This window comes from Hypanus sabinus, chromosome 1 (genome assembly GCF_030144855.1).
Source record: "Hypanus sabinus isolate sHypSab1 chromosome 1, sHypSab1.hap1, whole genome shotgun sequence".
In the NCBI taxonomy this organism is placed as follows: domain Eukaryota; kingdom Metazoa; phylum Chordata; class Chondrichthyes; order Myliobatiformes; family Dasyatidae; genus Hypanus; species Hypanus sabinus.
This window is the reverse complement of record NC_082706.1, coordinates 114,834,688-114,949,347: the sequence shown is the minus strand read 5'-3', so window position 1 is coordinate 114,949,347 and position 114,660 is coordinate 114,834,688. Positions and strand designations below refer to the sequence as shown.

The 114,660-nt window shown below is 43.8% G+C and overlaps 1 protein-coding gene and 2 long non-coding RNA genes across 4 annotated transcripts; 1 reads left to right on the top strand and 2 right to left on the bottom strand.

Annotated features, from left to right (window-relative positions):
- Positions 1 to 10,618: 10,618 nt before the first annotated feature.
- On the bottom strand, positions 10,619 to 29,841 carry LOC132396976 (uncharacterized). Its single transcript, XR_009513206.1, has 4 exons — positions 29,726 to 29,841; positions 18,984 to 19,299; positions 18,183 to 18,304; positions 10,619 to 12,224 (listed from the first exon to the last, which is right to left on the bottom strand). It is a non-coding gene; the product is annotated as an uncharacterized LOC132396976 (long non-coding RNA).
- A 72-nt stretch (positions 29,842 to 29,913) lies between these two features.
- Positions 29,914 to 90,123, top strand: LOC132396941 (CMP-N-acetylneuraminate-beta-galactosamide-alpha-2,3-sialyltransferase 1-like). Of its 2 annotated transcripts, none has more exons than XM_059975073.1 (7): positions 29,914 to 30,332; positions 63,425 to 64,156; positions 78,898 to 79,091; positions 80,793 to 80,972; positions 81,510 to 81,555; positions 86,779 to 86,898; positions 87,318 to 90,123. In XM_059975073.1, exons 2-7 carry the CDS (start codon positions 63,896 to 63,898, stop codon positions 87,489 to 87,491), a joined length of 975 nt encoding a protein of 324 aa, XP_059831056.1. In that variant the 5' UTR covers positions 29,914 to 30,332; positions 63,425 to 63,895; the 3' UTR covers positions 87,492 to 90,123. The 2 variants fall into 2 exon arrangements, with proteins under 2 accessions (XP_059831056.1, XP_059831066.1); XM_059975083.1 differs by lacking the exon at positions 29,914 to 30,332 and adding an exon at positions 41,962 to 42,584.
- On the bottom strand, positions 45,479 to 62,739 carry LOC132396967 (uncharacterized). The gene is made up of 3 exons (XR_009513203.1): positions 62,685 to 62,739; positions 50,733 to 50,835; positions 45,479 to 46,277 (listed from the first exon to the last, which is right to left on the bottom strand). It is a non-coding gene; the product is annotated as an uncharacterized LOC132396967 (long non-coding RNA).
- Positions 90,124 to 114,660: the final 24,537 nt, after the last annotated feature.

The window sequence follows — 114,660 nt, the reverse complement described above, 5'->3', positions numbered from 1 at the left end:
GGTAGGGTAAGTGAAGAAATGTCACATTATCTCCCAGGTCTATGTCACCAGCAGAGTGATTACACTAAATGATCCCTGATGGATGGTTCACCCTGATTGCATGCTCAAAAGTAAGCTCCTAGAATAGACTTTTATACCAAAGTCTGTCACAGTAGAGATAAAATTTGAGTATTTAACTAAGATGTTTGACATCCTAAACCTTTCCTCCCTTCCATCTCCAGTTCACACTGACTGCAACCAACAGAATACTCTAAAATAATCCATCCATGCGACTAAAAAGGAAAACTGCAAATTTATTATCAAAGCACATATATGACACCATATACAACCCTGACATTCATTTTCTTGTGGGCATTCACATTAACTCCAAGAATCATAATAAGGAATACCAGTGCTTTAGGAATCTTTCTTCATTGTGAGCTCATCTGGAATACAATCAGACACTTTACATCCTTTCAAAGTCTAATAGTATCTGTGATGCTGGTATTTTATCTTAAGGAGGTGACAAATCAATTCTGATACCTACTTCCTGTAAAGAAATCTTTGAAAGCACCTCATTTAGGAGCAAAGAACAGAGATATTGTAGCGGTGTGTTACACGCAGCGCTAAAATAATGACACAGAGTCGGTAAACTGCAATTAAAGACGATTTTATTCAAACTTCACAGCCTTGCTTTAAAGCCTCCCTGATCCCGCCCTCCCCGGGCGCGGATACTGTAAGGGACACGTACTCACAAACCCCCACAGACTTTTTCCCTTTGTTGGTGAAGCAGACCCGGCGCCCTTTTGGGACTGGCCTTTGTGCCGGCACGCTGGCTATTTGTGAGCCGGTTCGAATGCGCTAGGAAGTGGGTCGCCACATAACCCCCCCCCCCCAGAACCGGCGATACACCACCCAATGTCCACAGTCTGGGCTGGACCCTGTTTGGGAGGTCGGCCTCAGCGCCGCGGTGCCAGAAACTCGACCGGCTGCACCAGGTCCACATGGGCCGGTTTGAGTCGGTCCACCGTGAAACCTCCTCTCTCCCCCCAACGTCCAGCACGAACGTGGACCCGTTGTTCCGGAGCACCGTAAACAGCCCCTCGTAGGGCAGTTGCAGCGGTGACCAATGCCCGCCCCTTCATACAAACACAAACTTACTGTTCTGCAGGTCTTTGGGTACGCAGATCGGGTTCTGCCCATGCTGCAAAGTGGGTATGGGGGCCAGGTCACCGAGCCTCTCGCGTAGTCTGCCCAGGACTGCTGCGGGTTCTTTCTCTTGCCCCCGTGGGGCTGATATGAACTCCCCGGGGATGACCAGGGTTGCGCTGTACCCTAACTTGGCCGTCGAGGCGTGCAGATCGTCTTTGGGTGCCGTGCGGATGCCAAGTAGGACCCAGGGAAGCTCGTCCACCCAGTTAGCTCCTCGCAGGCGGGCCATGAGAGCCGACTTTAGGTGACGGTGGAAACGCTCCACTAGTCCGTTCGACTGTGGGTGGTGCAGCTGAGTCCCCAGAAGGCTGGCCATAGCTGACCACAGACTGGAGGTGAACTGGGCACCTCTGTCGGAGGTAATGTGGGCCGGTACACCAAAGCGGGACACCCAGTTGGTGATCAGTGCCCGGGCGCAAGATTCGGAGGTGGTGTCGGTGAGCGGGACCGCCTCTGGCCATCTTGTGAACCAGTCCACGATAGTGAGGAGGTGCCTTGCTCCGCGAGACACTGGCAGGGGGCCCACGATATCCACATGAATGTGGTCGAAACGCCGGTGGGCAGGGTGGAACTGCTGCAGCAGAGCTTTGGTGTGCCGCTGCACCTTGGCAGTCTGGCAGTGCATGCACGTTCTGGCCCATTCACTGACCTGCTTGCGGAGTCCGTGCCAAACAAACCTGCTGGAGACCATCCAGACAGTTGTCCAGATGGAGGGGTGCGCCATGTTATGAATGGAGTCGAAGAAACGTCGCCGCCAAGGTGCCGGGACGACGGGACGGGGCTGGCCGATGGCGACATCACAGAGTAGGGTCCTCTCACCTGGGCCTACGGGGAGGTCCTGGAGCTGCAAACCGGAGACTGCGGTTCTGTAACTCGGAATCTCCTCGTCTGCCTGCTGTGCCTCTGCCAGCACCTCAAAGTCTACCCCTTGGGAAAGGGCATGAATGTTAGGGCGAGAAAGCGCGTCCGCCACGACATTGTCCTTACCTGAGACATGCCGGACATCCATTGTGGATTCAGAGATGTAGGACAGATGGTGCTGCTGGCGGGACGACCAGGGATCGGACGCCTTCGTGAACGTAAAGGTAAGCGGTTTGTGGTCCGTGAACGCGGTGAAGGGCCTACCTTCCAAGAAGTACCTGAAATGCTGGATTGCCAGATACAGTGCCAACAGTTCCTGGTCGAAAGCACTTTATTTGAGCTCGGGTGGCCTCAGGTGTTTGCTGAAAAACGCCAGGGGTTGCCAGCGACCCGCAATGAGCTGCTCCAGTACCCCACCGACAGCCGTGTTAGATGCGTCCACTGTGAGGGCGGTAGGGACGTCCATTCTGGGGTGCAATAGCATCGCGGCATTCGCCAAGGCTTCCTTCGTTTGAAGGAAAGCGGCGGCGGACTCCTCGTCCCAGGTAATGTCATTGCCCGGACCCCACAGCAGGGTGAACGGGGGGCGCATGATCCGGGCAGCTGAAGGGAGGAAGCGGTGGTAGAAATTGACTATACCTACGAATTCCTGAAGGCCTTTGATTGTGGTGGGTCGGGGGAAATGGCGGAAAGTGTCTACCTTAGCGGGCAGAGGGGTTGCCCCGTCTTTAGTAATCCTGTGGCCCAGGAAGTCAATGGTGTCGAGCCTGAACTGGCATTTGGACGGGTTGATTGTCAGACCGTATTCACTCAGCCAGGCATAGAGTTGACGGAGGTGGGACAGATGCTCCTGACGACTGCTGCTTGCTATGAGGATGTCGTCCAAATAGATGAATGTGAAGTCCAGGTCGCGTCCCACCGCGTCCATTAACCGCGGGAACGTCTGTGCTGCATTCTTCAGGCCGAACAGCATGCGGAGGAACTCGAAAAGGCCGAACGGAGTGATGAGAGCCGTTTTGGGGACATCATCTGGATTCATCGGGATTTGATGGTACCCTCGGATGAGGTCTACCTTGGAGAAGATCCGTGCGCCGTGCAGGTTTGCTGCAAAGTCCTGAATGTGCGGCACAGGGTAGCAGTCCGGTGTGGTAGCCTTGTTCAGCCTGCGGTAGTCGCTGCACGGTCTCCAGCCCCCTGTCGCTTTGGGCACCATGTGCAGGGGGGAGGCCCATGGGCTGTCGGACCGCCGGATGATCTCCAATTCCTCCATCCTCTTGAACTCCTCCTTTGCCAGTCGGAGCTTATACGGGGGAAGCCGCCGAGCACAGGCGTAGAGGGGTGGTCCTCGGTCGGGATGTGGAGCTGTACGCCATGTTGGGGCATGGCTGCCATGAACTGTGGTGCCAGAACCGATGGGAAATCCGCCAGGACCCTAGTGAAGTCGTTGTCGGACAGCGTGATGGAGTCAAGGTGAGGGGCTGGCAACTGGGCTGCACCCAGGGAGAACGTCTGACAGGTCTCGGCGTCGACCAGTCTCTTCCTGGGCAGGTTCACCAGTAGACTGTGAGCCCGCAAAAAATCCGCACCCAGAAGCGGTTGGGCTACGGCGGCCAGTGTGAAGTCCCACGTGAACTGGCTGGAGGTGAACTTTAGCTGCACCTGATGGCTGCCATAGGTCCTTACTATGCTGCCATTCATGGCCCTCAGGGGGGGACCCGGTGCCCTGTTGCGGGTGTCGTAACTCGTTGGAGGTAAGACGCTGATCTCGGCACCAGTGTCGACCAAAAAGCGGCGTCCTGACCACTTGTCCCACACATACAGGAGGCTATCCTGATGGCTAGCCGCCGTAGCCATCAGCGGCGGCTGGCCCTGGTGTTTCCCGGGAACTTGCAGGGCGGGCGACAACAGCGGGCTTCTGCGCCCCACCGCTGGTGGTAGAAACACCATTGTTCGATGGGCTCCCCACCCCTGCCTCTGGGGTTAGTGGGCTCTGCGGCCAGGCCGGGACTGATTTGCCGCTGAGAGCGTGGCCGGGTGATCTGTGTGACCAACGCCCCACTCACCTTCTTGGCGTTACACAGCAAGTCCGCCTGGGCTGCCACCTTCTGGGGGTCGCTGAAATCCGCATCGGACAGCAGCAGGCGTATGTCCTCGGGCAGATGCTCCAGGAATGCCTGCTCAAACATGAGGCAGGGTGTGTGTCCCTCGGCCAGAGACAACATCTCATTCATTAAAGCCGATGGAGGTCAGTCTCCCAAGCCTTCCAGGTGCAGTAAAAGGGCAGCCCGCTCACGCAGTGTGAGTCCGAAAGTCCTGAGGAGCAGGGCTTTGAATTCCGTGTACTTGCCGTCCACTGGGGGAGACTGTACGAACTCTTCAACCTGGGCCGCAGTGTCCTGGTCGAGGGAGCTCACCACGTGGTAGTAACGTGTGTCCTCTGAGGTTATCTGCCGAACGTGGAATTGGGCTTCTGCTTGCTGGAACCAGAGGTGAGGTCGCAGCGTCCAGAAGCTTGGCAGTTTCAACGAAACTGCATGAACAGATGCGGCGTCGGTCATCTCCGGTCCAAGAGTCGTTTGGACCGTCGGGGTCACCAATTGTAGCGGTGTGCTACACGCAGCGCTAAAATAACGACATGGAGTCGGTAAACTGCAATTAAAGATGATTTTATTCAAACTTCACAACCTTGCTTTAAAGCCTCCCTCATCCCGCCCTCCCCGGGCGCGGATGCTGTAAGGGACACGTACTCACAAACCCCCGCAGGCTTTTTCCCTTTGTTGGTGAAGCAGACCCGGCACCCTCTTGGGACTGGCCTTTGTGCCGGCACGCTGGCTATTTGTGAGCCGGTTCGAATACGCTAGGAAGTGGGTCGCCACAATATTTATATAATTTAGAGTGCGGGGAGGAATTATCACGTGGTTCCACCTGTGATTTGCCTGAATTCGAAGGCTCAGTAAACGAAATATTGATGAGAAAGGCAGTGACTCCTTCTACTCCTCCGGCAGCTCTAGCTGCAGCTGCAGTAGATGCCGTTTATGAGAAAGGGCTGGCTCGGTTAAAGATCCAACCCTTCGAGAAACTGAACTTGAATGAGCGCTTAGAAAAGCTGTTGGAGGAGGTGGAGCAGAAGATCACAGCCCGAGTGGATAAGTTTCAGATAGAACTTGAAAAGAAAAGCTCAGGACTGGAAAAAGCTAAGCAAGAAAGCATACAGTTGAGCCAGTTGATGATTTATAGCCAGTTGAAAACTTGAGCATATGGACATTAGCTGGAGCTTTTAAAAAGCATTGTTAGAAAAGTCACTGGGACCGGATGAGTTATGGAATGGTGGTGGAAGTGGATACAATAGGGTCTTTTAATAGCCCCTTAGATAGCTACATGGAGATTAGAAAAATAGAGGGCTATGTGCTAGGGAAATTCTAGGCAGTTACATGGTCAGCACTACATTGTGGGCCGAAGGGCATTGTAATGTGCCGAAAATTTCTAAGTTCTAAGAATCAACGTAAGACTGCACCCAAAAGGATAAACAGACAACCATTGTGCAAAAGACAGCAAACTATGCAAACACAAAAGAGAAATGAAATAATTTGTAAGCAATAAATGTCAACAACATGAGATAAATGTTACTTGAAAGTGTGTCCAAAGGTTCATTTATTATCAAAGTATACAACTCTGAAATTCTTCTTCTCTAGATGGGCACGAATCCATCTAGAAAGAAAAGAACGCCAGCACAATCATCGACCCTCCCCCCAAATCCCTGTCGCCCCACACAAAAAAAATGATAAGGACCAGGCAAAGAACAGAATATAAAAAGCTGTATGATGGAAAAAGGCCCATATTCAAAACGCAAAAACCTGGCTATCATTCATCAGGCACAGGAGCAGTCTCTCCCTCTCCAGCGGCAGAGTGATCCCACCAGCGATCAAAAAAGCAGCCTCCCCCCCTCCAGCAGCAAAGCAATCCCTTCAGTGTTCATCCCACCTCCAGTAGCAGAGCAACTCCGCCACAATCAAAAGGTAGGCAGCTGGCATTCACCCTCCCTTCAATGTTTCAAACTCACTCTTCACTTTAATTGGCAAACAGTAGAAGCTTTAATTGGCAAAATGGAGTCAAACATCAGTTTATGCCCCATCCCGCAGCCTTCTCACCACAGGGTTCACGCGTGCTGCCTCTGTCTCCCAGAATCCTCTCGGAGACCGCAGAGTGATGAAACACCCAAACAATCTCCAAACTGCAAATCGCAGGCTCCAACAATCACATTCAAGTTGAAAACCACTGTAGAAGACACACAAGTGAAATATATGGTTTCAAGACCTATCCAGAAGATGGCGACCATGGGAGCATTGTACACACGCAGCATCCAGGTTGTGAGAACAGTTCAGTGATGGGGGCAAGTGAATTTCTTCCCACTTGTTCAAGAACCTGATGATTGAGGGGTAATAACTGTTCCTGAATCTGGTGGTGTGAGTACCTTCTTCCTGATGCTGTGGTGAGGTGTACATGACCTGGGTAGTGGAGGTCCTTAATGATGGATGCTAGTATCCTGCAACAGCGCAATCTTGTAGATGTGCTCAATGATGGAGAGGATCCAACAGAACTATCAGAGGATCTTCTCCAGTGGACTGTGGTGGTTCAAGAAGGCTGCTCGCCATGATGTACTCAAGGGTGTCCAGAGCTGGGCAAGAGCTGGTCTTGCTGGTGTCTGTCATATCCCAAAAATGAATACACAGTGATTATCTAACTGGATCCTGCCTATTGGGAATGAACCCCATTTAAGTCAATTAGATCACATTATTAAAGCAAAAGAGTGTATTTTTTGTTACTGTATGCGCAATTAAGGAAAACATGATATTTAGTGGGTCACATCTTTCATAATTATGTGTCACAGAATCAGTTCTGGACAGAGTAAAGAATTTGCAAAAGGTGAGTACCCAAGCAAGTACAGCAAGCAAATAAGAGTCTAGATAAAATTAAGAATATCTAATAGAAAGTTATTGTTTATTGCATGTGGAAATAAATACCAAAAAACACAGGTAATATATAAGTCATCAGCAAGACCTCACCTGGAGCACTGTGTACAGAACTGACCTTTTTATTTAAGGAACAACATTAATACATTGGAAGCAGTTTAAAGAAAGCTGACTTTTGTCTTGTTTTCATATGAGGAAAGATGATAGAAAGTAGCCTTGTAATCAATATCCAGAATGGTATGGGGCTTACTTAATTGCAACATATGAGAATGGTAGGACATTTGTGAAAACGTTTTTCCTCTCGTAGAGAATCAAGAACTTGGGCGTCAATGTTTCAAAGTAATAGGATGACTGCCCATTTAGGGAAGAGATTTTTGTTTTTCTTAGAGTCACGAGCTTTGAATAATTGTAGGGTAAATTTAAATAAGTTCTTGATAAGCAACGAGATGAAAGGTTATTAGAAGTTGAAAAATTCTAGAGTAGATTCAAAAGGAATAACAGAAAAGAGCTCCAAAAATTCACAACCCTCCGAGTGAAAAGTGGTCAGCATTTGGCTCATTTGCTTCGTTTTGCAATCAGACAAGGTCAAGGGCTCAGCTGTTGTTCAGACCAAACATCGGAATAGGGAAGAAATGTGATCTGAGTGACTTTGACCATGGAATGATTGTTGATGCCAGATGGGGTGGTTTGAGTATAGCAGAAACTGCTGATCTCCTGGGATTTCCGGACACAACAGTCTGTAGAGTTTACAGAGAATGTGCAGATAATATAAAGCATCCAGTGAGTGGCAGTTCTGTGGGTGAAAATGCCTGGTTAATGAGAGGGGTCAGAGGAGACTGACGAAATTGTTTCAAGCTGACAACAGTTCAAGCAGGCATTCATTACATCGTCAGTGTGCAAAAGAGCATTTCTGAATGCACAATACATCAGATTTGAAGGGAATGGGCTACAGCAGTAGAAGACCGTGAACATGCATTCAGTCAACACACACAAAATGCTGGAAGAATTCAGCAGGCCAGGCAGCATGTATGGAAAATACTCTTGTTTGTGATTGGGCATACATTTAGTGCCACTTTATTAGAAACAGGAGGTCCCTAATAAAGTGATGACTGAGGATATATATGTACTCACTTAGAGAATGAAAATTACTTGAAACCATTCTCTTTTGCTATCCGCTTAAATGAACGAAGACCCCAGAATCAAATCATGCAGATTGAATGGGCAGGTTTTCCAACGTAAATTGCAGAAACATTATTATAAAAAACATTGCGCAACAATTTGCATGCTTTGATATGCAAGTGCTGGATGTCTCAAGAAAGTCCAATTTAATTTTTATTTTAAATTGGATTATTTGACATCCCACCCTTTAATTAGTCCAGGAGAGAGGTACCAAATGCTGGATCATTGAATGTCAAGTCCAGAAGTTTGGGTAATTTTTTTTCAGTTATTTTTCTGATCATGTCGTGGTTACTTGAAATGACCAGGAGACGCAGACAATTCTTCGAGAAGTTTAAACCTTTATTTGCAAACAAAGGCTGAGGCAATCAATGAACTTGTCACCGAAAGCCCGCCGAGCTCCGGTGTACAGCATTCTTTATAGTAATTTCTTATCTCAGTTACATTCCCGTTTCATCAGCATACCCAATCAATTTTTAATTGCACACCATCTATACATAGATAGATAGATAGATAGATAGATAGATATAGATAGATAGATAGATACTTTATTCATCCCCAAGGGGAAATTCAACATTTTTCCAGTGCCCCATACACTTATTGTAGCAAAACTAATTACATGCAGTATTTAACTCAATATAAATATGATATGCATCTAAAATCACCCTCCCAAAAAGCATTAATAAATAGCTTTTAAAAAGTTCTTAAGTAGTTTACTAAAGTGCATTGAGTGGTAACTTAAGCTCAGTCCTAACCCCGGCACTTGAACATGTCTTGCCCCTGGTGGTTGAATTGTAGAGCCGAATGGCGTTGGGGAGTAATGATCTCTTCATCCTGTCTGAGGAGCATTTCATTGACAGCATCCTGCCGCTGAAGCTGCTTCTCTGTCTCTGGATGGTGCTGTGCAGAGGATGTTCAGGGTTTTCCATGATTGACCGTAGCCTACTCAGCGCCCTCCGCTCTGCCACCGATGTCATACTCTCCAGTTCTGTGCCCACGACAGAGTCCGCCTTCCTTACCAGCCTATTAAGACGTGAGGCATCCCTCTTCTTAATGCTGCCTCCCCAGCACGCCACCACAAAGAAGAGGGCGCTCTCCACGACTGACCAATAGAACATCTTCAGCATCTCACTACAAACATTGAATGACGCCAGCCTTCTGAGGAAGTACAGTCGACTCTGTGCTTTCCTGCACAGGGCATCTGTGTTGGCAGTCCAGTCTAGCTTCTCGTCTAACTGCACTCCCAGATACTTGTATGTCTTAACCTGCTCCACACATTCTCCATTAATGATCACTGGCTCCATATGAGGCCTAGGTCTCCTAAAGTCCACCACCATCTCCTTTGTCTTGGTGATATTGAGACGCAGGTAGTTTGAGTTGCACCATATCACAAAGTCCTGTATCAGTTTCCTGTACTCTTTCTCCTGACTAATCATTAACTAATCAATCGGTCTTGCCTAGCTCTCGGTGCACCACCATTATTTCTTTCCAGTTCACATTGGGGCCCCATTCCTGGCCAAGGTTATTTTTTCAGACAACTTCCATCACATTACAATTCCTGCTCGTACCATCCTGTCCGCCACTTTTATCTCTTATTAAGCAAAGGCTGAGTATAATACATGGAGTACATTTCAGCTAATTAGTGCTGCTAGCTAAACAGGTGCTCTGTAATTGCCACAGTATGCAGCTAAGAGAGTACAAAGTATCCAGTTTAATCAATACATAGCAAAATGTGTCTAGTAAAATAATACATAGTAATATTCAGTACCTAGAAGTGATTACATAGTAAATAGCTAGTATATAGTGATTATATTTCAGGTATATATAATGATTATGTCAGGTATATTTCTCAATATAATCCACCCTTTGAGACCCACAGGGTCTCACACAGAAAGAGAACACTCAGAGGCCGTGCACCAAAGCCAAAATAAAGTCCAGCATTTTAATCCCAAATTTGGGTCAACTACAATTTCCGTACTCGGAGCTCAAAATGATCTCTCTCTGTTACCCTAGCCTAGGCTGCTGAGCCAAAAACCTGTCCCGCCGTAGCTGAGACGGGAAAAAAGACTCAGACACCTTTACAAACTAGTGTCCACATCATTAACACCCTCTAGTCCATCTGATGCATCGCGCGACTGTAACGGTACATCATCGGTTTTGTTTTGCTGTCACACGCACTATCAAAGTCCTGAGACATGGAAGCAAACAGCACAGAGTAATCGCACAGCTTATCAACACAACACTTGCAGCTATCGCCATTTTGGTCAGCCATGTACCCCATCCCCCCCCCACCTAGTCTGCTTTCTAACCAGTCAAACCACTTATGCCCAAATCCTGCATTCTGTTTGACCTCCTTCCGCAAATTCTTTAATTTATTCATTGCTCTGGTGAAAGACCATTCTGGGCTAGTATTGTTCGGTATGAAAGTGCAGCATTGTTTTCCAAACATTACACACACACACACATTTTCTGCCAAAAGCCAATCCAGTACCTGTCTGTTTTGCCACGCCATGCTGCTAGTTGCATCTAGCTGTTGCCCTAAGGACTCCAGCGCATCATCGGTGTAGTTGATGAACCTCTGTTGATTGTAGTATATATAATTCATCCATTCAACATTTTTGCTTACCCCTATCACAGGTATGATAGCTTCCCAGCCTGCAGCAATCTCATGCCTTGAATTCGTTAGGTATACCTCTCGGCTGTCCTATACTGTCAATCCGGATTGTCGGGTCAGGTTCATATTTTCTCTTCTGCCATAGCAGCGTCCGCTGCTCAGGGAAGTTAGCGTTGGACTGTACTTCAGGGGACATTATAACTTCTTGAAGCAGCATGACACGCGTGCATGTTCCTGCCCAATTGAGGGGGAGTGTAGATCTCAGACCTCCTTTCTGTCCACACAGCCACCAAGTGTCTACTAATGGGATAGTCTGAGAGTCCAATGCACCCTCAGGAGGAGGGGAACCCGTTAAGTGTCTTTTACATGGGGTTACATCCCACGTCTGAGTGGAGTTGCCTCGGAAGTGGCCAACCGGGTGAGTGCCCACCCGCATGAATCGTTCATAACTCAGATGGTCCTGCATTATAAGCTGTTGCAGTGTAGGTGTCTGTCTTCTTTTATTTGTAGCCCAGGGTCTGCTGTAATTGCATTCAGAGGCAAGCTTGCTTTGATCAAGCTGCGAGGAAGCCTGATATAGCATACACCAATAGGGGCACATTGGTGCATTGTTCATACAGTTTCGATAACAGGGATCTGCTTTAAAGCAAATCCTCATGAAACAAGCCCTAACCGGACCTGGACACCGGCGTTCCCATTGTTCCCCGTGCTCTCTTCGCCACCGCGTGCAGGTGGAGGAGTTATAAGGCATGGGAACTACATGCTGAGCAGGGCTTGCCCTTGAGTACAGGTAGCAATTCTGTCTTTCCATCGTGCTTGCTGTATACATTGCCCGTTGGTACCATGTGTTCTCTTGTCGTGGCAAACCGGTGCGTGTGCTACTTCTCTTACTGCGTGCTCCCGAGTTTCCCAGGGTTACATCATTCCCATGCCATATCCTCCACGTTGATGGTTTCCAAATCTGCGCTATAGTAGGCGGGTGTGTTATCCTGTGGGGCAAAACTGACTATACCCAAACCATCCCCACTATCTTAAAGAGTACTACTATCCCCAACTTCATTCTCAGAGTCATCAGAATTACCAAAGACTTCCCATACCACCTGGTCAAATTCCTGTGTTGCAGTGTCAGCTTCTTGTTCTTCCTGGCTGGCCTCTGCAATCTGCTCCTCCTCACCACTTACCTCGGGTTCCGCCTCTGACTGTACCTGCGGAACTGCCTTAGTGCAGTGGTTGAGATGATACCAAGTGGAACGCCCTTCCACTTGAACCGCCGAGGGTGATGCCTTGATTACCGTGAAAGGCCCTTCCCTTCTTGGTTCGTCCCACTTCCTTTGAAACGCTTGCACGTAGACCTGATCTCCTGGTTGGATTGGTCCTTCCCCTTGGACCGTCTCCGGCTCTTTCTGTTTTTCCTGCGTATAGATAGACTGATGTATCATAGTTAGTTGCCGCATGTATTGTCTTAGTTCAAGTTCCAATTGCTCTAAACTGGGTTCCTTAAATGGTCCTCTCCATTGGGGCACTGGCATGGGCCTTCCAGTTAGCATTTCATGTGGTGTCAAGCATGTTACTCGATTAGCCTGCGTACGGTAGCTCATTAGTGCTAACGGTAATGCATCAACCTAATTCAGTCAAGTCTCTGCACAAATTTTGTTCAGCTTGGCCTTCAGAGTGCCATTGATTCTTTCCACCATGCCCTGTGATTGTGGGTGGTACACACATCCAAACCTCTGCTTTATTTTTAGTACCTGTAATACCAACTGAACTGCCTTTTGGATGAAGGCCGAACTGTTGTCCGAGCTAATCTCCATAGGTATTCCAAATCTTGGGATCACTTCATTTGTCAGGAACTTTACCACTGTTCCTGCTCCTTGATCCTTCGAGGGTACTGCCTCTACTCAGCTGCTGAACCTGTCAATAACCACCAGAATGTATCTTTTCCCTCTTACCGACTTTATCATATCTATGTAGTCGATCACCAGATGTCGAAATGGTCCTTAGTCACAGGTATGTGACCTATTGGGGTTGTAATCCCCCTTCGAACATTATTCTGTGAACAAACCTCACATTGTGCTAAAACATAGTCTACCGTAGACTGTAAGCAATGTGACAAGAAACCGTCCTTTTTTATTTTACTTCCCCCTTGCACAATGGTCCACTCCATGTGCTTCTGAGATTAGGTTAGTCAACAAAGGAGTAGGTGCTACCCACAAACCATTCTCCGTGCTCCACAGGCCTTCTGGGTTCTGTTTGGCCCCTCTTTGCCTCCACATTGTCTGTTCTGCCAACGTTGCCCTACCTTGCATTTCAATCAGGTCCTCTATCATGGGTTCCGGCTCTTGGCTTACCTGGGGTGCAATAACAGCCGATGTACACCCCGACGCTTTCCTGGCCGCTTCGTCCGCAGCCTGATTTCCTTTGGTTATCACATCATTCCCTTTCTTATGTGCCTGGCATTTCACTATAGCCAGTGCTTGGGGTTTCATAAGTGCTTTTATTAAGTCTGAAATTTGCTAACAATGCTGTATGGGGTCTCCATTACTTTTCCTGAAGCCTCACTGTTTCCACACTGCCCCAAACAGATGACATACCCCATGGGCATATGCCGAATCAGTGTAAATGTCTACCTTCTCGCCTTCCATCATCTCACATGCTGCTGTCGAAGCCTTGAGTTCTGCTAATTGGGCGGAGCACGGTTGTGGACAAGCTTCCTCTCTGATGGTCTTGAAGCTTGACTGGTCCTGCTGTACCACTGAGAATCCTGCATGATTTCCAGCATAATCCCTATAGCAAGAACCATCTACAAACAAAACCTAGGTATCCTGCAATCCTCCAGTACCTCACCTGTCGCTAAGGATAATCCTGACAGAGGGTCTCAGCCTGAAACGTTGACTGCTCGTTTTCACGGATGCTGCCCGACCTGCTGAGTTCCTCCAGCTTGTTGTACGTGTTGATTTGACCACAGCATCTGCAGTGTACTTTGTGTTTTGATAATATAAATATATCTGCTGGGGCCCTTGAAATTTCTCCACTTGCCTCCTACAGGGTCTGAGGGAATTATTCATCCTAATTTGCCTCAATACAGCAAACACCTCCTCCTCTGTAATCTTGATCATGTCCATAAAGTCAGTGCTAATTTGCCTCGCTTCTAGAGACACTGTGGCCATCAGTTGTGTAAATTTAATTTGCGTTTTTTGACACCGATCAACAGAAAAAGACTCTTTTATGTCAAAGTGAAAGGAAATCTCTACAAATTGATCTACATTGATTACAAATATGAAACACAGGATCATTGATTGCATAAGTATTCACCCCCTTTAATATGACACACCAAATCATCACTGGTGTAGCCAATTGGTTTTAGAAGTCACATAATTAGTTAAATGGAGATCACTGTGTGCAGTCAAGGTGATCTGTTTGATTGTACTAAAAATACACCAGTATCTGGAAGGTCCGACTGCTGGTGAGTCAGTGTCCTGGCAAATGCTACACCACAAAGACAAAAGAATACTTCAAGCAACTCCACAAAAATGTTATTGAAAAGTGAAAATCAGCAGATGGATAAAAGAAAATTTCCAACTCACTGAATGTCCTTTGGGGTACAGTTAAGTCAATCATCAAGAAATAGAAACAGCTGTAAATCTGCCTAGAGCACTCAGAAACTGGGTGACGGTGCAAGAAGGGGACTGGTGAGGGAAGCCACCAAGAGACCTATGACAACTTTGGAGAGGTTATAAGTTTTGGTAGTTGAGATGGGAGAGAATGCGCATACAACAACTGTTGCCCAGGTGCTTCTCCAGTCACAGCTTTATAGGAGATTGGCAAAGAGAAAACCATTGTTGAGAAAAAGAACCTCACATGAAATCTCAGCTCCAGTTTGCCAGAAGGCGTGTGGGAGACTCTGAAATCAGCTGGAAGATGGTTCTCTGGTCTGATGAAACCAAAATTGAGCTTTTTGGCCATCATTCTAAACGCTATGCTTGGCATAAGGCAAACACTGCACATCATTAAAAACATACCATCTCCACTGTGAAGCACGGTGGTGTCTGCATCACGCTGTGGGGATGCTTCACTGTAGCAGATCATGGAAGGCTTGTGAAGGTAGAAGGTAAAATGAATTCAGCAAAGTACAGGGAAATCCTTGAGGAAGACCTGATGCAGTCTGCAAGAGAACTGGGACTTGAGAAGACTTGTTTTCCAGCAAGGCAATGATAGCAAGCATAACGTCAAAGCTACACAGGAAAAATAAATGTCCTGGCCAAGTCAGACTCCAGACCTCAATCCTATTGAGAATTTGTGGCTGGACTTGAAAAGGGCTGTCCACTCGTGATCTCTGTGCCATCTGATAGAGCTTGAGCAGTTTTGTACAGAAGAAAGGGGGAAAATCGCAGTGTCCAGATGTGCAAAGCTGATAGAGACCAATCCACACAGACTCAAGGATGTACTTGCTGTCAAAGGTGCATCTACTAAACACTGGCTCGAAATGGGTGAATACTGAATGCAATCAACTTTTTTGTGTTTAATAATTGTAATAAATTTAGACCAATTTGGATAAATTTGTTTTCACTTTGACACAAAATGATATTTTCTGTTGATCAGTGTCAAAAAGCCAAATTAAATCCATTGTGATTTAATATTGTAAAACAATAAAACATGAACACTTCCAAGGGGTGCAAATACTTTTTATAAGCATTTTATCTGTAGGATCCCTTAGTATTCTCCTGCGCTTTGCCTCTTAAGGCAAACTCATGCCTTCTTTTAGCCATCGTAATTTCTTTCTTGTGTTCTCTTGCATTTCTCTTACTCCATAAATATCTCATTTATCCCTAACGATGTATGTCTATCTGATATGCACTTCTGTTTTTTCTTAAGAAAGGCTTTGATATCTCTTGAAAACCAAGCTTCCCTAAACGTGTTATGTGGTATGTGTGTTGAAAGTATCACACATTCTGTTAAGATTTCCAAATACTGATGATAAGAACTTTCTGGAACACATTTGTAAACTCTATGCCATCTAGTCTTTTTACAATAAGTGAGGCCCTATCAATAAGTGAGAAGTTAAAATCGCCTACTAAAACAACCTTATGTTTCTTCCAACAGTCTGCGATCTCTTTACAAGTTTGTTCCTCTAAATCCCGTGGACGGTTGGGTGGTCTGTAATATAGCCCCATTAACATGGTCGTATCTTTCTCGTTCCTCAGTCCCACCCATGTCACCTCATTCAATGAGTTCTCTAATCTGTCCTGACTGAGGAATGTTGTGACTTTTTCCTGACAAGTAACGCCACCCTTCCTCCTATAAACCCTCTCACTCTGTCATGTCTAAAACAATGGAACCCCAGAATATCGAGCTAACTGCCCTGCCCCTGCTAACCAGGTCTCACTAATGGCTACAACATCATAATTGCAGGTGTTGATCCAAGTCCTGAGCTCATCTGCCTTTCCTCTGACACTCTTGCATTGAAATATACGCAGCTCAGGAGACTAGTCACACCATGATTCCAGACTTTGTCTGAGGTCTGTCTCCACAACCACTTCACTATCTGTCCTGCAACTCTGTTTCCCATCCCCCTGTATTAACCACAATTCTCAAAGGCTGGGGGAGGAACAATTCGTGAAATTTTTAAGAAAGCAGAAGTAGAAACATAGAACATAGAAACATAGAAAACCTACAGCACAATATAGGCCCTTCGGCCCACAAAGTTGTGCAGAACATGTCCTTACCTTAGAAATTACTAGGCTTACCTATAGCTCTCTATTTTACTAAGCTCCATGTACCTATCCAAAAGTTTCTTAAAAGACCCTACCGTATCCGCCTCTACCACCGTTGCCGGCAGCCCATTCCGCACACTCACCACTCTCTGAGTAAAAACTTACCCCTGACCTCTCCACTGTATCTCCTCCCCAGCACCTTAAACCTGTATCCTCTTGTGGTAACCATTTCAGCCCTGGGAAAAAGCCTCTGACTATCCACACGATCAATGCCTCTCATCATCTTATACACCTCTATCAGGTCACCTCTCATCCTCTGTCGCTCCAAGGAGAAAAGTCCGAATTCACTCAACCTATTCTCATAAGGCATTCTCCCCAATCCAGGCAACATCCTTGTAAACCTCCTCTACACCTCTGCACGCTTTCTATGGCTTCCATGTCCTTCTTGTAGAGAGGCGACCAGGACTGAGAACAATACTCCAAGTGGGGTCTGACCAGGGTCCTATATAGCTGCAATTATATTTCTTAGAATCGACTTGATGAAGTTAATAAGTCCCACATGGGTGCAAGAGGAAGCACCAATGCAGTTATTGATGCAGCAGAGTGAGTGTTGGAGAGCGGTGCAAGAGAAGGTTTAGAGCACGGACTGCTCCACATATCAGGTACCGTGGCTACACTGGTCATTTGGAAAAAGTGCTGGGAAGTAAGAGGGATACAGCTCAAGGTAAGCACAGGTTGTGCCAAGCACAGAATAAGCTCCTGATTGACGTTGTGGTGAAGTGTAACCGTGGAGAGACTGGAACGTGTCTGCCTAGTCCCGTCAGATCACAGTGATTTTATTAAATGACAGTGCACATTTGAGTGCCATATGAGCTTCTCCAAGGAGGGTGCCTGAGAACTGGAAGACTGGAAAACTTGGAGACAAAAGTGAACTGTGCTGAGATTAGGAGGAGACTTCAAGAATTACAAGTTTTGATGCTGGGAGGCTAGTGCTCATAATGCAGATGACTAAGTTTGCAGTTTCCTGCAGTTTTTTCCAATCCTGTGCACTGGCTCTTCCACGTTTGATGGTGATGCAGCTATTAGAATGCTCCGCATGGAACACACAGTCATAGAGAATTATAGCACAGAGGCAGGCCCTTTGGCCCGTGCAGTCTGTGCCAAACCATTTAAAATCCCTAGCCCCATTGACTTGTACCCAGAGCATAGCTCTCCTTATCTCTCCTATCCATGTATCTTTCCAAATTTCTCTTGAGTGTTCCAAACATTTGTAGATATCCGTGAGAGTCTTTGGTAACATTTCAAGTCTCCTCAAATTCCTCATGAAAACAAGCTACTGTCATGCCTTCTTTATAATTGCATCAATATGTTGGGCCTGGGGTAGAAGTTGAAAGGTCAAAGATGTTGACACTCAGGAATCGGAAACTGTTTACTCCTTCCCCTGATAAGAGCTGGTGTGTGTTCCCTCGACTTCCCCTTCCTGAAGTCCACAATCAACTCCTTGCTGCTGCAAAGACACAGAGGGCCTGCTTCGTATGCCAGCAAGGGTGTGCCAGGATATACAAAGAAGGGTAAAGATGATTTGTTACAGCTGTAGCCTCTCAAGCCTTGGCTGTGGGCAGTGTGTTAATAAGGGAAGAAGATGTGAGAGTCACTTACCAAAGAATACCACAGCAGTGCCCTCTGTTCGATCTCCTGCCGACCAGATCGTTGGACTCACGCAGACAGCATCCAGGTCGGACAAATGGCAGGGAACAACAATCATTTTCAGTAGTGATCATCTGCAGATGGATACAGATAGTTATAAGGGGACAGCAAAGTAATATGACAGTGGCCACAGGGTCATCAGTATCAATACCCGATGAACCTTTCTTCATGACTGCAGAGCTGGTTTACGTTCGCAGTGCAGGGGGTGGGTGGAGACAATGAGCTGAGAGAGAAGTGCACAGGGAGTGCAGCTTCCAGTGGATTTTAGCATGTGTCACAATATTAAGGGACAGTCAGACCGGACGGTGAAGGGGATGTTGGATTGGTCAGACCAGTTGCCGAACAGCATAGCATCACTCTCCCTCAATAGGAACATTTAATGTCAAAGAAATGTATACAATATACATCCTGAAGTTCTTTTTCATCACAAACATCCACAAAAACAGAGGAGTGCCCAAAGAATGAATGACAATTAAATGTTAGAACCCCAAAGCCCCCCCAGCTCTCCCCTTCTACACAAAACCAGCAGCAACACAATGACCTCCCTTCCCATCAGCAAAAAAAAGCATTAGCACCTCCCACTGAGCACTCAAACATGCAGCAAAGCATCAATAACACACAGAATTGCAGTACCCCAAAGACTACTCATTCACCCGGTAATTCGACATACCACAGGCTCTCTCTCTCCCTAATAATGGAAAAAGATGTGTCCCCGTTTCACAGTGAGCACGGAGACATAAGAAAACAACTCACTGATTTATGGTGTTAAATGTCTGTTGCCTTGGTTTCTCCAAAGTTTCTCTGTGTCCAAAGAACGCGGGTCTCTGGGCACCCCACACCAGCAACCAGCTCGCTGTTTACAATCGTCCATCTGCCATGATGCACCAGGCAGTGGCATCCACCTGCCTCCAGAGCCTCGAAAATCTGGCACCCTGAAAGCGCACTAGACTTCTAGGCTGCATCCTTGGCATATTGAAAAGCAGCCGGTCTTGAGGGCCCGAGAGCGGGTTCCATTTCCGCAAAGAACCGAAGTCTGCGTGTAACTCCAGTTCAGGGTCTTCAAAAGAACCTTGAAAAGGGAAAAAAGAAATATCAAAGATAGAAATAGAGCAAGCAAAGGAGTCGCCACTTTGCACCATCGCCCTCCTAAGCTCCGCCCATATAACCACGTAAAACTCCTTGAAGAGGCATCTGAGTTGCACTCAGCTCTGTGAGACAGGATGGGCCTGGGCCTGCTGGAAGTGGACAACACTACCGTTACTGTTAAATGTACCTCCTAATGCTGATTCAAACTGATCGCAAATGTTGATCAATCCTACATTCTTTTGCTCTCGTCCTTCCTAACGGATTTGAGAAGGATTCTATACAATGCACAAACAAAGCAGGGGAGAATGACAAACCTGCCTGGATCTAGACTTTGCACTATACATATGTTCATGTAGAGCAGATCGATCCATTTCAGAGAGGAGGTCCATCTGCGGACCTCAAATCCAAGATGGCCTTGGGGAGCTTAGAAACTTCCAGACACACATATCTATAGCCAGGGCTTGGCTGCCATTGAAGTGTGGAGAAGTTGCTCTGAATGATTCCAAGATGTAAGTTCAGACAATTCTGGATGTTCATAAGAAGCATCATGCATTAGTCTGTCAGCCTGTTGGGCCCTCCTGCCAAACCCCCCTCCACCCACTTGGGTCGTCAACAATCCGGGCAGGCCTGGTGGATCACCGGGAGGCTCGCGTTGGGGAGGGAATACTGTCACGGTCCCGACTGTTAATTTCCCTTATTACCCTATTTGTCTTTTCCCCGTGTTCTCCTGGGCTCCTTGATTGTGGCACCTGATTCTCTTCTAAAGCTGCAGCATAAAAACCCCGGCTTTGTATCCACTCGTTGCCAGACCGTTGCTTCAGCCAGTGCAGTAATTCACGTTCCCAGCCGCTTAGAATGCTGTATTCTCAGTTTAACTTCAGTATCGAGGTTTATCTGTGTAACTCTGTCCCTGCCTGTCAAGATAATTATTCTGTCTTATTTCAGTATCGAGGTTTATCTGTGTAACTCTGTCCCTACATGTCAAGATAATTATTCTAAGTCTTATTTCAGTATCGAGATTTATCTGTGTAACTCTGTCCCTACATGTCAAGATAATTATTCTATCTTATTTCAGTATCGAGGTTTATCTGTGTAACTCTGTCCCTACATGTCAAGATAATTATTCTAAGTCTTATTTCAGTATCGAGATTTATCTGTGTAACTGTCTCTCCATGTTAAGAAAAGTATTGTCTGCCACTTGCCTTTCTGCGCTCCATGTCAAGGTAAGTGTTGCCTGCCGCCTGGCTCCTGTTTGCTGTTCAGCCCCAGCAATGCCCTGTGTCAAGAAAAGTGCATTGCTTGCCTCCTGTCTTCCCGATCATACTTCTGCCTGCTGTTCTCAAGCCACACTCGCACTCTTGTCTGCATCCCTGCTCTGCTTCGTTCTGCCGCCCGCCTACACTCTCCGTTGGCTCGGTGGTTAAATGCCGCCTTCCCACTGTAGCAATCCGGGTTTGATCCTTCCTCGCTCCTCAGCTTTCCTCTGCCTAATCCTTGCTCCCCGACCTTCCTCGTAACTGTTAATAAACATTTTAGATTACACTCCCTCCATGTCTCTATCGTGCGTTTGGGTTCACCCCATTCCATTGCAACAGAACGGTCTGGCCAACGTGGACCCAGCGGACACAAACACTATCCTACAAGCCCCTGCCGGCCAGAGTTCCCTACTGGGACCCTGCCCAGAGAACAATTTGAGGAAAGTGACTCAGAGCTCCCAGGTATCAAATGAGAAAATTGTGCAATTAGAAAGACAATGTTTTTTTACAAACTGAATCATACTTCAGAGCAATGATTAAGGGACTGCCGCCGTTTGACAAGGTTGGGTGTGGTATGACATGGTGTATTACAACATGCAACGTTGATATTGATATCGATTTGCTTTTTTAAGAAAATTCTACAATTGGTCAGAAAATAGCCTTGACTGAGAAAATTGTGACTGTGTTGCCAAACATGAAGTACCCGCACCATTTGGAACCATATCAAATTCATACACACATTCTCTGTTGTAAAACATGCTATTGAAACCAAAACAACGGACAAACCTTCTTAAAGATGGTGAAGATTTGAAGGATGAAAATGTTTTGAAATTTTATACCCAGCAGTGGGAAGATTACCGGTTACCTAGTAAAAGTGTTGAATGGTATCTGTGCCTACCTCAGTCGACATTGGGTCCGTCGTGAATGTGCTGAAAGTACTCAGGATGAGTTGCCTCATAAATGTGAACAGGTGTTTGTACTTATTGAGAAACATCTAGAAATTTTTCATACGAAATTCCGGAACTTATTAGATGCTGATAGAAATGTGAACTTGATTAAAAGTATAACTTAGTGTCTCAAATCCAAGATGGCCTTAGGGAGCTTAGAAACTTCCAGACACACATATCCTTAGCCAGGGCTTGGCTGCCATTGAAGTGTGGAGAAGTTGCTCTGAATGATTCCAAGATGTAAGTTCAGACAATTCTGGATGTTCATAAGAAGCATCATGCATTAGTCTGTCAGCCTGTTGGGCCCTCCTGCCAAACCCCCCTCCACCCACTTGGGTCGTCGACAATCCGGGCAGGCCTGGTGGATCACCGGGAGGCTCGCGTTGGGGAGGGAATACTGTCACGGTCCCGACTGTTAATTTCCCTTATTACCCTATTTGTCTTTTCCCCGTGTTCTCCTGGGCTCCTTGATTGTGGCACCTGATTCTCTTCTAAAGCTGCAGCATAAAACCCCGGCTTTGTATCCACTCGTTGCCAGACCGTTGCTTCAGTCAGTGCTGTAATTCACGTTCCCAGCCGCTTAGAATGCTGTATTCTCAGTTTAACTTCAGTATCGAGGTTCCCCTGTGTAACTCTGTCTATCTGTGTCAATATAAGTATTCTAAGTTTTATTTCTGTACAGAGGTCTACCTGTGTAACTCCGTCTCTCCATGTTAAGAAAAGTATTGTCTGCCACTTGCCTTTCTGTGCTCCGTGTCAAGATAACTGTTGCCTACTACCTGTTTCCTGATTGCCGTTCAGCCTCAGCAATGCCCTGTGTCAAGAAAAGGGCATTGCATGCCTCCTGTCTTCCCGATCATCCTTCCGCCTGCTGTTCTCCTCAAGCCATGCTTGCACCCTGGTCTGCATCCCTGCTCTGCCTCGTTCTGCCGCCCGCCTATGTTTTCCATTGGCTCAATGGTTAAAAGCCGCATTCCCACCATAGCGACTTGGGTTTGATCCCCGGTCAAGCCTTCCTCTCTCCTCAGCTTTTCTCTGTCTAATTGTCGCTTCCCGGCCTTCCCTGTAACCGTTAATAAACACTTTAGATTACTCTACTTCCGTGTCTGTATCCTGCGTTTGGGTTCACTTCGTTCCATTGCAGTACCGTCAAGTACATGTGCAATATCCTTCCAGTTTCTCTGCTCATCCAAGCTTACCGGGCAAGTATTTACCTGTTTGCACAGCATGTATGCGATAGTATCACTGAGCAGGGCAAGGTTGTCCAAGATCTTTCTGCCAGGTGTAGCATCACCTGTCCTAGAGCTAACCTGACCCTGTTGGTGAAGGCCTTGCACAATGAGATGGGTCTGCCTTTCCCTATGTTCCCTATGCCTCTCCCCCTTCTGCTTGGTGATGAGGGGAATGATCCCCTTCCTCCTGGAATATGACAGGGTCCCAGCCAGAATCATACATTATGAAACTGTAACGTTTTACAAACAAACCAACAGCAATAGATTACACCTGGAGTCTGGTTTTGATGTAAAAACCACTATCTTCATTAGTAACTACTTTTAATATTGTAACTTAAACAAGATAAACAGAAGTTAACAGTGTTATATACATGTGTGTAAATATGACTTCCAAACTACCGAGCCTGGGGGAGCAAGGCTTAGAGTCTTGAGATGGTGAAGTAGAAAAGTTCAGTAATCCAAGGAATAAATGATGGGAGAGAGATATTTGTAATCCAAGGTAAAATGTAGAGAGAAGGCAATTAAGTTGAATTCCACATGTTCCATGATGGTAATTAATAAATATCAGTTGTTGAAGATCCTCCGTCGAGCCGTTCCGGATCCACACACAAATTACCACCAGAGTGATCTGACACGGGGATGTCGTCTTCAAGGGGTTACCACTTAACATTCCCAGGCAAGGGTTAACTTCGAGTAGTCCCACAGGACTTTCCTAAATCCACTCCTATGGATTACACAAAGTGACAGCCACACATTCAATGTGCACGGGATCGATAATCAACCCACCCTTGTGGGTATAGCAGAGTTCCAAATTCCCAGCTTCGACAAGCTGAAGCTGCTACCTTTTTCCAGGTTTGCTCTTCTCTCTCTCTCTCTCTCTCTCTCTCTCTTCTTCTGACTTCTGACTGTGACTGTATCCTTGTTTCAAAGGTAAACAAGCTGCGAGTCAGTCAGTGAAGACCATCATAGTCCTGCCTCACTGAAGCGCTCTTTTAAAGTAACAGTCCACAGTGAACGAAACCTACGGGTTCATAACAAGTGTTAAACACTTCTGGCAGGTCCAGGCCCATCCAATTCCACAGAGCTGAGTACAACTCAAGTGTCTCTTCAGGGAGTTCTACTTCAATCAAAGGAATGGATTTTTGGATTATTGGGCTCTCTTCCAGGGAAGGTGGGACCAATACAGAAAGGACAGTTTGCACCTGAACTGGAAGGGAACTAACATCCTACTGGGAAGACCATAAGACAGGGGAGCAGCATTAGGCCACTTGGCCCACTGCCATTCAATAGTCGCTGCTCCATTTTTTTCCCCGCTCTTCAACCCCATTTTCTGACCTACTCCCCATAACCTTTGGTGATGTGTCCGATCAAGAACCTATCAATCTTTGCCTTAAGTCCACCCAATGACCTGGCCTGCACAGCTGCCTATGGTAACAAATTTCACAAATTCACCATCCTCTGGCTAAAGAAATTTCTCCGCATCTGTTTTAAATGGATACCCCTCTATCTTGAGACTGTGGCCTCTTGGCCTGGACTCACCCACCATGAGAAACATCATTTCCACATCTACTCTGTCTAGGCCTTTCAACATTTGAAAGGATTCAATGAGATTCCCCACTCCCCCCCCCCCCCCCACCCCACACATCCTTCTAAATTCCAGCAAGTACAGACCCAGAATCATCAAGTGTTCCTCGTATGGAATCATCCTTGTGAACCTCCTCTGGACCCTCTCCAATGCCAGCACATCTTTTCTAAGGTGAGGGGCCCAAAACTGTTCACAATACTCAAGCTGAGGCCTCACCAATGCCTTATAAAGCCTCAGCATCACATCCCTTGTCTTGTATTCAAGACCTCTCAAAATGAATGCTAACATGGCATTTGCCTTCCTCACCACCAACTCAACCTGCAAGTTAATCTTCACGATGTTCTGCACAAGGACTCCCAAGTCCCTTTGCATCTCAGATTTTTGGATTTTCACCCCATTTACAAAATAGACTGCATATTTATTTCTACTACCAAAGTGCATGACAAAGTCCACCATTGTATTTCATTTGCCACTTTCTTGCCCATTCCCCTAATCTGTCTAAGCCCTTCTGCAGCCAACATGTTTCCTCAACGCTACCTGTCTCTCCACCAATCTTTGTATGATCTGCAAACTTGGCAACAAAGTCACCTTTTCCATCACCTAAATCATTGATACACAACATAAAAAGAAGTGGTCCCAACACCGACACCTGTGGAACACCACTTGTCACTGGCAGCCAACCAGACAAAGATTCTTTAATTCCCACTCGCTGCCTCCTACCAATCAGCCAATGATCTAACCATGTTAGTAACTATCCTGTAATACCATGTGCTCTTAACTTGGTAAGCAACTTCATGTGCGTTACCTTGTCAAAGGCCTTCTTAAAGTCCAAATATACAACATCTACTGCATCCCCCTTTATCTATCCTACTTGTAATCTCCTCAAAGAATTCCAACAGATTTGCCAGGCAAGATTTTCCCATGCTGACTTTGTCCTATCTTGTCCTGTGTCACCAAGCATTCCATCACCTCAGCCTTAACAATTGACTCTAACATCTTCCCAACCACTGAGGCCAGGCTAAATGGTCTGTAATTTCCTTTCTGCTGCCTTTCTCCTTTCTTAGAGTGATATTTGCAATTTTCCAGTCCTCATTGCTAGATCATTGCTAATGCCTCCACAATCTCGACTGCTATCTCTTTCAGAACTCTAGGGTGCAGTTCATCTGGTCCAGCTGATTTATGTACCTTTATGCCTTTCAGCTTTTTGAGCACCTTCTTTCTTGTAACAGTAACTGCACTCACTGCTCTTCCGTCACACACTACAACATCAGGCATACTACTGGTGTCTTCCACAATGAAGACAGATTCAAAATTCTCATTTAGTTCATCTGCCATCTGCTTTTCCCCCATTATTATTTGTCGTGCCTCATTTTCTAGCGGTCCTATATCCACTCTCATCTCTCTTTTATTTTTTACATAGTTGGAAAAGCTTTTACTTTGATATTGTTTGCTAGCTTGCTTTCACATTTCATCTTTTCCCTTATGATTCTTCTGTTGCTCTCTGTAGGTTTTTAAACGCTTCCCAATCCTCTATCTTCACGCTAATTTTGGCTTTGTTGTATGACCTCTCTTTTGTTTTTACATTGGCTTTGACTTTCCTTGTCAGCCATGGTTGTACTATTTTGCCATTTGAGTATTTCTTTGTTTTTGGAATACATCTGTCCTGCACCTTCCTCATTTTTCTCAGAATCTCACGCTGAATATCCCTGTCCCAAGCTCCTTCCAATTTGTTTTGGCCAATCCTCTCTCATACCACTGTAATTTCCTTTACTCCACTGAAATATTGCTACATCAGACTTTGCTTTCTCCCTATCAGATTTCAAGCTGAACTGAATCATATTGTGATCACTAACTCCTAATGGCTCTTTTACCTTAAGCTCCCTAATCACCTCCAGTTCCCAACATAACGCCGCATCCAGTACAGCTGCTCCCCTGGTTTGCTAATGCTGGAAGATGAGGTTTAAACTAGAGTTGCTGGGGAATGGGAACTAAAGTGCCAGAATAGTTAGTGGAGAGGTTGTGGAGAGAGATGATGGTCAGACCTCAGACATAGTCAGAAATCAAAAGGAAGAGCATGATGCGACTAGTGTCCTAAATTGCAAGAAGTATTGTAGGAAAGAGAGATGTAAGAAGTATAAATGCAAGCAGTATCATAGGAAAGGCAGATGAACTCAGGGCATGGATCAATACCTGGAATTATGATGTTGTAGCCATTAGTGAGGCTCATCTGCAAGGAGGGGCAAGACTGGCAGCTCGATATTCCAGGGTTCTGTTGTTTTGGATGCGACAGAGTGGGAGGGTTTATAGGGGGAGGGGTGGTGTAACAGTCAGGGAAAAAGTCACGGCAGTGCTCCATCAGGACGAATTGGAGAAGTCATCTAGTGAGGCATTATGGGTGGATCTGAGAAATAAGAGAGGTGTGACTACGTTAATGGGACTGTATTACAGATCACCCAACAAACCGAGGGATTTAAGGGATTAAGGTTGCAAAAAGACCGCAGACTGCCGCTAGAAACGTAATTGTTATACTACGTGATTTTAACTTTTCACATATTGATGGGGACTCCCACACTGTAAAAGGACTAGATGGCATTGGGTTTTGCAAATGTGTTTTGGAAAGTTTCTACAATCAGTACTTGGAAGCCCCAACAAGAGAATGTGTGATACTTGATCTGCTATTAGGGAACAAGGCAGGGGAGGTGTCAAAAGATTGTGTGGGGAAACACTTTGCATCCTGTGTACATATGCCATTAGATTCACAGTAAATTTGCAAAATGATAGATGTGGTCCATGGGTTGAGATTCAAATTGGAGTAAGGCCAAATTTGATGGCATTAGAAATGACCTGGCAAGTGTGGATTGATACAGTATTTGCTGTCCTGAGGCAAATCAGGGTGGAGAAATCACCAGGGCCTGACAAGGTGTTCCCTTGGACCCTGCGGGACACAAATGTAGAAATTGCCAGGGCTCTAACAGAAATATCTAAATCATCTTTCACATCAGGAGAGGTACCAGAGGATTAGAGTTCCACTGTTAAAAAAAGGCTCTAAACATAAACCAGGAAATTACAGGCCAGTGAGTCTGACATCAGTGTGGGGAAGTTATTGGAAGGTATATGGGACCAGATATATAAGTATTTGGATAGACATGGACTGATTAAGTGTAGTCAGCGTGGCTTTGTGCTTGGTAGATCATGTCTAACTAATCTTATAGTTTTTTGATTAAGTTACCCGGAAAGTGGATGAAGGCGAGGCAGTGGATGTTGTCCACATGGACTTTAGTAAGACAATTCACAAAGTCCTGCATGGGAGGTTGGTCAAAAAAGGTGCAGTTGCTTGGCATTCAAGACGAGGTAGTAAATTGGATTAAACACTGGCTTTGTGGAGAAGCCAGAGAGTGATAGTAGGTTGCTGCCTCTCTGACTGGATGTCTGTGATTGTTGGTGTGCTACAGGGATTGGTGCTAGACCCTTTGTTGTTTGCCATCTATAACAATGATCATCTGGATGATAATGTGGTTTACTGGATCAGAAAATTTGTGAATGACACAAAGATTGAGGGTGTAGTGGACAGTAAGAAAGGCTATCGTGGCTTGCAGCAGGATCTGGACCAGATGGGAAAGCGGGCTGAAGAATGGCAGATGGAATCGAATGCAGAAAAGTGTGAGGTTTTGCACTTCTGCAGGACCGACCAGAGTAAGCCTTCTACAGCGACCAGTAGGGCACTGAGGAGAGTGCTTGAACATCAGGATCTCAGTAGACAGGTGCATAATTCATAGAAAGTGGTGTCACAGATAGAGAGAATTTGTAACCTCAACTTTTGGCACATTGATCTTCATAAAGCAATGTACTGAGTACAGGAGATAGGATGCTATGTTGAAGTTTATAAGATGGAGTATAATTTGGAGTATTGAGTGCAGTTTTGATCACCAAACTATAGTTTACAAGTTTGAAAGAGTACAGAGAAAGCTTACAAGTTTATTGCCGGGTCTAGGGGACCTGAGTTATAAGAAAGGTTGAATATCTTAGGAACTTATTCCTAAGAACATAGAAGATTGCAAGGAGACTTGAAAAAGGTATACAAAATTATGAGGGGTACAGATAGGGTTTATGCAAGTGGGCTTTTTCCACTGTGGTTGGTTAACCTGGAGGTCATGGGTTAAGGGTGAAAGGTGAAAGGTTTAAGGAGAACATTGGGGAAGGGGAACTTCTTCACTCAGAGTGTTGTGAGATTGTGGACTGAGCTACCAACATGAGGGGTGCATGTGAGCTTGATTTCAACATTTAAGAGAAGTTTTAATAGGTAGAGGTCCACAATCCCTTGTCCGAAATCCTTGGGGCCAGTTGCATTTCAGAATATAGAACCTTTGGATTTCAGAATCCCTCCTTATTAGTTCTGGGAACCCCGCAGATACCAAAAAACACCTATGCTCAAATCCCTTATTTAAGCTGGCTCAGTGCAGGTGGACTTTAGGACCCTGTGGAGCTCCAGACCTATGCACATCCTCCCATATACTTGGTTACCCATAGGGGTATCTGCAGCTCCTTTTGACATTGTCACAGTGAAATTAAACACAAAGTCAACAGTGAACACAAAATATCAGCTAACAACAAATGCACGTGTAACCAGTACGAGCGCTGAGCCGCAACTGATGTCTGGCTGCCTCGGCTAGTGCTGCCACGTCACACCTGGGCTAGTAAGCTCTTCCACTGTTAGCGGGTTGTTCCAGACTCTTTCAATGACAGGAGGTTCTGAGAGATTCTACAGTCTGCAGCTCTTCTGTCATGCGGACTGGCATAGAAGAATCTGCAGATTCTTTAAGTTTATATATGCAAGGATACAGCCAAGCCATCCCCTTTTGAAAAGCTATGCATCACAGAGCTCCCCCAGTGAGCCTCTTGGAGGATTAAGTTGGAGCACATCTCAACCTTCTCCACTGTGTGGATCTTAGATCTGAAGATGATCTTAGGGGATTCTCAAGCAAAGAGCTGGGCTTGTCAGACCTTCACCTCACAGAGTTCCTTCCTCACCTCCACCCACATATTGCAGAAGGAAAAGTTGCTGCAAGTCTGTCTGGAGTTGACACAATTCCCTCCGATTCTGCCTTGCTTTGACCCTTTTGTGGACAAAAAAAAAACTCCTTGGCCACTTCCCACCATTCCATAGGACAATCAAAGAGGGATTACACGGTTCTTCAATCTCCGTAATCCCTCCTTAGTTCTCCATGATCTCAGGGGTCAACAGATCGACATTCAACTTCCAAATCCCCCGCCTGTCTTCTGGTTCTCCTGTAGGAGGCAGTGGACAACTGAAGAGACAACGGTGAATCTGATCACGACTGGCTCCGCTAATTCTACATTAATCCCACCATATTCCAATTCTTCCAGGTACCTTTAATTGACAGCGACGAACTCTCGCGAACTTCTTTACGCAAAGATCACTTTTGACTTCCATGGGAAAGAGTAAACAGTCGACACCTCCCCGAAGTGCCGCCTGCTTACTCCTTTCCGTAGATGCTGTCCCGCCGGATGAGTTCCTCCAGCATTTTGTGACTGATTTCCAGCCTCTGCAGATAGTCTCGTGCTTGTTAAACTTTCCATGACTCCATCGTCCCATGTGTGGTCAAGGAAGGATTAGTGCCGCATAGCCCAACTCGCTCGCGAACCGGCCGGGTTTCGAAAAATTTGAACTTCTTACATAGACCGTACAGTTTTGTTGGCAGCTAGGTGGAGCCTGCCTTACGTTCCGCCATTCGTTTCAGGCGATTCAATTTCTTAAGAGAGTGACGGGAGAACCAGAGATACTAAATTCTGGAGATGCTGGAAATCCCGAGCAATACACACAAAATGCTGAAGAACTAATTTCAATGATGAGAAACGATCTCGCTGAGTGAACAAAACCGTTCAGAAGTTTTTGCTGCAAAGTTTAACTTGTATTAACTTCCTGACCTTTATCTCAAAGTGCAGACTGGTTAAGGACTGAAAATTCTCATTGTCGGGTAAGTCCAGCACTTTGTACCACAAGAATTAACTGTTAATTTCCCCCAAACCATTCGCTTTGATAACATTGAATCGTGTTGCATGCGAAATGATTTAGTAGAAACGAATTAAACGAGGCGCCTGACGGTTTAAATGGAGGTTGAAATTGTAAACTTTTGGAGGAAGTAGGGTGGGTCGGTGATCACGATTGAGTCTTGTTTTTCATGTGCCTTGGGCGATAACGGCTCTCCACCCTCGAACGATCCCTCTCAGCGTCAATGATGTCGCGCACATCTAGATCTGTTAGTTCTTTCACAGTCTCCATATATTTTCTCCTCCGCGTTTGCCCGGCATACGGCCTTGCATTTTATTTCCCCCTTTCTGATGTCATCGCCCAGGAAATTAAGTTTCCTCACATTTAATGATCTCATTAAAGTTCTTTTTATATGGGCACGTTGGAGAATTGTCTGAAAAATCAAGGTCCTATATCTATTCAATGTAACCAGTAAGACTCAGATTAATACAGAAAAAGCGACTATTCTTGGTATTAAATCGTTGCAAGCTCTTTAGCAACCCCGCCCCGCACTCCACCACCATGAAAACTCCCTCCCCTACCTTTAAGGCAGGTGGAGAAGTGGCAGATGGTTCACGCTCCGTGTCGTGTCATGGTAGAATTTTCCACAAGCATCCTCGATGGAATTTTAAAAATGTCACAGGAATGGATCCCCAAATCTATTGCTAATCCATGTCCGCACATTGATGTTGAGGGGCTGTTGCGGTTCCATTTAGAACTTAAAAGAATCAGAATCAGGTTTAACATCAGCGACGTATGCCATGAAATTTGTTCAACTTCAGAGTGCGATTTCCCGCAATGGTACTCGAGTGTGTTGCGGACAGTGATAACGATATCTTAACTTAAACCTGTAAATGGTGTGTTTTATGAAGTGCTGAATATCGGATAATAGTGTATTGCTGTCATAACCCCCCGTCGACCTCCAAGGGTGTATGTAATACTTTGTTTAGTATTATATTTTGTCTAATCTGTAAACCAAGCTGGGGGGAAGATGCAGAAGATGTGACATTAAAATATGTACTTATGTTATATTATCATGGAGTTTATTTTATTCTATTACAACTTTAAGCAAGTCTACAGGGAGTTTGGCCGCATCATGTAGGACATCAATGGAGTAGCTCCTTAGCCTGATATTATTCACTGTGGTCAGAGGTGGAGACCTGCACGAGGAAGATATTAAAGTGCCACAGGGTGTGTGCCATCCCCAGTGGCACCATCTTCACCATGATGAGGTAAATCCCGGTGGCAAGTGTGAACCCAGGACAACCGGTCCCACATCTTGACTGCAGGAGGCTGCCAGTCCTTGGTTTGTTAAGGCCGGCCTATTGCGCACCCTCTACCAGTACATCACCAAGGCCTGGACTGAGGAGAACATCCCACAGCAATGGAGAAATGCAAACATCATTATAATTTATAAGAACAAGGGTGACAAGACCATCTGCGGCAATGGTCGGGGCACATCACTCCTTTCTGTTGCTGGAAAGGTCCTGGCTAAGGTGATGCTTCAGAGGCTCATCAGCAACGTCACCGAGTCGATGCTGCCCGAATCGCAGTGTGGATTTAGGAAGAACAGGAGCACGATCGACATGAACTTCACAGCCCGGCAGCTTCGGGAAGAGTGCTGGGAGACCTGTTTATGGCCTTTGTTGACCTCTCCAAAATATTCAACACTGTGCAAAGAGAGTTCTTATGGGATGTTCTCCTCAGGTTTGGCTGTCCCAGTAAATTTGTTAACATCCTCTGCCAGTTCCATGATGGGATGACTGCTCGGGTGACCATAGGAGGACAAGAGTCCGAGCTCTCCCTTGTACGCACAGGGGTGAGGCGGGGGGGGGGGGGGGGGCTGCTAGCACCAGTGCTCTTTAACATCTTCTTCTTGTGTGTTACCAAGCTTCTTCACAAGGAGATTGAAGACAGCAGCAATGTGGCAGTGAATGTCAGATTAGATAGCAACCTCTTTACCATCAGGAGGCTCCTTGCAACCACCAAACTGCATTGAGAGTGGGTCCTGGAGCTGCAATATGCAGACAACTGTGCTCTTGTTGCCCATACTCAGGAGCATCTTCAGACTGTCCTTGCTGTGGCAGTACAGCAGAATGGGGCTGACTGTCAATTGCACCAAGACAGAAATGGTTTGCCAATGAAGTACCAGTGTCCCACCCACTCAACCTACCTTCACCGTTGGTGATGAAAAGATGTCAATATTGCCATCTTTCAAATATCTGAGGAGCATTCTCTCTGAGGAGAGCGGCATTGACAATGACATCCAGAGCCACATTAAACAGGTGTCAGTTACCTTTGGGAGACTTCAGCGTAGAGTCTTTCAGAACAGGAGCCTTCGTCCCTCCACAAAGGTCGCTGTTTACCAAGCGGTCTGTGTCAGCACCCTCCTTTATGGTTGTGAAGCTTGGGTAACCTACAGCCGTCAACTCAAGTCCTTGGAGCGCTTCCACATCAGCTGCCTTCAGCGCATCCTAGGAATTACTTAGCATGAGCGGGTGCCTCACACGGAAATACTTGTAAAGACCAACTGCAGAAGTATTGAGGCCATGATCACCCAGTGCCATACGGAGCGGCTGGGGCACGTGATAAGGATGCCCCCTTGTCAGCTACCCCACAGAGTGTTATATGGCCAGCTACATCATGGTCGTCGCTCAGCTGGAGGGCTGAAGAAGCACTATAAGGATCAGATGAAGAATGCTTTAAGGAAGTGCAACATCAGACCTGAGGACCTGGAGGATATTGCTGCTGACCGTAACACTTGGCGACAGCTGTGTAGGGATGGGGTTGGTATTCTGGAGATGGAAAGAACAACCAGAAGACAGCAGAAGAGAGCCAGGAGAAATGCAGCCATGGTTGCCATCACTACCACCACCACTACCACATATACATGTCCCACCTCAATAGAGCTTGTGGGTCCAGGATAGTCATCAAAGATCTCACCTTTAAAGGAGTGGACATCGTCATCGGATTCCGATGGACAACCGAAGAAGAAGAAGCTCTTTAGCAGCCAGCCAGCTAATTTAAATAACATTTGCTACAGTAATGAATGAATGACACTTGTTAAACTCACATCAACATGTCTTTTACAGTCATTTAACTCACTATGGGCAATAGAAAAGTTACTGTTGCAAACAGTGTAGTGAGCAACACTGTCATTACTTTTGAGGTCGACTGTAAAGCCCGCCCACAGAGAAAACTGATAGGTCTACTTAGCACAACGAGAGACCAATCAGGATGCTCTCTCTTGCTCGCACTCTCCCTCTCCCTCTCCCTCTCCGCCTCAAAAAAATCAATTTCCGGGATATTGCATATAATTTGCAGGCGTCAGGGAGCTGCTATCAATATGCGGGAGACTCCTAGAACTTCTGGGAGAGGTGGGATGTCTGGTAGACCCAGTGATAAAATACTTGTAAAAAGGTGGATTGCATTTATAAAATGTTTCCTTGTAACATTGGGACTTCTCAAAATGTTTTGAGAGCTAATCCAGTCTTGTAAAACGCACAGAACAAAACAGCCAGTTTTAATCGCTACAAATTCAAGATTCAAGACGGTGGCGGGATAGCAGCAGCGGCGGCAGACGGAGGAGGCGGAGGTGGGAGAAACACAGCAGGAACCGTGAGAATGCGTCTCTTCCAAAGGAGGGTTGGACAAGATCTTAAGGATGAAAATGTGTTTTCTGTTATTTTTTCCCAGGAGCCCACCTGCGACTGAAACTTCTGCTCGCAGCCCTCCGCCTCCATGCCCAGGATCAGCAGCCACTGGTGCTGCCACTTTGAGCCCAGGCCCTGCTGCTCCATCCCCGGTGTCCTCGCCACGGTCGCCGGCCGCCGCAACACCCGGTCCGGAGCACGATTACTAATGCATAAAAGGCAGCAGGCATATAAAAAGTCAAGCAATACAATAGCAGTCTGGGAGCAAAAATGTAAACACAGATTTGTAAAATCAAAACATAAACCTGTCCTGAGCAATAGAGAAAAACAATAAATACAGTGAGTGATGTTGGAACTGGAAAACCCACCCCACCCACACAACCCAAAACTAGACGGCTACCAAAAAAAGCAGTTAGCTCGACCAAAAAAATTAACCCAAATATAGCTTCCAGATCTGTGTCATTAACAGCAGTTCCGTATAAATACTATAGCAAATAGTAACTAGTTTATGCACTAGAAAACATAACTACAAATTGGGACATCTTCTGCAGAAATATAAAACTTAATACAGAGAAAATCGGAAGAAAACCAAAACTAACCTACCCGCGAAAAATTATGGAAGAATAAAGGAAGAGAAAGGGGAAAAAAAAGGGAGGAAGGGGAAAATTATAGATTCAAGAAGAGTACTTATCAACCATTTACAGAGAGGAAAACAAAATCAAAAATTGGAAAAAAGGTCAAACAAATAAATAAATAAATAAATAAATAGATAATAAGAAATAATCTGCAGTTAAACTGTGAACCAACAAACAGGGAGGCCTTCAATAAAGACTTCAAACCTCCAAAACAAGTTAGAGTCAATTGTAGAACTCTATAGATAAAGTTATACAAGAATAAGATAGATTACACAAGTACTATTTAAACAAGAATAAGATAGATTACACAAGTACTATTTAAACAAGAATAAGATAGATTACACAAGTACTATTTAAACAAGAATAAGATAGATTACACAAGGAAACATTAGATTACATAGGGAAACATTAAGCACAGAATGTCTATTTAAAAAAAGACACACCAAATCCAGGGAGAGATTGTCAACAGCCCTTAGAGTTTCAATAAATAGTGTCTGAGTGATTCAAGTAAAGTCTGAGTCCGGAAAAAGTAATTTTACTGCAAGAAGTACTTATCCACCATTTTAGGAGTTCCGATCGGGTTCCGAAGATGGCTGGATAGCCGGAAGACTTGCAACAAATGCCTCAGCCTCCTTCACTGACTTAAACCACTTATATTTTCCAGTATTAAGTGTGATTCGTAAATCGGCAGGATTGCAGAGAGGGTTTAAAACCACGATCAAAAAGCACTTTCATTATGTCTTTAAACTCAGCGCGCATCTTTAAGATCTGGGGTGCAAAATCCTCCACAAAGCAAATGACTGTATTTTGGAAAGTAAAAGTACCTCTGCGACGTGCCTCCATAATCAGACGGTGTTTTACCTGGTGTTGATGAAAGCACAAAATTACCGGTCGCGGGCAGGAGCCCAGAATTCCGGGGGGAACGTAGACCCTGTGTGCCCTTTCGAGCTCAGGCGGGTTCAGTAGCAAATCTTTCCCGAATATCTCACAGAGAAACTCGGCGAAAAACTTCACGGTTGATCCCTGTTCGGTGGCCTCTGGCAACCCAAGAATTCGAAGGTTACAGCGTCTGCTCTGATTTTCGAGATCCACCATTTTGGAAAGGAGTTTGTTACATTTTCCCTCTAGGCTGGAACAGAGAGTCTCCAAGTATCGAACACGACTTTCTAAATCTTCAGAAGTCGAATCCATGCGAGATAAGTGTTCAGCATGTTTGTCCACTCTATCGTTGATCCATTCCAGTTTGGCTTCCAGCTGTTTGAAAGCGGTTCTAAATTCCTTTAAAATATCATCTCAGTGTTGTTCCAGCGCAGCGAGGGTCTCAGGAGGCAGAGCCGAAACTTCCTTTCTCCCAGATTTAGAACTCTTGTTAGAACTCTTGGTAGATGTGTTTACAGGCAAGTGAAAGAAACCAAATAAAGTTCCTAACTAAGGTTTAAAAAATGGAGACATTTAGTGCAAAGATAGCAAAAATAGTGGAACAAAAGTTTGGAGCAGCTAAGCAATCGCCATCTTACCGGAAGTCCCGTGATCTCTTTAAACTCATCCGGCAGAAGGCAAAGGCAAACCGCTGCTATAACCTGCCAAGTACATGATTTCTCAATGTGTCAGTCTCAATAAAGGATCAAAACAACAACGTTAATGACAAGTGTCGGCACAGAGCGGCATGGAGGGAAATCGTCCGCCAACTGGAAATTCCAGATGCCACCCTAGCGACGACGACGGCGACAAATTCAAGAAGTTGTCAGATTAATGACTGAATGCACGCTGTGTTTTACCTGCGGGTCCAAAGATAAAGGTTGCTCAGCACGAGAGAACTCCCCTGTTCGTTGTAGAGACGTGCCGTGGAATGGTGTACATAAATTCAAGCTATCTGTGGTGAGATTGGATTAACATTCATTCTGAAAACTGCCACCTCCAATTTCCTCAGTAAATCACAAGGACATTGACCTTCATTATGTGTTCAGAGTGAACTGGGAAGATCTGCTGAGTGCTGAATCAGTCAAAAAATAAAAGAGCAAGTTTGCTAAAACATTATTTCCATAGGGCCCTTTGTAGGCAGTTGTTGATGACATTCAAATTCAGGGTAAATTTACTATCAAAGTATAGTAAGTATATGTCACTATATACTACCCTGAGATTCAGCTTATTGCTAGCATTCACAGTAGAACAAAGAAATACAATAGAAAAACTTCACACAAAGACTGACCAAGGTGCAAAAGAAGAGAATTTGTTCAAATAAGTAAATAAATAATGCCAACGACATGAGTTGTGGAGTACCTGAAAGTGATTCCATAGGTTGTTGAATCAGCTCAGAGTTGTGGTGAATGAAGCTATCCACGCTGGTTCAGGAGCCTGATGGTTGAAGGGTAATAACTGTTCCTGAACTTGGTGGTGTGGGACCTATGATTCCTATACCTGCTTCGTGGTGGCAGCAGTAGGAAGAGAGCATTGCCTGGATGGTGGGGGTTCTTGATGATGCATGCCGGTTTCTTGTGGTAGTGCTCAGTAATGGGAAGGGCTTTGACTGTGATGTACTGAGCCTTTCTGTTCCTGGGAATTGGTGTTTCCATAACAAGCTGTGATACAACTTGTCAGGATACTCTCTGCTGTGCATCTATAGAAGTTTGTCAAAGTTTTAGATCTGTGCAAACACCTAAGAAAGTAGTGGTGCTGGTGTTGCTTCTTTGTAATGGTGTTTGCAATGTTCCCAGAAAAATTCCATGATGTGCTAACGCCAAGGAATTTAAAGTTACTGACCCCTTCCACCTCTGATCCCATGTTGCGGATTGAATTGTGAGCATCTAGTTTCCTTCTCCTGGAGTCAACAATCAGCTCTTTGGTTTTGCTGATGTTGACTGGGAGGTTGTTGCTGTGGAACTGTTCAATCAGTTTTTCAATCTCTCGCCGACATACTGAAACATCACCACCCTTGATTTGATCAAGAATAGTGTTATCATCAGCGAACTAAAATATAGCATTGTATCTATCCTTGCGGTCACACGCATGAAGAGAGTAGAGCAGAGGGCTAAGCACACCGATATTGGCTTTGGTCTAAATGAATACATAATATATAATTTTTCTTCATGGCACAGTTCTGCAATGACAGCAACAGAATGTGTAAATGCAGAAGTGAAACTCAAAAAACCTCAGGGGCTAAAAATCTAAATGCTAAATGGAAAATGCTGAAAAGGCAACCTAGATCGAATAGACAGTCAGAGACCTTTTCCCAAGGACGGAAGTGGCTAATAGATGGGGGGATAATTTTAAGGTGATAGGAAAGTGAAAGGGTGGATGGCGGATGAAATTTTTTACACATTGCATGTTGGGGACATCCCGCTAGGGTTGGTGGTAGAGGTAGATACGTTACTGGTATTTAAAAAAAACTTAGACGATAGAAAAATAAAGGGCTAGTAGGAGTAAATGGTTAAATTGATCATAGAGTAGTTTATAATGTTGGCATGACATCATGAGCTGAAAGGCCTGTACAAAGCTGCAGTGTTCTATAAGAATAGATCCTCAAATCTATGGCTAATAAATGTCCAGACATTGGTGTTAAAGGGTTGGTGCAGTTAGACCGGGGGTCGGCAACCTGCGGCTCCCGAGCCATTTGTGGCTCTTTCACCTCTGTGCTGCGGCTCCCTGTGGCTTTGGGAAATAATTGGTCAGTATTTAATTAAAATGTATTTTATGTTAGTTTGTTAGCTTTTGAAATGTAATTATGGTGATCTTGTACAACCTAAGTGTAGCGACACATTTCCTGCCACATCATAAAACGGCTCACAATTAGCCAGCATTCCGGCTAAGGGAGATAGCCTACGGGGGTTTGTGAGTACGCGTCTTTTGCAGCATCTGCGTCCATGGGGGCTGGGTTGAGGGAAGCTGAAAAGCAAGGCTGTTTAGTTCGAATAAAGCTATCTTTGACTGCAGTTTACTGACACCGCTACAACGTGTTTTTATCGCTGGCTGTCCAGACGGAAGGTGCTGAAACGCTTTGTCGCGTGTCTGGAAGAAGTGAAAACTTTCCTGGGCAGCAAAGGGCTCACCTTTCCTGAGCTGGAACAGCCAGAGTGGCTGGAAAAGCTACACTTCATGGTAGACATGACAGCGCACCTGAACACGCTGAACACAGCTCTTCAGGGGAAAGGACGTACAGCCCTGCACATGTTGGAGGATGTTTTGGCATTCGAGCGCAAGTTGACAGTGCTTGCCAGAGATTTACAGAAAGGCACTTTGTCTCACTTCCCCAATTTGAGAGAGTTCAAACAAGGTCACGACATGATAATTTCGGAGTATTTACATTCTGCAATCATCGCAATGCAAACATCGTTTGGGAAACGCTTCTGTGAGTTCAGAGAGGAAAAAAACACATTATCCTTCCCGGTCACTCCCTTAAGCATCGATCCTTCCCTACTGAATACGACTGCATTGGCAGGTGTGAGTCAACCTGATCTTGAGATGGAACTGGCCGACATAGCCGACAAAGACATATGGGTGTCCAAGTTTAGACGCTTGACAGCAGACCTTGAAGATGTTGCCCGTCAGAAGGCCGTTCTTGCTCAGAAACACAAATGGAGTGATATTGAAAACCTCACAGATGACAGCTTGCGATCCTGTGTAAAGATGAAGGTGACATCATACAGCCCTGATGTGCAGACGCTGTGCGCTGAGGTCCAGGAGCAGAAATCCCATTAACCAAGTATGATAAATATTTTAATTGCCTATTATTTTACTTATATTCATATTTTTTCATTGTTCAGTGAAATAGTCCTTTCATTTTTCAGGATGACAGCTGGCTGACGTTATTTTTGGTTTGCTGCTGGCGGAAAATTTAAGTTCGGCGTTTTTCATAAATACAAGAAGGACTCAAATAGACATTGAATATTTTACTTAAAAGTAACTTTCAACCCAACGTCTTTTTTTCGGAGTTCAAAATGTTTTTGTTGCATGCAGAAATGTAATTTCGTTTTCTCTGCAGGAGTTCATCAATTTCATAAATGCAACACATTATAGTTTGTTTATACATAGCATAAAGGCAAAAAAAACGTTGTATGCAGTGTTATTTCATTTTAAATGTCAAACGGGTTTTGCGGCTCCCAGTGTTTTCTTTTCTGTGGGAAACGGGTCCAAGTGGCTCTTTCAGTGGTAAAGGTTGCTGACCCCTGAGTTAGACTTAAAACTTGAAGGTGGCACTTGAGGCCTTGTTTTAGATCACCTTCAATTCCTGTAGCCTCAGGATTTTCCCAAGGGTTTCAGCAATCAATCCAGTCGTTGTAAAATGTACAGTACAATGGAGCCAATTTGCATCACAGCAAACTCAACATAATAACTGAATAAATATTAAGTTTTACATGTACAATTTTGTTTATTAGTGTTGTCACATGTGCCAAGTTTCTGGAATTGCATACCATCCATACTGATCAATTTATGCAATGGCACATTGAGATTGTACAAGGCTAAACAGTAACAGTGCAGACTAAAGTGTTATAGAGAAAGTGCAGTGCAGATACCCAGTAAGGTGCAAGGTCACTACAGGGTAGATTGTATGTCAAGAGTCTATTTTGTCATACCTAGGGAAAGGCTAAGCAGTCTTACAACAGTAGGATAGAAGCTGTCCTTGGACCTGGTGCTGTATGCTTTCAGGCTTTTATATTTTCTACATGACGGGTTAGACAGGGTATGGCAGAAGAGAGGATGACTGGGATGGATGGGATCTTTGATAGTATTAGTGCTTCACCGATGCACTGAGAAGCACACTCAGAGTCATGGAGGGGAACAACAACACACACAAAATGCTGGTGGAACACAGCAGGCCAGGCAGCATCTATACGGATGTACAATGTCCTGTGTATGTTACTCAGAATGGCTTCTTTGGTCTGTTACGAGTAGGAATGCTTCTTTGTCTGATAAGTGTTTCTCTCGCCGTTGTTTCGCTTTAGAATGGCTGATTTGGTAATTGTATTCATTTGTTAATCAATGGGGAATGTTATTGTGTTTTGTGAGGCTGGGAACTTGGGGGAGGGGTTGCGCGGGCTGGTGGTGTGAAGAGAGTCGGGAGGAAGACGCCGAGGAAGGTGGATGTGCACTCGGACGACCACCGGGGAGTCCGGGGTGGAAGACGTGGAAGTCGGAGGCAAGCGACGAGGGGTCGAATGGTTCGATGGTTGAGCTCCAACGAGTTCACTAAACAGACTGAACTTTGATAAGTTGGCGCCTTTTGTTTTTTCCTTGCATATATATATATTGTATTGCCTAATACTCTTTTAATTTTAGTAAACTCTTTAAAGTGTATTTCATAACGGTATTTGTGGTGGCTTTGATACTGTTGGCGGGCGCGAAGCATAAACTCGATTCTCACAGCACCTGTGTGTACGGGGGAGGTGGGGTTAGTGAGTGGCTGGATCTCCTTTTACCCTAGACATATACCAGCCTGTTGGGTAAGTATTACACGGAGAAGCACTGTCGACGTTTTGGGCCGAGACCCTTCGTCATGGAGGGGAGTTTGGTTTCTATGATGTGTTGAGCTATATACAAAACTCTCTGCTGTTTCTTGAGGTCATGGGCAGAGCATTTGCTGTACCAAGCCATGAGGCATCTGGATTGATGGTGCATCAATGAAAATGGGTGAGGGTCAAAGCGAACATGCCAAATTTTTTTAGCTTCTTGAGGAGGTAGAGGTGCTGGCGAGCTTTCAAGCATTAAGGATCAACCTTACTCACCATACACATTTACACGTATTAGAAATTTGCTGTGGTGTGTTGGTGCTACATGCAGCAAAAAGCAACTGTTCAACAGTTATAAAGAATAAAGCATTATATAAAAGTATATAAAAGGTCCTGCAAAGTGAGTTCAGGTTGTTCGATGCTAACACGAAGGACAGGACCTCCAGGGTTGTGATGTCAGGATTGCTACCCAGGCCATGTGCTAGTGCGGCCAGGAGTAGGACGATCATGTAGCTTAACGTGCGGCTAAGGAGATGGTGCAGGAGGGAGGGCTTCAGCTTTTTGGACCATTGGGCTCTCTTCCTCAGAAAGTGGTGTGTTTTCATGCATGCATAATAAAGAATTTCAGTCCCTAGAGGTACACCCGGACCGAAAGTTACGATGCTGAGCAGTTGGCATGTGCACTGGGTTGAGCAGCAGTTCAGTAATAAAATGTTCCTACGTAAACCCACACCAAGTTTGACTTTATTAAGACCAGAAATAGTTTAACACATGACTAAGGAGATGTGCAGGAGGGAGGGCTTCAGCTGTTTGAATTATTGGGCTCTCTTGGGAAAGTGGGACCTGCATAGAAGGCACCGTTTCCACCTGAACTGGAGGGGGACTAATATCCTAGCAGGAAGATTTTCTAGTGCTGCACAGGGAGTGGGGGTTTAAACTAGAGTTGTGGAGAGATCCGAACCAGAACGACGGAACAGATAGTGGAGTGTTGTGGAGAAAGATGTCGTTAAGCCTACCTACAAAGTCAGGAATCAAAAGGTTGAGAATGGTGGGACTAATATTCTGAGCCGTGAACATTTCAATGCAAGGGGTATTGTAGGAATGGTTGCTGATCTTTAGGGCATGGTTCAGCATGTGGAATTGTGAATCATAGTCATTAGTGAGACTTGGTTGCAGGAGGGGCAGGACTGACAGCTCAGTGTTTCAGAGTTCAGTTGTTGTAGATGACGACAAAGTTAGAGGAATTAAAGGGGGAGGAGTGGAATTACTAGTCAGGGAACACATCACATCAGTGTTCAGACAGGACAGACTGGAGAGCTCATCAAGTGAGGCTTTATAGGTAGAGCTGATGAAGAAGCAAAGGTTAATGGGATTATGTTTTCGACTACCCAACAGTTTCTGGGATTTAGAGGGAACATTTGCAGAGAGGCAGCAGACTATTGCAAGAAACATAAGGTTGTGATAGTAGGTAAGTTTAATTTTCTATTTATTGACTAGGACTCCCATGATGTAAAAGGAGCAGATGGGGAAGAGTTTGTCAAGTGTGTTCATGAAGGTTTTCTTAATCAGTACAACGAAGCCCTAACTGGAGAGAGAGAGTGTGATTCTAGATCTATTAGGAAGAGACAGGGCAGGTGACAGAACATGGTGTAGGGAAACACCTTGCATTTAGTTATGGCAATGCAACAGTTTCAGGGTTGAGATTCTTATTTAGAGAAAGACCAATTTTGATTATATCAGAAAAGATATGACAAGTGTGGATTGGGAAAGGTTGTTTTGTGGCAAAGGTGTGCTTGGTAAATCGGAGGCCTTCAAAAGTGAAATGTAGAGAATACAGGGTTTCTATGTTCCTGTCAGAATAAAAGCTAAGGATGACAGGTTTAGGGAACATTGATTTTTGTGTGATACTGAGGCTCTGGTTAAGAAAAAGAAGAGTGTGCATGTCAGGTACAGGCAGGTAGGAACACATGAGGTGCTTATGGAGAATAAGAAATGCAAGAGAACACTTCAGAAGGAAATCAGGAAGTCTAAAAGAAGGCAGGAGTTTGCCTCAGCAGAGAAGCAGAAAAAAGAGATGGAGGAGACTTGTATTGATTTTTTTCAATCAGTATTGAATTAGGCGATGGACACAGAGTTTATAGAAGTGAGGCAATGCAGCAGTGAGGTCATGGACTGTATACATATTACAGAAGTGGAGGCGTTGTGTGTTTTCAGGTAAATTAGGGTGGATAAATCCCCAGGGCCTAACGAGGTGTTCTGTTGGACCCTCTGGACAGTTAATGTAGAAATTGCAGGTGCTTACACAGAAGTACAGGTGTTCCCCTATTTACAAATGTTCACTTTACGCCACTTTGCTTTTACAAAAGACCTACATTAGTGACCTGTTTTCGCATTACAAAGAGGATTTTCGCTCTTACGAAAATTTTTCCCATATAAATTAATGCTTCTTCACTTTATGTCATTTTGGTTTAAGAAAGGTTTCATAGGAACACTCTACCTTTGTAAAGGGGGGAACACCTGTAGCAAAATCATGCTATTCCATTTTTTTAAGAATGGTTCTAAGAATAAGACAGGCAATTATAGGCTGGTCAGCTTGACATCAGTAGTGGAAAAGCTATTCTTAGCGACCAAATATATAAGTCTTTGGATTGACAGGGACTGATTAGAAATTGTTTTATGCATGGCAAGTCATGCCTAACCAATCAGGTAGATTTTTTCGAGCAAGTTACCAGGAAAGTTGGTGAAGGGAAGGCAGTGGATGATGGCTATAGGGATTTTGGCAAGGTCTTCAAAAGGTCCCGCATGAGAGATGGGTCAAGAAGGTTCAGTCGCTTGGCATTCAAGTTGAGGTAGAAGCTTTGTGGGAGAAACCAGAGAGTGGCTCTGACAGAGGGATCTGGGTGGGAATATTGCTCCATAATTCCTTGTAATTCTTTGTAAATCTGTTATTCACGTGTAGCTAGAGTCATAAGGAAAGCTTTTGGCACATTGGTCATCGTAAATAAATGTACTGAGTGCAAAAGTTGGGATCCAAAGTTGAAATGACAGAAGAATCTGGTGAGGCCTAATTTGGAGTATTGTGTGCAATTTTGGCCACCTGCCTCTAAGAAAGGTGTCAATAAATTGAAAGAAGCAGACAAAATTTACAAGAATGCTACCGTGACTTGAGGATCTGACTTATATGGAAAGGTTGAATAGGTTAATATTTAATTCCCTAAAACGTAGAAGATTGAAGGAACCTAAAAGTAGAAGATTGATAGAGGTATACAAAGTTTTGAGAGATGTAGATAGGTAACTGCAAGCAGGCTTTTTTCACTGAGGTCTGGTGAGGTCATGGGTTAAGGGTGAAAGTGAAATGTTTAAAGGGAAGACGAGGGGAAACCTTTCCACTCAGAGTGAAGGACTGTGATTTGCATTCTCTGATGAAGGGTCTTTGACCTGAAACAGTAACTCTGTTTCCGTAATCGCTAGCTGTGCTGCTGAGTCATAGCCATGGAGCAGTGTAACAGAGAACAGGCCCTTCAGTCCACAAGATCCATGCTGACCTTCTTGTCCAACACTTAGTTATTATTTCAGATCTGCAGTTTTCTTTTTATTTTCTCCAGTTTAACCTTTGCCAGTGAGAATTGTTATGAATTTCTTTGGTGTTTTGAGAAGGAACTCCTAATGCAAATGAGATAAGACATAACAAATTTCCAGTAAACCAGCATGACAGTCTTTTGTTCAGTTCATTCCAATGCCCAGTAGAAGTAGTTTTTAGTAAGGCCAGGCACGGAGTTCTGGCTTTCTTTTTTGTGATAAATATATTTGATGTCATCTTTTTTAATAGTCTTGTTATATGTTTGTAATTTTATGTTTAACTTGCTTTCCCCTTGAGTGATTTATCAATTAATATTTTACTTGCTATGTACATATTAATTTCATGCCTTCAAATTAAATTACTCAAATGAATTAATGTGATCTTAAAATGAAGCTTTTTTGTGATTTTATTCTGGTGAATCAGTATTTGTATTTCTCTGAAATGCTTTGGCTAGGACTGAATATAATGGTATCTAACTAGAACTTGAAATGATTTATATATTGTTTTAGAACATTTGTAAAGATGAAAAGAGTCAAAGTACATTTATTAGCGAAGTACATATGCAGAACACAGCCCCGAGATTCATCTTTGCACACGATAGCCACAAAACAAAGATTATCATGGAAAATATCAAACTCCCCCAACTCACAAACAAAAACAATACCAATTGCCCAAATAGCAAAAAAAGAGATCAAAAAGCACAGGATATAAAAGACAAAATCAGAAGAGTCCTGGCATATTCAATTCAACCTGGCGCTGTGTCATTTGTTATCTGCAGGTGGTCCTGATCAAAATTGCCCCAAAAAGCAACAAAAAAAGGAGAGACCAGAAACCAGAAACACGTCTTGAACTACAGAGAAGTGATTACAGAGTCCAGTCGGCAAAGCACATTGATTAAACTTTGACCAAAGCCCAGGACTCCGGCACAATTCCCCGGCAGCATCGACTAAGAGGGAGAGAGATAGACCATTCAACCACAGGGAACCTGCTCTGGGAGCAGTGGATGAGAGGGAAAGAGAGTCCATCATACGCAGACTCGTTCTTCTGGCAGTAGATAGTAGATAGTGCTTAAGAGCTGCTTGCGTTCTGCTCTCGGCTCAATTATTTTAATCTTCCTCGATGCTTTCTTTGGTGAGATCAGTGAGAAATGGAGTCATTCATGGGCCCATATCCCATCTCCAGACTTCCTGGCCTTGAGGCCTCATGATTTGCTTGAAACCTCATGAAACACTGTTGGAGACAGCAAAATGCCAGCTCATTCAATCAGCCCAAAAACACAACAACAAAATATAGATCACAGGCTCCAACAGCAGCAGAATCACAATTGAGAGAAAAAGAAGACATAAATGAAAGAAGTAGTTTATTGAACCGTCTGGCAGACGTTGCATTGTTCTCTGTGCCATCTTCTTCAGGAAGAAAGGTTTCTTCCAGTAGCATGATTTGTCTCAAGAAGGAAGGTTGGACAAGCTAAGCTTGATACATTGGAGTTGGAAGAATGAGGTAGACAACAAAACGAAGTCCAAGGTATCACAGTGGATCCTGGTCAGGATGCTTTGTGGAAGAATAGAGAAAGATGGCCCGCTGTGTAAAAATAAAAGTAAATTAGTAAATAGTTTGATTATTGCCACATGTACTGAGGCACAGTAAAAATCTTGATTTGCATACAGATCAGTTCATTACATCAATATGGAAGCATAGTACAAGGGTAAAGCAATATTAGAATATTGTGCGGAATATGGTGTTACAGTTACTGAAAAAGTACAGCACAGGTGGACAGTAAGACCTTTGCCTTTAAAATTATACTGTGTTGCAGTTATTCTTTTATTAAATGGATAATAAAATGTATGATAAGATGGACTCTTGACCTCACATTCTACCTTGTGATGACATTACAACTTACTGTTTAACTGTTTTGCACCTTCACTGTAACTGTAACACTTTCTGCACGGTGAATGTTTTACTTTCTACCACCTCAGTGCACCTTCGCACAGAATTGATCAGTTTGAACATGATGCAATACCAGATTTTCACCTTGGCAGAAGTTGCAATAATAAACTAATTCAGCAATTTACCAAAAAGGTTCAAGACGATGAGAACGTGGATTGTGAGTTCATCTTTTCATACAAGGGATGTTTATTCATTTTATTCTGGTGGGAGAGAAGCTGTCATTGAGTCTAGTAATACCTGTTTTCAGGCATTTGTTTCTTCTGTCTGAAAGGAGGGGTGTTGTTGTGTACGTGGCCTGATTACACAACAATACTATTAACAAAAACATTGGAGATAGGAGCTAAGGTTCCTGGTTCTTCAGTGGCAGAAAACAAACTTGTCACACACGTACAGATCAATACACGCATGATAGCGCATTCAACGATGTGTTACTAAAAGTAGTCCCTTATTATACTGTAGGCTATACAGTACGGGTGTGAGGAAAAAATATCAGGGTTAGATGGGCCTTTCATTATGTTGACTGCCTTATCGAGATAACAAGAGTGTACATGGTGGGGAGGCTGGTTTCTGTGACGGGCTGATCTGTGTGGATAGCTATTTGCAGTTTCCTGCAGTCCTGGGCGGATCAATTTCCATATCAAATCATGATGTGTCCAGACAGTATGAGTTATATGGTGCATCGATAAAAATTGGTGAAGGGGAGAAAGATGTGTGCTGTGATGGCTGAAGGGCAGAGGGAGAGGCAATGAGGCGGATTTACAGTTCACCAAATTTTATTAAGAAATGGGCAGAACAAAACAACGATTATAAACACCAGGCCTACAAAGCTATTAACTAAAGCTCTCAAATTAAAAGCTAACAGCAACACTGCAGCTCGGAAGCAGTAACTTAATGGGAAATAAATTCCACTCCTTTGCAGCGTCAGTCTGAACTGTGGTCTTCTTTTCCCGAATGAGGACAAAGGTAAACAGGGAGCATTGCTATCACTATGCTTTGGTCAAGACTCGACAAGACTGAAATGAAAGGAAGGGAGTTAAATACAGCCAGAATGAAACACTAATGTGCATTCTTGTGAGTGTGCTTGCTGATCCTGTTCAGCTGCCTGCCTGTGAGGGCACCCAGACTCTGCAGCAGTCTGTGGTTGTGACAGAAGGTCAACAAGAACCAGAACGTGCCAGCACACTCATTCAGAGTCACAGAAAAGAACAGCAAGAAACAGGTCCTCCATCCCATTTAGTCAGTGCTGAACCATTTATGCTGCCTACTCCCGTTGATCTGCAGTGGGACCATAGCTCTCCATATCGCTGGAGTCCATGCACCTATGCAAAACTCTGTTAGACATTGAAATCAAGCTCACATGCAAAGCTTGTGATGAAAGCTTGTTCCACACTGTGTCACAACCCTCTGAGTGAAGAAGTTTCTCTCATATTCCCCTTATTCATATTAATTGCATAATTATAACTTATTCATATTAACTGTATAATTGCAGCATAACCTCCCTGCTCTTAATTCAATCCCTCTAGCAATGAAAGCCAACATTCCATTTGTCTTCTTGATAGCCTGCTGCACCTGCAAACCAACCTTTTGTGATTCATGCACAAGTGCTCCCAAGTCCAGCTGCACAGCAATATGCTGCAATTTTTTTTACCATTTAGTAACTATCTGTTCTTTCATTTTTCCTTTCAAAGTGGATGACCTTGCATTTGCCAACATTGTATTCCATCTGCCAGACCCCTGTCCACTTACTTAATGTATCTCTGTCTCCTGCAGACTCTCTGTATTTTCGGCACAATTTGCTTTTCCACTCAAATTAGTATCATCAGCAAACTTAGACACTCGGTCCCTCTTCCAGATCGTTATTGTATGTCATGAACAACACAGACCCCTGTGGTACACAACTCACCACTGATTGCCAGCCAGAGTATCACCCATGTATCCCATCTATCTGCTATCTATTAGTTAACCAATTCTCTATCCATGCTAATACATCACCCCAACTCTATGCATCCTTATCTTATGGATAAGTCTTTTATGCAGAACCTTATCAAATGCCTTCTGGAATGCAAGTAAATAACACCCATTTGTTCCCCTCTATCCACTGTGCTCATTATATCCTCGAAGAACTCCAGTAAGTGTGTCAAACAGGACCTGCCTTTGCTGAATCCATGCTGCGTCTGCCTGGTGGATCCATTTCTTTCCCGATGCCTCACTATTTCTTCTTTAATGATATGTTCAAGCATTTTTCCAACTACAGATGTTAAACTAACAGGATGTGGACTTTCCACATACTTTCTACACTACCCATAAAATTTGCTTCTTGTTGCGCTCTCATTTTTGTAATTTTCTTTCCAAAATTCTGATACAGTACTCAAGCTTTATGGGTGTTTGTACTTCCACTTCTTGGTTTGTTCCACTCTGGCTGAATTCCATGTACGAATTCTGCTTTAAAAATCACTTTGTTCCACTATTAAAGCAACTGCAGGTGCTCCACAAAGGGAAACACCTCCTGTTTCCTCCCTGACCTGACCCGTAGAAATTGTGCAAAATCAAGAGACACCATAGACTGCAGACACTGGAAGATAGAGCAAAAAACAAACTGTAGGAGGAGGAATTTGGGGGGGTCAGGCAACATCTGAGGACACAGAGGATAGTCAATGTTTCACATTCTGAACCTACATCAAGTTTAAATAGACAACATTGGACAAAACTCACATGTCCAATGTATAATCAAGAGATTGCTTCTCTGGTGCTGTCATAGCTGAAGAAAGCCATGAGTGGGATCCTGAAATTCTTTCCACATTTATTTTTCATTCTTCTGATTCTCTTCACCAATTATCACACATCCTAAGTTGGACAATATTAAAGATCTATCAATCTAATCCGACCCTCCACCGCTCAAAGTCCAATCCCTCGCCTCCGTCCTGGGAGGTGGAAACGGGTAAGGCCGGCCTGCAGGGTCTGTGGGGAAGCTGTACAGGTCAATCTCCTGTATGGTGAATGCCCTTGGATTGCAGAACTATTGATGAACTCCAACCATATCAGCATCTCTAGAGGACGATGGAGACAGGAGGTCATTGATGGGCTCCGCTCCACTCAGGAGCTAAGAGCACAAATAAGTAATCTAATCTGACCCTCCAGCACAGATCCACAGCCCTCAGTTCAGGGGTCTTCAAATACTCCTTAAAAATGGCAAGGATTTTCTCATCTACCACGATATCAGTGGGTCCTAAATCTTTACTTCCCTTGAAGTGAAAATATTACAGTTCGTATCCTCTGTGATCTTTCAAAAATTAAATCTGTGTTCCCTGCCTTTGACTTAAGGAAATAAAGATACTCTTGGTGCTCTGCTATGATCAATTTTATAGATCTAGGATCTATAATCAGCAGTTCCTGAGCATAAGAACAGCAACCAATGTTAATTATTCAAATTCTAATAGCAAAGCAGCTTTTATACATTTTGTGGTGTTACATGTGATGTTGTTGTAGCCCACAGACTGCCTGACATTTATCCAAACATATATTGAACACCATCCTAAAGTTCAGACAAGTTTCTTTGTAACAACATGGTCCACTTCCCTGTTTGAAAACAGCATGGTGCCAGACCCTGATCTTTAGTGTCTTTAAAGTCTACTTTAGAATATTTATGTCACGGGACAATTTGGCCCCTTATAGATTGTAAATCAATGAATGTCATTTTAATCTAATTCTACATTCCAGCACTGGGTCCTGGGGGTCATAATTATTTAAGTACATACATAAAATATTCCTTAAATGTGGTGAAGTATATGGATAGGAAACACTTAGAAGTTTGTAGACCTAATGTGGGAAAATGAGACTAGTTTAGGTGAACACATAGGACAGTTTGAAGCAGTAAAGCTGAAGAGCCTGTGTATTATTCCATGACTCTATCACCCTATCAGTTGTGAGGTCCAGACTTCGGAGTGAAAATATTTTAGCTCATATCTGCTCTGCTCCTTCTAACAGAATCAGAATGAGAATTAGGTATAATATCATTGGCATATGTTGTGAAGGGTAGAAGGAATCAGCTTTAGAAAACACAGCACATTTATTTTTCCTACATTTACACACTTAGTCCAGCGGTCGTGGAGCATCCGGATCCCTTCTTTGTAGAAGTCGGTGTCTTGGACCTCCAGAAGTGGTCCATAGCAGGGGTGATTGATAAGTTCGTGGCCTAAGGTAGAAGGAGATGAGTTATTAACTTTCTGCATTTTCACTCAGAGTTGAATGGCACATGCATGTAACGAGAGCTGTAGAACTCATTTCCTTCCACCTTAGGCCACAAACTTAACAGTGTGTGCGTGTGTGTGTGTGTATCTGTATATACACAAACACACACACGCATGAACACATGATAATATAGAAAAAATAAGTGAATCAATTACAGTAAGTATATTTGTATATTAAATAGTTAACTTAAAATAGTGCAAACTCAGAAATGATAAAAATGAGGTAGTGGTGATGAGTACAAAATCCATTTAGGAATTGGATAGCAGAGGGGGAGATGATGTTCCTGAATCGCTAACTGTGTGCCTTCAGGCTTCTGTACCTCCTTCCTGACAGTAACAAAGAGAAGAGGGCATGTACTGGGTGATGGGGGTCCTGAATGATGGACGCTGCCTTTCTGGGGCACCACTCCTTGAAGAAGTCTTGGCAGAGGCTAGTACCAAGATGAAGCTAACTAATTTTACAACTGTCTGCAGCTTCTTTCGATCCTGTGCAGAAACCTCCTCCCAGCCCCCATACCGGACAGCGACGCAACCTGTCAGAATGCTCTCCTCAGTACATCTGCAGAAGTTTGAGTGTTTTAGATGACAAATTAAATCTCCTCAGACTCCTATTGAAATATAGCCACAGGTTTAAAACTTTCACTTTCTAACCTCAAGAAAATAGCTAACAGGAGCTTCAGGATATTTGCCTTGGGAAGCCTATCCCCCGAGATCAAAACATCTTGCTTGCTGTGATTATTTAGGCTGTTGGAAGTCCATTGGGAATAACGATGATGTCAGTGATGCCTCTGATGACAGTAAAGCCCGAATAGGGAAGCGCAGCTGTGCCCGCAGGTTGGACACATGATGTCCATTGAAGGGTCGGCTCGTCTTTCCTGGCACTCTTGATTGAAGCCCTTTGACTGTGCTGGTACCCTTGTAGACTGTCAGCCACTAGGCCAAGGCCTCCCAATCAGGCACAGGGATATTGCATGCTTTCAAGGAAACTTTGTGGGCCCCCCTTCTTTCTGGTGCCACATGCCAGCTTGGAAAAGAATACCCTCTCTGGAAGGGGATTATCTTCCATCCAGACCTCATGTCTAACCCATTAGAAGCTGACCCTTCATGATCAGCGTCTCTGCGCCAGAGCTCTCAGCCCTCTGTAGTACTTGAGTGGTGGGGACTGTCTTGCCACGAGATGCCCATGATGTTGTGAAGGTCTCACGGGTGGCATTGGTCAAGCCTCCTGATGTGCCAGCGGTATGGGCTCCATGTTTCACAGCCCTACTGCAGAGAAGTCAGGAAGATGGTTCTGTGGACTGCCATCTTGGTCTTCAGCCAGAAGCGACATTCTCCCCACACACGTGTCCATAGCTTGCCAAAGGATGCCCCAGCTTTTGCAAGTCTGATTAAGATCTCTCGATCTAGACTGCAGGAGGTATGTAAGGCAGCTACCCAGGTAGGTGAAGGCATCAACATTGTTGAGCTGTGTGCCTTCAATCTCAATTCATGGCTCTGCAGGGTTGATAGGGGTGCAGGCTGATGGTTAAGCCGAACTTTCTTGCTGCCACAGTGAGGCAGGCAGCAAGCTCCTGCAGGTCCCCTTTACTGTGCACTGCAAGTGGGCAGTCATCTGCAAAGCAGAAGTCATGTATTATTGCTTCTAGCACTTTATTCTTGGCCTTGTGGCACTGCAGATCAAAAAAAGTGCCCATCAGTCCTGCAGGAAATTGTTACTTCCACGTCAGTCTGTGAGAGAGCAGAGAATAACATCATGGCAAACAGCAGACTGAACAGATTAGGTGTGAGGACACAGTCCTGCTTGACACTGTTACTAGGTAGGGGTCAGAGGAGCAGCTGCTTTTGATGACCCTGGTCCTCATGCTGTCGTGGAATGACCTGACAATGCTGACCAGCCTTGGGGGGCTGACTAACTCTGTAAGGATGCGCCGAAGGCCTGTGCAACTGATGGTATCAAATGCCTTCATCAGGTCCACAAAGAGGATGTAGAGATTCGGGTTCTGTTCCTGGCACTTCTCCTGGATCTATCTGACGGCAAAGATCATGTCCACTGCCCCTCTGTTAGATCTGAAACCACCCTGGCTTTCTGAGACAATGTCATCCTGGAGGTGAGAGGTAATCCTGTCCAGTATGATACGGGCAATAATCTTCCAGACTCTGCTCGGGAGAGATATGCCTGTGTGATTGTCACAGGATGCCCTGTCCCCCTTGTTCTTGTACAGGTAGATGACGTTTGCACCCCTAATGTCCCGTGGTACACAGGGTTTCTCCCAGAATACTGCATGAGCTCTGTCAGCCTCTAAAGAAGGGTTTTGCTACACTCCTTGAAGACTTCTGGTGGGATCCCATCTGGGTCAGGGGCTTCCCTGGCTGCAGCTGGTTGACTGACTTCCTAGCTTCTACTAATGTGGGAGTGGGGGGGGGATTATCAAGGGCCTCCAAGTCTGGGCACTGTGGCATGTTTTCTATAACCTGATCATCGATCTGGGATGGCCTGTTCAGCATCTGGAAGATATATACACTGTGTTTTACTCAAGACAAGTCAAGTCAACTTCTATTGTCTTTTCAACCATAACTGCTGCTACAGTGCATAGTAAGAATGAGAAAACGTTTTTCAGGACCATGGTGTTACATGACACAGTACAAAAAACTAGATCGAACTACGTAATAAAAAAACACAACACATAGAAAGCTACACTAGACTACAGACCTACACTGGACTGCATAAAGTGCACAAAAACAGTGCAGGCAATAAATAATAAACAGGACAATAGGGCAAGGTGTCAGTCCAGGCTTTGGGTATTGAGGAGTCTGATAGCTTGGGGGAAGAAACTGTTACATAGTCTGGTCGGGAGAGCTCGAATGCTTCGGAGCCTTTTCCCAGACGGCAGGAGGGAGAAGAGATTGTATGATGGGTGCATGGGGTCCTTCATAATGCTGTTTCCTTTGCGGATGTAGCGTGTAGCGTAAATGTCCGTGATGGCAGGAAAAGAGACCCCGATGATCTTCTCAGCTGACCTCACTATCCGCTGCAGGGACTTGCAATCCAAGATGGTGCAGTTTCCGAACCAGGCAGTGATGCAGCTGCTCAGGATGCTCTCAATACAATCCCTGTAGAATGTGATGAGGATGTGGGGTGGGAGATGGACTTTCCTTAGCCTTTGCGAAAAGTAGAGACACTGCTGGGCTTTCTTTGCTATGGAGCTGGTGTTGAGGGATTCTCCGTCAGGTGAACACCAAGAAATTTGGTACTCTTTACAATCTCTACCGAGGAGCCATCGAGGTTCAGTGGGGAGTGGTTGCTCCGTGCCCTCCTGAAGTCAACAACCATCTCTTTTGTTTTGTTCACTTTAAGAGACAGATTGTTGGCTCTGCACCAGTCTGTTAGCCGCTGCACCTCCTCTCTGTAAGCTGACTTGTCGTTCTTGCTGATGAGACCCACCACGGTCGTGACATCGGTGAACTTGATGATGTAGTTCGAGCTGTGTGTTGCAGCACAGTCGTGGGTCAGCAGAGTGAACAGCAGTGGACTGAGCACGCAACCCTGGGGAGCCCCCATGCTCACTGTGATGGTGTTGGAGATGCTACTCCCAATCCGGACTGACTGAGGTCTCCCAGTCAGGAAGTCTAGGATTCAGTTGCAGAGGGAGGTGTTCAGTCCCAGTAGGCTCAGTTTTCCAATCAGATGCTGAGGAATGATTGTGTTGAATGCTGAACTGAAGTCTGTGAACACCATCAAAAAACTTCTTTGTGTTGTTCTGGTGTGTGTAGTGCTGAAGCTCTGTTGCTTCACTGATCACTGATCTTCCATCTTCCCCAGCACTGTCTGGACCTTACTACCGAGGTGCTTCAAGTGGTCATGTTTGGAGGGTGACTGCTTGACACTGACCCAGCTTGCAAAAGCTTTCTGCTTCTGCTTGAGAAGGTGATGATATCAGAGTTGTTCTCATTGAGCCAATGCTGGTGCTTCCTCTTGGGGTGCCCGAGAATGGCACCTACAGCCCTGTACGGGGTGTCTCTGAACACAGCCCATGCTTTTTCAGGGTCTGCTTCCTCAGGCAGTTGCTTAGTTGTTCCTCCAGTTTGCTGATCAGCTCTTCTTTGATGCTGGGCTCAGCGAGACATTGAATGTTCAGCTTCCGCTTAGTGTCAGCCTGCTGGTGCCTGTGTGCCCTGGCGATCTGAAACGACAGCTTGCTTCTCAGCCGGATGTGGTCAGTCTGCACCCCTCATCGCACTGGTGATGATCACATCCCCGATGTGATCACGTAATCAATCAGGTGCCAGTACTTGGAGCGTGGGCGCATCCAGGTTGCCTTGCGGATGTCTGGAAGCTGGACGGGGGTGTTGGTGATTGTCAGCCCGTTTTCTGCACAGCAGGTGAGTAGTAGCTGCCCATTTGAATTCCCCTTTCCAAGGCCATGCTTGCCAATGGCTTCTGGCCAAGACTGATGGTCACTGCTTACTCGGGCATTAAAGTTGCCAGGTAGCAGGATCTTGTCATCTTTGGGGACAGAGGGTAGTGGTTGGACAAGTTCCTGGCAGAACAGTTCCTCCTGTTCAGAGGTGTAGGTTATGGTGGGTGCGTAGGCACTGATCAGAGGCAGATGAGTCTTGGCTTCCAGAGGCAGCCTCTTTGCCATGAGGCGATCGCTGATGTCTCAGGGGAGGGACTCTAGGTTCCTGACGATGATGGTTTGGATGGCAAAGCCAATTTCGGCTTCATATCCTTTCCATTGCCACTCCAGAAAAATACATGGCCAGCTCCTACTTCTGTGATTTCACCAGTCTGGGCCAGGTGTGTCTCACTGAGCGCTACAATGTCAACATTGTACTTCTGAAGCATGTGTCCTACAAGTGCAGGACTGTCACTGATCTTGTTGTCCATGAAGACCCTGACATTCCATGCCCCAACACAGCTTTTGTTCAGCTTTCTGGTGGTTCTTCTCTCTTTTGTGGTTTTTGAGGAAGTTCAACTGCAAAATAGTTTGCTGACAGGATAGGGTGAGGCAAGCTTTCTTTAGGTCTCTTTTTCCAGACCTTTCCCATGAGCAGGGAGCAGTTTGGGCCTGAAGAGGGCTGCTCTTTCGCCACGGTGGCTGCCAAACATTTGGCTGAGAAGAGAGCGACCATCCTGCCTTGGCCAGCTGAGTGTGACGAGCGGCTCCCAGCACCGTCCTGTGTCTGCCACCATCGCCACTCGCCCATCACCTCAGATCTCATGGAGATTGGTGTCACCAGCTCCTGGGTAGGAGGGGTATGAGGACAATGAGTCATGATGCCCCACTCGGTCCAGTCACTGCTGTCAAATGGGATGGCAGGCATAATGATTTAACGATGGCTGAACTTCAGGAGCTGCCAGAATGACATTGAATCAACACCAGACTGCCTTAGGGGTTCAGACGCCAGATTGCTTCCTCGTGGTTTACTCCCGAAGCCTTTCCCATAAGTGGGTATAGCCTCAGGGCAGCGGAGGTTTTAAATCAGAGTTTTCCCTTCTCCTAGGTGTGCTGCCTTCCCAGGCTAATGAGCCCCACTTGGTTTTAAGGTGCCAGTGACCTGCCTTCGCCCCTTTTCCTGTCAGTGTAAACAGTTCTGCCGTGTAAAGGCCAGGAGTTGGACTTGGTTATCAGAGGCTAATTTGAGACACGCCATTGGGAGCACTTTGCAGGGAGTGGGGGCTTACCCCCACTACTACCCCGGATATGACAGGTTAATAATGGGCAATGGGATGACACGGAGTGTTCCACAAAGCTTGCCGGCCTCGTGACCAACAGAAGCTGATTCGCATTCACAATTCATGTGGAAATTTCAAAGCTGTACAGATCTTCTTTGAAAATCTTCTGGTCACCTCATTACAGGAAGGATGTGCAAGCTATGGAGAGGGTGCAGAGGAGATTTACTAGGATGTTGCCTGGTTTGGAGAACAAGTCATATGAAGCAAGATTAGCTTAGAGCAGGGGTGGGCAAACTTTTTGACTTGAGGGCCACAAAGGGTTCTAAAATTTGAAAGGGGGGCCGGACCAGGAGCAGATGGACGGAGTGTTTTGGTAATACACCTCATAAGAGAAAATAAAATATCATGGGATATGTAGAAAACATGTGCTTTAATTTCAATTGAAAATGAACAAATGCATTACAACAAAATATCTGTCTTTGAAGTCCCATGGTATTTAGCTATTTATTGCAATGTCTTTTAAAACACTGAAAATTAAATGAATAAAATACAGCTTTTTTTAATAGTAACAGTTATTATTTTAAAGCACTGAAAATTCTGTTATCCTTCAAGATATTATCATCATCACTCTCCTCCTGACTGTCTTTATTTCAAAAGCGGTAGGAGATGCAGGTCTACTTCTTATTCTTAACTCCTGCTCCTTCTTATTCAATTGTCCCCTGTGCCAAAACTCAACAACGACCCGCACAATGACAGAACAGTGAGAGCGCGCCAATATGCGGAGCTCTGTGCTCGCAAATCCCCGCAGGCTATCTCCCTTAGCCGGAACGCTGGCTAATTGTGAGCCGGTTCGGATGTGCCAGGAAGTGGGTCGCCACAAGGTCACAAAGTAAAGCGCAAATGTGGAGTAATACGCTGCACCTCAACAAAGGTCAATGTATATAGAGTGCGTCATCTATTGGGAAAACGCCAGAATTGCGGGGAAAAAACGTTAACAAGGTTTATTAATATAATTTCATCAAGTTCTGCGGGCCGGATTAAAAAGCTTAACGGGCCGCATATGGCCCGCGGGCTGTAGTTTGCCCATGCCTGGCTTAGAGCCTTGGAATGCTGTCATCTACCTACGGAACAGAGCCAAGTCCCATTTGGATAAGCAGGGCAGCACTGTGAGGATCATGTTTTTGATTACTCAAGTGCCTTCAACACCATACAGCTCTCACTGCTGGGGGGAAAAGCTCCATTAAATGCAAGTTGACACTTCCCTTGTGTACTGAATAATGGACAACCTGACTGGCAGACCACAGTCTGTATGGCTTCAGAGCTGTGTGTCAGACATGGCTATAAGCAGCACTGGGGCCTCACACCAGACTGTGTTGCCTCCCTTCCTGTTTACCCTGTAAACCTCAGACTTTAGATACAACATGGAATCATGTAATCTGTTGAAATTCTCTGTTGACTCAGCAATAGTTGGGTATATAAAGGGAGGATGGGAGGATGAATACGGGGCCCTCGTGGAGGACTTTGTCAAATGGTACAAGCCAAGTCATCTGCAGTTCAACATCAGTCAGACAAAGGAGATGGCGATGGACTTTAGGAACACTAAGCCTGCTTTGCTCCTTATTGCTATTGCTGGAGAGGACGTGGATGTGGTGAGGACATACAATTATTTGGGGGTGCACCTGGATGACAGACTTAAGTGGAGTAGCAACACAGAGGATGTGTACAAGAGGGCCAGAGTCGCCTTTACCTCCTGAAGAGACTGAAGTCCTTTGGAGTATGCAAGCCTGTCTTTCACATGTTCTGCCAGTCAGTTGTCAACAGTACAACCTTCTATGTGGTGGTGTGCTGGGGCAAATGGCATCAACATGGCTGATGCCAACAGCCACAATAAACCGATTAGAAAGACAAGTTCTGTTATAGGAGTTAAACTGGACATACTGGAGGCTGTGGTAGAACAAAAGACCCTACTGAAAACCCTGGCAATTCTGGGCAATATTTCTCACCCTCTGCATGCCACCTTAGCTGAACAGAGGAGCACTTTTAGTAATATACTAAGGCAACTGCACTGCTCCAAAGACCGCTAGATGAGGTCATCCTTACCTTTGGCCATTTGACTTTATAATGAGTCAACCTATAGCTGGGGAAGTGATGGCGCCTCCTGCTAGACTGTCTGAGCTAACTTATTTTTTATTCTTTCTTACTTCTAATATTTGTATATTTGTTCATGTGATGCTACTGAGACACAGGAATTTCCTTTGGGATCAATAAAGTATCTGTCTATCTATCTTGTCTAGCCCTTCCTGTCTATATTCATAACATATCAGTAAACCTCTCATGCCCATCAACATTTTAATAACTTCCTTCTCCCTGGCTCCAACTACGTTATGGACATCAAGTCTTTATAGGTATCCATTTCTTATCAGGAAGGTTTTTGGTCTCTCCCTTCTAGAACAAAGGCCCAACCACTTCCTGTCAATTACTGCTCTCATTTGGCTTGCTTGTCTTCTTCTTACCTCAACAACTTCTCTCTTAATTGCTCCTAGTTCATCAAATCGGAATTGTAGATATGGGTATATCTACATATGTAGATTACACCTTTCTTTTCATCAGTTACGTGGAACAGTCTTTGACCCAAGCATCCTGTACCACACCTTCCCAAATAGTTCTGTACCATTGCTGCACTCTGAACTACAGCACAAATCATCAATCTTCAAAGTCAGTCAAAGTTGAGCTTTTTCTCATGTCTGTGCAGGTGCAATGAACAACTTATTTGTGGCAGCATGGCAGCGCATAGCGTCATATAAGCAGTATTCACAAAAAACAGAAATATTCTGCAACACACACAAAATGCTGGTGGAACGCAGCAGGGAACGCAGCAGGCCAGGCAGCATCTATAGGAGAAGCACTGTTGATGTTTCGGGCCGGGACCCTTTGTCAAGACTAACTGAAAGGAGAGATACTAAGAGAATTGAAAGTAGTGGGGGGAGGGGGGAAATGTGAAATGATAGGAGAAGACCGGAGGGGGTGGGATGAAGCTAAGAGCTGGTAAGGTGATTGGTGAAAGTGATAGAGCTGGAGAAGGGAAAGGATCATGGGATGGGAGGCCTCAGGAGAAAGAAAGGGGGAGGGGGAGGGGAAGCTCCAAAGGGAGATGGAGAACAGGGTGATGGGCAGAGAGAGAGAAAAAAAACAAACAACTAAATATGTCAGGGATGGGGTAAGAAGGGGAGGAGGGGCATTAACACGGTGTTGTTCCTCCAACCTGAGTGTGGATTCATCTAGAGTAGACAGTAGAGGAGGCCATGGATAGACATATCAGAATGGGAATGGGACATGGAATTAAAATGTGTGGCCACTGGGAGATCCTGCTTTCTCTGGTGGACTGAGAGTAGGTGTTCAGCGAAATGGTCTCCCAGTCTGCGTCGGGGCTCGCCAATAGATAAAAGGCCACACCGAGAGCACTGGACACAGTATACCACACCAATCGACTCACAGGTGAAGTGTCGCCTCACCTGGAAGGACTGTCTGGGGCCCTGAATGGTGGTGAGGGAGGAAGTGTAAGGGCAGGTGTAGCACTTGTTCCGTTTACAAGGATAAGTGCCAGGAAGGAGATCGGTGTTGAGGGATGGGGGGGACCGAGTGGACAAGGGAGTTGTGTAGGGAACGATCCCTGTGGAAAGCAGAAAGGGGGAGGAGGGAAAGATGTGCTTGGTAGTGGGATCCCATTGGAGGTGGCAGAAATTACGGAGAATTATACGTTGGACCTGGAGGCTGGTGGGGTGGTAGGTGAGGACAAGGGGAACCCTATCCCGAGTGGGGTGGCGGGCGGATGGGGTGAGGCAGATGTGTAGGAAATGGGAGAGATGCGTTTGAGAGCAGAGTTGATGGTGGAAGAAGGGAAGCCCCTTTGTTTAAAAAAGGAAGACATCTCCTTCGTCCTGGAATGAAAAGCCTCAGCCTGAGAGCAGATGCAGCGGAGATGGAGGAATTGTGAGAAGGGGATAGCATTTTTGCAAGAGACAGGGTGGGAAGAAGAATAGTCCAGGAAGCTGTGAGAGTCTGTAGGCTTATAGTAGATATCAGTAGATAGGCCATCTCCAGAGATGGAGACAGAAAGTTCAAGAAAGGGGAGGGAGGTGTGGGAAATGGACCAGGTAAATTTGAGGGCAGGGTGAAAGTTCGAGGCAAAGTTAATGAAGTTAACGAGCTCAGCATGTGTGTAGGAGGCAGCGCCAATGCAGTCGATGTAGAGAAGGAAAAGAGGGGGACGGATACTTGTATCGGCTTGGAACATGGACTGTTCCACAAAGCCAACAAAAAGGCAGGCATAACTGGGACCCATACGGGTGCCTATGGCTACACCTTTGTTTTGGAGGAAGTGGGAGGAGCCAAAGGAGAAATTATTGAGAGTAAGAACTAATTCCGCTAGACGGAGGTTAGTGGTGGTAGAGGGGAATTGGTTAGGTCTGGAATCCAAAAAGAACTGAAGAGCTTTGAGACCGTCCGGGTGGGGGATGGAGGTATATAGGGACTGGACGTCCATGGTGAAAATAAGGTGGTGGGGGCCAGGGAACATAAAATCATTGAAAAAATTCAAAGCATGGGAAGTGTCACAAACATAGGTGGGAAGAGATTTAACAAGGGTTGACAAGGTATGCAGAAATGAGTTCAGTGGGGCAGGAGCAAGCTGAGACAATAGGTCTACCTGGACAGGCAGGTTTGTGGATCTTGGGTGGGAGGTAGAAACGGGAAGTGCGGGGTGTGGGAACTATGAGGTTGGTGGCAGTGGATGGGAGATCCCCAAAGCTGATAAGGTTGGTGATGGTATAGGAGACAATGGCCTGGTGCTCCTTTGTGGGATCATGATCAAGGGGTAAATAAGAGGAGGTATCAGAGAGTTGTCGCTGTGCTTTGGCCAGGTAGAGTTCAGTACGCCAGACAACAACAGCTCCCCCCTTATCAGCACCCGGCACTTGAAGTAACCATTCCTGTCCCTGAGCCATCCAAGTCTCTGTAATGGCCACCACATCATATCTCCAAGTACTGATCCATGCTCTAAGCTCATCGGGTTTGTTCACAATACTCATTGCATTAAAATAGACACATCTCAAACCTTCAGTCTGAGCGCGTCCCTTCTCTATCACCTGCATATCCTCCCTCTCCTACTGTCTGCAAGCTTTCTCTATTTATGAGCCAACCTCCTCTTCCCCAGTCTCTTCAGTTCAGTTCCCACCCCCAACTATTCTAGTTTAAGCTCTCACCAGCAGCCTTAACAAACCTACCCACCAGGATATTGGTCCCCTGGGATTCAAGTGCAACCTGTCCTTTTTATACAGGTCACACCTGCCCCAAAAGAGGTCCCAATGATCCAGAAATCTGAATCCCTGCCCCCTGCTCCAATCCCTCAGCCACGCATTTATCCTCCACTTCATTCTATTCCAATACTCACTGTCGCGTGGCACAGGCAGTAATCCCGAGATTACTACATTTGTGGTCCTGATTCTCAACTTCCTTCCTAACTCCCTGTAGTATTTTTTCAGGACCTCTTTCCTTTTCCTATCAATGTCATTGGTACCAATATGTACCACGGCCTCTGGATGTTCTCCCTCCCACCACAGGATATCTTGGACACGATCAGAAATATCCCGGACCCTGGCACCTGGGAGGCAAACTACCATCCGAGTTTCTTTCCTGCGTCCACAGAATCGCCTGTCTGCACCCCTGACTATAGAGTCCCCTATCACTACTGCCTTCCTTTTCCTTTCCCTACCCTTCTGAGCCACAGGGCCAGACTCTGTGCCAGAGGCACGGCACTGTCGCTTCCCCCAGGTAGGCCATCCCCCCAACAGTACGCAAACAGGAGTACTTATTGTCAAGGGGTACAGCCACAGGGGCACTCTCTAGTACCTGACTCTTCCCCTTCCCCCTCCTGACTGTGACCCACTTGTCCGTCTCCTGTGGCCCCAGTGTGACTACCTGCCTGTAACTCTTCTCTGTCACCTCTCATGTTGAGCCAAAGCCCTCACTCTGCCTCCCTCTCACTCCGCTGATGCTGCCCACTGGATGTGACGATCTTCTTTTTAAACCTTTCCCACTCTAATGGCTGACATCACGCACCTGTGCAGTCTTGCCTCTCTTTTACCCCGAGTAGTAAAACTACCCTCATTCCGGAAGGAAGGAAGCTGTTCTGAAACAGTTGTTCTGCACTGCTTATAATTTACCTTGCAAAATGTTGATAGCACTTACTTGGTTAAAGATTCGCAGCTTTTGTAAATATTAAATTTACTGCTCTTTACTGATTCTACCTTTGGATACAAAGTATGCTTTAAAAGTAGTGTAGAGTATGAGTGTGGTGAGGGGTGGGATTTATTACCCCACCAGTAGGAGTGCGGTGAGGGATGGGATTTATTACCCCACCAGTATGAGTGCGGTGAGGGGTGGGATTTATTACCCCACCTGTATGAGTGCGGTCAGGGTTGGGATTTATTATCCCACCAGTAGGTGTGCGATGAGGGGTGGGATCTATTACCCCAGCAGTATGGGTGCGGTCAGGGGTGGGATTTATTACCCCACCAGTATGAGTGCGCTGAGGGGTGGGATTTATTACCCCACCAGTAGGAGTGCGGAGGGTGGGATTTATTACCCCACCAGTAGGAGTGCGCTCAGGGGTGGGATTTATTACCCCACCAGTATGGGTGCAGTGAGGGGTGGGATTTATTACCCCACCAGAATGACGGCGGTCAGGGGTGGGATTTATTACCCCACCAGTATGAGTGTGGTGAGGGGTGGGATTTATTACCACTTGGTGGAATTGGTGATAAAATGGTTATTGTTTGCCTTTGTTTTTCTTCTTTTAGGTGGTCTATTCTTCCATTTTGAAGAAATTTCCCAGTTACAGAGATATAAAATAAATTTGAGGAGAAAGGCAACCTCATTTCTAGACTCCAAACCATCAGTGTATAAAAACATCATCTGACTCAATATAATCGCTGCTCCCCATGCAGTGGTTGTCTATATTGTATTGTTGATCAATCTGCCTGCCTACTGAAAAACATTAAAAGGTGACTCGATGTCACAGAGACTTTCAAAAGTACTGGCTTGATTTGGAAGAAAACAATGGCCGATTCATCACAATCTTTCTGAAAACTTCAATTATTCTATCACGTAGAGTCTGTTTCATCGAAGTACTCCAGAACAGAGCTGGGGTTACTGCATCCCCCTGTGAGTCATACTGTTTGTTCAGTGCACATTTGCCATTATTCACTGATTCCCTGACGAGGATCCATTCCTTGTTCCTGATTTTGCACTGCTATCAAGCACATTTCAGCATGTTGGCCACGGTGAAGCCTGGGTATTTCTTCTATCTCTTGTCTTTTGCATTGCTGGTGATTACTGCATTTATCACTATCACGAACAAGACGTACCTTTTACAACACCAGTTCATGACACCGAAACAATGCAGCTGCAAACGCTGTGTCTCTGAATTAGGTGTGTCGGAATGGTTTGACAAGCGCTATGTTTCCAACATGATGCCCTTCCTGACCAAAAGTAACAAAACTATTCCCTTGGTGGCTTATAATTGGTGGAAGGTAGGTACACTACGCAAATGATATTGCAAACATTTCTGGACTAAAAATAAATTTAAGAAATGATTGATGATTGAGTCTGGGGGCTGTTTTTTTAATGCATATTTAGTGGGGCTGGTGTTCTTGGTGCCATTTTTTTTGCAAGTGAGCGTGTTGATGTTTTTCTTTGTATGGTTTCATGACAGTCTGGATAAGACGAATCTACCATGGATGTCATCTTAATTTGTTAAGGATGTGACCATGTAGTTATGGATACTGAAACCATTTAAGATATTCAGATTACTTGCAGGGGATCAAGACCCAGGAAGGTGAAAAGAGAATCATGTAATCAACCAAGTACTAAATCCTGATGTTGGGCCCTGATGGTGTACCTGGATGGGCACAGGAAGCCTGTGCCAACCAAATAGTGGGAGTGTTCAAGGACATCTTCAATCTCTCACTGCTGCAGTCAGAGATTCCCACCTGCTTCAAATGAGGAAAAATCATACCAGTGCCCAAGAAAAACAGAATGAACTGAATCAATGACTATCATCAAATTGCACTCACATCTATTGTGATGAAGTGCTTTGAGAGGTTAGTCATGGCCAGGATCAACTCCTGCCTGATCTGGAGCCGCTGCAATTTGCCTGACGCCACAATTGGTTGATAGCAGATGCAATCTCATTGGCTCTCCACTTGGCCTTAGATCACTTGGATAACAGCAATACCTATGTCAGGCTTCTATTTACTGATTACAGCTTAGTGCTCGACACAATCATCCCCTCAATTCTAATCAACAAGCTCCAAAACCTGGGCCTCTGTAACTCCCTCTGCAAATAGATCTTTGACTTCCTCACTGGGAGACCCTGGTCAGTGTGCAGGTAGGAAATATTTCTTCCTCACTGAGAATCAATACTGTAACACCTCAAAGGTATGTGTTTAGCCTATTTATCTACTTTCTATGCACACATAACTGCGTGGCTAGACCAGCTCAAATGCCATCAATAAATACTTCAACTATTGTTGGCAGAATGTAAGGTAGTAACAAAGAGGCGTACAGAAGTGAGATAGATCAGCCTTCTGCACTCCCCTCGATGTTTCAACATCATTAAGAACAAGGAATTGAGGAAGGAGAAGCGGAGGGAACTCACACCAGTCCTCTTTGAGGGATCAGCAGTGGAAAGGATGAACAGTTCCAAGTTCCTTGGTATCAAGGATGTGATGGTGAGACTTTATAAAGCACTGGTGAGGCCTCATGGAGTTTTATGAGCAGCTTTGGGCCCTTTATCTTAGAAAGGATGTGCTGAAACTAGAGAGGGTTCTAAGGAGGTCACGAAAATACAGGAAGAAGACAGGAGATTGGGGCTGAGTGCAAAATTGGAGCAGACTTGATGAGCCAAATGGTCTAATTCTGCCCCTATATCTTATGGTCAACAACCTGAAGATCTATCCTGTGCCCAATCTATTGATGCAATTACAAAGACACAACAGTGGCTCTATTTCTTTAGGAGTTTAAGGAGACTGGATATGCCACCAAAGATTCTCGCAAATTTCCACTGATGTACTGGGGAGAGTATTCTGACTCATTGCATCTCCATCTGGTATAGAGGGGTCACTGCACGGGATTAGAAAATGCTACAGAAATTATAAATGTAGTGAGCTCCATCATGTGCACTAACCTCCACAGCATCAAGGGCACCTTCAAAAGGCAATGCTTCAAAAGAGTGGCATCCATTATTAAGGAACCCCATCACCTAGGACATGCTCTCTTCTCAACGCTACCATCAAGGAGGAGGTACAGGAGCCTGAAGACACATACTCAGTGTTTCAGGAACAGCCTCATTCCCTCTGCCATCAGATTTCTGAATGGACAATGAACACATGAACATTACCTCACTATTTTTTGCTCTCTGTTTGCACTGCTTATTTAATTTTTTAATATACTTATTGTAATGTTTAGTACTTATTGCTATGTATAAGGATGTACTTCTGTCACAAAACAACAAATTTCATGACATATGCCAGTGATATTAACCTGGTTCTGATTCCACAATTTGAAATTGGGGCAAAGGTTTGAACTTTAATAGTTTGTTGGGTACATCAGTTGGAGCAGTTACCATTGTACCAGATCTATTTTCCCTGTAAACCTATATCATTCGTAATGGTTATGTTAGTTAAATTATTGTAGTAACTCATGTATGGACTATAACCCCAACTAGACACATCAGATTTTGAAAACTTAAGAACTAATTTCAGCAGGTGATTCGTACAAGACTCAGTAAAACGCAGGCAGCAATGAAGTTTGAATTCAATCAGTGCTATGCCTGCAACTATCTCCCTGAGGTTTTACGGGTAAAAATATGGCACGAGTACCAGAGAAATCAAATGTGATTTCCTCTTCCCGACCATCAAGAAGTCTTGTTAATTGGTTGATGAGGAATGGAATAAGAAAATGTGATTGAGACGAAGATAAGCTGATTATAAGGCTAGAGTTTCTTTTATTTATTGTAATACACCAGAAAACAGTTTTAACGTAATCTGAGAGAAAAATAAAATGGTTGAGTTCTGTAACATTTTCACCAAATTTCAATTATACAGACACTGCAGCTAAAGCCTGTACTAAAATAGCCTACCTTGTGGTTTTAGAGAAGTCAGGGGGAAAAAATTGCCCTACATTTATGTTGCAAAAAGTTTTATGTTCCTTCAGCATATTTCAATGGAACTAGCTTGGAGCTTTAATGAAATCTTGATATGGGAAGTGATTAAAATTGTAATTGGTGCCAACATTGGAGGCAGTGCTAAAAGTCTGAATGGGAGAATAATGGAAGCCTGAGAGGGAAATGATAGAATAAATAGCCTGGGGGCTGCAACTAATAATTGAACTCTGAAGAGCCGAAGATGTAAGGAAAATACAAGTGAATATGTGAATGTTAATAGTCCAGATCCAAACATTTGCTTGTCATTCATGAAGAGTTATCATGAGCTGCCCTGAAAGAAACGGAAGGTATTTGTTCTGCCTCACGTCTCTAATTGCAGTTTCTTGAAGAGGGTGCAGCAAAGTATGTACATAGGGAGGATCCTTCCCAAATGTAGGGCAGTTTACAAAGTTAAATAGCTAGCTCTAACAGTTGCAGTGAAGATGAGCATAGCACTGTTGGTTTTTTGAAACTGTATAAGGAGTGAACTGACAGATCACCATCTTCCCATTATATAGGTTACAAATGTAACAAGATCCGGGTGATTGTGCACGAAATAATGATGCAGAGAAATGACTATTTCCAACAAGGGGTAGTCTAGCCACTTCAAGTCAAGTCAAGTCAAGTCAACTTTTATTGTCATTTAGACCATAACTGCTGCTACAGTGCATAGTAAAAATGAGACAATGTGTTTCAGGACCATGGTGTTACATGACACAGTACAAAAAACTAGACCGAACTACGTAATAAAAAAACACAACACATAGAAAGCTATACTAGACTACAGACCTACACTGGACTGCATAAAGTGCACAAAAACATTGCAGGCATTACAATAAATAATAAACAGGACAGCGCTTACCCATCATTCATTGGTTTTACTATTACTATGAGCAACATCGTCGATCCAGAAACTCAGCAAGACCAACTCTTCCATTTCCTGCTCATTCATATGTCTGTCTAAGAAACTCCACCCTAATAAGTACATTGCAGGCACCAACCATTCTCTGTGTCAAAAACTGGCTCCACACACCTCCCCACTTATCTTTTAAATGCATGCCCTCTGGTATTAGACGCTTAAACCCTGTGAAAAAAAAATACTGTCTACCTCATCGATGCCTCTCATAAACTTATAACCCCCCATCTGATCTCTACTCAGCATTCACTACTCCAGGGAAAATGACTCGGGTTTATCCAAACTCATGGCCTCTAATCCAGGGAGCATCCTAGTAAACTTCCGTATTCTCTCCAGAGCTTCACCTTTCCTGCAACAATGGAGCAACCAGAACTGGGAGAAGCCTGATATTCACAGAGAGAATCCACAGAGCCAACATCGGATGTATGGAGCATACAGTCTTTACACAGCCCAACCCTGAAAGTCTGAGTTAGAATTGCTCTTCCTGCCAATATTTCATCCACAGCCCAATCTGGTTTCATGTAGTATTGACTCATTTCCTTTCTACCAGCTGCTGGCTACTTACATTTCACAGCTGTTATACCTTCCATGATACACGTTTGTCTCTCTCTTTCTCTCTCTAATTGTCCTCTTTATCTTATCGAACAACTTATGATCATAACAACCCTGGTTTCACCCTGTCTCCTTTCCACCCTCTCTACAAATTGAAACTAATTTGTTTTCTCTCTTTCCAATTCTGGTGAAAAGTCTGTAATCTGAAACATTAACTTTGTAACACTGTCCACCTGTGATAACTGGCCTGAAATTACTTTTTAAAATTCTGTTTGTATTATTTTTCATGCCAAAAATGAGGAATTGAACATTGATACAATTACTTAATTTCACATTTTTCCTCACAACTACAGAGAGTTGTGGATATAACAAATCACAATACTGAGCCTCTCCTCCATGGACTCCTGTCCACACACAGACAATAAGACCATAAAACATAGGGGCATAATTGGGCCATTTGACCTATTGAGACTGCTCCACCAATCGATCATGGCTGAGTTATTATTGCTCTCAACCCCGTTCTCCTGCCTTTCAGTAAGATGCCTCTTCAGATAAAATGGTGGCTTGGTTGGATGTAGCATCTGTGCTGGGTCCATTTGTTCTTGTACACATTTTTTACAATTGCAAGTTGCTGCTAGATACTAATAACATCAAGTTCTGCAGGATTTATTGTGTACCATTCTGGTTTTTTGCCTGGGCTTGATGTGTATCGCTGGACAGTGCACAGTCCAAGTGAAGGATGTTTTCATTGTGATGGCAAGTCCCCATAAGACACTGCTGGCATAGAATACTGCAAGTTCATTGGTGAGATGGATGGCAAGGGCGTTGTGTTGCCTCTGTTGAGCTGAGGACTAACCCCAGGCTGTAGGGTTGCATGTTGCAAAGTACCCAAAGGATAAGACTCAGAGAAGGTGTGGGAGAGGCCTCCGTGGGCGTGCTAGAGCCCTGGGGGGGGGGGGGGGGGGGGTTGGACCCTGCTCTGCAGTGTTTCCTTGGTGAAAAACAAGCAGGATCGGGACAGCTTACCATGCAATGCTAGTCATTTCACTCAGGGAATGAGTCTATAGTTTGGTCCTTGTGACTATGGTTTATGTTTTTCTGAAATGGTATCCATATGTGCTATTTGTGCTGTGCACGGTGTAGTGTGTGTGCCGTTGATAATGTGTTTTGCATCTTGGTCCTGGGGGAGCTCTGGTTCATTTGGCTATATTCATATATGGTTGAATGTTAACTAAACTGAAGCTTCTCCACTAATCAACTTCTGTTTAAATATACCCGGTGACTTGTCTTCTACAGCTGTCTGTGGCAATGAATTCCCATATTCACCACCCTCTGGCTACAGAAGTTCCTCCTCATCTCTGTTCTAAAGGGACGTTCTATCTTGAGGCTGCGGCAACTGGTCCTAGACTCCCAAATTATAGGGAATATCTTTTCCACATCCATCCTATCCAGGCCTTTCAATATCTGATAGAATTTTAATGAGATCCCTCCTCATTCTTCTGAACTCCAGTAAGTACACTCCTCATATGTTAACCCTTATATTCCTGGCATCATTCTCCTCTGACTATTGCCACCATTTCTTTGTCTCACAATACTACCTCCCCAGCAATCCAGAATCCACTCTTACCTCTCTTTCACTTTATATATTTGAAAAGAAAATCTTTTGATATTCTCGTCTATATTATTGGCTAGTTTTCCTTCATATTTCAACTTTTCTCTCTTTATTTCTTTGTTTAGTTGTCAGTTTTCAAAAGCAACAGAAAATCCTCCGGCTTCCCACTAATGTTTTCCATATTGTGTGCCTTCCTTTTGCTTTCTACCTATCACTTCTCGATGCCAGGAAGAAGCAGCCAACCTCATCAAAGATGCCATTCACCCCAAACGTGCTCTCTCCTCTCCTCTTCCACTGGGCAGAAAGAACAAAAGCTTGCCACCAGGCTCAAGGACAGTTGCAGGTTCCCCAAATTCCTTCTTCCTGAAGTTCACAATCAATTCCTTGCTCTTGCTGATGTTGAGTATGACATCCTTGTGATGACACTCAGCTTTATATGGCGATGAGGAAGAATACAGGAGTGAGTCATTCTAATATATTACGCATGTAAGCCTCCTTGTTTTGTGACTGTGAACAAAGTCACCAGAGAGATGCAGCTGGCAGATATTAAAGTTTATTCAGGACACATTGGAGTCATTAGAAGTCAAGTCAACTTTTATTGTCATTGATGCACCATCAATAACTCACTCTGAGACGTAAGGTGAGATATTGGCTTTTATTGACTGGAAGAAGGAACAAACAGTGAGTGACCACCATACTACATCCTGGAGACTGAGAGGCCGGGCTCAGGCCTTGATCGCCTTTATACAGGGGTCTGTGGGAGGAGCCACAGGAGCAGTCAGCAGGGGGCATGTCCAGACAGGTATATGTAGTTCACCACAGTCATTTAGTCCAGAACTGCTGCTACAGTGCATAGTAAAAATGAGACAACGTTTTTCAGGACCATGGTTTACGTGACACAGTACAAAAATTAGACTGAACTACGTAATAAAAAAAACACAGAGAAAGCTATACTAGACTACAGACCTACACTGGACTGCATAAAATGCACAAAAACAGTGCAGGCATTACAATAAATAATAAACAGGTCAGTAGGGCAAGGTGTCAGTCCAGGCTTTGGGTATTGAGGAGTCTGATAGGTTGGGGGATGAAACTGTAATATACTCTGGTCGTGAGAGCCCAAATGCTTCGGAGCCTTTTCCCAGATGGCAGGAGGGAGAAGAGATTGTATGAGGGGTGCATGGGGTCCTTCATAATGCTGTTTCCTTTGCGGATGCAGCGTGTAGTGTAAATTTCCATGATGGCGGTAAGAGAGACCCCGATGATCTTCTCAGCTGACCTCACTCTCCGCTGCAGGGTCTTGCGATCCGAGATGGTGCAATTTCCGAACCAGGCAGTGATGCAGCTGCTCAGGATGCTCTCAATACAACCCCTGTAGAATGTGATGAGGATGGGGGGTGGGAGATGGACTTTCCTCAGCTTTTGCAAAAAGTAGAGACACTGCTGGGCTTTCTTTGCTATGGAGCTGGTGTTGAGGGACCAGGTGAGATTCTCCGTCAGGTGAACACCAAGAAATATGGTGCTCTTTACAATCTCTACCGAGGAGCCATCGAGGTTCAGTGGGGAGTGGTTGCTCCGTGCCCTCCTGAAGTCAACAACCATCTCTTTTGTTTTGTTCACATTAAGAGACAGGTTGTTGGCTCTGCACCAGTCCATTAGCCGCTGCACCTCCTCTCTGTAAGCTGACTTGTCATTCTTGCTGATGAGACCCACCATGGTCGTGTCATCAGCGAACTTGATGATGTGGTTTGAGCTGTGTGTTGCAGCACAGTCGTGGGTCAGCAGAGTGAACAGCAGTGGACTGAGTACGCGACCCTGGGGACCCCGTGCTCAGTGTGATGGTGTTGGAGATGCTGCTCCCGATCCGGACTGACTGAGGTCTCCCAGTCAGGAAGTCTAGGATCCAGTTGCAGAGAGAGGTGTTCAGGCCCAATAGGCTCAGCTTTCCAATCAGTTCCTGAGGGATGATTGTGTTGAATGCTGAACTAAAGTCTATGAACAGCATCCGAACGTATGTGTCTTTTTTGTCCATGTGGATTAGGGCCAGGTGGAGGGTGGTGGCAATGGCGTCATCTGTTGAGTGGTTGGGACGGTACACAAACTGCAGGGGGTCCAGTGAGGGGGGCAGCAGGGTCTTGATATGCCTCATGACGAGCCTCTCGAAACACTTCATGATGATGCAACGGGATGGTAGTCATTTAGGCAGGACACTGAAGACTTCTTCGGCACGGGGATGATGGTAGAAGAGGGTAAGAGGGACACACTCTCTGACCCAACATTACATCACCTTTTTAAATGTTAGTGAGCAAAGATAGAAACAGGAGAATTTCTATAGGAACAATACCCCCACGATGTTTCTTTGAGTTACAGGTAATTTTCCAAGCTCCTTGTTCTTCCCATCAACACACCCAAAATGAATGTTAATTATTGTGATGTCTGTGGCAATTGGATATCTCCTGTTCTGCAATTTGCTCTAAATGCTGTGGTTTCTGTGTCATAATCATGCAATGGGGTGTTCATGCATATGAAGACATTTATCAGCCAATTGGGTGTTTCCTGGTCTGTGATTTATTTAAATACAGCTTCAGGAAATCAAAATTCAAAATTCAATCTACAATCCATGTTCAGATCTGAAGGTTGCTGTTGAAATTGAAATTTGGTATATACCCTAACTCCAGAATACACCATAACACTTGTCACTACCTGAGATTTTACTAATAACAGTGGGGCCATCTGAAAATTTATAGATGGCATTTATGATGTGTTTGGCCATTCAGTCATGAGTGTTGTGAGAGTAGAACAGTAGAGCACACATCATTGAGGTGTGCCTGTGTTGATCGCCAGTGATGATCGCAGAGCATAACAAAAGGCCCAAGTGATCCTCAGTGTGCCTAAATTTTCCCACTCAACCTGTCACGGTCGTGATTGTTTATTCCCTAGTCTCCTCTAATTTCCTTAGATTGTGCCATGGTTCTGACCGTTAGTTTTCCAATTGTTTCCAATTTTCTTTGATGATGGCGCATCAGGTTTCTATCAGGACCTGAAGTATAAGAACCCCGGCATTACAAACCCTAGTTGCCAGATCGTTGGTCTTTTTCCTGAGTGATAACTAACGTTTCCCAACCGCTTAGAACCGTTTGTACCAAGTTTAGCTCTAGTTTTAAGGTTTACCTTTGAGACTCTGTCTCTCTGAGTCAAGGCTCTGTATCAGGGCTCTGTGTCAAGAACCCTCCTGTTTGCTGTTCGGCGTTTACACCCATGTAAGCGTCCTAACTCAATCTCCGTGCCTGCATTTGGGTTCGCCTCATTCACCACGTTCCATTGCAACGGAACGAACTGGCCAGCATGAACCCAGCGGACGCGAATACCCTGCAACAAGCCCTCGGCAGCCAGGGCTGCGTACTGGGTCTGCACGATCAACTTCTCCGGGATGTCATGGAGAACCTGTGTTCCCTGTCTGCAAACGTAAAGAAGATCAGTGACCAGGTGGACCAAGTATCCACTCATCTTACCCCATCCACTCCTGGAACTCTGTCAAACCAGCCCAGAGAGCCTGTAGTGGCAACCCCCTACCTGTCAGAAACACGCCTGCCAAAAGAGCTACGCGTAGCTGAACCAGAGCGCTACGCCGGGGATTTGGGGAAGTCCCAGGCCTTCCTTCTGCAATGCTCCTTGGTGTTGGAACAGCAGTCATCCCCGTACTCCACGGACAAGTCAGAGGTAGCTTATATCATGAAGCTGTTGTGGGGAAGTGCCTTAGTGTGTTCTACAGCTGTTTGGGATAATCAGCTGGAAATCAGCTCTTCATTCCCCACCTTTATCACAGAAATGAGAAAGATCTTTGACCATCCCATCCGTGGTAAAGATGCCGCTAAGCGTCTACACACACTCTGTCAGGGCTCACGCAGTGTTGCCGAGTATTCCGTGGAATTCCGGACATTAGCAGCCGACTCGGGCTGGAATGATGAAGCTCTCCAAGGGGTATTTCGGAATGGCCTCAGCAACATGGTGAGAGATGAGTTGGTGGCAAAGAATGACACAGACAGCCAGGATACATTGAACTCCCTAGCCACCAGGTTGGACAATGGTCTTCGAGAACGCCATAGGGAGAGAACTGGTCATCCACCACTTTTGGCCACTCCATGGCACTCTTTACCATCTCCCATCAGCACAAGCCTCTCTTCACCTCCAACTCCTAGATTAGCTCCCAGCCCGGCCGTTTCCACCACCCCAGGAGAGGAACCAATGCAGCAGGGACGGAACCGTCTTCCTCCCATAGAGCAACTCTGGAGATTGAGAGTGGGGGAGTGTCTCCATAGCGGCCAGTCCGGCCACTTCTGTGCTCTGTGTTCCCTTTGGTCAAAAGGGAGGGCTCCCCAGTAGAAAGGAGGTCCGTGGTGATCCAGACAACACTCCCTTCTGTCCCCTGAACCCGGATGCAGATCCAAGCTACTTTAAGTTACAACCAACAGTCCCTGGCTTAGTCCGTTCTAGTGGACTCCGGCGCTGAGGGAAACCTGTTGGATGAAAACGTAGCTTCCCAGGCCGGAATTCCTCGGGAGCCATTGAGTACCCCTCTGGAAGCAACATAGACACTCCTCAAATATTCATGCTTAGCCTACTGCTCCCTCTCTATAAATTCATGACTGTGTTGCAGGCACAGCTCAAATGCCATCTATAAATTCGCCACTGTTTTTGACAGAATCTTAGATGGCAAGAGGAAGTGTAAGATAAGTTGTGTCAAAAGTTCAACTTTGCACTCAACATCAGTGGGACTAGAATTGATTGTAGACTTCAGGAAGGAGAAGTAAGGAGAACACAAAGCATATATTATTGAGGGGTCACGGTGGAACAGATGAATAGATTAATATTTCATATTGATGTAATCACAAACAAGGCATCTCAGCAGCTATATTTCATTAAGAATTTGAGGAAATTTGGTATGTCACCAAGGACTCCAGCAAATTTCTACAGATGTAATGTGGAGAGCAGTCTGCTTGGTTGCATCACTGCCTGATATGGAGGCTCTGATGGACAGGACCACAAGAAGCTGCACAGGGTCGTGTACTCAGCCAACTCCTTCATGGGCTCTTACCTCCCAGCCATCGAGGACATCTTCAAAAGCCAAGCCTCATGAAGGTAGCATCCTTCATTAAGGACCCCCTTCATCTAGGACATGCGCTCTTCTGATTACTACCCTCAGAGAGGAGGTAAAGGAGCCAGAGGATGTATGTTTAATATTTTAAGAACAGCTTCTTCCCCTCTGCCATCGGGTTTCTGAATGACCCATGAATCCACAAACACGACCTCACTATCCCTCTTTTGCATTATTTTTTTTAAAAGACTACCATAGGGTAACTTCTTTATGCCTGGTTCTGTACTGCTGCCACTAAAACAAATGTCATGACTTGTGTCAGTGACAATAAACCTGATTCTCATTAATTTATGTACAGTACGTGCAGTCTTCATGAACCCTGACTTACCTCGATTTCTGCTGGGTTTCAGGGTGTTCCTTGCAAATGGATTCTAGAATCCTAAAAGAAATGCTCTCAATGTCAGCTTGAATACTCCTCCATTTCCAACCGTCATGGTCAAGGATTCCCGAGGGATGGTGTGGACTTTACACATTTTCTACAAGGCTTTCAGAACATCCTGGCATCTTTCTCTCGGTCCACCTGGTAACTTGTTGCCTTGATTGAGCCATGCCAAAGTACAGTGGATGTTGAACTGGGAGAGATCATTCATGCTGGTTCTCCTGTTGTGTGAGTAATGTTTTTGCAGTGATAGCATTGGTGTCTTCCTCTCTCTCTCTCTCTCTCTCTCTCTCCCTCTCTCCCTCTCTCTCTCTGTCTCTCTCTCTCTCCCTCTCTTCCTCTCTCCCTCTCTCTCTCCCTCTCTCTCTCTCTCTCTCTCTCTCCCTCTCTCCCTCTCTCCCTCTCTCCCTCTCTCTCCCTCTCTGTCTCTCTCTCTCTCCCTCTCTTCCTCTCTCCCTCTCTCTCTCTCTCTCTCTCTCTCTCTCTCTCTCTCTCTCTCTCTCTGTGCCTGCACTACAGCACTGACATCAGTAAATTGGCTTTGGCATCCTGTCGACACATAATCTACAGTGGACGCATGGAAACAGACTTTGCTCCATGCCCCATGCCCCTTGTCATCTCCTACATACCTGTGGACATGCTTGACAGCACAATTACTATCTCTCATCATGAAGGTGTCCTAGCTGTGGCCCTCCCCAGTTTGCTCCAGGGCAGGACAGACATTTGAAGGCCCTCCAGCAAGCCCCATGCTCCAGATTGCCCTTGCCTCCTGCTAGAATGCAGATCACTGGTGCTGCTCGATCACCACGTGGCACTGCTGTGGAATCCACTCGGAACATTACCATCGGAGTGAAACTTTGACGGCTAAATTTGGCCACTTTCACTTCCCACCTGATCCTCTGCCCATCAGTCCCAGGGTGTTTAACTCCTAATTGTTGAGACATCGCTTTTGGCCACCCCATCCCCTTCCCATGTAGGATGTTTTCTCCTATTCCTGTCGATTTTTAAAGGGGTTAATGGAGGATGTTATTCATTTATTGCCTTGATTGACTAGTAATTGGAGCTATGGAGCTGGAAACATAAATGGCAGAGCGCATGTGAAGGTTGTCAATAGTTATGGCAATCTATATTATTAAAACCATTTGTGTGTGCACCATTCCCCCTTCTCCAGCCTTGCATCTGCTTTACCAATTCCCCCTTCTGCAGCCCTGTATCTCCCTCACCAATCAACTATCCAGCTCTTTGCTTCCCCTCCCAGTTACACTTGTTACGTGACCACGGTTTCATTTTTCTACGAGTATCACTTTAAACCGCCTGGATGAGGTGAGACTATGACTTCAGTATAACAAGCTGTGACAGACCACTGGGACTTTAGGAAAGAAGGAGAGAGAGAGAGAGACAGAGATACTTTCCCATTGGATGTGTGACTGTCACTTCATATGATCCATACGTGGTTTTTGTTGGAGTATTCTGTGGCGAACACTTTTGTTAACCCTTACATGGTTTGGGGTACGTTATGTGGTAACCCCCTGTGCTAAGATATATTCTGTGACTGTTACCTTGTGATATTTCTCCGTGGATTTCGGGACAACTCGGCAGATAAGATCTTGGGTGACCGTTATTTCGTTTTCCCAGCGTAGAACCTGTGGAATTCTTTCTGATCGCCTCCTCTGTACATTTTAACATGGATTTACCAGTCCCTCCCCTCGCTTATTCCATGGATTACTGGACCTTACTAGTTTGCCATCTTAAGACTTTAAGAACTGTTCCTAAGCTTGACAGTTTGGGAGCCACACACACATAACACTGTTAACTTCTGTTTATTTTGTTTAATCTCCTATATTTTTGAGTAGATACTATTAAATGTAGTGGTTTTAACATAAAAACCTGACTCAATTTGTGATCTATTGCTGCTGCTGCATAACACACTTTGTGGTTCTTCCTCCCCTTCCACCACTTTCATACTCTCTCTCCTCATCTTTTTCTCCCAGTCCTGATGATGGGTTTCAGCACAAAACGTCAACTGTTCACTCTTTTCCACAGATGCTGCCTGGCCTGCTGGGTTCCTCTAGCATTTTGTGTGTGTGTCGCTTGGATTTCCAAAGTGTGCAGACATTCCCTTGTTTGTGTCTGTGAGGAGAGTGAGAGTGAGACGGGGGGGGGGGGGGGGGAGAGAGAGAGAGAGAGGGGTGGCGGGAGAGAGAGAGAGGGGGAGAGAGGGAGAGAGAGAGAGAGTTTCAGTAGAAAGAAGTCTTTACTTTGATTTTACACATCTCAGCTTGACATATCTCAGAAACAGAATCAGAATTAGGCTTATTCGTGTGGAAGCAGTACAGTGCAAGATATAAAAATAACTAAGTTACAAGAATAAATAAATAGTGCAAAAGTGAAATGGTGTGGTAGTGCTCAATTGTCACGGACAGTTCAGAGATCTGATGGCAGAGAGGAAGAAGCTATTCTTAGAACACTGAGTGTCATTCTGACATTCTGGCACCTGTACTGTACCTCCTCCGTGATGGTAGTAGCGCAAACATGTCCCAGATGATGAAGCCCCTTATCGATGGATGCTGCTTTCTTGAGGCCGTGTCTCCGGAAGATTTCCTCGATGGTGAGGAGGCTTGCGCCCATGATAGAACTGGCTGCAGCTTCTTGTGAGATTTCTGCTCAGGTCTTGTTTTAAAATGTAATTGTGGGTTTGAAAAGTCACTATTGTGTAAAGCTGCTTTCATAACATTTTTACAAGTTGTTTACTGTAAGACAACATTCTGGATTGTGATGTTATCTGTTGCATGTACTTTGTAGAGCAGAGATCCCCAGTATTCAATACCTAGTCATTGTCTTCAGTTTTCATGGAAATAGAAAGAAACAAGCATAAAAGGAGACAGGCTGCATTGACCCAGATTTAGATGGATTTTTCTGCAGTGAACATACCGCTGAATGGGTCAAAACAACTAATCTTTGATACACCTGCTCCAACATAACAGGGAGGTGTCAGCAAAACTCCATACCAAGCTGGTGTAAGGAGTGGCTACTGAGAATTGAAACAGACCTTTCATCCAAAGAATAGTAATGTGAAATACTTCTCTAAATTGCACTTGATAATGTTCTGCCTAATTACAATGATATCCACTATTATCATTTATGCTGAAGGAAGTATTAAATGTAATCTATAAAAGAATAAATGATTAAACAATAGCTTACGGACTCAGAAGAAAGAACAACATTAATCCCAATTGATTTACAAGGGAATACAATTCTCGTTATCAGTAAATTTTAACCCAAACAAGTTTCCAGCACTCTCTCGCAACAAAGAAGCATTCCTATTTTAACAAAGCAAAGAAGCCATTTTAACAAAGAAAAAGAAGAAACCCCCTTTACACTAAATTATTTCAAGATCATTGTTAAAACATAATAAAGTTAGTAATATTTTCTCATATAAAATTATCTTCCGGTAGAGGCTTCAAGGTGGCGCCAATCAACCCAATATCAGCACTGTATTAGAGGAACTATTTGAGGTGTTTCCAGGAGACAGCCTGCTCATGGACGCCGGACCAAAAAGGTGCAGGACATGTGCTGTGGTAGGGAATTCTGGGAATTTGATAGGATCCAAATATGGACCATCGATTGACTCTCACAATCTTGTGATGCGGTAAGTTGCCTGGAGCAGTGGATTTGTTTAAAATATTTGTGCATATAGAATTTACCAAATGACCCCATAAGAATAGTTATTTCCTTAGAATTATGCTAATAGATAGAAAATGGAGGAGGTGAATTAAGAGAAATGTATGTACCTCAAAATTTGATTCTATGCTATTCTGAAGTTTGTTCAGCTTTTAATATAAGATAGTATTTTTGATTTTAAAAAGGCGGGGATATTGAAATCAATAAACTATGGGCTAATTATCTTAGCATCTGTAATAGTGAATGTTTTTAAAGATGCAAAAGAGCACTTAGAAGAAAATAAGGCAATCAAGAAAATGTAGAGGGTTCATCTTTGACCGTTTGATTGCTGTTGATGAAGTTATATCTATTGCGAGGTTGATCATTACTTAATTTCAAGAAAGCTTTGATAAGGTGTCATATCAAATTTTATTGCCAAAAAAAGCAAATAGAGTAGGAACAAATATGTTGGTGTAGATTGAAGAGAAAGCTATTTGCCATACGTGTTTTCTCTAACATGATATAATGAACAGTGTGTCACAGAATCAGTTCTGGACAGAGTAAAGGATTTGCAAAACATGAGTACCCAAACAAGTACAGCAAGCAAATAAGAGTCTAGATAAAATTAAGAATATCTAATAAAAAGTTATTGTTTATTGCATGTGGAAATAAATCCAAAAAAAACACAGGTAATATGTAAGTCATCAGCAAGACCTCATCTGGAGCACTGTGTACAGAACTGACCTTTTTATTTAAGGAACAACATTAATACATTGGAAGCAGTTTAAATAATGCTTACTTTTGTCTTGTTTTCATATGAGGAAAGATTATAGAAAGTAGCCTTGTAATTAATATCCAGAATGGTATGGGGCTTACCTAATTGCAACATATGAGAATCGTAGGACATTTGTGAACGTGTTTTACCTCTTGTGGAGAATCAAGAACTTGGGCGTCAATGTTTAAAAGTAATAGGGTGACTGCCCATTTAGGGAAGAGATTTTTGTTTTTCTTAGAGTCACGAGCTTTGAATAATTGTAAGGCAAATTTAAATAAGTTCTTGATAAGCAACGGGATGAAAGCTTATTAGAAATTGAAAAATTCTAGAGTAGATTCAAGAGGAATAACGGAAAAGAGCTCCAAAAATTCACAACCCTCAGAGTGAAAAGTGGTCAGAATTTGGCTCATTTGCTTCATTTTCATTTTTTCCTATTAAAGTGGACAAGATCACACTTTCCCACATTATGCTCCATTTGCCAGATCTTTGATCACAGAACGAAATATTGACCACGACTCTGGATCTCTACAAAAAGAAGCACCACACTTCCAAATAGTGGTCTAGCATGTGTAACCTTTCCTCATAAGGCAACTTCCCAAAACAAATTTTAGAAAACTTCCTATGAACTCTTTTATTTCCTCCCTTCTATTAGAGTCACCCACTCCTAATTTGTATATTTGGAGTATAGAGGGATATGGACTAAACACTACAAAAGGGGACTAATTCAAGTTATAACTTGGTTAGCGTGGATAGTTTGGAGTGAAGGGTTTGTTTCCACGCAGTGTTTCACTTTGACTCGAAATGTAAATAAATAAACATTGTCTATAGAAACCAATTTAGATCTCATTAAAAGAATGAGCAAGAATTTTCTGTGCATTTGCAAAATGAGCTGCTCTTTTTTTTCTTTTCGTATAGGATGAACCATGCAAAGACCGTTGGCTACGAGGCGGATGTGGGTAGTAAAACCTCACATCAATTCATGTATCCTGAAAGTGCACAAAACCTAGCAGAAAATGTTTCTTTGGTCCTGATACCATTTAAAATATTGGACTTACGGTGGCTAATAAGTGCCTTTACCACGGGGAGGATCACCCGGTGAGTCAGATGTTAATTCTTCCCAAAAGAAATACACATGAACATATAATGATTCCAAGATAGTTAGATGTCCTCCACATTAATGTCACTAATTTTGCTCTTTTTTGCTTCTGTGCCCTGAAAGCATTGACTCATTATGAATTACAGCATTTAATGGGCCTATAGCTCTTTCTTAGCGCACACAAGTAGCCCTTGACAGGCTGTCTGACTTAAATCACCATGGGCTGTCAATGATGTGTAAATTCCACTCTAAAACATACATGATGGTGCTTAATACAATTTAGTGATTCATTGATTACATCCCATTAATTGTCCACACAAAAGCAGTTTAACGGTTGTGGAGGTAACATTGAAATATCCATTGAAAACAACAAATAGTAATTATTACATCAATGGTCCACAACAGGTCACAGATTTTTCAGTAAGTAGGAGGAACCACATTATTTAGATAAAATTGTGATATATTTCTACCTATTTGTGTGCTTGGAATAAGATGAATTGATGAAAAGTTCTACGTGATACCTTTTTTATTAACAGAACGTATACTCGAGTGTTGAATAAAATCAAGGCAGATAGAGATAAGGTGAGTTACAATTTATATATGCTGTATTTAACTGATGGTTAAGCACAGATGTATGATCTTCAGTGACAATGGAAGTGGCTTAGTTGTAGCTTATCTACTTATTTTAATTGAAGAACAGAACTAGATGGTACATATTTGAGTAAATCATTGCAAATATAAATAGAGTACAACAAAAATGATGGAAGCACACAGCAGGTCAGTAAGTATCTGTGGAAAGAGAAATAAAATTAAGGTTTCAGGGTTGACGACCACTTATTAAAAAACCAAAAGTGAGAAATGAAAGTTTGTTTTAAAATACAGAGGGATGAATAGAACAAAAGGAACATCTCTCACGCGTCGAGGCCAGGGCTGCTGGGGCTGTGTTTTAGTTAGTATCTTAGTAATGGCAACGAGGGAGAGATTACACCTCAAGTATTCTGTGTAATTTCGGCTTCCGTATCCAAGTAAGGTTACATTTACCATTGAATGAGTACAGCAGAGGCCTAACACATATTGGAGAGAGTGTGACTACCCTATGAAAAAAGATTAGGTCAACTAGGTCAACACACAGAATATGCAGGAGGTTTTGGAGCTCAGTTAGGTTTGCATTTACTAGAGTCTAGAAGAATGAGAGGAAATCTCATTGAAACTGACAGGGTTTAGCAGGCTTGATGTTGGGAGGATCTCTTCTTTACTGGGAGTTCTAAAACCAGTGGTCACAGACTCAAAACATAGGGTGAGACATTTAGGGATAAGATAAGGAAAAGTTCTTCTTTCAGAGGACAGAAACTGCTGGAGTTCCTTCCCACTGAACTCACTGGAGGCCTGATCACTAAATATAATTAAGAAGGCAATAGATAGATTCTAGACATAAAAAGCACAAAGGGACATTTGGGTGAATAGCGAAACAGTATTGAGAGAGAGGACCAGTCACAATCTGGATTTTACTGGGCGAGGAGAAATGTTAAAAGGTGAATGTGCATATTGATTTATGGTCAGTTTCATTGTGACATCCCAACCAGAGCACAGATCTTCCCTGCATTTACCTAGTCAACCCATAAGAACTCTGTACATTTCAAAGATCACATCTCTATCTGAACTCAAGGAATAAGTCTAGTCACTTATTCTGTCTTCTGTTACTCCATCCAATGGCAACCCCCATAAATTTCTTGTTCTCTAAGTCTATCCTCATAATTCATATATTTGTATGTTCATAAAATGCCTCTTTCTCAACATTAAATTTTATTGACCATAGAACAGTTCAGCAGAGTACAGGCTCTTAAGCCAATGATGTTGTGCTGAAGCTTTAACTTACTTAATGATCAATCTAGCACTCACATAATACTCTAATTTCCTTTCACCCATGTGCTTTTCTGAGAGGCTTGAATATCCCTGATGTATCTAGAGCTACCACCATCCCTGGCAGGGCATTCCACATACCTACTACTGTGTGCCAAAAAAACCCTTCTGGCATCCACCCTGCCCCAGTAGCTTTCTCCCAACCCTCTCCAATCTTCCTGTACTACTCCTATGACCAGTAAAGTTGCAATGATCATCGTGAAACACACAAGAATCTCTTCCCTCGCTTCCTGTAGCAAAGTGGTATATCCTAGCCGACCCCCTGAACTTAACTTTCCTAATGCTCTTTCTTAGCATTGACATTTTCCAGCCTATCAGCCTGTTCTATGCCTACCACGCATTTATCAATTTCCCTCTCACTGGCAAATACTGAAGCAAATTATTCATTACAAATCTCCCCTAACTCCTCCAACTTTAGGTACATGTTTCCTCTTCTATCCCTGATTAGTCTTACCTTGTCTCTAGTTATCCTACAGTCCACTTTATATGCAGAACAGCTATCTAATTCTCAACGTCGGAATTGGTGCATTAACCATCTGTCCCACCATATTCCCCTATAAATGGTTCACCTTGCCTCCAGATATTTTGTGTTGTAATTAGTAATTGTGTGCTTATGATCTCCTCTTTAGTAATACCTTCTTTTGCCCAATCCCTGGCCATTAGAAACTGTCCCCATAAGGATATTTTTAATCCTGTGTCTACTTCTCCCAGAAATGGTCTAAAACCCATTGGAATCCATCTTGTGCCTTTAATGGTAAAAAAAACCTGTGTGATGCAGAAATAACAGACATTGAGCATCTGAATGCCCAATTTGGTGTTCTTTAAATTTAGTTGCAGAGCAGTGCCAGCTGGTGGTATAGTGGCATCAGCGCTGGACTTCAAGGCAGTTGGTCCTGAGACCCAGACAGGTCCCAGCCTGTGCAGCCGCAATATCTGTGCGGGAGAAAGGCCTGGAAACCTACTTCCGTATCTTGTCATGAAAACCTTAGGCTCCATGAAGTCATGAAGAGTCAGGCTCAACTTAACAACTAAACAACAAATTTAATTAAAAGCACACAATACAATTTTGATATATTATCATGCATATATTTAACATTTGAAAAACTAACACATGGATGATAGAAAAATGGAGGGTTACATAAGAGGGAAGAGTTCCATTAATCTTAAGGGAAGGTTAAAAAGTTGGCACAACACTGTGGGCCAAAAAGCCTATACTGGGCAATAACATTCTGTCTTTTTTCCTCTCTTGTTAGTCCAATTTAGCTGACAGCTGTATCCTGGAGTACTGAAACCAGTACTTATTTTAGTTAAGAGTCATCAAACTTTGATTTAACACTGTAATCATACCATTTGGAGCTGCACCCAGCCACTGTAACGATACTTGCTTTGCCTGAATGAACTTTAGCAATGGATTTGGAAGTATGGCATAACTTGGCTTGTGGATCTAAGCTTCTGTTATGCTGCCAAAGGTGACATCAGCAAGCTTAAATTAAATGTCAATTCTACAACATTGTGAAATTCTCCTCTGAAAACAATAATTTGACAGAGAAACACCTGAAGCTTATTGCCTAATAAAAGAGTAGTGGAGGGGAGAAGGTCAATGGTTTCAAAAGTAAATCAGAGATGTACTGGAAGGAAATAGAATTGCAGGCACTGGGAAAAGAGCAGAAGACTGCTGTAAAATAGAGACAGCATGTGAGATGGGCTGAATGGTCTGCTGTGCCACAATGTCTATATGAATGGAAATATTCTACCCCTCCAGTGGTTCAACATCAGTGAAAGCGTATACTGTATGTTGCTACATTGATCCTTTATGTGCAAACTGAAGAATGTGACTCTGTCAATATCTGGATAGTGTGCAATCAAAAGAATTGAAAGGCAGGTCAACAACTGTTCAAAGTTCAAAGTAAATTTATTATCATATATGTCACATTAAAAAACCCTGAGGTTCATTTTCTTGTGGGCATCCTCAGTAAATCCAAGAAATGCAATATGAAGGATTGCACCCAACAGGATGGACAAGCAACTAATGTGCAAAAGACAACAAACTACAAATACAAAAAATAATAAGGTTGCTGTAGCGGTTTAACACAATCTGGCTACTTACACAGACACAATCAAGTGGCAAGCATCATACGGATAGGACAAACCATAATAACCGTCTGGATATAATGATACGGGATAAACAGACAAGAACAACTTATTTAATAGATATAGCCATTCCAAAGACACATAATTCACAGAAATCTCTAAGTGAAAACACCAGAAATATGCTGCATTGAAAGAGGAAATTGAAAGATTTTGGTGGAGATAGCTGGGACCCTGACAGATATTCCTTGGACATCCATTAGCTACAAGTGAGGTGCCAGAAGATTATTGGTTGGTTGATATTGGTGCTCCCTTTAAGAAGATCAGCTGATAAGCCAAGTACCAATGACTAATGAGCCTTATGTCAGAAGTGGGAGACCAATGGAAATAATCTTAGGGAGGACTGGTGCACATTTGGAAGGGCAGGGTAAACATAGTCTTTGTAGGTCTTGAGTGAGAATATATAAATATGACAAGCAAGGGGGTAAAAGATTAGTGGGGTATTGAAATATACAATAGGAGTGATGGTGATACAAGATGGACGAAGTAATGATGGTGTGGAGAAGTATGCTGACAGGAAGAGGAGTTGGGAAAAATTTAAGCCATCGAGCCTGGTGTCATATTTGCTTAATCTTAGTATTCATAGATCTGGAAAATATTAACCCAGCTCATAAACATGCAGCTAGATTTTCTGGGTATGTTCAAGCTTTGCATTTATTTTGCATGTTCACATCCTTGCTCTCCAAGTGCCTCTATTAACCTGTTGGCTCAGTCATTTATATCCCACTGCAACCCTGCCATCAACAAAGGAAACCACGTTTAAAAAAAATGTCAAAGCTCCCAGCATGCAGAAAAAAAAGAGCAAGTTGCGCGAATGCCAACCAAAAGGGTGGGGGGTGGGGGGGGAGACGAAGAACACAGAATATGAAACACTAAATCACAAAAACGTCAAAGGAGTCCGGGCTCTCCAGCACCATGTCTCTCGTTATCTGCTGGCTGCAGTGCTAATCCACTCCAGTTGAAATCATACAACACAGCAACAAAAAAAAAGAGCATCCAGAAACCAGAGGCACCTCATAATGTGAACTACAGAGTCCAATCCATAAATGGCATCAATTAAACTTTGCCCAAGATCCATATAATTTGGCAACATCAAGCAAGGGGAGAAAGGGAGAGAGGTAGGGAGGGAGAGAGAGAGAGAGAGGTGGGGAGGGGCAGTGGGAGGGAGAGGGAGAGAGAGCTCACCCACCCGCCTTCTGCTCTCATGCCCATTGATTTGAATCTGGCTTGATACTTTAAATAGTGGGATCAGTGAGAAACGGAGATCATCTTGGGATTGCGCCCCATCTCCAGGCTTCTTGGCCTTCAGACCGCATGCCTCACTCGAAACCTTGCTGAACTCCCTCAAAGTTAGTAAAGGGCCAGATTGCTCAGTCAGCCTGAAAACAAAATGTAGTAGCAGGACCAAATTTGAAAGAAAAGGATGAAGAAAACAAAGTAAAAGAAGTAGTTTTGTGGTCTGTCATGAAATATTCCCATCACCTTATTTGCCCTCCCACCCATACACAGTCTGCAATTGAAAGCCAGCTTATTTTCTCTCCTCCCCATTTTTCATGAAAGCATTGAAATGCCTTTACCTGTTTCTATTTCCGAAAGAGGCTGCCTGACCTGCTGAGAGTTCCCAGCATTTCCCGTTATTTCAGATTTTTTAAATATAATTTTATAAACTTATTGTTTGTCTTCCTCTAGACCAAAAACAAATCTCTAAATCAGATTTCTTGATCTTTATATTTTCAGGTATTAGTTGTGAACCCACATTTTTTTAAGTACATTCATAACAACTGGACTGAGAATCACGGGAGGTACTCATCAACAGGAATGATAACCCTAATTTTTGCACTTCATGTCTGTGATGAGGTAAATGTAGTTTCTTATATAAACAAAAGAATGCTTATTAATTTTGAACACTATGATAATACAGAGTGCAACCTGGTAACTAACAAGAGCACCAGTCACAGGCTGTAAATGTCTCCTCACATATCTTTCGGTTGAATTCAGGTTTTCTTTAGTTAATTAATATTCACGGCACACAAGGTTCTGGTGTTCTCTTGTGAATTGATGAATGGTGTTGAAAGGAGCATGGATGTCAACTGAGTCCCAAACAATTGCACTGCCTTCCACATCTCCTCCAGTGCTTCACACATAGTCTGGAAGTCATGCAAGCAGACATTTGCTTTGCAGACTCATTGCATGCCAACAAGGGAAAAGGATGAGAGTAGATGGACACTCCTCACTTGCAGTGTTATTCTAATATCTACAACTTCTCTTGCCTGCAGGTGGATGTTTATGGATTTGGTGCCAACAAATTGGGGCACTGGCATCATTACTGGGAGAAGAATCCGGGAGCAGGTGCTTTCCGAATAACGAAAATTCATGATGGAGATTTTGAAGCCAATGTCATCCAGACACTTGCCAATATTAGCAAAATACAGTTTTTCAAAGGTGCTTAAGCCTGCAAGAATGTGATTCATGTCCAGGCAAATGCATATTGTAACTGTCTGTATTCATTGAGGTGATGGAAATGGGAACACTATCTTAAACTCAGGCAAATAGAAAGAAAAACTATTCTGTACCATAATGTGCTTTAACTTTAAACTTAAAAGGGCATTCTTACTGTGAGATTTTGGTGTTCTTCTGATTTTTAGATTTCCTCTATCATTTTGATTCTATCGATTGTAATTCTCAATACCAGCCTAGTAAGATAATTTCATATTGTGTAGCCAGCAACTCAGTTAGCATCATCTCAACTCTTCGCATTCACCCTGAGCTTTGGTGAAGAAAGATTGCCAACCTGGCATGAATTTTAGTTGCAAGTCTAGAAAGATTCAAGATTCATTGGGGTCCTGCGCATGGTTATCTGGTTTTCTGGACAGAATAATTGATTTAAACGTTTCAAAAGGCAGGAGAAAAACTCTCCTCTTGGTTTAGTGCCTTAGCAGCTCAAAAGTTGACTTGGCAACATGTGCACAAAGGCATCTGGGACTTCAACATGATTCTTACCATCCAGATTTGCAGTTGGGTGAGATTACCCAGAATCACATATTAGCATCCTGGAATCATATCCTAGGTTGTCCTCAATTCTATAACATTTAGGAGAATAGTGAAGATCAGAGAGTAAGTACAAGGAAGTAAAAAACATGGACACAGTCCTGTCGTGCAACTGCACTATGTCTATATGTTTATAAAAAGGCTACTTCTTAACTGTGATTAAGAATTGTCAGTTAAGCTTTTTCTTCCATTCTTGCTATGAATTACTCAGACAACTTACTTTCAAGACTTTTGAGATCTTGTGCATTGAGGTGTTTATAAGGAAGACTTCCCATTCTGATCTCAGCGTGAAGAAGTATTCCTGTGCTGACTTACGACAGCTGCAAAGGATACTCTTGAAGTTGTAAAGTGAAGGTTAAATCAAAAGAATATTGTTATTCTTCAAAACAACTTGCCTTACGTTCCCTATTAAAGGTTAGCTGAGCATTTAAGCAAATGCATCCTGTGGAAAAGGTATTACATCAGAATTCAACTTCCTCCATAAAAACTTCTGCCAATAGTTTGATTTTCTCCGTTGAAGTAATAGCACAAAATATTTATGAAGACAAGTCAGGACTTTGATAGAACTGTAATGTTCACAGGAGAACATCCACCACAGAAAGAATAAAAATTACTTTATGGACAGAAACAGGACTTTAAAAAAGAACAAGTGTTAATGTTTCATATGTTAACAGACAAATGGCCTTAAAAGGGTGGTAGAAGGAACTGAATTTACTAGTCCAGTGAAGCTAAATGCATTTGAGGCAAAGAAAGGATCTACTGTGCATCTAATCACAAACAAGAGAAAATCTGCAGATACTGGAAATCCAAGCAACACACTAGAGGAACTCAGAAGGCCAGGCAGTATCTATAGAAAAAAGTACAGTTGATGTTTCAGGCCAAGACCCTTCAGCAGGACTGGAAAAAAAATGAGGAGTAGGATTAAAAGATGGGGGAGGGGAGAGACAAACACAAGGAACCTCCCTCTGGTGCTCCTCCCCCCTTTTCTTTCTTCCATGGCCTTCTGTCTCTTCAATCAGATTGCTCCTTCTCCAACCCTGGATCTCTTTCACCAATCAACCTCCCTGCTCTTTACATCATCCCTCTCCCTTCAGCTTTTACCTGTCACCTTATGTTTGTCTCTTCCTCCACCTTTTACACATCAAGAGAGTTCATATTGAAATAAGGTCTACTCTCATAGAAACCTACTCAGATTCACACAGACCCGTTGGGTCTTCAGAGTTAATTCCCTGAATTAACCTTTAAAAGCCTAGAGATGAAGAAGTCGCTAACTAAACTTAACCATTTTTCAGTGGAGGGGTATTGTCACTAATTTAGATTCCAGGTAAATTCTGACTTCACTGGTGAACAAGTAATTTTCTATCAAACATATTGTTGAGAGCCAACTTGACTTCTGTGGGTCCGTGAATTATTCTCAGAATCAAAGGCTTTTACGGAATTATTTTTTAGTTTAAACTTAATAATGGATGGAATGAAAAGTAGGGTCCAGTTTTTGAAGTTGAGGTGATAGGGGTGTAATAATTCTGAATTCTCTTGAATTTTGTATTCTATTGTATATTGTTTACTATTTAGGATTCAAGACACAAACCTATATTAGTAATATTTTAGCATTACAATAAGTTTAATATATAATCTATTTAATTATCTCTAATTATTCATCGCCCACTTTGGTGTTACTTTTTTGAATAATAATATGGGAAATTACTTCATAAATTAGTTTAAAATCAAAGTAATTATATTGTGCAGAGAAGTCCATTTGTAAATGAATCATATAGAACAGGGCTGTTCCAGCCCTTGTCCAATTTTGAAATGATGATAATATCATTCATGTGAAACGTGATAATACTGCCCTGTCAGGTGTCTGGTTTTGATTAATGTCCAGAAAGACTTCATTGCAAGCTGTTGAATTGAGAATCAGTTATATACAACTAGGTAGAAAACAAAGAATTCTACCAGCTTGTTGTAACTCTATGACACTACTCTCTGGCTGTAACAATACAGAATGAGACCCTGGAAAATATTGACTGTGTCTCTTATTTCATGAGTGATCTTTCAATGAAGGGAGATGTCAGCATTAAACATCATTGTTGCCCTCAATGCAGCAACGCAGCTTTCGTGAGCAAAAAATGAAAATTAAGATCTCAAATATAGCACAAAATTCATATTGCAGCAGTGATGGCTGACCTCTGCACACTTAAGATACATGGACTAGCATAACAGGCTATGTAATGGGGAGCTATTATCAATGCTGCTTCTGAAAAATTATCCAAATCTACAGGTAGGGTAAGTGAAGAAATGTCACATTATCTCCCAGGTCTATGTCGCCAGCAGAGTGATTATACTAAATGATCCCTGATGGATGGTTAACCCTGATTGCATGCCCAAAAGTAAGCTCCTAGAATAGACTTTTATACCAAAGTCTGACACAGTAGAGATAAAATTTGAGTATTTAACTAAGATGCTTGACATCCTAAACCTTTCCTCCCCTCCATCTCCAGTTCACACTGACTGCAGGGCATACAACCAACAGAATACTCTAAAATAATCCATCCATGCGACTAAAAAGGAAAACTGCAAATTTATTATCAAAGCACATATATGGCACCATATACAACCCTGACATTCATTTTCTTGTGGGCATTCACATTAACTCCAAGAATCATAATAAGGAATACCAGTGCTTTAGGAATCTTTCTTCATTGTGAGCTCATCTGGAATACAATCAGACACTTTACATCCTTTCAAAGTCTAATAGTATCTGTGATGCTGGTATTTTATCTTAAGGAGGTGACAAATCAATTCTGATACCTACTTCCTGTAAAGAAATCTTTGAAAGCACCTCACTTAGGAGCAAAGAACAGAGATATTGTAGCGGTGTGTTACACGCAGCGCTAAAATAATGACACAGAGTCGGTAAACTGCAATTAAAGACGATTTTATTCAAACTTCACAGCCTTGCTTTAAAGCCTCCCTGATCCCGCCCTCCCCGGGCGCGGATGCTGTAGGGGACACGTACTCACAAATTCCCACAGACTTTTTTCCTTTGTTGGTGAAGCAGACCCGGCACCCTCTTGGGACTGGCCCTTGTGCCGGCACGCTGGCTATTTGTGAGCCGGTTCGAATACGCTAGGAAGTAGGTCGCCACAATATTTATATAATTTAGAGTGCGGGGAGGAATTATCACGTGGTTCCACCTGTGATTTGCCTGAATTCGAAGGCTCAGTAAACGAAATATTGATGAGAAAGGCAGTGACTCCTTCTACTCCTCCGGCAGCTCTAGCTGCAGCTGCAGTAGATGCCGTTTATGAGAAAGGGCTGGCTCGGTTAAAGATCCAACCCTTCGAGAAACTGAACTTGAATGAGCGCTTAGAAAAGCTGTTGGAGGAGGTGGAGCAGAAGATCACAGCCCGAGTGGATAAGTTTCAGATAGAACTTGAAAAGAAAAGCTCAGGACTGGAAAAAGCTAAGCAAGAAAGCATACAGTTGAGCCAGTTGATGATTTATAGCCAGTTGAAAACTTGAGCATATGGACATTAGCTGGAGCTTTTAAAAAGCATTGTTAGAAAAGTCACTGGGACCGGATGAGTTATGGAATGGTGGTGGAATTGAATACAATAGGGTCTTTTAATAGCCCCTTAGATAGCTACATGGAGATTAGAAAAATAGAAGGCTATGTGCTAGGGAAATTCTAGGCAGTTACATGGTCAGCACTACATTGTGGGCCGAAGGGCATTGTAATGTGCCGAAAATTTCTAAGTTCTAAGAATCAACGTAAGACTGCACCCAAAAGGATAAACAGACAACCATTGTGCAAAAGACAGCAAACTATGCAAACACAAAAGAGAAAAGAAATAATTTGTAAGCAATAAATGTCAAGAACATGAGATAAATGTTACTTGAAAGTGTGTCCAAAGGTTCATTTATTATCAAAGTATACAACTCTGAAATTCTTCTTCTCTAGATGGGCACAAATCCATCTAGAAAGAAAAGAACGCCAGCACAATCATCGACCCTCCCCCCAAATCCCTGTCGCCCCACACAAAAAAAATGATAAGGACCAGGCAAAGAACAGAATATAAAAAGCTGTATGATGGAAAAAGGCCCATATTCAAAACGCAAAAACCTGGCTATCATTCATCAGGCACAGGAGCAGTCTCTCCCTCTCCAGCGGCAGAGTGATCCCACCAGCGATCAAAAAAGCAGCCTCCCCCCCTCCAGCAGCAAAGCAATCCCTTCAGTGTTCATCCCAACTCCAGTAGCAGAGCAACTCCGCCACAATCAAAAGGTAGGCAGCTGGCATTCACCCTCCCTTCAATGTTTCAAACTCACTCTTCACTATAATTGGCAAACAGTAGAAACTTTAATTGGCAAAATGGAGTCAAACATCAGTTTATGCCCCATCCAGCAGCCTTCTCACCACAGGGTTCACGCGTGCTGCCTCTGTCTCCCAGAATCCTCTCGGAGACCGCAGAGTGATGAAACACCCAAACAATCTCCAAACTGCAAATCGCAGGCTCCAACAATCACATTCAAGTTGAAAACCACTGTAGAAGACACACAAGTGAAATATATGGTTTCAAGACCTATCCAGAAGATGGCGACCATGGGAGCATTGTACACACGCAGCATCCAGGTTGTGAGAACAGTTCAGTGATGGGGGCAAGTGAAGTTCTTCCCACTTGTTCAAGAACCTGATGATTGAGGGGTAATAACTGTTCCTGAATCTGGTGGTGTGAGTACCTTCTTCCTGATGCTGTGGTGAGAAGTGTACATGACCTGGGTAGTGGAGGTCCTTGATGATGGATGCTAGTATCCTGCAACAGCGCAATCTTGTAGATGTGCTCAATGATGGAGAGGATCCAACAGAACTATCAGAGGATCTTCTCCAGTGGACTGTGGTGGTTCAAGAAGGCTGCTCGCCATTGTGTACTCAAGGGTATTCAGAGCTGGGCAAGTGCTGGTCTTGCTGGTGTCTGTCATATCCCAAAAATGAATACACAGTGATTATCTAACTGGATCCTGCCTATTGGGAATGAACCCCATTTAAGTCAGTTAGATCACATTATTAAAGCAAAAGTGTGTGTTTTTTGTTACTGTATGAGCAATTAAGGAAATCATGATATGTAGTGGGTCACATCTTTCATAATTATGTAATGCATCAGAAAAACAGTGTCTTTCTTTGTTGCTGCAATATCCAAAACTGGGCATAAGGACAAGGAGAGAGGAAAAAACAAGAGACAGATGTTGTAATGTGAACGAAGTCACTGGAGAGAGACTGAAGCCAATGGACATGGAAGTCTTTCATTCAATAAAAACAAGCAGCAGGCGTTATACTGAAATCCTTTCAGAGGAAGAGGCCTGTTCAACCCAATAGGATGTGATATTTTATATGTTAAAGCTCACAGTGCAATTCTATATTTGTAATGTATCTACAATGCTTCCTTTGAATTAGCTATAATTTACACACCTCCTTCTTTGCCCCCATACTCCAGACACCCAAAATTAATGTTAATCAGCATTGCTTGGTTTTTCAATTAATTGCTGTTCACTGCTTCAGGAAACTAATGCCCAGGGCTGCATTTTAAATTTAATCTATGTCCCATATTCAGTCTAAAGATTAGTTGCTGAAGTTAATATTTGCTATATACCCTAATTCCTGAAAACGCCCTAACAGTTCCTCCTGTTAGCTCTTCTGGACAAAATAACTTTGCCCCAGGAAAAACCAAAACTTAAGGAAGATCCAATCAAATAGGCAGCAAAAATGCCCTATACTTCGGAACCCCTTCCTCTACATCTATGCTGTTGTCCCAAATGGCTATCTACAAGACACTAAGCAGAGATTGTTCCAGATATTTGACTAACTGTCTTTAAATTGCAGCTTCATCTCTCCTAAGTCTGCTGCCTCTTTCCCTGCTGGCTGATTACAGTTTAATCACATTCTCTATATAAAATCCTCCATTTTCTGATAGCTAAAATTCTGCAGAGGCTAGCAGTGGTTTCTTCCAGCCAGGGGCACTAGCAAGGTAAATGTATCAGGTTCAGAGACACTCTTCATTGAGGTACAGGAGGGGTTAGGTCCTCTATTTGAATGACTCTCTCAGTGGCACCCCTTTCGGACTGTCTAGTCAATCAAAGGTTGGGCCAGTGAAAGGGCCCAGTTCATTTGAATTCACTCCCCATTCAGGCGGGAGTGACCTCCTTCAGATATCATGTGCAGTTTATTCGCTTTCTCGTCCGGGCATGCCCTCGAAGTTGTGGAACCTGATCTCTTTACTGTAACTCAGATCCCTTCCCATCTGTTTTCCCCAATATTGTTTCTGCGGTAATATCCTCACCGCAGAACTCCACACCAGGCTTGTCTCTCTACTTGTCCTCCCTCTCACTTCCCTCACAGGAAAATAGCCACTCACAGGAGACCTCACCCATGCCCAAGATTACGGCTGCACAGGTGAAAGGTCAACTGAGGAAGATCTGTACCAGCAAGGCGGCTGGACCGGATGGAGTATCCCCACGATTACTGAGGGCCTGTGCATCTGAGCTGGGAGAACCCCTTCAGCGCATCTTCAACATGAGTCTGGAGCAGAGAAGGGTACCCAGACAGTGGAAAACATCCTGTATTGTCCCGGTACCGAAGAAACCACAACCAAGGGAGATGAATGACTTCAGATCTGTTGCTTTGACGTCGCATGTGATGAAGACCATGGAGCGACTGATAATACAGAATCTGAGGCCACAAACCAGGCATGCCCGGGATCCTCTTCAGTTTGCGTATCAGGAGAAGGTGGGAGTGGAGGATGCTATCACGTACTTGCTGCACAAATCCCTCTCTCACCTGGACAGGGTCAGTGGTGCTGTGAGGATTACATTCCTGGACTTCTCTAGTGCCTTTAACACCACAGGATCTTAAGGCACAAACTAACGGAGATGGGAGTAGACTTATACATGGTGGCTTGGATAACGGACTACTTGACTGACAGACCTCAGTATGTGCGGTTGGGAGACTGTAGGTCTGACACGGTGGTCAGCAGCACAGGAGCGCCGCAGGGGACCGTGCTCTCTCCGGTCCTGTTCACCCTGTACACATCAGACTTCCAATATAACTCGGAGTCCTGCCATGTGCAGAAGTTCGCTGATGACATGGCCATAGTGGGGTGTGTCAGGAATGGTCAGGAGGAAGAGTATAGGAAACTGATACAGGACTTTGTGATATGGTGCAACTCAAACTACCTGCGTCTCAATATCACCAAGACCAAGGAGATGGTGGTGGACTTAGGAGACCTAGGCCTCACATGGAGCCAGTGATCATTAATGGAGAATGTGTGGAGCAGGTTAAGACCTACAAGTATCTGGGAGTGCAGTTAGACAAGAAGCTAGACTGGACTGCCAACACAGATGCCCTGTGCAGGAAAGCACAGAGTCGACTGTACTTCCTCAGAAGGCTGGTGTCATTCAATGTTTGTAGTGAGATGCTGAAGATGTTCTATTGGTCAGTCGTGGAGAGCGCCCTCTTCTTTGTGGTGGCGTGCTGGGGAGGCAGCATTAAGAAGAGGGATGCCTCACATCTTAATAAGCTGGTAAGGAAGGCGGGCTCTGTCGTGGGCACAGAACTGGAGAGTATGACATCGGTGGCAGAGCGGAGGGCGCTGAGTAGGCTACGGTCAATCATGGAAAACCCTGAACATCCTCTGCACAGCACCATCCAGAGACAGAGAAGCAGCTTCAGCGGCAGGTTGCTGTCAATGCAATGCTCCTCAGACAGGATGAAGAGATCATTACTCCCCAACGCCATTCGGCTCTACAATTCAACCACCAGGGGCAAGACATGTTCAAGTGCCGGGGTTAGGACTGAGCTTAAGTTACCACTCAATGCACTTTAGTAAACTATTTAAGAACTTTTTAAAAGGTATTTATTAATGCTTTTTGGGAGGGTGATTTTAGATGCATATCATATTTATATTGAGTTAAATACTGCATGTAATTAGTTTTGCTACAATAAGTGTATGGGACACTGGAAAAATGTTGAATTTCCCCTTGGGGATGAATAAAGTATCTATCTATCTATTCTGATCTATACAACTAGTCTGACTTCAGCAAGCAGCCTTCATTCCAGAGTACCACTACCATGAGAGTTTAACATGCTATTCACATGCTGTCTCACTCTCTCGGTGTTCTCTGCCTGTGTGTTTGCTGTGGCCTGCTTCCATCAGCTGTGCTCAGAACTGATACAGCCAGCTGCTGTTCTTCACTTGGGTTTTCTGCAATGTTATTGTTCCCGGGTACACTTGATCTCCTGCTCTGTCTGTGACGGCGTCAAGAGGGTGGGTCATGGTTTAACCTGAATCCAGTGTTTCCACTGGCTGCCTCACCGGGACTGCACACCAACACAGGAGCCATTCATCCGGAGCACCACCTGAGGTTCTTTCCACTGGTGGGTGAACCTGTCCTTTCAACCAGCTCCCTCACCAGGACTTGGGAGGAATATCTCCTCTCCCTCTGGCTCTCTCTGATCTACAGTATGTCTCACTTGATCCCTCAATGTTCTCTCTGTTTACACTGATACTCCAAAACTTCACGTACAGTAATCTTACTAAATTGGCAGTTGCAGTTCCTTCCTGTGCACCTGTAATTTCTTTTGCTTCTTGTTCTTCCACTGCTCTCCTCACACCGACGTCTGCCCGCTCATTCCCTTTCTGCTCCTTACTATCCCCTTTCTGGTGAGTCTTTACTTTGATCACTGCTACACCCTCAGGCAGCTGCACTACTTCTAACAGCTCCTGACTGTGCTTGGACCCTCCCCTTGGACCCCCAGACATGATACCCACACATTGTCCCATCTCTCCTCCCTGCTCGGGGCTGCAGTCTCCCTGTTGGCCACGTTAGCTGCTTTGCAGATCACACATGCTCACGTGTTCACTATATTATCCATGTTATTTCTCCTTTTCCTGAGCCAATGGTAGAACCTGCCTCACTCAGTGTGTTTGTTCCCAGGATAGTACATTCATTGTTTGGGCACACACTAAAATATACAGGCAGCTGCAATCCCTTGATCTCAAGTGCCTGGGATCGATTTCCCTCTGCCCTCATTGTTTCACATCCTGCACAGGTGATGTAAATCGCCTCACGGGTCCCCTAATAAACCTCTTGTATACATTCGTGGATGACCATTACTAGCAGTAGAAGTGGCCGTCAGCCATTTGTCTGACCTCACCACGTCTATAATCTCGTCAGCAGTCATGTTAGACTGAGAAGGCGCTGCTGTGGATTTTGCTTTGGTGAGTGATTTTCACTCGCTTGTTTTTCAGGGCACTGCCTCCAAACATGGCCTAAGGAGCCACAGATACAACGAATCATCTCCTTTAACCTCCCGCGTCCATTCCAGAAGTTCCTTGATCCTTGATACGTGCACCAGCTGCTGGCACACAAAGCAAGTTGTCTGTGATGTCACAACAGTTACTTTCACTATAGTCACTTTATGACTTCTCTCCCTTCATCCTCTGCTCTATCTCAGTGGCCCATGACACTATCACACAGTAGGTGAGACCAAAGAACTGATCGTGCACTTCAGAAATGGTAAGATGAGAGAATACACACCAATTCTCAGAAGTGGAGCAATTTCAAAATCAAGTCTGTCAATACCTCTGAGGCCCTAACCTGGATCCAATCTATCGAAGCAGCTATATTTCATTAGGAGTTTGAGAAGATTTGGTACATCGTTAAAAACGCTCAGAAATTTCTACCGTGGAGAGCATTCTAACTGACTGCATCACCATCTGGTATGGGGGCAAGGTGGGGGTAAGGCTGCAGAGGATCAAAGTAAGCTGCAGAGAGCTCCATCATGGGCACTGGCCTCCTGAGTATTCAGGACATCTTTAAGAAGCAGCGCTTTAGGCCTGTACTCACTGGAATTTAGAAGAATCCGGGGAGGGGACTCATTGAAACCTACTAAATGTTGAAAGGACTAGATAAGGTGGATGTGGAGAGGATATTTCCTATGGTCAAACAACTTTTATAACTACTAGTTCAGCTCTCCACCATTCTCATAATACCTCACTATCCCGTAATCAGTGACCTGAATAGATCCAAGTGTGAGTGCTAACTTTAAAAATACTCACCCACTTAGACTGCTGAGATTGCTGGCCACACAATGGGTCATGAAGGTATCCCGGTCAAGCCCCCAAATGTTTTTATGTGAACAATGTCACTGGAGAGGGACTGAACCTAGTGAATATATAAATCTTTTATTCAACAAAAATGGGTGATAGGCATCATATTCAGACCTTTTCAGAGAAAGATTTAATACTACATGATAAATATTATATGCTAAATAAATATTATATACTAAAAATCAAAGGACAATTCTATATTTACAATGTATCTACAATGCTTCCTTTGAATTAGATATAATTTACACACCTCCTTTTTTGCACCCATACTGCAGGCATCCAAAATGAATGCCAATCAGCTTTGTCTGTTGCTTCAATTAACTGCTGTCCGTAGCTTCAGGAAACTATTGTCCAGGACTGTATTTTAAGTTAAATCTACAATTCACATTCAGGTCTAAAGGTTGGTTGTTGAAGTTAATGTTTACTATATATTGTAATTCTGAATATAGATATAGATACTTTATTGATCCCAAAGGAAATTAGTGCCACAGTAGCATTACAAGTGCACAGATATACAAATACTAGAAGAGAAGTAAGAAAGAATAAAAAATAAGTTACTTCAAACAGTCTAACAGGAGGGTGTCATCACTTCCCCGGCTATAGGTTGACTCATTATAAAGCCAAATGGCCAAAGGTAAGAATGACCTCATGTAGCGCTCTTTGGAGCAGTGCAGTTGTCTTAGTCTATTACTAAAAGTGCTCCTCTGTTCAGCCAAGGTGGCATGCAGAAAGATGCCCCAATAGAATAGATGTGATACTAGGTTATTTTTATATCTCTTTCGAAGATACCGTTTGACCCTTCAGCAATACCTTTTTCTCCAGCTGAGTCTCACCATAATTGTTAAAAATTCTGTTTTGAATTGTCTGAAGGGTATTTTGGGAAAAATTAAGCTTCTGTCCAATCTTCCTTCAGAAGCACTTATGATTCCCATCTGGACCCTTTGTCCTATGGTCTGGACTACTCTTCTCTCCTATCAGATTCCTTCCTCTCCATCCTTTTCCCTTTCCTACCCCACTGGCTTCACCTATCACCTTCTAGCTAGCTTCCTTCCCCTCCCCCCAACCTTTTCATTCTGGTATCTTCCCCCGTCCTTTCCCGTCCTGAAGAAGGATTTCAGCTCAAAACATCATCATCATCATGATCATTGCTGCAACGACATCTCTGTCTGTCCTTAGCTGTCTTCTCTGTTGTGCTCCAGGTGTGGTTCAGGGTCCTCATTTCTGCCTTTATAGTACGCCATCAAGTTGTCTTTGCTCTCCCACATTTCCTCCACCCTTCATGGCTCCTGTGAAGTGCTGACTTGTTGATGGAGCTGGCCTCTCTTCTCATCACATGCCCAATCCAACTCCAATGTTTCCTTATGATGATTGTCACCATGTCCTCTTGGTGACACTGAAGGAATAAGGCATGGTTGGAGATGTTTCTTGACCAGAAAATACGTAGGGTCTTCTGGAGGCTCATACTGTGGAATGACGACAGATTGGCAAGGTCATTCTGTCAGGCACAGGCATTCTGAGCCATAGAAAAACACGGACCGAGCACAGCTCTGGGCCACTTCAACTTGGTGTGGACACTGCACTTGGCTGATTCGGCCTGCAAAGTCAACTATTTATTTAATTCCAGAGAGAGAGAGAGAGAGAGAGAGAGAGAGAGAGAGAGAGAGAGAGAGAGAGAGAGAGAGAGAGAGAGAGGGAGGGAGGGAGAGGGAGAGGGAGAGGGAGAGAGAGGGAGAGGGAGAGGGAGAGGGAGAGGGAGAGGGAGAGGGAGAGGGAGAGGGAGAGGGAGAGGGAGAGGGAGAGGGAGAGGGAGAGGGAGAGGGAGAGGGAGAGAGAGAGAGAGAGAGAGAGAGAGAGAGAGAGAGAGAGTGTGTGTGTGTGTGTGTGTGTGTGTGTGTGTGTGTGTGTGTGTGTGTTCGTGTTCTCATGGTAACCTGAGTCTGAGCTTCCTTGCTACCATTGTCCAGTTTTTTTATTTCAAGAATTAAACTTATATATACAGAAGTACAATAGAAATAGCATGGTTTTGCAATTATAAAACTCACGCATTCTATTGAGAGGATGTTGCATGGTGCCCAGTCCCTTGGTGGCTACTGACTGCAAGCATTCCCCACAAAGCCTTTATACTGGTCACAGTGTCCCTCAGCATGTACATCTGCAGCCTGGAATGTGTCAAATGATAAAGAAAGTGTGCATGCTTGCCTTTATTAGCCAAGGCACTAAGTTCAAAAACCAGGAATTTATTTTACAGCCTTATAAAATGCTGCTTAGATCATATCTGGAGTGTTACATTCAATGTTGGCTGTTACATTACAGGAAGGATGTGAAGATTTCAGCTAAGGTGCAGATGAGCTTTACCAGGATGTTGCCTGGATTAGAGGGCATGGGTATGGGCAGGATTGGTTGCAGCTGAACTTATTGATCAGAATAACCAGCTGCCTATCACCAACACTGGTGAGAGCTGCTGGAAGACAGCAGGTCACTCGCTGTACAGGAGAGAGGCATAACCAAAGCTGAGTGTTCACAGATGTTATGTCTGCCTTGAAGAGATGTCAGAGTTAGAATCAGAAGCGGGTTTGATATCACTGGTGTAGTGTGCCCTGGCATAGTTCACTGTCCAGTCAGAAGGGAAGAAGCTGTTACTAAAACATTGAGTGTGTCTCTTCACGTTCCTGTACCTATGTATTTATTTATTGAAGTACAGTGCAGAATAGGCCCTTGATGGTGGTGATGATGTGAGGTTGCAGGAAGCCCAGCAATTATTGACCCCAGCTAAACCTGCAGCCCGTGGCATTGCGATTTCAGCTAACTCAAATAATTGTGGAAACATAATTAACTACACTACAACTTTAGGTAAGGATACAAACTACAGATGAATCACATAAAAAGCCTGACACAAGCAGTCAACATTTTGGCCTGAGACCCTTTATCAGGATTGGAAAAGAAAGGGGCAGAAGCCAGAATAAGAAGATGGAGAACGGGAAGTAGCAAGCTTTCTTAATCTGGCTTCCTCGAGAAACTTTAAGATTGGTTAGGCATGACCTACCATGCACAAAGCATTTCTGACTATCCCAAATCAGTCCATGTCTATCCAAATACTCATGTATCTTGTCCGTTAGAATACCTTCCAATAACATTCCCACTACTGATGTCAGGCTCACCAATCTATAATCTCTTGCTTTATTTTTAAAGCCTTTCTTAAACAGCGGAGCAACTTTGGATACCCTCCAATCCTCTGGTACTTCACCTGTCACTAAGGATGATTTAAATATCTCTGCTAGGACCCTAGTAGTTTCTACACTTCCCTCCCACAGGGTCCAAGGGAACACCTTGTCAGACTCTGGGGATTTATTCACCCTAATTTGCCTCAAGACAGCAAACACCGCTTCATCTGTAATCTGTAAAGAGTCCATGAAGTCATTGCTACTTTGCCTCACTCCTATAGACTCTGAGTCCATCTCCTGAGTAAATACGGATGCAAAAAAAAATTAAGATCTCCCCCATCTCTTTTGGCTCCACACATGGATTACCATTCTGGTCTTCTGCAGGACCAATTTTGTCCTTTGCAATCATTTTGCTCTTAATATATCTGTAGTGTTCTCGCTCGGGTGTAACAGAATGCCAAACTAAACACCGAGATAAACCATAGTCAATGAAAACAGGGTCGCAGTAAGATTAACCATTTACTGTTCACCCTTCCTCATTAATGTATGGTGAAAACTGTTGATAAAACAATACGAGATTTGTACAGCATTTGTTTCCTTCTTGATAGTACATTTACATCGTAAATACTTGCAAAAATAAAACTACAACAACTACATTACATCAAAGTGCAGCATACAGTCAGAATCTACCTATGCCATTGACTGCTTTAAATAAACTTCAACACAAACTATCCGCAACTCTTTAACTAAGGAAAACATAAACCTTATCGACCATCATTACTTTTAACAGAATCGGCGTTAACATTTTAATTCAACATATCGATTATCTCATGACTTACGGCGTTGCTTCCACTATGTTTCTAATGCATAGAAGACAACTTTTCTTGCGCTGGACTTGCACATGTGTGGCCCCCACCTTCCCATTTCTCCAAACCGGTATTTTCCCACAGGACACGGCGAAACCGGATGTGACATCATCGCATGCCGCGATATATCACAAACAACAAATTTACTTTAAACAATCCTAACTTTAACTAGAATGCTAACAAATGACTTACTAAAGTGAAAATATTATAAACTAAATAACTGCCATAAAGGCAACACAATATCTGTAGAACCCCTTTGGATTCTCCTTCACCTTGTCCATTTGAGCAAACTCGTGCTTTCTTTTTGGTCTCCAGATTTCTTTCTTAAGTGTTCTCATGCAAATCTTATACTCCATAAACACCTCATTTATTCCTACTTGCTATGCATCTCCATTTTTTTTCTTAATCAGGGCCTCAATATCTCTTGAAAACCAAGGTTCTCTAAACCTGCTTTATACCCTCAAAATCAAATACACCTTTGGCAGAAAACATCTATACTTGCTAGATTCTTTCTGATACCATGAAAATTGGTCTTCCTCCAATTTAGAATCTCAACCCATGAACCAAACCTATTTTTTTCCACATTGACTTTGAAACTAATGACATTGTAATCACTTGATGTAAGTGTTCCCCTACACAAACTTCTGACCTGCCTTGTCTCGTTCCCTAATGTATTGCATACTCTCTCATTAGGACTCCTACATACTAATTAAGGAAACTTTCCTGAACACTTTTGGCAGACTATCCCATTTAGTCCTTTTACAGTATGTGAATCCCAGTCAATATGTGGAAAGTTAAAATCACCTACTTTCACAACCTTAAGTTTCTTGTACCAGTCTATGATCTCTCTACCAACTTGTTCCACTAAATCCCTCAGAATGCTTGGTGATTTGTAATATAGCCCCATTAAGATGGTCAAACCTTTCTAATTCCTCAGTTCCACACATAACACCACACCAGATGAGTTCTTTAGTCTGTCATGACTGAGCATTGCTGTGACATTTTCCCTAACCGGTAACACCATCTCTCTCCTCCTTGAATCCCTCCCGCTCTATTGCATCTAAAGCAATGGAACGCTGGAATATTGAGCTGCCAATCCTGGCTCTCCTGCAACGCTAGCAGCAACAATATCATAATTCCATGTGTTGGTCCATGCCTTGAGCTCATTTGCCTTTCCTACAATACTTCTTGCATTGAAATATATGCAGCTCAGGACATTAGTCACACCATGATTCCTGACTTTGTCTGAAGTCTTAACAACACCTTTTTCCACAGCTTCTCCACTAACTGTTCTGGCACTTCTGATTCACATCCCCCTGCAACTCTAGTTAAAACCCCACCGTGCAGCGTTACCAAACCTTCCCACTAGGATATTAGTTATCCTCCAGTTCAGGTGCAAACCATCCATTTTCTATAGGTTCCACCTTACCTGCAAGAGAGCCCAATGATCCAAAAACTGACACCCTCCATCCTACACCAATTCTTTAGCAATGTGTTAACTTGTATAATATTCCTGTTTTGGGCCTCACTGGAACATCACATGGGAGGAATCCTGAGATCAGAAACCTGGAGGACATGCCGTTTAACTTAGCAGCTAACTCACCAAACTCACTTTGCAGAACCTTGTCACTCTTTCTACCTCTGTCATTGGTACCTACATGGACCATGGCATCTGGCTGTTCAACCTCCTACTTAAGAATGCTGAGGACTCGATCTGAGATGTCCCAGACCCTGGCACCCAGCGGGGCAACATTCCATCTGGTAATCTTGTTCTCGTCCACAGAACCTGCTTTATGCTTCCTTAACTAATGGATCCACCCTCACCTCAGCTTGCCTCTTCTCCACTTTCCCTTCTGTGTTAGAGCCAGACTCAATGCCAGAGACCTGACCGTTGTGACTTTCCTCCGCCAGGTCTGCTGTTGTAGTTGATGGCCACGGGGGTACGCTGCACTGGCTCCTTAACCCCTTTCCCCTTCCTGACTGCCATGCAGTTCCCTACATCCTGCACCTAAATCTCTAAATCTCCCATCTATCACCCTCTCAACCTCCTAAATGATCCGGAGTTCATTCAGTTCCAGTTCCATCTCCATAATGCAGTGGCTTAGGAGCCAGTTTGTCAGGACACTGGAGGCCTCCCTGCTTTCCTACATCCTGAAAGAGGAGAGTTCCACTATCCTGCCTGGCATCCCTACTGCTCTAACTAAGCAAATATAAAGAAGGAAAAACAATAAATGGACAGTGGGGAATAAATCTACCCATAGCTTTTCACTTTCTCTCATTCAAGTCTCCCCTTGCGGAAGCCTCAAAATCTTCACTCTAACTCTGGCACCGCCATCAATGACCACTCCACTTGCCCCGCCTTACTTCTTGTTCTAGCAAATTAATGCTGATCACTGATTAGCTGTTGCTCAAAACAACAATCTGCCAAAAATCAACACCTTATCTACTCAATTGGCGAACCATAGGAGCAGAATTGGGCCATTCAGCCCATCGAGTCTGCTCCACCATTCCACCATGGCTGATCCTGAATCTCACTCAACCCTATACACCTGCCTTCTTGCCATATCCTTTGATGCCCTGACTGATCAAGAAACTATCAATTTCCACCTTAAATATACCCACGGGCAGCCTCCACCACAGCCTGTGGCAGAGCATTCCACAGATTCACTAATCTCTGGCTGAAGAAATCCTCCTTACCTCTGTTCAAGTAGGTTGCCCCTCAAATTTGAGGCTGTGCCCTCTAGTTCTGGATATACCCACCATAGGAAGCATCCTCTCCACATCAACCTTATCTAATCTTGTCAATATTCGGTAGGTTTAAATGAGATCCCCTGCATTCTTCTAAGTTCCAGTGAGTACAGGCCCAAAGCTGCCAAACATTCCTTACAGGTTAACCACTTCATTCCTGGAATCATCCTCATGAACCTCCTCTAGACTCTCTCCAATAACAACACATCCTGTCTGAGATATGGGGGCCCCAAACTGTTGACAATACTCTGTGCAGTCTGACTAGTGTCTTATAAAAGCTCGGCATTATCTCTTTGCTTTTATATTCTATTCCCCTTGAAAAAATGCCAAAATTACATTTGCCTTTTTACCACAGACTCAACCTGTAAATTAACCTTTCAGGAGTCCTGCACAAGAACTCCTAAGTCCCTCTGCACCTCTAATGTTTGAACCTTCTCCCCATTTAGATAATAGTCTGCATTATTGTTCCTTTACCAAAATGCATTATCATAGATTTCCCAACACTGCATTTCATCTGACACTTTTTGCCCATTCTTCCAATTTGTCCAAGTCCTGCTGCAAACCATTGTTTCCTCAGCACTACCTATCTCTCCACCTATCTTCGTATCATCTGCAAACTTTGCCACAAAGCCATCAATTCCACTATCAAAATCATTGACAAACAATGTGAAAGGCAGTGATCATAATACTGACTTCTGAGGAACACCACTGGTCACTGGCAGCCAACCAGAAAATACCCCTTTTATTCTCAGTCGTTGCCTCCTGCCTGTCAGCTATTCTGCCACCCATGCTACTATCATTCTTGTAATGCCATAGGATTGTATCTTGTTAAGCAGCCTCACATATCACACATTATTATATGCCTTCTGGAAATCCAAATAAATGACATCCACTACCTCTCCTTTGTCCACCCTGCTTGTTACTTCCTCGAAGAGCTCTAACAGATTTGTCAGGCAAGATTTCTCTTCACAGGAACCCATGCTGACTTTGACTTTTCTTATCATTAGTCTCCAAGTAGCCCTAAACCTCATCCTTGCAATAGACTCCAACATATTCCCACCACTGAGGTTAGGCTAACTAGCCTATAATTTCCTTTCTTTTGCCTTCTCCTCTTCTTAAAGAGTGGAGCGACATTTGCAATCTTCCAGTCCTCCAGGACCATGCAAGGATCAAGTGATTCTTGAAAGATCATGACCAATACATTTGTTATCTCTTCGGCAATCTCAGAACTCTGGGATGTAATCCATCTGTCCCAGGTGACTTATCCATCTTAAGACCTTTGATTTGCCTGCCGCTTTTTCCTTTGTAATAGCAATGGCACTCACTCCTGTTCCCTGACACTCATGGACCTCTGACACACTGCTAGTATATTCCACAGAGAAGGCTGATGCAAAATACCCAATAAATTCATCTGGCATTTCTTTGTTCCATGCTTCTATCTCACCAGCATCATTTTCCAGTGGTCCAATATCAATTCTCACCTCCGTTTTACTCTTTGTATGTGCTTTATATTATTTGCTAGTTTGCCCTTATATTTCATCTCTTCCCTTATAGCTCTTTTTAGTTGCCTTTTGTTGGATTTTAAAAGATTCTCATTCACTCAACTTCCCATGCTCTTTTCCTATCTTATGTGCCCTTTCCTTGGCTTTTATGCAGTCCTTAACTTCCCTTGTCAGCCACAGTTTCCTAGCACTGCCATTTGAGAACAACTTCTTCCGTGGGACTTATCTATCTTGTGCCCTGTGAACTATTCCCATAAACTGCAGCCACATCTACTCTGCCATCCTCCCTGCCTGTAACTTCCTCCAACCCACCTGGGCAAGCTCCTCTCTCATGCCTGTGTAATTCCCTTTATTCCATTGCGATACTGGTACATGTGACTTCTGCTTCTCCCTCTCAAACTGCTGTATGAGTTCAATCATATTATGATCACTGTCCTCTAAGAGTTCCTTTACATTAAGCTTCCTGATAAGAACTGAGTTATTACACCGCACCCAGTCTAAGTTAGCCTTTCCCTCAGGTGTCTCAAAAACAAGCTACTCTAAAAAACTATCTCGTAAGCATTCAACAAATTCCCTCTCCTGCGAACCAACACCAACCATACTTTCCCAATCCATTTGCATATTGAAGTCTCCCGTTACAATTGTGGCATCACCCTTATTACATGCCTTTTCCAGCTCCCTTTGCAATCTTAACCCCACATCTTGGCTACTATTTTCGAGGCCTATCTATGAATCCCATTCTCTGACCCTATGTCACTTCTTTCTAAAGATGTAATTCCATCTCTTACCAACAGAGCCACATCACCTCCTATGACTTCCTGTCTGTCCTTTCAATACAAAGTATATCCTCTGATGTTAAGCTCCCAACTATGGCCTACTTTCAGCCACAACTCAATGATGCCCATAGTGTCATACCAACCAACCTCTGATTGCACCACGAGTTCATCCATCTTATTCTGAATGCTATGCACATTTAAATACAACACCTTCACCCTGGATTCTTCACCCTTTTGAATTTTGCCTCTGTGGAATTTTGCCTCTTTGCTCTGTCTGCATTTGTACCTAATCATTGGCTTGTCCTTCCTTACAGTCATGTTAGAGCCATTGTCTATTTGTAAACCTGCTGGCTCATCCTCAGCTCTATCATATTGGTTCCCAACTCCCCTGCCACATAAGTTTAAACCACTTCCAACAGCTCTAGTAAACCTGCCTGCAAGAATATTGGTCCCCCTCGGATTCAAGTGCAACCCATCCCTTTTGTACAAGTCACACCAGCCCCAGAAGAGGTCTCAATTATCCAGAAGTCTGAATAACTCCCCCGTTCCAATTCTTCAGCAACACGTTTATCTGCCACCTCATTCCATTCCTATCCTCACTGTCGTAAGCACCGGTAGCAATCCTGAGATTACTACCCTTGAGAAAAAATGTCAGCTCATCCCTGTCTTAAAAGGGTATCCCATTTCTAAATGGTGATTCCTCATCCTAAATAATGCTATTGAAGGAAACTCCCCTTGCACACGTACCCTGCTGTTAAGACCCCTCAAGATCTTAGAGACCGTTAGATCAGATGTAGAGTCTTGACCTCAAAACTTCAACAGCACCTTTCTCTCCGCAAATGCTGCTTGAGCCATTAAGTTCCTTCAGCAAATTGATTATTGTCCCACAAGATATTTTATGTTTCAATCATGTCCTTCTTGTTCGTTTAATCTCCAACAGATACAAGGTTACCTGTCCAAACTTTCTTCCTAAAATAATTTGTCCATACCAGATACTGCTCAAGTAAATCTTTTCTAAACTGCATCCAATTTATTGGTCTCTTAAACGAAGAGACCAATACTGCATACGGTACTCTGGATTAAAGATTAATGTGTACATCAAAGCATACAATGAAATGAACTTTCACTTTCTCCATGTAACTGAATAATGATTTCTTAATAAATAAATCAAAGTAAGCTATAACATTCTATTACATTTCCCAATTATTTGCTGTATTTACATCCTAGCCTTTTGCAATACGGGTGCAATGCATGCAATACTTTTGCATGTACGCCCAAGATGGCACGTGCTAAAATTTTGTCGGAACGCAGCTTGCCATGCATCTTTTAATTCTTTAAACCCCATCCATAATAAAAAAAAATTACCTCAAGATTATCTTTACAGGCAAACGAAGCACTGAAATATTTTTTACAACACAATTTTCACAGGAGACCTTTCACTTCGGCTTGGTGGCAGCTAGAGGGTTTCAAGAACATGTGACTTTGGATCGTTTATTTGGTTCATTCTGTCTTTGTTATATTTTTTATTAATAATAATGAATACAGCTAAATAAGCAACAGGACTCATCCCTTTTCCTTAAAAAAGTCATTAATTATTGTTACTAATTCATTAACCAATGATAATCTCTGCTCAAAATTACCATGGGCATAAGCTAATTGTTTTAGATTATTGGCAATCTGGGCACATGCTCTCAAAATAGCTTGCTACCCATGTACCAAGGTGTTCAGCTCTATCTACCACAAAACTCTGAAATATCTCACTATTTAGATAACTATTTTAAAATTCACATGCCAAAATAAGTATTTTCAGTTTCCCATCTAATATTCTATTTGCCAGATCTTTGCCCACTTACTTATCTATATCCTTTCCTCTCTCCCTGCTTAGTTCCTCTTCACTACTTAGTTTCCTACCAGTGAATTTAGAATCCTCCCTTCCAGGACATTTTTGTAGTACAACATGGAAACTATTATTCAGCCCGATCCATCCATGTCCATCCAAATTGCCTATCTCTAAGGTAGTTCCCATAGGCTCCTTTAGTCTTATGATCAATTTCACGTAATTTAAAAAGGAAACCCGAGTGGTTGGTATATACAGCAATGGTTATTTTGCACTAAGAAAAGTTAAAATCCAATTCGCTGAAGGAATTCACAAAAAAAGAGAAAATTTGCAGATGCTGGAAATCCAAACAACACACTCAGATTGCTGGAGGAACTCAGCAGGCCAGGCAGCACCTTTGAAAAGCTGAGACCCGTCATCAGAACTGGAGAAAAAACATGAGGATTCAGAGTAAGAAAGAGGGGGAGGGGAGGAAGGTGATAGTTGAAACTGGGAGGGGAAGGGGTGAAGTAAGGAGCTGGGAAGTTGGTGGGAGAAAGTGCTACAGGGTTGGAGAAGGGGAAATCTGACAGGAGAGGACACAAGGCTATGGAAGAAAGAAAGGGGGGAGAGCATCAGAGGGAGGTGATGGGCAGGTAAGGAGATAAGGCAAGACAGGGAAATGGAGATGTGGAATGGTGAAGGGGGGTAGCATGAAATCGATGTACATGCCATCAGTTCGGAAGCTACCCAGACGGAATATAAGTTACTCCTTCAACCTGAGTGTGGCCTCATCACAACAGTAGAGGAGGCCATGGACTGACATGTTGGAATGGGAGTGGCAAGTGGAATTAAAATGGGTTGCCAATGGGAGATCCTGCTTTTTCTGGTGGATGGTGATGCAGTCTCCTAATCTACGCCGGATCTCACCGATGTACAGGAGGTGACACCAGGAGCACTAGATACAGTAGGTGACCTCAACAGATTCACAGGTAAAGTGTTGCTTCACCTGGAAGGACTGTTTGGGAGGAGGTGTAGGGGCAGGTGTGGCACTTGTCTCACTTGCAAAGATAAGTGCCAGGAGGGAGATCAGTGGGGAGGGACAAGTGGACAAGGAAGTCACTATAGGGAGTGTTTCTTGCAGAAAATGGAGGGAAACATGTAGTTAGTGATGGGATCCCGTTGGAGTTAGTAGAATGGCACCAGCAATATGATGAGCAGTTTTTGCTGAAGATGTTTCCTTTTATTTCTCAACAATATATTTATTGCTTTTTAAATAACGAGAACATAGTATAAAGGAGGTTTGTGCAGTGCATAACAAATGCATCTAATGTACAATTCACATCTATGAAAGGGATACATCCATATTACAATCATGCTTTGGTTACCTCCCTACCCCTTCCAGTCCCCAACTCCAAGCCATCATTGGACTAGCAAAAAGGGTTAAACAGAACTTCTGTCCTCACAGAGCTGCATTGGTATATAGAAGGTGTATTTTCCTAATACGTAGACTGTTGTATGTTTACAAGTCTGAGTCTGTAGAATTTTACCGAAAAAAGCTGGAGGTCAAGGATTTATGTGCAGAGAAAAGGAAGAAAGGATGGACCTTTAGTCTGGCTGGGAATTCTGAAAATATTCATGAAAGGGTCCCCACACATTTTGGAACTTTATGTCTGAATTGAGAGTTGAATAATGGATCTTCTCAAGGTGTAGACTGGACATGATGACTCTGAGCCACTGAACATGGGTGGGCAGGGCAGCATCCCTCCACCTGAGCAAGACTGCGTGCCTGGCCTAAAGAGAGGCAAAAGACAGTACGTGATGTTCAGTCGGACTTAGGTGCGTGTCCCCCTCTCCGGAGGTGTCAAAAAGAGCAATCAAAGGGTTAGGTTCCAAATTGTAATTAAGTATTTGGGATAGAGTTTAGAAAACTTCTTCCCAGTATTTTTCCAAGCTAGGGCATGTGAATAAGGGAAGCCTCACCCTTTTGCATTTGTCGCAGAAGAGATTAACATCTGGGTAAATGCAAGATAATTTAGTTTTAGACATATGGACCCTGTGTACAACCTTGAACTGTAATAGGCAGTGAAAGGCACATAAAGAGGTTGAGTTAACTAACTTGAGAACTGAATCCTATACATCGTCTGACAGTGAGAAATTTAAATCTTGCTCCCAGGCAGTTTTAATTTTGTCAAGGAGGGCTCAGCTCAGAACCGCTAGCTTGTCACAAATAGTAGATATTTCACCTTTGCACAATGGATTCATGCAGAGAAGCATATCAACAACGTTTGTGAAGGGTGCCTCAGGGAAGTTTGAAATCAAAGGGCTGATAAAATCTCTAATTTGCAAATATCTGAGGAAGTGAATGTTGGGTAAGTTAAACTTTGCAGACCGTTGTTCAAATGATGCAAAGTAGTTGTCTGTAAAAAGATCTTTAAAGTGCCTGATGCCCTTTTTGCACCAGTCTTGAAATGTTGGATCATGTATAGAAGGCTGGAAGAGATGATTATATAGAATAGGATTTGAAAGGGAGAAGCCATGGAGACCACTAAGTTTTCTGAACTGAGCCCATACTCTCAGGGTGTGCCTGATAACACGATTAGCAATTGGTTTTGTCATAGAAAAACTGAGTGCGGATCCAAGAAGTGTGGAAATGGAGAAATTCTTAATGGAGTTCAGCTCCAATGCTACCCATATTGGGCAGTCAGATTGGTTGTAAAAATGAGACCAAAAGATGAGACCGCATACGTTAACTGCCCAGTAGTATAGGCAGAAATTGGGCAGAGCCATGCCCCCAACACTTTTAGATTTTTGAAGATGGACCTTATTTGGTCGGGGACGCTTGCCCTTCCGTAGGTAGGACAAGATGACTGAGTCCAGCAAGTCAAAGAATGCTTTAGGAATGAAAATTGGTATGGATTGAAAAAGGTATAAGAATTTAGGAATGATATTCATTTTGACAACATTGATTCAGCCCATCAGGGACATGGACAGGGGTAACCACTGTGCTAGGCTCTGTTTTGTATGATTTAAAAAATTCATGAAATTTTCTCCAAAAAGACGCTTATATTTCCTTGTTACTGTTAGCCAAGGTAAGTAAATTGTTTATTCACTACCTTAAAAGGGAGGTTATGGAACTCTGATGCTTGTCTTTCTCCATTTATTGGAAAAAGTTCACTCTTGTGTAAATTAAGTTTGTATCCTGAAAACTGGCTGAATTTGTTAAGGATTGAGAACATGGTGGGGTAAGGAAGTGATCAGGTTTGATATAAAAAGCAAAAGATCGTCAGCATAAAAGGAGACTTTGCACTCAACTCCCTCCCTCCAAATCCCCGTCAGATCCGCATAACTGCGGAATGCAATTGTCAGTGGCTCTATGGCCAGATTGAAAAGTAATGGGGCTTAAGGGGCACCCTTGGTGGGTTCCATGTTTGATGCACGAGAGGTTGGGATTGCTGAGAGTTGGTCAAAACAGAGGCGGTGGGACACGAATATAATAATTTAATTCAGGTGATAGAAGTTCGTCCAGAATCAAGTTTTTCTAAAACAGCAAAGAGGTAATTCCATTCCACAGGGTCGGATGTTTTCTCTGCATCTAAGGAGATGACACATTCAGGAATCCCAACTGAAACTGAGTATAAAATATTTAATAGAAGGTGTATATTAAAAAAGGAAATGCAGTTTTTAACAAAGCCAGTTTGAGGTGTTTCCTTTTGGTAAAACTGAATTAGGTGATGGCATAAGAACGAACATTCCACTAGGGGCCAACCTACTCCAAAAAGCCAAACCCACTTGAGGACTTTGGGTTTTCTACCCCTCATCTGCAGCTCCTCTTCAGGAGCAGCAGCATTCTGGGTGACTGACTGTGTATTTGTGTTCTCTGTGTAATTCATGTATGAAGTATTATTTATGGAAGATATGAAATCAATTAGCTAACAAAAAAGGCAAAAAACTGAAAATGCTGTTCTCTGGAGCAAGAAAATGAACTACAGCATTGGAGGAGCTCAACAGGTCAGGCAGCGGTGAAGACCTTCATCTGAACTGGTGATCTGATCATCTCATCTAGTCTAAATGTTGATGATCAGATGCTGCCTGACCTATTGAGTTCCACCAGTGGCTCCCTTCTGCTGCAGATTTCCAACATGTGCCTCCATTTTCTATTTTTATTTCACTTCATTGTAAACTTTGAGATGAGTTTTATTACAAGATAACTACTGATCGTGAGAATTGTTCAGGCTCATTGTAATACAATTAAACAGTAATGTGTATTTCATATTTTAATAATTTTTGAGCAATCTTGTATATATATAGGTTATTAAGCATTCTTGTTCATTTGGATAGTTTAATACAGATTATTAAATTATGTTAATTGCATACAACATCACACTTCCAGGGGATACGTGTGCACCTCACTTAAAGTGAACTCCAACTACACCCGGATTTTCAACCTCCCATAAGTTTCTTTGAATTTATTCAATGTTCTGAAGTCACAAAATGTAACATTGGCAACAAAGTATTTTAAAACAAACCCGAGACAGCTACCGACCTATTAAACACAGCAAGACATTTGAACAAAAAAATAGCGGGAGCGTCAGCCAATGAAAACTGCACATAGATAGATGGTGGAGCTTAAAGCAAAAGCTGCTAACACCTGTATTTCAGATGTGATCGTGTTTTTTTAAAGGAAGTAAATGGAAGAATTCAGCGTTCATAAACTGAGTACCTGGTGATACTAATAATTAAAAAGGCAGAAATGACTGCATACATCAGAAAAATTGGCGTATTTATACTGAGCTATTGGAACAGTATTTAAGCTAATAAATAATCAACAAGAAGTGAGTGCCAATTTTGCTAAGTGAATAAGGGGTGAAGACATGTAGTATTCTTCAAAGTTCAACTGCTCCAACCAAACCATTAGAAATGAGCTTTGCTACTATGTAAAAGTGATAAAGAGAGACTTAGAACCCAAGCCACTGTTGATTTAGGTTTCATAAGTGGAATCAAAAAGGAGGGTCCATTTCACCGTAAGTGGCTGAATTGTAGAAGCTGCCTGAGCATTATCCATTTGGTCATGAGCTTAATGCTACACTGAGAGATCACTTAGTTTGTGGAACCTTAAAAGAAAGCATTCAAAAGCAACTTCCATTCAAAGGAGCAATGGAAATCACTGTTTGAATGGAAACCGCTGACAGAGGCACAATTGAGTTGAAGTCAGGAATGAAAGTGAGCGTTAACAAAATTGATAATCTAAACTGAACGTGGCCTGCCCAAACAAATTGTGTTACTGTTGTGGCAGGAGCCCTCATACATCAAACAAATGCAGATTTAAAGGCAAAACTTGCAAGAAATGCAACAAAGTAGGACATTCAAAGAGCATGTCAGGCAGACAAAATAAATGGACTGCACAGGGAAAAGAAAAATCTAAGAAGTGACCATTTCACAAAGAGCACTAATCGGCATGTTGTTGATGAAAAATCTGATAATGACGAGAGTGACACAGGATTTTGCAGCCTTGAGATTTAGTGTAAAAATTAGAAAT

Excerpts from the sequence above, each read along its gene's own strand:
- LOC132396941 (XM_059975073.1), top strand. The coding sequence starts at position 63,896 with ATGTTGGCCACGGTGAAGCCTGGGTATTTCTTCTATCTCTTGTCTTTT. Across the intron at positions 81,556-86,778 it reads TCAAGGCAGATAGAGATAAG|GTATTAGTTGTGAACCCACA; the intron begins GTGAGTTACAAT and ends TTATATTTTCAG. Across the intron at positions 86,899-87,317 it reads CACTTCATGTCTGTGATGAG|GTGGATGTTTATGGATTTGG; the intron begins GTAAATGTAGTT and ends TCTTGCCTGCAG.